Raw genomic sequence first — 138,423 nt, 5'->3', positions numbered from 1 at the left:
TCACGTGGATGTCTATCCAATGACCCAGTGCCATTGATTGGAAAGGCCCTTGAATTCCCCACACTTTCCAGTGCCCCCTCTGTCACAAATGAAATGCTGCGTGTTGGGGGGTGGGGTTGCAGCTCAGTTCTGCTTTCTCTCCCATTGGGCCCTGTGGTCCAGTCTGCACCAGTGTCACGCTCCCTTCGTTATTGACATTTCTGTATTGAAGTCTTCCTACCTGTTCTTAAAGAGTGCCATGCCTATTCTAGGCCAAGCTTAGAGTCAGTTGATCGCGTTCCAAGCATACATACACAAATATATTGAGGATTTGAGGAGGACTGCATCGTATCTAAAGACCAGTTTGTGAAGATTTGGCACCTATACAATGTTGAGGTTTTCAATTCATGAAGAGGAAATATCCTTCTATTTATATAGGTTTATATAAGTCTTATTTGATTTCTGTCTATAATTTGATTGATACATTTTAGGGAAGCCTTGGGTATCTCTTATTAATGTGTTCCCATGTATTTCTTATTTAGAGAGAGAGAGAGAGAGAGAGACAAGATCCCAAGCAGGCTCTGCACTGTCAGCATGGAACCTGATGTGGAGCTTGAATTCATGAACTGCGAGATCATGACCTGAGCCTAAATCGAGTCAGAGCTTAACTGACTGAGCCACCCAGGCGCCCCTAGCTTTTCTTTTTTAAAAATACTTACCTATTGGGGTGCCTGGGTGGCGCAGTCGGTTAAGCGTCCGACTTTAAGCAGGTCACGATCTCGCGGTCCGTGAGTTCGAGCCCCGCGTCAGGCTCTGGGCTGATGGCTCAGAGCCTGGAGCCTGTTTCCGATTCTGTGTCTCCCTCTCTCTCTGCCCCTCCCGCATTCATGCTCTGTCTCTCTCTGTCCCAAAAAAATAAATAAACGTTGAAAAAAAATTTAAAAATACTTACCTATTTATTTTGAGAGAGAGACAAAGAACAGGTGTGTGTGCACAAGCAGGGGAGGGGCAGAGAGAGAGAGAGAATCCCAAGCAGGCTCTGCACTGATGGGGCTCAATCTCTCAAACCATGAGATCATGACCTGAGCCGAGATCAAGAGTCAGACCCTTAACTGACTGAGCCCCCAGGCGCCCCTGTTATCTAGCTTTCCTAAACATGACCTGAGCTGAAGTCAGTCACTTAAGCAGCTGAGCCACCCCAGCGCCCCCATTTCATCTTTTTTTTTTTTAAGATTTTATTTTTAAGTAATCTGTACACCCAATGTGGGGCTCAAACTTATAACCCCGAGGTCAAGCGTCGCACGCTCTACCGACTGAGCCAGCCAGGTGCTCCTTCATTTCATCTTTCATAACACCTATCTTCCATTTACTTTTTCTTCTGTCGCTGCTTCGGCTAGGGAGTCCAAGACATTGTTGAATAGGAGGGGCGGTAACAGGGATCCTTGTCTTATTCCTGGTCTCAGATGGAATGTGTCCAGCGTTTCACATTTATAATGTGGCGTGCAGATTTCTGTAGATACCATTCATACCGTTCATTAGATTAAAGACATTCTCTGATAACCTTACTTTGCTAAGTTATTTTGTTATTTTTGTTATTTTTTATTATTTATTTTTAAAGTTTATTTACTTTGTGTGTGAGAAAGAACTGGGGAGGGGCAGAGAGAGAAGGAGAGAGAGAATCCCAAGCAGGCTGTGCTCTGTCAGCGCAGAGCCCGATGCAGGGCTTGAACCCAAGAACAATGAGACCATTACCTGAGCCTAAACCAAGAGTTGAATGCTTAACCGACTGAGCCACCCAGGCACCCCAAGTGTTATATTTTGTAAATCATAAATGGATATTGAATTTGTTGAAACATTTTATGATCATACGATTTTTCTCTTTTATTCTCTTAAGATGTGAGGAAGTTTATTGGTTTTTTTAAGTTTATTCATTTATTTTGAGAGAGCAAGAGTGTGGGAGAGGCAGAGAGAGAGGGAGAGAGAGAATCCCAAGCAGGCTCTGCACTGCCAGCACAGAGCCCAACACAGGGCTCAAAGTCAGAAACCATGAGATCATGTCCTGAGCCGAAATCAAGAGTTGGACACTTAACCAACTGAGCCCCCAGGTGCCCCTTATTGGTTGATTTTTGAATGCCATACCTACTTCGCATTCCTTTTTTTTAATTAAATTTTTTTTTACATTTATTTATTTTTGAGAGGCAGAGTGAGACAAAGTAAGAACGGGGAGGGGCAGAGAGAGGGAGACACAGAATCCGAAGCAGACTCCAGGCTCTGAGCTGTCAGCACAGAGCCCGATGCGGGGCTCGAACCCACAAACTGTGAGATCATGACCTGAGCTGAAGTCGGATGCTCAACTGACTGAGCCGCCCAGGGGCCCCCCACCTGCATTTCTGAAATAAACTCAACTTCATCATAAAGGGTGCCCTTTTAATAAATTACTAGATTTGTTTGCTCATATTTTGTTTTGAACATGTTTTTTTATCTGAGGGAGGTTGTCCTATAATTTTCTTTTTTTGTGATAAATGTGTCAGGTTTTGGTTTAAAAAAAAAGGCTATGCAGACTTCGTAGAACAAACTAAGAAGTTTTCCTCCTTTTTATTCTTTGGAAAAATTTGTGTATGGTTGGTATTCTACCTTAGTTGATTAGTAGAATTTACTAGAAAAACCATTGGGACATGGGGTTTGCTTTGTGGAAAGATGTTTAAATTAAAGATTCAATTTCCTTCTTTTGTCTTTAATAAACTATTTCAGATTTTATGTATTTTTCAAGCAGTCTATTTCTCCTGCCTTTTCAGATTTATTATCATAAAATTGATTATAATAGCCTCTTGCTATCTGTAGGATCTATTATAATAGCTTCTTTTCAATCCTGATATCGATAATGTGGGCCTTCATCTGTATTTCTTAATCAGTCTTACTGGCAGTTTATCACTGATACTAGTTATTCTTATTTTGTTTTGTTTTAAGTAGGCTCTACACCCAACACGGGGCTTGAACTCACAACCCCAAGATCAAGAGTTGCATGCTCCACTCACTGAGCCAGCCAGGTGCCTCTGTTTTGTTTTGGCTTTGTTTTCTTCCCGGAGTACAGAATTTGGCTTTGTTGATTTTTTTCCAGTTGTATATTTGTTTTCTGTTGCATTAATTTTTGCTCATATCTTCATTATTTCCTTCCTTCTTGGGCCACCAAACTGTGGCCTATGGGCCAAATCTGACCAACAGCCTGTTTTTTGTTATTGTTGTTGTTGTTGTTGTTTTGTTTTGTTTTGTTTCAGCCCACCAACTAAGAATTTTTTTTTTTTTTAACTCTTAAGGGGTTGTGGGAAAAAAATACTATTTGGCTCTTTCCAGAAAAAGTTTCCTGACCCTTGTGGTACTTCCTTGGAGGTAATTTGCATATTTTTCTAAGTTCCTTTCGTGGATGGGTGGCTCATTGAATTTCTTTCTTTCTTGTCAAATATACGTGTTTAAGGCTACAAAGTTTCTATAAACATTGTCTTAGCCACATCCCATAAGTTTTGAGGGTCATATTTTCATTTTAATTCAGTTCAAAATTTTTTCTGGTTTTCATTGTGGCTTCTTCTTTGCCCTATGCATTATGTACAACTGCATTTCTTAATTTCCAAACCTGAGGATTTTCTAGTTGTTTTTCTAGTTGATTACATTTAATTTTTTTTAACATTTATTCGTTTTTGAGAAAGAGAACATAGCATGAGCAGGGGAGGGGCAGAGAGAGGGAGACACAGAATCCAAAGCAGGCTCCGGGCTCTTAGCTGTCAGCACAGAGCCCCATGTGGGGCTTGAACTCACTGACCGAGAGATCATGACCTGAGCTGAAGTCAGAGCCTCAACCAACTGAGCCGCCCAGGCTCCCCTGTAGCTTATTACATTTTAATTAGAGAACATACTTTGCATGAGTTCAATCCTTAGGAATTTGAGATTTCTTCTGTGGCTCAATACATAGGTATTTCTGTGAATGTTCTGAATATACCTGACAAGGACACATGCTCAGGTCAAGTTCTTTAGTGGTCATGTCATCTATTCCTCCTCTGTTGGCACTGATTCTGTTCCCTTGTAGCAGGTACCGAGCGAGGTATGCTAAAATCTATCCCTATGACTGAAGAGTGTCTCTTTCTCCCTTATCATTCTGTCAGAGTTTTCTGTATATAATTTAAAGCTATGCTATTAGTTACATATCTCTTAGAATTTGTATATTTTTTCTAGTGAACTGAAACTTTTATCAATTTGTCATGACTCTGTAGTAATGTTTTTGTCTTAAAGTCTGCCTTATGTGATATTAATGTAGCTATGCCTATCTTAAGTACTAAATACTAAAATATTAATCGGCATTCTTTTGCTCAGTATTTGCATGGTACACATTTTCTCATTCTTTGGTTTTCATATTTTCCATGACCAAATTTTAGAGGTGTTTCTTTTGTTTTTAATTTATTTGAGAGAGAGAGAGAGAGCACACGCACAAGATGACCTGAGCCGAAATCAAGAGTCAGATGCTTAAGTGACTGAGCCACCCAGGCGTCCCTAGGTGTGTTTCTTATAAAAAGCATATAGCTTTTTTTGTATTGTTATTTTTTTTAGAGCACGAGCGAGGGAGTGGCAGAGAGAGAAGGAGGGAGAGAATCCCAAGCAGGCTCCACGCTCAGCATGGAGCCAATGCAGGGCTCAATCCTGTATCGTTCTTTTAAATTTTTCATCTGTTTCGATAGCCTTTCTCTTTTAATAGAAAGGTTAACCCATTTACACTAATTAGATTTGTTTTTACCGTTTTATTTTGTGGTTTCTGTTTTTTCCTGTTTGTACAAAATTTCTTATTTGTAATTTCATCCCCTGCTTTCTTCTGAGTTGGGTTTGCTACATCTCTTCAGGTCTAACCTCTACTCCTTTGGAAGTTGTGTGGCACATTCCTGTTCTTTTAGTGAGTCCTTTCTCCATGTCACCTCCTTAACCTCGTCAGTATCTGTGCGCTTCTCCCAAAGTAATGCAAAGACGTTAGAATGTTTTCGACCTAATTACCTCTCCCCACTTTAAATGCTAATACCATATGTATTTTACTTCCCTCTTGATTTTCTAAATCCCATCAGGTAAACATTATTGATAGTATTTTTATACCGTAATTTTCTTTTTTTTTTGTACCATAATTTTCTTAAAGCTTCACTTACATTAAATATTTTTCGAGTTTATTATTGCTTTTAGCATCTTATAAGTTCATTCTGGGATTATTTTCATTCTTTTTGTGGCTTATTGACTTACAGTTACTGTATCTTCAAGTATTGCCTCTCCGTTGTCCCTGTTTTTCTTCTGGGGCCCCAAGTGTATGTATTTTAGATTTCCCGTCTGTCTTGCGTGTTTCTTGAATTCTCTTGGATATTTTTCATCTCTTTGTACTGAATTCTAGTAATTTCTTTCAGAATTTCTTTTTGAAGTCTCTCTTCAATTGTGCCTAACCTGCTGTGTGAATCATATTTTGAGTTCAAATTTCATTTATTTAATTTCTAAAGGAATATTTGTATTTCACAGTCTTTATTATAAGAAGGTAGACAGTGCTTACCTCGGCAGCACATACCCTCAAATTGGAATGATGTAGAGAAGATCAGCCCGGCCCTGTGCAAGGGTGATATGCACATTCATGAAGTATTCCATATTTCGCTTTCCTTTTCTAATGTTTATGGGTGGAGAAATAGGGTCTGACAAGTGACTTAGCTAATTGAGGGTGTTTCTGGTTTCAAACCCTACCCCCAATTCTTCCTCCTCCTCCTCCAAAACAAACAAAAAAAGGTATGCAATGAAAAATCTCCTTTGTGCCGTTGTCTTGTTTACTATTTTCCTATCACCTGTATCCTTTCAGAGAATTTTCTGGATATTCAAGAAAACATGCATATATAATCTATTTTAAAAAATTTTTTTTTCAACGTTTATTTATTTTTTGGGGGACAGAGACAGAGCATGAACGGGGGAGGGGCAGAGAGAGAGGGAGACACAGAATCGGAAACAGGCTCCAGGCTCCGAGCCATCAGCCCAGAGCCTGACGCGGGGCTCGAACTCACGGACCGCGAGATCGTGACCTGGCTGAAGTCGGACGCCCAACCGACTGCGCCACCCAGGCGCCCCAATTTTTTGATGGACACAGTAGCATTCTTACACTCTATTCTATCCATTGATTTTCCTCTTACAAATGTATCTTGGATATCACTCAGCCATAAAAGTAATGAAGTCTTGCCATTTGCAATGACGTGCATACAGCCAGAGTATTATGCTAAGCAAAATAAGTCAGTCTGAGAAAGACAAATACCTGAGAAAGACAAATTTCATCTATGATCAAATCATATGTAGAATTTAAGAAAGAAAAAAAAAACGAGCAAAGGGGGAAAAAGGGAGAGAGGCATACCAAGAAACAGGCTGTTAACTCTAGAGAACACACTGATGGTGACAGAGGACAGGAAAGTGGGGATGGGGGAAATAAGTGATGGGGATTAAGGAGTGCACTTGTGATAAGCATCGGGTGATTAAAATAAAACCTTTAAAAATTTTTTTTAAATTAAAAAGTATAGCTTGGTGATTTTTTTTTTTTTTTACGTTAGTACAAACACTATAGCTTATGACCCAGCAATTCCACTTCTAGGAATTTAGCCAATAGCCAATAGTTGCTCTTTTTAAAAAAAATTTTTTAAATGTTTATTTATTTTTGAGAGACAGAGAGAGACAGTGTGAGCAGGGGAGGGGCAGAGAGAGAGGGGGACACAGAATCCAAAGCAGGCTCCAAGCTCTGAGTTGTCAGCACGGAGCCTGACACGGGGCTCGAACTCACAAACAATGAGATCGTGGCCTATGCTGAAGTCGAAAGCTTAACCTACTGAGCTACCCAGGCACCCTGCCAATAGTTGCTCTTAAGGACAGTATTGGGACAGCAGCAGTGTTTGAATAGGGACTATATAGTATCTGTTGTTTTGGTAGATGGTGCCCTCCTGTGAAGGGCAATTTTGGTTACAGAAATGCTTACACGTGTAAAAAGGACATATGTGCATGGTTGGTGAGTGAAAATTATTTGTGAAAGATTGGAATTAACCTTAATGTCCTTTAACAGAGACATGGTTAAATAAATTATTTTACATCCATTCAATGGAATGGTTCGTTTTTGTCAAAAAGAATCAGATAGTTCCCTGCTTTTATTACATAATAGTATTATATCAATACCAAATTTGCTGGAGCACTGTGGTTATACAAAAGATTAATGTTTATTTATTTTTGAGAGACAGAGAGAGAGCGAGCACGAGCAGGGAAGGGGCAGAGACAGATGGAGACACAGATTCCAAAGCAGGCTCCGGGCTCTGAGCTGTCAGCACAGAGCCCGACGCAGCTGGATCTCACAAACCATGAGATCATGACCTGAGCCAAAAACCGACTGAGCCACCCAGGCGGCCCAAGAATGTTATTTTTCTTAGGAGATACACACTGAAATATTTTGAAGTGAAGGTTCCTGATTACCGCAACTTCCCTTCAGATGGTTTGGGAAAATATATATATGCACGTACCCATACACACAGAAAAAGTTTATTTACAGAATCTCTTATATAAACTCATGTGTTTGTTGTTTCTCTTGCTCTTTATTTCTTCCCGTGGTTTTGAGTTCCAACCTGTTGTCATTACCTGACTCTAGTACAGTGCCATTCTCTACTCCTGGGCTATTATCATCAAGTATGTTAGATCTTTCTACTTTATAGGCCCCCAAATAAGTTTTATGATTATTGTTTCATGCCACTGTCTGTTAACTCCGTTAAAAGAAGAAAAGAGAAAATTCTGTACTTCTATCGTCTTTTATATTTACCTACATGATTCTCTTTACCCGCACCCCTTAGTTCTTTGTAGAGTTGGTGTTACTACGTGCTGTCCCGTCCTTTCGGCCTGCATAAGGCTGTTCCGTGAGTCTTTGTTTCTCCGGGAATGTTTCTATTTTGCCTCCGCTTTTGCAATACAGTTGTGCTGCATGTAGAATTCTCGTTGGACAGATTTGTTTCTTTCAGCATTTTGAATATGTAATTCTACTACCTTCTGGCCTTCCGTTTGCCATGAGTAGTAGTTGGCTGTTAATCTCATTGTGATTCTCTTGTACATAAAGAGCTGGTTTTCTCTCACTGTGTTCAAGGTGTCCCCCTTGCCTTTGATTTTCAGCAGTTTGGGACGTGTCTTGGTCTTGATGTGTTTGTATTTAGCATACTTGAATTTCGAGGCACTTTGGTGGACTCGTTCCTGAGATCAACGTGCAGTATTTCTGGCTGCTCTCCTTCTTTGTCCGCTGCTTACCGTTCCTGGCACTGCGATCCCTGTGCCCTAGAGGGACAGGCTTTTTATATGCTCGATCCAAATCAAGTTAGTCCCCTTTGGCAGCAAAGCCGGTGGTCTTCATGGCCCGCCCTGCCCTAGTAGAAGACCTGCTGATTGGGCCAGTGAGGGGCTTGGGAACACCTCAAGCTAAAATGCCACAGACTCACGCTGTTCTTATGTGATGTCCAGGAGTTTTTCTTGAATAAGTGCTTTCCAGTTGTTGTGTGGTTTTGATGACTTTGAAGAGTCTCAAAATAGTTGTTGTTGTGGGTTTTTTTTTTAAATAAGTTTGTACAGTTTTATCATTGCTTTTTGGGGAATGGCTTTGCTGAGCTCTTCCCTCAAACAATTTAACAGTCCTACCTTCCTCTGATTGTTAATACTTTAGGATTTTTGCATTGATAATCACAAGTGATATTGACCTGTAATTTTCTGATTTGCTTCATCTTTATCAGGTCGAGCTACCAAAGTTATACTTGCCCCCTAAAAAGAATTAGAAATATGTTTTTATTTTTGTATGCTTCAGAACAATTTGTGTAGCATTGGTCTTTGAAAGTTTGGTAAAATTCTCTGTGGAAATCATGGAGTCCTGGTCCTTTTGGGAGGTAGCTCCATGGTCATTTTCTCTTTTATTCTATGGTGATTTATACGTGTAATATTTCTATTCCTATTTGGGTCACTTATGGTATATTTTATTTTTCTAGGAAATTATCCAGTTCATTTAGATTTTAAAATGTGTAGAAATTGGTGCAGAATTGTCTCTTGTGTTTCTTTTAATTTCCTCTGCTTCAACGATAATTTCCTCCTTTTTAGTTCTTATTCTGTACACTTAGGCACTGCTCCTTTATTGATTACATTGGCTAGTCGGTTGCCTTTTGGTAACTTTTTTCCCCAGAAAACAAAGATTTTGAATTTTTAAAAAATATTTTAAGTACTCTCTGCACCCAGCATGGGGTCGAACTCACAACCCTGAGATCAAAATTCACCACTCCACCGACCAAGCTGGCCGGGCATCCCAAAGATTTTGATTCTTTAAAATTGTCTACTCTCTTTCTGCACTCTATTATTTTCTGCTTTTATTCCTATTTTGTAAATTCTTTTGGTTTTCTCTGTTGTACTTTTTCCAGGTTTGAACTGGTTATTTGATTTGTTTTCATTCTGTCATTTTATCAATATAGCTGTTGTAATAGAATTTACCATTTTGGGTAGAATTGACCAGGTACTTGGCGGGCCCTTTCAGCATGTAGCTTCAGGTGTTACTGTATTTGTGGACTTGTTCTTGGATTATAATTTTTAATTTTGGCACTATACCACTGTTTTGTTTTCCTTCTTCAAGGAATCTAATAATAAATGTGTACACTGCATCTTCTTGGCTTGTCTTCTAGTTCAGCCATTTTTTTCTGTGATTCTCTTTCTTTCCTTTTTAGTCTGTCAGTTGTTTTCTGGCATTTCTTTAATGGCACATAATAAATTTTCAGTTGAATCTCTTCTTCCCTGGGAATCTTGTAACTTAGACTTCATTTCTGAGGTTGGTTTTATCTTTTCCTTCACTTTCTTTCCCAAGTACAAGCATGCAATTTCTATTTCTATTTTTGTCATCCATTTCTGTCCTTTGTTTTAAAGCAAAGTGTTAGGGGGTGCCTGGGTGGTGTAGTCGGTTGAACATCAGACTCTTGATTTTTGCTCAGGTCATGATTCCAGGGTCGTGGGATCGGGCCCCATGTCAGGCTCCACGCTGCTCAGCATGTGGAGCCTGCTTAAGATTCTGTCTCTCTCTCCCCCTGCCCTTCTCCCTCACTAGCGCATGCACACACACTCTGTCTCTCTAAACAAATCAAAAAATTAAAAAAATAAAAATAAAGTGTTGGAAATAAAACTGATATCTAATATTAGAGGAATACTCAAATTATGGTCCATCTGTAGAATGAAACACAATGCCAGTGATGAAAAGAATGAAGAAACTCTTTATAGTGTTTCTCTGCCCTGATCTCCAAGGTATTAAGTGAAAAAAACAAGTTGCAGAACAGTGAGTATGATATGCTACCATTTGTGTTAAAAAGGAACATATAAAGAAGTGTGTGTGTCTGCGCGCGTATGTGTGTGTAGACATATATGTGTATACAGATGGTCCCTGACTTATGATGGTTCAATTCAGGATTTTTCAACTTTATGATGGTGCGAAAGCAATATGCATTCAGTAGAAACTGTACTTAGAATTTTGAGTCTGGATCTTTGTCAGGCTGCTGGTATGTGGTACGATCCTCTTGTGCAGCTGGGCAGCAGCAGTCAAGAGGCTAAACAACCAATACACTTACAGCTGTGGAGTTTTTCACTTTCGGTACAGTATTCAATAAATTACACGGGATAACCAACCCTTTATTAGCAAATAGGCTTCTGTGTTGGCCGACTTTGCCCAGCTGTAGGCGACTGTTCATGTTCTGAGCATGTCGAAGACAGGCTAGGCTAAGCTGTAATGTTCAGTAGGTTAGGTGTAGTAAACACTTTTTGATTTAGGATCTTTTCAATTTAGGGTGGCTTTATCAGGACATAAGCAATAAAGGAAGTCGAGAAAGATCTGCATAGGATGCATAACCTTAATTCCACTAATCTCCCTTCCACCTTCCTGAGCTGGGAATTATTTTTCACTTGAAGATGACGGGGACTCTTCAGTTTATTTTCCTGAGGCAACCGGACTTCATGCCTCCATGCTCTGGAACAGACAGCACTTCCCTGGCCCCCACTGGCTGAGAGCACTTATTGGACTTCTCCCATTACTCTGTGGTCACTCATCTTCCTGTTCTTTGCATACTGGGCATTGTTTATAGTTTTGTAATTAAGCTTCTCTCAACACTTACAACTCAGATAAACCCATGCAGTCTTCTGGATGTGACTGCCATCTCTGAGCCGCTAATTCCCCAAATCATATCTCATTTGAGTCGAGGCCCGTTTATCTTATTGCCCTGCATTCTGGACATGTCTTCTTTCCATCCGACAGTTCTTCTAAATTTTTATGTCACACTGTCACGTCCATCTGACAAGTTTCTAATCCTGGATTAATCCAAACTTTCCTCTTTCTCCAAGCCCGTACCCAGGTGGCTGACCACCACTACAGGAAATCCTGGTCACCAGTTCGGGATCACAGGTCTCCGGCGTGCCCTCGGTGCTGCTCCGCGGTGCCCTCGCTCGCCCGTTCCTCCCACCCACCCGCTCATCACAAGGGATCTTTTACACCTTCTCTCTTCAAACCCCTAGCTCTGTGTCTACCATCTGTCCTTGCCGAAGATTCATGTGGTCTATGAGGCAAGCGTTTGTTAACTCTCTGCTATATCTGTTCCCAATTCACAGACAGCACTCAAGCCATCATACAGAAACTTGGAAATCTGCTCTGATTTCCACCTGTTGGGGACTGTGTTCTGACGGCCCAACTACCCTGAATAGTGAGCCTTGCGCGTAGAAACCGTGTCACACGCCTCTTCCCTCTAGAGCGGAGCAAAGGGCCCCGAGGTGCACAGGGACTCGGACCCTAGTTTCAATTGATACTGCCTTGCATTTCTCACCACCCTGGCTTGTTTTTTACAGCTGATGTAGAAGGCCAATCCTTAAAACACCGAGACAAGCGGCTTAGTTTAAATTTGGTAAGTTTGGCACTAGAATTCCTTTAAGCCTCGATTTTACCACAAGTTGCTTGACCAATATATGCTCCCTTGAAGTCTTTTGAGACTCAGCACTGAATCTCTGAGGACCCTTTCAGTCTTCCCTAAGGCTTCAACTTGTCTGAGAACGATTGCACTTCGTGTCCTATAAGGACCCTTCTAGTTCTAATACTCAGACACTTGTCTGCCTCGGGGTGTGGGACTTAAGGCATCACACTACACTGAGAGTGTTTGCGGAAATTCATAACCCTCTATCTTCTAGCACCAAATCCAGGAGTGTCCTCACCTACCTCATACAATGGGAGCAGGGGCAGAGCCCAAGTTAGAGGCTTACCTGACTTTCTTAAGGAAGTTCAAATTTATTCTTGGATACTTGCAACCCCTGTGCACGGCCTTGGCCGTGCTTCCCGACCTGCACCTGTTCTCTTGCAGCCATGCGGGTTCTCCCCGGTGTACCCCACAGCTTCAGCCAGTGCCGAAGATGGCTACGTGCCCATGGGCCCACAGGTGGCCACCTCTGCTCTTAGAACCCACTGCAGCCATGATGACTACATCCCTATGAGCCCAGGGAGCATCTCAAGCCCGCTGCCTGAGCTACCTGCAGACGTGGAGCCTCCCCCAGTGAATAGAGATCTCAAGCCTCAGAGGAAACGTAAGCCACGTGAGCAGACCTGCTGTGCAGGGGAGGGGAGAAAGGTCCTAGAGGCCACGTGCAGAAGTTTCCTTCTTGACCGTCTCTGGGAAGAAGGCACTGGAGGAGCCGTCCCAGAGGCCTGGGAGGTGTAGGGGTGAGGAGCGATGACTGGGATTGAACAGGAAGGGCTGGCAGACCTTGCTGCCCCAGACTGAGGAAAGGAGTCACGGGACTTAGGGCACTGTGGCCCTGCAAATGCAGCCTACAATGCCAAGTTCATTCCAGAGGGTCCATCTTTGTCTGCTTCCCTAACAAAGGCCTTTGCCACCCCAGACCGAGGAAAGTAGTCAAGAATGACTTTTCATCCGAATTGGTGAATGTCAGACCTGGTCGTATGCAGCTGATCACCCACTACCCTGTGTGTGCCCATCCACAGAGGTGTCCGGGAGCAAGGAGTCTGGATCCTCTGGGCACAGAGCTCCTTGAAGCTTCTGTGTTACTCCCAGACAGCTCCCCTGGGCTGCAAACAGCACGGACAGAGAGGGAAAAAGAAGAAGAGGGAAGGAAAAGCAGGTCAAAGTAATGTGCTTACTTTATTCTCCCCCACTGCCACCAGCCTAGTAGGTCTGGTGACTCCCAGGAACTCCCAGAATCTGGTCTGTTCCCACCTCTGTTTGCTCTTTGGAAATACTACCACTTCAGGTAGCCACGCCCCAACCTGGTCATTAAGTCCCCCTCCCAGGCCTGGTCCTTCCAGCCTCACCCCTTCCCTGGGCGGTGGGGGGGGGGGGGGAGTGTGAAGATGAGGAAGCAGGTTCCTCAGTGGGTGGGAGGAGCACAGGTGAAAAGCAGCTGGAAGAAGGAGGATTACGAAGTCAGTACCACACAGGAGAGCAAATCCTGTCTTATGAGGTTCAGAGGAAATAATCCATTCTGCTCAGAAATGATTTCACAAGGACCTGTAACTCTGAGGTAGATGTTGTTTCGTTTAATTAATTTTCTATAGCAATGCTATCCAACAGAAATTTTATGATGACAGAAATGTAGCTATTGAACCCTTGAAAAGTGGCCAGCGCAAGTGAAGAACTGAATTTTTATTGACTATATTCCCCATGCTGAATTTTAAATTTTATTTAATATTAACAAATATAAATTTAAATAGCCACATGTGACTGGTGGCTACCATATTGGACAGCATGGCTCATAGGACCTGGCGATCAGGCATGAACATGTCGTCTGGACTTAGGGCTCGGGAGCCAGTGGGTGGGTGTCCAGGTGGACCCCTGGGCCAAGACTTCAGGCTCTGACAGGTGTGGCTGCAGGGATAGACCCTGGGGCCCAACAGGGAGAGGGCAGGTAGAGAAGCCAGGAGGTGGCTGGTCGGTGAGGCTGATGCCAGGGAGTTATGGCCATCAGGAGAGATCTTCACACCAGAGACTATGTGACTGTGACTCCTATGTCCTTTCCAGCTCAGCAGCTTGCCCAGGTCAGAGGCTCCTGGGAAAGTGAGGAGTAGGAGTCGCTGTCCTGGGTTCTGATGATACGGAGGGGGCTGAAACAGTTTCCACCCATGCAGTCTAGTGGAGGAAACAAAGCAACCTGGTCAAGGCCATGGTAGAGGGATACATGCATGCCCATGATGTCTGGAGGCCAAAGAAGGCCTTTTTAAGCAGGGGACATTGACCTGAGATCTGAAGGTGACTAACCAGGCAGAGAGATGGGGAGGAATGTTCTAGGTAGAAAGACTATCAGGTAGACAATGGATGGGAGGTGGGGATAGAACCTGGGTGATCATCTCTGCCTGTAATAAGAAAGGTAAAATTTCCATTTTGGACACACCAAGTGTAAGGTAGATGTTTGGATCCCATAAGGTCAGAGACTTTCATCTGCTTTGCTCACACTGTGCCTCCAACACCTAGAACTATGCCTGATGTGCAGTGAGGTCTCAAATGCACACTGACTAAATGTATTGCCCCATTGCTACCTCTAGCTGTAATGTGAGCAGTGAGGAAGGAGAAGGGTAGGTCCGCAAAATTCCCCCTCATTGTCAGTACTGCTCGTTAGTAAATCTGGATTTGATGTGCTAAGTGGAATGTCTTCATTTTAGTCTCTAGATTCCATCCTTTCACTCCTGAGCACTTACCATACTGGATATTGTGTCTTCTCTCACAGCACGGCCACCCCCGCTGGACCTGAGCCACCTGTCCACCATCCGGGAACACACGTCTCTAACCAGGACCCGCACTGTGCCTTGGTACATCTTTGATTGCTCAAATGGACCTCAGCCAGCACAGGCGCTCCCAATTTTTGTGATGCATCTTTGATGAAATGTAGTTGAGGCCCACCTGGTCTAGTTTAAGTCAAAGGGGGATGGGGTTTGTTGTTACCATGAGCCAGAAGTATTGTGTAGATCACAAAGGAAGGAATATAACTGAATGTCCCAGGATGCTGGAGTCAGGAACTAGCTGTTGGGAACCCAGGGAACTCTCCCCCTCACGCGTTTGCTTCTCTCTCCGCATTTGCTCTTCTGTCTCTCTCTGGAGAGCTCTTGTCAGCGTGGCACATGCCTTATGGCCAAGGAGAGCTGTACCAGGCCTTGTGAGCTTACTTACACGCTATGAGTCTAGTACCAACAGAGACCGGCTCTTTTCCGACCCCAACTCACATTTCCGGGGAGAGGGAATTATACTGCCCCAGCCTGAGTGGAATCACCTGTGGCCCAGGGGGAGGGGCCAGCAGAACCGATGTGGCTTCCAGAAGCCCGACTTTGTGAATAGGAGAAGGGAGTTCTCAGAGAGAGAGATGGTTCATGGACCTGGCAGACAAAGCCCAAAATGTATCTGCACTCTCTCATCTCACCTGTTAGAAGTTGTATTTTCAGAGTCTGGAGCCTGGCCCGAGAGGTTCCCGGTTCACTCTGAATGCCACAGGATACAATCACTTAGCAAGGCAGAACTCTGCAGTGAGCTCTCTTTCCAGTCATGATGCACAGAGACACAGCCTGTGTTTCTGACTCGGGAGGAGGGTGAAAATTAATTTGCAGTCTTGTTCTGATTCCATCAGAGGGATGCCCACAGGTCATTACTTTTGCTGGCTACTCTGAAGGGAAGCAAGAGAATCACAAAGGAGCATGTTATTTTTGTGGTTTTTTTCCCCTAAGTGATATGATGCCTTGGTCTGTTTCTAGAAAGCTCGTGACCTGTGCCCCTTGAGAGTTGGGAGCCATTTGCCCCAGCATGGGACAGAACCTGGGCAGTCTCTTCTGCTTCAGGGACTGCTGTGGCCAGAAGGAAATTGTATCTGGAAGGGGGGCGGGGCTGCAAACGCCGCGGGGACCTCGTCAGTTCCTGGCTGGCTTTCAGAGCAGCTGTAAGACATTGCTTTGACCTCGTCTATATTTTTGTTCTTAGCAATCGAACCAGATTTCTCTCTCCGGAAAGAAATGGTATTAATTCTGCAAGATTTTTTGCCAGTTCTGTTTCCAGAGAAGAGGAAGAAAGCTACATCCACATGGTAATCCTCTGTTTCACACTCTTCATATGTTTCACCCCAATCTGTATTCTTACGAGTTCATTATAAAGGAAACACGTACTTCAGAAAGCCCCATGCAATCTTAAACCAATCACTTGAATGTAATCCCAGGTTACTGGCAACAAATCAGTTGGGGCTGGTTTTCTTCCCTGCGATAGTCAGCTCCTCATACCATTTCGAGGCCACGGTACTTCAAGGGTATCCAGGGTTGGGGCATGTGTAATGGGAAGATGGAAATGTCAGCAAGACTATGATATCCAATTTGATATCAATGACTTTGTTAAAAAATGTTTTAATGTTTGTTTATTTTTGAGAGAGAGACAGAGCTCAAGCCAGGGAGGGGCAGAGAGAGAGGGAGACACAGAATCCGAAGCAGGCTCCAGGCTCTGAGCTGTCAGCACAGAGCCCGACACGGGGCTCGAATCCACAAACCGTGAGATCATGACATGAGCTGAAGTCGGACACTCAACTGACTGAGCCCCCCAGGCGCCCCTGATCTAATGACTTTGTACCTCTCTGGACATTCAGAGTCTAAGCTGTGGAAACTCACCTGTGTATTCCTTTCTAGCAGACCCCTCGTGGCCTGGCCCCGATTGCCTCTGAATATTTCTGAAAGATGAATCAGAGTCCCATTGGGAGGAAGTACAGTGTCCTGGACTGTGAATGTGTCTTAGTCTCTGGAGACTCAGATTATAGGGTCTTTGTGTAGACCTGAGTAGACAGAGACCTGCCATCTCTGTCCTTTCATTCATTCATTCATTCACTCATCTCTCCCTCTTGCCCTCTGTTGTTACTTCTATTAGGAGGCACGTGAGCCAGAGAGGGTCTCCGCGAGGCCTGTGAAATAGTGAAAAGAGATCTTAGAAAAACAATGTTCAGGGCACCGTGACTATATGTACTTTTGAGAAGACAGTTCCGGCCCTCCTATGCATGAGGTTAATAGGAAGTAAAAATCTAAGAACGATAATCTCCAGGGAAGAAGTAATTAAATGCTTCATTTTGCCTTTCTATTTGATAAAACTTGTGCTGTTAAGTTCACTTAACCATATGCAGATGGAAAGTGACTCATATACAAATCTGCTGTGGTCTTCCCAATGTTTTTCACACTTAGTAATGGCCCTTGGGAAACTTGTAGAAGAAAACACTCTTCCAAAGGATACTGACCAGCTGTGCTCTGTCTCCAGAGAACAGAAAAGGGAAGTGAATCTATAACCTCATGGAAGCAAGTGCAGAGCCATTCCAGACACCAGTTCATCCCTGATCTTTGAGGTTATGACAAAGAACAGTGTTTCATTTACGACCCTTGCTTGCCTAAGTTTATGATCGTTACTTAGTGACTGTCTGGGCATTACTAGGCAGTATGACACTGTAATGAAGAGCCCAGAACAGCTGCCGAGGGAGGTGGCTGTGGGGAGGCACCACATCGGTATGTTTAAGACCCTTCCCACTCCATTCCATCGTGCTTCTTCAACTGCGGTAAGACCATAATTTCAGAGGACTTTGATTTGCATTATTTCACTTCTTCCACATAACAGTTCTACAGGACTCCTAGGGTTTGATTTTGATTTTGCACATAATCGTATGTGTTAATTTTTTTCTCTTTGAGAACAAGTTCTGATCTGAATGTAAAAATTTACATCAGGGGCTGAAATACAAAGTTTGTTTTATTAACATTGTGCATCCTTTGTTGGTCTCTTTAAATGTTTGTGAAATTATAGAAAACTTAGAAGAATTAACCTAATGTCAACTTAGGTGATCTCTTTTTTACAGGTTTTTCAAATTCTTTAATTTCAATAGTTTTGTAAGGCTTTTTTTTTCTTTTTTTGAGAGAGAGAGCACAAGCAAGGGAGGGGCAGAGAGCAAGGGAGAGAGAGAATCCCAAGCAGGCTCTGCGCCATCAGCGCAGAGGCCAACGTGGGGCTTGAACCCATGAACCGTGAGATCAGGAGCTGAGCTGAGATCAAGAGTTGCATGCTTAACCAATTGAGCCACCCAGACCCCCCTGTAAGGCTTTTTATAGTAGAATTATAGACTCCTAAATCTCACATCAAATGTTTCATTATGGACTTATAAGACTTTTAGTTTTAGATTATCTTACAGTGGCATTGACTTTCTCTCAGTGTTCAGTTTTATGAATTTTAATATATGTTATATGTCATATAAATTAATAAAATATGAATAGATAACAAACATGTTATATATAAAGTCATAAAATATGAATTTTAACACAATTTCTATAATTTTTATATATATGGATATTAACATATATATTCAACATATATGTAACCACTGCCACAATCAGGACACAGGACAACCTCAAGATACTCTGTCATGCTCCCTCTGTATAGTCACACCCTCCCACAACCCTAATCTCTGGCAACGACTGATGTGTTCTTCATCGCTCTAGTTTTGTCGCTCGAAGGATGCCACAGAAGCTGAATCATATAGTACGCCATCTTTTGAGACTGGTTTCCTTCACTCAGCATAATGTCTTTGAGATTCACCCAAATCATAACGTGTGTCAGGAGTTCTTTCTGTTTTATTGCTCCGTAGTACTCAAGCATATGGATGTGCCCCACTTTATCTACTTACCCATTGAAGGACATTGGATACTTTCAAGGTTTTTGACATTTATGAATAGAACTGTTGTAAACATTCTTTTTTTTAAAGTAACCTCCATGCCCAACATGGGGCTTGAATTCACGACCCCGAGATCAAGCATTGCACGCTCTACCCACTGAGCCAGCCAGACGCTACACAAAAATTCTTTTACAAATTTTGTTTTTTGATTTTTTTTACTATGCTAAAATATACATTCACATAAAATTTACCATTTTAACCACTTTTAGATGTAGAATTCAGCAGCGTTAAGCTATGTTCACAATGTTGTGCAACCATCACCACTGTTTCCAGAACTTTTTCATCATCCCAAACAGAATCTCTGTACCCATTAAACAATGTTTCCAGAACTTCTGCATCATCCCACACAGAATCTCTGTACGCATTAAACATTAACTCCCTAATCCCTGTCTACAAAGCCCCTGGTAACCTCTGTTCTACTTTCTGTCTTTGTGGATTTGCCTCTTCTAGGTGCCTCATAGAAGTGCAATCATACGATGGTTGTTCTTTTGTGTCTGCCTTTCATTTATCTGTGTCTTCAGGTTTCATCCCTATTGTAGCATGTATCAGAATTTCATTCCTTTTTTAAAAATTGTTTTAAAAAATTTTTTTTCAATGTTTATTTTTGAGAGACACAGAGACCGAGCATGAGTAGGGAAGGGCAAAGGGAGAGGGAGACACAGACTTCAAAGCAGGATCCAGGCTCTGAGCTGTCAGCACAGAGCCTGACGTGGGGCTCGAACCCACGCACCGTGAGATCATGACCTGAGCCGAAGTCGGGCGCCTAACCAACTGAGCCACCCAGGCGCCCCTAAAAATTGTTTTAAGTTTGTTTATTTAGTTTGAGGGAGAACGAGCAAGCAGAGGAGGGGCAGAGAGAGAGATGGATAGAGAATCCCAAGCAGGCTCTGTGCTGTCAGCGCAGAGCCCAACATGGGGCTCGAACTCACAAACCATGAGATTGTGACTTCAGTTGAAATCAAGAAATCAAGAGTCGGACACTTAACCGACTGAACCACCCAGGTGCCCCTCATTCCTTTTTTAGGGCGAATACTCCATTGTATAGAGAGACCACAGTGTGTTTATCCATTCATCTGCTGATGGACATTTGGGTTGTTTCTACCTTTGGGCTATTACTGCTGCTGTGAACATTAGGGTACAAGTATCTGAGTCTTTGCTTTCAATTCTTTTGGATATATACCTAGAGGGGGAATTGTTGCATCCTATGGTAACTTACCTTTAACTCTTTGAGGAACCACCAAACTGTTTTCCACAGCAACCAAACCATTGGTTATTTCCACCAGCAATGCAAAAGGTTCTGATTTCTCTACGTCCTCACCAGTACTTGTTATTTTCCATGTTTGTTTGTTTCCAATTTTGGGCATCCTGCTGGGTATGAAGTGGTATTAACTCTTCCTTAAATGTTTGGTAGAATTCCCCTGGAAAGCCATCTGGCCCTGGACTCTTGGTTTTTGGCACATTGTTGATTACTCATTCGATTTCCTTACTGGTTATGGGTCTGTTCAAATTTTCTATTTCTTCCTGTTTCAGTTTTGGTAGTGTACATGTTTCTAGGAATTTGTCCATTTCTTCCAGATTGCCCATTTTATTGGCATATAATTGCACATAATATTCTCTTATTGTTTTTATTTCTGCTATGTTGGTTGTGATCTCTCTCATTCTTGATTTTATTTATTTTGGTCCTTTCCTTTTTCTTCTTGATCAAACTGGCCAGTGGTTTATCAATTTTGTTAATTCTTTCAAAGAACCAGCTTCTGGTTTCATTGATCTGTTCTACTGTTTTTTTGGTTTCGATAGCATTAATTTCTGCTCTAATCTTTATTATTTCCTGTCTTCTTCTGGTTTTGGGTTTTATTTGCTGTTCTTTTTCCAGCTCCTTAAGGCGTAAGGTTAGGTTGTGTATCTGAGACCTTGCTTCCTTCTTTAGGAAGGCCTGGATTGCTGTATACTTCCCTCTTATGACTGCTTTTGCTGCGTCCCAGAGGCTTTGGGTTGTGGTGTTATCATTTTCATTGACTTCCATATACTTTTTAATTACCTCTTTAACTTCTTGGTTAGCCCATTCATTCTTTAGTAGGATGTTCTTCAGTCTCCAAGTATTTGTTACCTTTCCAAATTTTTTCTTGTGGTTGGTTTTGAGTTTCATAGCGTTGTGGTCTGAAAATATGCATGGTATGATCTCAATCTTTTTGTACTTACTTAGGGCTGATTTGTGTCCCAGTATATGGTCTATTCTGGAGAGCATTCCATGTATATTCTGCTGCTTTAGGATGAAATATTCTGAATATATCTGTTAAGTCCATCTGGTCCAGTGTGTCATTCAAAGCCATTGTTTCCTTGTTGATTTTTTGATTAGATGATCTGTCCATTGCTGTGAGTGGATGTTGAAGTCTCCTACTATTACGGTATTACTATCAATGAGTTTCTTTATGTTTATGATTAATTGATTTATATTTTTGGGTGTTCCCACATTTGACACATAAATGTTTACAATTGTTAGGTCTTCTTGGTCTATAGGCCCCTTGATTAAGATATAATGCCCTTCTGCATCTCTTGATAATAGTCTTTATTTTAAAGTCTAGATTGTCTGATATAAGTATGGCTACTCTGGCTTTCTTTTGTCGACCATTAGCATGATAGATGGTTCTCTATCCCCTTACTTTCAATCTGAAAGTGTCTTTAGGTCTAAAATGGGTCTCTTGTAAACAGCATATAGATGGATCTTGTTTTCTTATCCATTCTGTTACCGTATGTCTTTTGATTGGAGAATTGAGTCCATTGACTCTTAGAGTGAGTACTGAAAGATATGAATTTATTGCCATTATGATGCTTGTAGTGTTGGAGTTTCTGGTGGTATTCTCTGGTCCTTTCTAATCATTGTTGCTTTTGGTTTTATATGTATATACATATATATGTATATGTATACATATGTATATATATATGTATATATATGTGTGTGTGTGTGTGTGTGTGTATATATATATATATATATATATATATATATATATTTATTTATTTATTATTTATTTAATCTTTTTTTCCCCTCAGAGAGTCCCCCTTAAAATTTCTTGCAGGGCTGGTTTAGTGGTCACAAACTCCTTTAATTTTTGTTTGGGAAACTTATTTATTCTGTCTCCTTCTATTTTGAATGACAGCCTTGCTGGATAAAGAATTCTTGGCCGCATATTTTTCTGATTCAGCACATTGGGTATATCCTACCACTCCTTTCTGGCCTGCCAAGTTTCTGTGGATAGGTCTGCTGCAAACCTGATCTGTCTTCCCTTGTAGGTTAGGGACTTTTTTTCCTTTGCTGCTTTCATGATTCTCTCCTTGCCTGAGAATTTGGTGAATTTGACTATGATATGCCTTGTTAATGGTCAGTTTTTGTTAAATCTAATGGGGGTCCTCTGTGCTTCCTGGATTTTGATGTCTGTGTCTTTCCCCAGGTTAGGAAAGTTTTCTGCTATGATTTTCTCACGTAACCCTTCTACCCCTATTTCGTTCTCTTCGTCTTCTGGGACCCCTATGATTCTGATGTTGTTCCTTTTTAATGAGTCACTGATTTCACTAATTCTTGTATCCTGCTCTTTGGATTTAATCTCCCTCTTCTTTTCTGCCTCCTTATTCTCTATAAGTTTGTCCTCTATATCGCTGATTCTCTGTTCTGCCTCATCCCTCCTTGCCGCCACTGCATCCATCCATGATTGCAGCTCAGTTATAGCATTTTTAATTTCATTCTATTTTTTACTTCTTTTATCTCTGCAGGAAGGGATTCTAATCTATTTTCGACTCCAGCTAGTATTCTTATCATCCTGATTCTAAATTCTGGTTCAGACATCTTGCTTGTATCTGTGTTGGTTAAATCCCTGGCTGTTGTTTCTTCATGCTCTTTCTTTTGGGGTGAATTCCTTCGTTTTGTCATTTTGAAGGGAGAAAAGGAATTAATGAGGTAGAAAAATTTAAAAAATATTAAAATTAAAAAATTAAACACACACAAAAAATCGAATAAATGATGCTAGATCCTAGGTGTGTTTTGGTCTGGAGGTTGAAAGTGGTTTGACAGATTAGAGAAAAAAATGGGTGGGGAAGGAAATCGTTTGAGAATTTGAAAAAATGAATACACTGAAGTAGACTAAAATGAGATGATGGGAGTAAAATAGAATTTGAAAAAATTTACACAAAAGTAAAGAATATACTAGAAAAAAAATATTTTTAATAAAAATCAAAAGTAAAAATGAATTTTTTCTCTTTCTGTATTCAAGAAAAAGAAAAGAAACGAAAAAGAAAAAAAAGGAAATCGTTTGAAAATTTGAAAAACTGAATACACTGTAGTAGACTAAAATAAATGATAGAAGTAAAATAGAATTTGAAAAAGTTTACAGAAAAGCAAAAAATATAGTAAAAAAATAAAGAAAAATATTTTTAATGTAAATTGAAAGTAAAAATGAAGTTTTTCTCTTTCTGCATTCAAGAAAAGAAACGAAAAAAAAAGAAAAAAGAAAATTGAAAATTTGAAAAAATGAATACAATGAGATAGACTAAAATAAAATGATGGAAGTAAAATAGAATTTGAAAAAAATTAAATATAAGTAAAAAATATAGTAAAAAATGAAGAAAAATATTTTTAATAAAAATTGTAAATAAAAATGAATTTTTTTCTTTCTGTATTCAAAAAAAAAAGAAAAGTGAAGAAAAAGGAAGAAAGAAAACTGAATAGATCGACCTGCTAACAGATTGAAATAGGACTGAAATTACTTTGTTTTGCCCTAGAAGTCAGACTGTGTAGCACTTTATAGTCCATAAACTAAGTAGGCGGTGAGACTTGTGTTCTTGAAGAGCCAGGTTGGCCCCGTTGGGTGGGGCTCAGTGTAATGGCTCCCCTATCCGCTAGATGGTGCTGCTAGCCTACTGGCGTGGAGTGTTGCGGTGCTGGTAGGTGCTTAAGCGCATGCGTGGGAGCAGTGAAAATGGCTTCACCCAGCTACCCGGTCTCTAGTGTCGGAGCTCTGTTCTCCCGGATCAGCAATCGTGCACCGGTCCTGTCTTCAGCTTTCGTCCACTCCCTGCTTTTTCACTCTCCGTGACCAAGCCCCAGGCAGTACCTCTCTCCCGAGTTTTGTCTCAGATGCGGCTGTTTTCCCCGGCCCCTTACTTCCAAAGGACTGCGGCTTTGACCCGTTCGGCCCCTCTGCTGGAGGGTCCCACCGAGCAATGGCCGAATGAGCAGTGGCCGAATGTCGTCTGCACCCTGGAACGCCCGCTGGACCCTGCTGCTGCCAGTGCCCTGAGACTGGGGCCAGGTGTCAGCCCGCCCCAGAGAAAGTTCGCGAGATAGTGTAGCAGCAGCGTTTCAGGGATTATGGACAATCACAACACATCTGGCACCAGGCTTCACCCTTAACGACCTTGCCCCAGCACCAGCGAATGTGGCCGTTTTCTGGGGTCTGCTGGGACCAGGTGGCTAAAACAGTCTCCACCAAATGTCCTTCCAACAGCGGAACTGCTCTTCCCCGTGTGGCCCGAGAACCTCCCGGACCCCACTCTGTTCCTGGGGATGCGCCCTTCCCACCAGAGCACCGCCAGGTATTGAGCTGCGGAGTTGCAGCCTTTGTGCTCCCCTTGTTTGCAGTCTTAATGGAAATTAAACCCTCTCCTTTCTCCCTTTTTAGTTTAGTCCCTGCAGTTATTTCCAAGTTTCCGCTTTCTCTCCAGCTGCTTTTGAGGAGGGGTGCTTTTCCCGTATTCTCCCCCCCCCCCCCGTCTCCATCCTCTCTCCGCCCACAAAAGCACCTCCTTGCCCACCACCACTTCTCCCCAAGTTCACCTCTCTGTGCCATATACCTGCTGAATTCTGTGGTTCAGGTTGTGCAGATTGTTGTGTTAATAATCAGATCAGTTTTCTAGGTGTGCAGGATGGTTTAGTGTTGGTCTGGCTGTATTTCATGGACGCGAGACACACAAAAAACTTCCATGCTGTTCCACCATCTTGGCTCCTCCTCCCATCAGATTCTTCTCTATAGTTAGGAGTTTGTTTCTTGGTTTGCCTCTTTCTTTTTTTCCTTTGTTCATTTGTTATGTTTCTTAAATTCCACATATGAGGGAAATAATATGCTATTTGTCTTGTGACTGACTGACTTCGCTTAGCATAATACTCTCTAGCTCCATCCAAGTTATTACAAATGGCAAGATTTCATTCATTTTGATGGTTGAGTAATATTCCACTGTATGTGTATACCACATTTTCTTTATCCGTTCACCTATCAATGGACACTTGGGTTGCGTCCATATCTTTGCTATTGTAAATAATGTTGCAATAAAGATAGGAGTGCATATATCTTTTTGAACTAGTGTTTCTGTATTCTTTGGGTAAATGCCCAGTAGTGGAATTACAGGATCATATGGTAGTTCTATTTTTCACTTTTTCGGGAACCTCCATACTGTTTTCCAGAGTGGTTGCACCAGTTTTCATTCCCACCAACAGTGCACGAGGGTTCCTTTTTCTCCACATCCTCGCCAACACTTGTTGTTTCTTGTGTTGTTGATTTTAGCCATTCTAACAGGTGTGAGGTGATATCTCATTGCAGCTTTGATTTGCATTTCCCTGATGATGAGTGATGTTGAGCATCTTTTCGTGTGTCAGCCATCTGGATGTCTTCTTTAGAGAAATGTCTGTTATGTCTTCTGCCCATTTTTAAATTGGGTTATTTGTTTTTTGGGTGTTGAGTTGTATATGTTCTTTATATATTTTGGATACTAACCCTTTATTGGATATTCCATTTGCAAATACCTTCTCCTATTCCATAGGTTGCCTTTTAGTTTTGTTTCCTTTGCTGTGCAGAAGCTTTTTATTTGGATGTAGTCCCAATAGTTTATTTTTTCTTTTATTTACCTTGCCTCAGGAGACATGTCTAGAAAAATGTTGCTATGGTCAGTGTGAGAGGCATTACTGGCTGTTGATTAAGCCTAATTTATTGACTTTTTTCATTCAAGGATTGTTATCATGTCTAAGAACAATATAATTGCCTAACCTACCAGGTAATTAGGATTTTCATGTTTTCTTCTAAAAGTATTATGTTTTTAGGTTTTATATTATGGTCTATGATCCATGTTGAGGTATGAGGTATGAGATGGTGTTGACGATGATTTTTTACATACAGATATCCAAATGTTCCACTACCATTTGTTGACAGGATGATCTTTTCTTCATTGAATTGCCTTTGCACTTTTTTAAAACTTCGGTCAGGCATATTTTTGTAGTCTTTATATTCTATTCCATTGATTTACGTGCCTATCATTTTGTCTATACCACAGACTTGATTACAGAAGACTTACAGTAACTCTTAAAATGGGAAGCATATTTTCTCCAATCTCATTCTTGCTTAAAAATCTTTTTTGTGGGGCGCCTGGGTGACTCAGTCAGTTGAGCGTGAGACTGTTGATTTCAGCTCAGGTCTTGATCCCAGGATTGTGGGATTGAGCCCCGAGGTGGGCTCTGCACTGAGCATGGAGCCTACTTAATATTCTCTCTCTCTCCCTCTGCCCCTCTCCCCTGCTTGCACTCGTGCACACACACACTCTCTCTCTCTCAAAATAAGAAAAAAATAATAAAAAGCCTTAAAATGTTTTGTGTTATTCTGCTCCCTTTGCCTTTCCATATAAATATTAGAATAAGCTTTTCTTTACCTAACAAAATATCCTTATGTGATTTTGATTAGAATTGTGTTAAATCTATGAATAAATTTGAGCAGAATTGACACCTATATTATACTCAGTCTTCTAATTCATGAATATGGCATATCTGCCCATTTATTCAGATTTTTAAATTTTCTTTCCTCAAAACTTTATAATTTTCACATGTAGATCTTACCATGTTTTATCAGATTTCTACCTAAGTATCTCACTTCTTGGAGCTATTGCAAATGGCATTTTTGTAATTTCAGCTTCCAATTGTTCACTGGTGGTATACACAAATGTTGTTTTTGATGTGTTGGCCTGTGTCCTGTGACCTTGTTAAATTCACTTATCAAAAATAGGAGGTTTTAACTTTCTTTAGATTCCCTGGGGTTTTCTGTTTACATGATCATCTCATCTGTAAATACAGTGCTTTATTCCTTCCTTTCCAATCTGTAGGCTCTTTCATTGTTTTACTTGCTTTATCACTAGCCTACGATGTCAAGTACAATGTGGAATACGAGTGGTGAGATGAATCTCCTTGTCTCCATTTCAGGAGGAAATCATTCAGTCTCTCACTATTGAGTTTGATTTTAGCTGCGGGTATTTTATCGATGGTCTTTATTAGGTTAAGGAAGCTACTTTCTAAGTTTTCTAAGAGTTGTTTTTTTTTTATCATGAATGGATGCTGATATTCTCAAATGCTTTTCTACATTCATTGATGTGATCATTTAGTTTTCTTCTTTAGATTGTAAATATTGTGGACTACACTGATCTATTTTCGAATATTGAATCAGTCTGTATTCACAGAATAAATCCTATTTGCTCATGGTGTATTATTATTTTTATGTGTTGCTGGATTTGATTTGCTAACGTTTTGTTGAGGATTTTGTATCTATGTTTATGATAGATATTGATTCGCAGGTTTTTCATAGTGTCTTTGTCTTGTTTTGTTATCAAGGTAATGCTGTTTTCTGGAACAGATTGTGTAGAATTAGTGCTATTGATTCTTTGAGTTTTTTGATAAATTCATTAGTGAAACCATCTGGGTGGCTTCAATTTCTTTAATAGTTGTAGGACCATTAATATGATCTACATAATCTTGGATGAATTTTAGTTATTTGCCAGATGGTTTATATGTTTTACCTTTCGCAGTTCGGTCTGCAATGAACTTGGAATTAACTTTCGTATATGATTTGAGGTAGGAGTCAAGTTTCATTTTCCCCTGGTATGTTTCTCTAATTGATCTGGCACCATTATATTTAAAATTACTATAATTTACCACTATTCTGCAGCGCTGTCTTTGCCATAGATCAAGTATCCATATGTGTGTGGGTCTTTTCATGGACTCTCACTTCTGTTCCGTTGGTCTACATGTCTATCTTTGGAAATTACCACACTATGCTAGTTACTATAGCTTCATAAGTCTCCATATCTAGGAAAATAAGTCCTCCTGCTTTGTTTACCTTCCTTAAGTTTTCTTTGGCTATTTTTGGCCCTTTCTATTCCCATGAAAATTTTAGAAACAACTCCTCAAATTCTACGAAAAATGAAATACCCTTCTTTGCAGGATGCGTGGTCAAAATGATTGAATCCATTTGAAATGGAACTACATTTCTTCCTTTCTTTTTTTAATTTGGGAGAAGGAAGGCACAGAATACCAAAGGGTTCAGGAGTTGCCCGTGGCACCTACTTCAGGAAGTCAGGCTGAAGGGAAAGGAAAAGAAGGGGTAGTGGTCCAAAGTCCACCTAAGCAGCAGGTAAATCTCAAGATGCCCCTCCCTCACTGCATGGAGGTGGACCACTGGGACTTCCCATCTCTATAGGAAGGGTGACGTGTAGTCTCTAGACAGAGTAAAACAAGGTTTCTCTGCACTGCGGGGACATTAGACGCATTTGACCAAGACCACTGTACTAAAAACAAGGTGATTAGCTAAATATGCATAGTGGATATGACCATCATTCCTAAACCTGTTCCCCAGCCCCTCTGTTCCACAGTATTGACAACCAGACCCTCATAGTTAAGTCCTAGAAATTGGGAGACAGTTCTCTGGGCTGTTTGAGGCAAAACCTAGGTCCTGACATAAGGGGTTCGCCAAGAAAACCATCCAATAGGATCCCACTGCAGTGAAACCCAGTTGACAAGCACCACCCATGTACTTAAAGCTTCCAGTCAACTTCTGGGTCTTTCGCTCCTAAATATGAGCAGACCGTTAGTGATTCCATCAGACATTTCAGGAAGGCTCTAGCATGAAGGCCAGAGACTAAAATGGATTGGAGGAAGCAAACTATGCCAGAAGGGGAAATGTTTTTTAAAAATCTATTATTGCCTTCTTTTTTAAAGTTTTAAATTTTAATTCCACTCAGTTAACATAGAGTGTTCTATTAGTATTGGGTGTGCAATATAGGGATTCGACACTTCCATACACCACCCAGTGTTCATCACAAGTGCCCTCCTTAATATTTTCTGAGAGATGAGCTATTACAACTGTAAATCAAAAGAATCTATTAGGTCAATCAGGAACATTAACATATGAAAGGAGAAACTGCTGTGATTAACTCATTAGATGCAGAACAGGTGTTTGGTAGAACCCAACCTCAATTCACATGCAGGAACTTGATCTGTGAACAGAAGTTGTGGTGGGAGAAAGGACAGCTCTCCAACTGGGTAAAAGCTACAGAAAAGGAGTGGGTTGTACCCCTGTTTCACCACCACATGTTAGAATCACCTCGAGCTGGATTCTTAAGTGTGAAGGGCAAAACTTTATAGTTCTAGGAGAAAATATGGGGAAACACATTGTGACCTCAGCACAGGAAGGGTTCCTTAAAATACAAAAGAAGCCACTTGGGAAAAGAGTGATGTGTTACATTAAAAGTGGAAACTACTCGGGGCACCTGGGTGGCTCAGTCGGTTAAGTGTCCGACTTCCGCTCAGGTCATGATCTCGCAGTCTGAGGGTTTGAGCTCCTCGTTGGGCTCTGTGCTGACAGCTCGGAGCCTGGGGCCTGCTTTGGATTCTGTGTCTCCCTCTCTCTCTGCCCCTCCCCAACTCGCGCTCTGTCTCTGTCTCTCAAAAATAAATTAAAAAATGTTAAAAAAAAAAGTAGGAACTACCCGTCCTTAAAAAAATTCCATAAGAAGAAAGAAAGAACAACTATAGACTGATAGGCTATTTGTAATGCACATGACCTACAAATGATTACTCTCCAGGATCTAGGAGGAAGCATTGAGAAAAATTAGAAAAATGCAGGCACATCAATGAAAACATTAGCAAAACCAAAACAAACCTGAACAGACAATTCATGGAAGAGAAGAAAATAGATGACACTTAAACACATGAAAAAGTGTCCAGGGCACCTGGAGGGCTCAGTCGGTTTAGCATCTGACTCTTGATTTCAGCTCAGGTCATGATCTCACGGTTAATGGGTTGGAGCCCCATGTTGGACCCTATGCTGACAGCTTGGATGGAGCCTGCTTGAGATCCTCTCTCTCCCTCTCTCTTTCTGCCTCTCCCTTAATCTCTCTCTCTCTATCTCTCAAAATAATCTTACAAAGTCTTAAGAAAAGAAAAGGTGGCCAATTCATTAATTATCAAGGGCATTGGAAATCAAACCATGGTAAGATACCATTTTCCCCAGATCAGGTCAGGTCAGGAATACAAAATGTCTGATATTGGGGCACCCGGCTGACTCGGTAAGGGGCATGCAACTCATGATCTCAGGGATGTGAATTCAGGCCCCACATTGGGTGTAAAGGTTACTTGGAAATCAAATCTTTTTTTTAAAGGACTCTGATATTACCAAGTATTGGCCAGGATGGAGTAGTAGTAGGTATGTGAGTTGGTATAACAAAATAGCCTGTTTGGAAAATAGTTTGGCAATAGTGAAGTTGAAGATGCCCACATCCTACAAGCCAGCAATTCTATTCCCAGGGACACATTCTAGAAACTCTTCCACAGTTACACAAGTGCTCGTGGCAGCATTGCTTGTAAGAGCCCCCAAACTGGAAGCAACTCCAATGTATGTTGGAGGCGGGGTGGTTAAATGAGTCATGCAATGATGGAATGATCTATCCAATGAGAAGGAAGGAAGGAAAGCTGGCGGGTGAGCATGCCTGGATGTGAAGTATGTAGTCTGGAGCAGACCCTGAAGTCACCAAACATACCTGCGATATGTTTCTACTGACAAAGGTTCAAAACAGGCAAAAGTACAGTGTGAGATTGAAGGATACTGACACACTCATGAAACCATATTTAAAGAGGAAGAGATGGTAAAAATTCAGTCTCGTGCCTGATAGCTCGTGGGGAGCGAAGTTGGTTCGAGAAGGGGAGCGGGTGCTTCTGATGCCCGGGAGTCCATGGGTGTGTGTCGCACACGTCACACCGTTTGCATCTGTATAAAGTGTCTTCAGATGCATCTGAGATGCCTTGACTAGACTTGAATAAGTGTGCTTGATCTTTTCTGGATTTAGTCTCTAAGGTATTGTAGGCTTGTCAGATCCTTAAGACAGACTCTTCTTGGGGGAGATTTTGGGCAACCCCTCCATGGTGAGCAAAGGTGTAGCTTCATGTGAAGGCTGAATTGGCCGTGTTGTATTTCAAATGGTAGCTCTCACTCAGACAGGCAGGCGGCTCCATGCAGGTGTCCTTAGACCACCTTGTGGTCTGATGGCAAGTGCTCAAGTGGGGACAGGACTCGCCCCGCTTTCCTTGGGCAGCCCGGCTGGATACCCTTAACCTGAGTCCCATGATGTTGCTTTCCAGAATCGCAGGACGGCCAAGTCCCTAAGCAGTGGTGCTCTGACCTGGACAAAGAAATTCAGCCTGGACTATTTAGCGCTGGACTTCAATTCTGCGTCACCAGCCCCTATACAGCAGGTAGGAAGGACTTGGTGTCTGAGGATTCCCAGGGGATTCCTTTTCTGTTTAGATTTTTCTGATGATTCAGCCATGCATGTGCTCTTTGGAAAGTCTTAAATGTACAGATGTGTGTGGGCATAGGAGGGGTCTGCTTAGGGTGGGAGTTAATAGCACGGTTTGGTTAGACTCTGGGGAGGGGTGACAAGAGCTGACAGTTGGAATCAGAGCCCCTCAGCATAGGCAGTTTGCACTCCTCTGGATAGTATTCTCGTCTGTAAAATGGGGATCGGAAATACTAAACAGCTAAATATTTTTGAGCAAAGGACGGTCGTGATCTAAACCGTGCCTAACAACGTATGTTGTTTGAGGAGACAAGCAACTTGCCGAACCACGTAGCCAGTGTGATTCCACTTTGTGTGTGTGTGCAGGGAAAAAAAGTTTGGAAGACTTCCTTTCCCTTTTGCCGAATGAACTCCCGCTTCTCCTTTACCTTGAATTTCATTCCCCAAACCTGAACTCCTATTCCAGAAAAACTGGTCAGAAGGGGGTGCCTCGGTCGGTTTTGGTAGGCCGTGCGATCAAGACAGTCAAGCCCCAGGTCTTAGTGGCCTTTCCTGCTGGTGCTCGTGGGACATCCTCCATCCGGGGCCCCGCTGGGAGAAAGAGCCTCTGACTGACGCTCACTGGCCTCCTGGCAGAATCACAGGCTGCCTCTTGTCCCTTCGGGATTGGCACGCGTCACTTCCACTCGTAGGACGCTGGTCAAAGCGAGTCTGATAGCTGGGGTGAAGTAGGAGGGAGTGCAGGAAGAGCGATATTCGAGCATGTACCCAAAGTGTAAAGATTCTGCAGGGAATGACTTGGGAGGAAGGAGCAGCTGATATTTAACCGCAATCTACCACCAAAGGGCTGGCATTGTCCTGAATTTTTTGAATTTGATGTAATAAAAATCTGTTTGGTTCTTCCCCTTCAGAAACTCTTCCTTTCAGAAGAGCAAAGAGTGGACTATGTCCAAGTGGATGAACAGAAGACACAAGCCCTCCAGAGCACGAAGCAGGAGTGGACGGATGAGAGGCAATCGAAAGCGTGAGATACGTGCTTGGGCCATGTGTGGGGCAAGGAAGCCCGCGGCTTGCTCTGGGTGTCTTTTGCCAGGGTTGCAGTGATGGTCCATGCAGGCCAGGAATCAGAGAGAGTATGTCACTTCCGCGGACTCGGCCAGAACCTTTGGGAGAGAGGATCTATTCATCTACACCGAATGGGGAGAAGGAAGAAGTGGTCTCCTGGCCCCACCCCCACCCCACCCGTCTTGGCCGTGTCCCTCTCCTACCACATGAGCCCAGAGCCTCCCAGATGCTTAGAGTCGGCTCCATACCCATAAGAGGCAGCCATGGACTGTCATGTAGAAAACTCCATTCAGGCATGGTAGGAACAAGAAAAGCAAGACTTGGGACAATATTTTTCCCAGAGCTTTTAAGAATCTCTCCAATGGAGCATTTGGAGTACAGATTCGAGCCAGTATTGCTACCAAACAGAATCATTTGACTCTAATGCTTGCAAATTCCGACCTTTCTTCTGTGTTTCCATTGGATCATAAATCATCCTGGCGGAGAGGCTCCTGGAGACCATCTTGTCCCAGGCCTTGCACACATGGTTGAGGAGATCAAACCCAGAGGTGGTGGCAGAGTTTGCATTCCTTACTGCAAAGGCCCCAACAGACGAATCATTTCTGTCCCTAGCGAAAGACAGGTCAAGTGAGAGGGGCAGTGAGTCCTGGGCTCTGTGGTGAGCGTGTCAGAGGACACTAGTGGCGCTAAGGGTGTCATGGCCGAACAGCTGCCTGCGGCTGGGTGTTCCATTGCTGCCAGCCTCTCAGCACGTTTTCACATGCGTTGTCTCATGCCTTCTCAAAAACCTCCGAAGCGAGGCTTGGCAGGGAACGTTGCTCCCACCTGGAAGCAAATGACAGCCAGAGGAGGGAGCAGTGTGCCTGAGATCACTTGCAGAGCCAAGGCCCAGGGTGAGGTCTCCCACAGGCCCATTCCACCATCTTCCACTGCCTCTGAGGATTTTGATGAGATCTAGGAGTTTGGCCAACCTTGGGGACGTGAAAAACACGTGCAGACACGAGATGAGTCATCATCCCCCCTCCCTTTCATAGGATTTTGAACAGGTGCCGTTCCTACTTGACAAGTATGCATGCCAAGCTGGCTTTTCTTTGTGTGGTGTTCCAATGGGAGGCCCTAACATAATCAGTGGTTACCCTGAGCAATACCTCCTGACCGTCACTGTGAAAGCCATTCTTGGATCATGTGGTCCCTTGCACGGTGTTTCCCGCAAACCGCCTGGGGGCGGCAGAAGAATTGTTTGCCACCTCAGGGAAGGCACAAATTGTCTTTGGCTGTCCTATGCTAGCCCTCAGCTTTTGAGTGATAGTTGTGACCAGAAAACAAACAAACGCAACAGAAAAAACTTTAAACAATGAATTCCATTCTCAAATTTCCTGGCGAATTTCTCCCTTCTTCTTTAGTGATGGCTAAGTCCTGAGAGCAAAGGGCACCACTGTGTAGTGAGGACATCGTGTCACTCCCTCCTTTATGGGGCACTGGGGTTCAGGGGGGACAGGTGAAGGTCTCAGTCGGGCATGGGGTTGTGTTTAATGGCCCTTCCCGATTCTTCCGAGAGCCTGTAGCCAGAAGACAGATGGGAACAAGCGGGAATGAAGCAGATACGGGTCCGCCATTCTGACTGGCATTGCGTCTCACGGAAGGAAGGCTTCAGGGGCAGGCCGGTCTATGGCAGTCAGGCTCCGTCAGGGAAGTTGTAGGCTCTGCTGTGGGGTTTTAGGGCTCAAAATGCCCCAAAGGTAAGTAATGCCAGTCTGGGCTTTTCAGACCGTAGAAGTAATTCTGATGTTCAAAGCAACAGGATCTGGTGACCTCATTTTCTTCCTGGAGTAAGGTGGGGGGAAATGGTGGAATGCTTTCAATGACATAAGAATCCTCAGTGAGCCCAGATGGAGAAATGCGAGCCCACCCCCCCCCCCCGGCCCCCTGCGGCCAGCTCCGTGTCACAACACACAGGCCAGAGCCTGTAAGGAGCCATCTTCTTCCCTCTGTGACTTGCAAAGAGTCACAGAGCCTCAGGCAAGAATCCAGGGTGCTGGACTGCCAGTTCTCACAGATGGTAACTTCCTTGTGTGTGGGGCACCTGTCTTTACATCCCGACAAAGGAGGCTGGTGCAGCAAAATTGTATGCGCAAGTGTTGAGAACCACACCAGACTAGGAATAGATCACAGATACAGTGGAAATTATGTCCGTAGTGAAATGTCATCCGATTGGCCACACACACAAAACCTCTTTCTACAAAGTATTTCCAGGGAAGTGTTGACTGCACGAAGCAACACACATGACTGGTGTGACTTGTTTGGAAGCCATTAGTGAGGCATTAACAAAAAAGACAACCTCACCCTCCTTTCCAGGATGTGTGTGATTATGTCCGGCTTCAGTAAGACTGCTAATGGATGCTTGCCCCAAAGCGCATGACCCGGGGACACAAAGTACAGGTAATTTTGAGCTGATAGCAGCACGTGCTCCTGAGAAAGCACCACGAATGAAAATGCTACTGGCCAAACCCTGTTCTCCTGCTGGGATAAACCGTGTGTAATGGGGCTGTGATTCTGACCAGGGTCTGAGGTTTCAGCGTTGTTTTGTTTTGTTTTGTTTTGTTTTGTTTTTAGTAGAAATGATTGCAGGTACCATTCCGAGTCAAGCACACATGGCATGTGCGTCCACTGTGCGGGGCACACCTTCCCAGGAGATAGCAGGACATTTGAGCCCACGTTGTTTTCTGCAGTTCCTTTTTGCCTGGTTTTTCTTCCATCTCATTTCTTTAGGAAATTCCTCCAGATCAGGGGTTGTGCAGTGCAGAAGTGGGGGAGGAGCCCCAAGGCCCAGGACACAGCTTGGCCTCAGAGGCACAGAGTCATCCTGTGCAGGCCGATGTCCTAGAGCAAGGACAGGCTGAACTGTGGCCTTTAGATCTGAGTCAAGACAGAAGGCTCCCCTCAGGCCTGGCTTTCTCCTCCCAAGGCCGTCTCCATCCCTGTCAATACCTTCCTTGTACCCATAGTCGTGTTGATCTTAAAACATTCATTATGTTTTTTTACTGTTTCATTTCTGGCATTAATAAAAGTCTTATAAGGAAGAACCACACTCAAGTTCTCTCTTACTTATTGAAAATGATGACATCCTATATAAATGCAGAACACATTTCGAAAGCTGCGAAGTATGTGAAGTATGTGAAGATAGCCTCCATTGCCATTTTCAACTACAACACACTTGACCTAGCTCACAGGGAATCGCCTACATCTGGGTTATTTTGTGACAAACACTTGAGCACAGGTGGTTGTAATGAGAACTCCTGCTCAGCCAAAGCACATCTTGACGTCTCTTTTCATCAGAAACCAGCTTCCAACATTAGCGGCAAAATCTGTGACCATCCTTGATAACACGCATAACATGATCTCCATCATCATTGACTTTATAAAGCAACAGCCCCTAGCACGCTGCTCCCCAGCAGAGGTCTCTCGCACCCCCACGCTCTCTTTCCCCGGGGCTGAGGCTCCCCGCCAGCCTGGGCACTGGCTCTGAGGCATCTTTAAGCCACGAAGTAAGGTGGGGACCACCAGAGCAGTGGGGGCTCAGCTGCAGGGAAGCAGGCCAAGGGGAGAGAGGGGAGAAGAAGCCACATGAAATTCCTTGCCCCTGAGAAGTGTGAGGCCGACGTCATGAATGCTTCTTCCCAACACCCTCTCCAGCCTGAGCCCCTGACCCAGAGAACGGGTGGCCCACAGGGCTGACCTGGGAGGCAAGGGCCGAGAAACCGAAGGGGTGCTTTAACTCTAGGCTCCTTATGCTCTGGCCCCTGTACCAGACCCCTCCCCAAGTTTCCAGCTTTCGAATCCTCCTTTATCTTTCTTGATCTTCAGTTGCATTTGTTGTTATCATTTTCCTACTTTGATTATACCATTTGTTTTGTAAAATAATCTTTTCTTTTTTGCCACTGAGGGAGTGTGGCTTGGGTGCAGGCTGGGCCAGGGGGCCCAATGGGAGAGAGCAGAGCTGAGATGCGGGGCTCCCCCACCACATACATGGCACTTTGCTTATGACCGAGGGATGCTACGGAGTCTCAGGATCATGAGGGCCTTTCCGATCAAGGGTTCCAGGTCATTGGATGGAGACCCACGTGGGCAATAATCAACCCTGACCCCACTTCGCCATCATATACAAACCAATTCTAGGCAGACCTCAATGGGAAAGGCAGAACAGTGGATTTGAGGTGTTCCCTCTGCTGTGTCAGATCCATTATACATCTATCCATCACTGTTGCTTTGGTCTTTGTTTCATGGTCAAAACCTCTATTTTAAAGTGTTTTATTTTTTTTAATGTTTTATTTCTTTTTGAGAGGTAGAGAGAGAGGGAGACAAAGGATCACAAGCAGGCTCTGCACTGGCAGCGCAGAGCCTGACACGGGGCTTGAACTCACAAACTGTGAGATCATGACCTGAGCTGATACCAAGAGTCGAATGCTCAACCGACTGAGCCACCCAGGTGATCCCCCAAGAGTTTCATTTCAATGAGAGTTTGTTTGCCTTCATGTAAAAGAACAACCTAATTCTTTTACGTCTATCTTGAAATCTTAAATTATTTCAATTTTTTGTTCTTCAGTCTGAGACTTAATTCATTTTCCTGTTCTATGGTGATAGAAGTCGGAATAGTGGCTACCTCTATTAGGGAGGTTATTATTGATTGAAAAGGGGCAGAAGAGAACTTTCTGGAATGATGGAAATGTTCTGTATCTTAATTCAGGTGGTGGTTCTATGGATGTATACATAATGTAAAAACTTACCGCTCTGTGAATGTAATATCTGTACCTTTTACGGCACGTAAATTATACCTCAACAAGCCAGTTAGCATGAAGGAAAATACAGAAACTCCAAGAGAATTAAAAAGTTAATGTAAGAAACACAACCGTAAAACATACTGGAAGCAACTACAGGAAAACCATTTATTATCTTGGGTGTGGAAGACCTTCAGAAGCAAGGCAAGACACAAGCGAAGGAAATACTTCTTTCTGTTGAAAATTCCATTTAATTCAGAACACATGTGGTGGCCACGGGCTACGGGTGCTCTTAGATTTAATTTTTTTTAATGTTTTTATTTAGTTTTGAAGGAAGGAGAGAGAGCATGAGTGGGGGAGGAGCAGAGAGAGAGGGAGACACAGAATCTGAAGCAGGCTCCAGGCTCTGAGCCGTCAGCACAGAGCCCAACGCAGGGCTGGAACACACACACTGTGAGATCATGACCTGAGCTGAAGCCGGATGCTCAATCGACAGAGCCACCCAGGCGCCCCGGAACAGGTGCTCTTGTAGGCGCTTCTGATACGTGGCAGCAAAACGGAGGTCCCTCTCCCTCAGGGGCTCACGTTCTGGCAGGATGTGGTGGGCTCTGTGGGTGCCCTGCCTCAATCCTCCAGGACCCCTTCCCTTTCTGGGGTGCCCCTCTCTGGCCACGATGCACTTCTGCTGCCAACAGCTGCCACCCGGGCCCCCGTCTCAGAGGAAACCCTGCAGGCAGTTACTGGGGCCAGTTCACGTGCAAGAGCAGAGAGCTGGCCACACCTCAGAATGGACTCTCCCCGCTCACCCCCGTGCAAAGGACAGCATTCCAAGTTGCCAGCTCCTTACCTCATGTGGGGACAAAGTCTAAGTCGAAATTACACTCCAGAGTTCCCCAGAGGGATCTGGCAGAACTTTCCCCCTCTGTGATCACCCCCTCTCTGGATTCTTCTCCTTCCCATGCCACTTTCCCAGCTACCCTGGTCTCAGGCTTTGGCGAACCCAGTTGGAGTACAATGAATTCTGAAACGTGGTCACACACTTGCAGAGACACCTCCCACCCCACTTGCTCCTCCAGAACCTAGGCATTCCACATTAAGAGATGGAGTCGACGCTCCCCACCCCTAGAAGCTGGGGAGGAGTGGGCAATGGCTAACCACCTTGGCAAATAGAGCACAGCAGAGGAGGCGCCATGATGTCTGAGGCTGGGCCATACGACATGATCGAGCTTCTGCTTGGTGCCCTCTGGGGACGTGCACCCTTGGAACCCAGCCATTGTGCTGTGAGGAGACACACCACATGGAAAAGAACCAAGGCCTTTGGCCCTCAGAATGTGTGTGACTGAGGCCTCCTGGAAGCACATTGCTGTAGCCCTAAATTTAGGAACCACTGCCGCTGTCCCACAGGGTACACATGAGCCTGACCCCCAGTGACTGCCCAGATAGGAGATGTGTGTGCAAAGTAAATTGTTGTTGGTTTGTCACTAAGTTTGCATGTGGTTGTTACGTAACAGTAGTTGCTAGACCACTAACCCAAGAGAGGTGAGACAGGAAATGATAACAATAAACTTGTATATTATAGTCTATCTTAGAAGGTAGTGAATGGTATGGAAAAGAAAAAGTGCAGTGTGAAAGCAGCTACTTGTGTGTGGGTTGGTGGGGGCCAGCTGCATGAGTAAGTAGGGTGAGAATGTGAGATTTGACAAGAGTTGGAGATGAGGGACTAAGCCGTGAGCTGCGTGTGGGAGAGTATTCAGGCAGGGAGAGCAGAGCCCTAATTCAGGAAACCTGGGATGTTGAAGACACAGCCAAGAAGCTTTTTGGCTAATGGTAAGACTTTTGGTTTATGTTCCTGGGGAGAATGGAGCCAGTGAAGGGAATTGAGCAGGTCAGGCATGCAATCGGACTTAAACTTTGAAAGCAAGGATCACTGTAGATTAACTCAGAGATGTTGATAATAGAGTATATAAGAGGGATAAGACGATAATCAGGGGGAGCAGGGGGCAGGTCATTACACTCAGAGACACAAAAAGCTAATCGCTTGGAGCAGGGTGGCATCAGTAGAAGGGGTGACATGTGATCATATTCTAAACAATTTGGATAGAAACAATCTGCTGAGGGACTCGATGGGAGCCAGGAGAGGAAGAGGAGTCAAGAAGGATTCCTGGGTTTTTCACCTAAGCAACTTGAACAATGAGGTCAAGAAACAAACGAGGTTAGACTGGGTGGAAAAGTGTTATGAGGATCAGGAGACAGAGACACAGACTTTCTCAGAAACACCCAGACCTCCCTTAGAAAATGAGAAACACTTTGGAGAAGCTCACGGACCTTTTTGGAGGGGGAGGCTTGGAGCTGAGGTACAATGGAATGCACGTGGGGAGATCCATGTGTGTAGATTTGTGTGTCCACTTGGCAGCTGGATACAGGAGACTGCAGTGTGGGCAATGTCTGCGATGAAGATACAAATCTGGGACCCAGGACACGGCCCAGAGAGCCCCGAGCCTGCACGAGCTCGCCACGGGCAGCCGAGAGCCGGTATAGGGGGACAAGTGGCCCACGCACCGAGCCCTGGGGTCCTGGGACACTGCGAGGTGGCAGAGCAGAGAGGGAGCCGGCAGCAGAGACTGAGGAGGGGAGGGAGGGACCCTAAGACTGCAGGGTGGCCTCCTGGAACAGGAGTCAGACGTGCGCGCCCGCACACACACCTACCCACCCACCCCCACACACACCCACACACACACACACACACACACACACACACACTGGGGGCAGGAAGGAGGTGGTCAGGAGGGAAGAGAGAGTGATCCTCTCCCCGGGGTGCTGCTGATGGTCAAGGGCGATGAGGCCCTAGAATGCTCACTGTGTTTGACAGCCAGATCCTGGAGACCTGCAAAGACAGGGTCGGGTGTGGGGTGAGGGTCAGGAGGGGTCGAGGAAGTCAGGTGCAGGGTGGGAGTTGGGAGGGGACAGGGAGATGGGATGTGAGGTGTGGTTCCGGAGGGGACGGGGAGACCAGGTGCGAGGTGGAGTCAGGAGGCGATGAGGAGATGGGGTACGGGGTGCAGGGTGGGGGTCAGGAGGAGATGGGAAGATTTGGCAAGGGGTGTGGGCTGGAGGTCTGGAGGGAATAAGGAACTCGGGTGCGGGGTGGGGGTGTGTGTCAGGAGGACACAGGAATGTCAGCTGCGGGGTGGGAGTCGGGAGGGGACCAGGAAGTTGGGTGGGGGGTGGGGGTCAGGAGGAGTCAGGGAGATCGGGTGCTCGGTAGGGTTGGGGGTCAGGAGTGGATGAGGAGGTCAGGGGAGGAGTAGGGGTCAGGACAGGACAGGGAGGTCGGGGATGGGAGGTTGGGTGCAGAGTGGGGGTCAGGTGGGAACTGGAGGTTGGGTGCAGATTCCGGTGCCTTTCTTTGGGCCCTGCGTGGGGGCGGTGGTGACAGGACCAAGGGTCCTGACCCTGGCAGCAGCAATATCCCCGCCCTCCTACCCTCGTGCCCCCGGGTCGTGCCAGCCCCTGCCCCCTCTTCCTGTTTATACCCCCAACCACCTATTTATTTAATTTATCTGCACCTCACCGTGTCCGTCTGTCACCACGTGCCCCTTCTCTGGGATGTGGACAACCTCACGCCCCTTCTGTCCTTGGGTCGTCCTGGCTCCCTGGTGGCACGGTCAGCCTCGGCCTCGCCTCTGGCACCTGCCCCTGGCCGTGGCGGGCCCCGCCGGGTCCGAGCAGGGGCCCCCGACACCAGCAGCACTTGATGGCGAGGAGGGGGGCGCCCAGGGTGATGCGGCGAAGCCATCCCCAGACTGTGGCTGCGCCCAGGGGTCTCCCCGCGGCTGGGTCCCGGCATCCCCTCCGGACTTCTCGGGGGTCGGACCGTACCTTTCTCGGGCGCCCTGTCCCCAGCACCTGGGGAGCTATGAGCGGGTTCGTGCCAGGGCCCCACGTGGGCCTGGGGGCTCTGGAAGTCTCCTTCTCCAGGCCCGAGCGCCCAGCTTCCTCGGCGTGGTGCCCGCTGAGCCCGGACCCCTCACCCCCGCTGCCCTGTCCTGCGCCCGCCCCGAGTGGCCGAGGCGGCAGTGCCTTACCCCTCTGTTCCCTCTTCCCCCTCCGAGGAATCTGGCCCCGGCGCGTGGTCCCGGAAACCCAGCTGTCCCCTCTGTTTTGGCATGAGCTTCTTTGTCGTTGTTCCTGGAACCTTGTTTCTGAATTAAACGTCGGGAAAACGGTGGCAGTGTGTGGCAGGTGGGTGGTCGGCGAGCAGGGAAGCAGGTGGGGAGGCTGTTGGACTCTGGAGGAGCTGGGCTCCCTTTATGGGAGGAAGGGTGACCCGTTGCAGGGGTCCCGCGCATCTGACGAGGTCCAGGGCCACGTCCGATCCGTGCCAGCAAACCCCGGTGGCTCTCCCGTCAAGATCCAGTCGGAACCCGTTCCCTTCTCCCCACCTCCACTGGCCGCAGCCTGGGGGTCTCTCGCCTGCGTGCCAGTCTCCCCACTTCTGTCCTGCCTGCCCTCGTCCCCTTCCCAGCGCAGCAGGCACTGGGAACCTGATAAGACGTAAGCTGCATCCCGTCCCGCTCCGTTCAAGACTCCCTAGGGTCATCGACAGCACCCAAGCTCCTTCGTGTCCCACGACGCTTTACTGCCGCAGGTGCACCTCCATGCTGACGGGCGCACCTGCTTCTTACCCCCCGCCCCGACACCTGTGAAAGTAATGCAGGTGGGGAGAGCGTGGGACGCAACCTTAAGGAGAGCGGCCAGGAATGCTATTTGAGTGGGCCAGATGGAACCCCGGGGGACGAGAGGTCCAGGCAGGGAAGAGGCAGTGCAAGGGTCCTGAGGCAGGCGTGGGCCTGGTGTGTTTCAGAGAAGGGAGGAGGCCAGTGTGGCTGGATCCGAGTGAGCAAGGTGGAGAGGGGAGGGAAGGAGGCCGTGGAAGATGCGGGCCGGATCACATCTGATGCGGCGGGCCGCGGGGCAGGGCTCTGGCTCGTCTCTGGGAGGGGAGCCCGGGGACGCGTTGGAATCGATTTGTTTTGTGACCTGGCTGACGTGTTAAGGCCGCCCGGCACCTTCAGCAGTCCGTCTGTGGGGCCAGGGCGGTGGCCTAACTCTGGGCTTTGCTGGGAGAGGGAGGGAGGCTCACACTAAGTTCCGGTCTCTTGACGATCTGGCCCCACAATTCCGGGCCAGTCTTGGGAGCCCTATCCGGAAAGGGTGGGTCCCAGTGCCCCTTCTCTTTGTCCCTTTCCTCCAGCTGCCCCTTGCAGTCCCTCCCCTCCCTCTCTGGACTCTTACCCACAGAAGACTCTACCACCATACGGCTTGAAGGCCTACCAGCTAGGAGCCAATGCCTTTGTAAACTTAAAGAGCCCAGTTTCTCTGTTAAAAGAAGGGAGAGCCACGTTCTCAGGTGAAGTGACAAGAAAACCTACGGTTCCGCAAGTCAATAAAGGACAAGACTTTTCTATTGCAAGTGAAGAAAGACAAAAAGAAAAGCACTAAAAAGGATTCACGACGGGGGTGCCTGGGTGGCTCAGTCGGTTGAGGGTCTGACTTCGGCTCAGGTCACGATCTCACAGTTCGTGGGTTTGAGCCCTGCGTCGAGCTCTGTGCCGACAGCTCAGAGCCTGCGGTCTGCCTCAGATTCTGTGTCTCCCTCTCTGTCTCTCTGCCGCTTCCCCGCTCACGCTGTCTCTGTCTTGCTCTCAAACACTAAATAAAACCATTCGAACAAAAGAGAAAGAGAAGGAAAGAAAGAAAGAAAGAAAGAAAGAAAGAAAAGAAAAAAAAGGATTCATGTTGGCTTAACCAAAGGGAGAGTTTCTGGGTGTGTGTAACTGAACGATCGTGGCGGGGGCAAGGGGCGGGTAGTTCTGTCTTCAGGCATGGCTGGATCCAGGATTTGGTTCTCTGCCATGTGCCTTCCTGCTCTTGCTTCCCATCTGTCCAGTGTCGGCCTGTTCCCTCCCCCCGCCCCCGTAGCCCCGGCAAGGCCGGAAAGGAAGGAACCAAAACCGTGTTTGCTTACAGAGATCATGACCATGCATGTAGAAACTCCGAGGGAACCCTCGTGAGGCTAGCACTCCTGTTTAGCGAGGTTCCAAGACACAAGCTACCCAGAGGGAGCTAACCACCCCCCACCTCGCCCCCAAACCCGTAGCCACTTGTGGCACCACTCCCTTGCTCACCGGAAACAAGGCCAGTAAGCCCCAAAATTCCTATTCTAGTGTTTCCGTGCTTATTTCCCTGGTACAAAAGGAGTCTTCTACTTCGGTAGGAAGCCACCCTACTGGTTGGTGATGCGGGGAGACCAGACTTCTGGCGGCGGGGCGCCTTTTCTGGAGAGCACTTGTGTGCCGAGAAGCTATAGAACGCGGGAATTCTACCTCTTGGAAACGATCTGAAGGAAGTAACTGTTCGCGCAAAGACTTCTGTTCAAGAATCCCATTGACTCACACGACCCATAATAGGGGCAAAGCTGAGAACGACCCGACTGCTCACCATTATGTAATAATACATTTGTGTGTCTCCTGGATAACAGTTTTTGAAGAGTTTTTAGGGAGTGGGAAAGCTAGTACGTTCAACGGGGAAAAACAAAAACAAAACAAAACAAAACAAAAAGGATCCGGAGAAAAGTTAACGCTAAACTGGAAAATGCATACGTTATACGTTGTTATCCATTTAACGGGTAAATACAACTAGGAACGTATTCCAAAACGTCAGCGGTATTTAGCGCTGAATATAGGACCTGATTTTCCTCTCCCTGAGTCGTCTTCGATAAGCTTGGACTGCTGGACTACGATTCCCAGAACCTCCCTTCCAACACCAGAACAAAGGTAAGAAAATGTGGAGGCGCAGGAACTGAGAAGAAACTCGGACACAAAAGAGTAGCTCAGTTTCATGTTGTGCAGTAACAAACACGTAAGCGCCCGTCCCTCCGGGCGCAGGGAAGGAACTGAAGTGGGCCAAGAGCCACCGAGGCCCGGACCTGCAGAACGTTAGACCCCCGATAATAAAGTGGCGAGGACGCCAAGTGTCAACGCCCCGTGCCTTGCCCAGTGAGGGCTACCAGGTTAGGCCTCGGCCCCCTTTCCCGGGCCTAGGCGTGGCGGAGGCCGGGACCCCAAGGCGCGAATGTTTCGTATCACCAGGGGAAGCCGGTCCAGGAAGGAGTTGACGGACACTCGGAAGCAGATGGGGTCTTCAGTAGTCCATCTCCTAGAAGTGAGGGAAGAGGGAAATCCGGTTAAAGGGGAGACCTGCTGTGGAGGTGCAGGGCACCAGCCCCTTCCCCCACACAAACCCCCCCCCCCCCCCCCCCCCGCCTTCCACCTAACGCGTGCGTCGGGGCCTCCACGACGGCACTGGAAGGCAGAGATGCGACCACGGCACCCGCCGCCACCGCCCACCCGTCCCGCGCCTACTCTTGTTGGAGGACTCACACGGCCAGGGCGCTGCCCCTCACGCAAAGCTCCTTCTGAGCCAACCCTCGGTGGCGTTGGACGTGTGTCGTCAGGGCCCTGCGGGCCATCTCTGCCTCCAGGGGCGACCGGAAAGACACAGTGAGCCTGCTGGGAGGCACCCGGTTAAGGCACAACGGGCTCCTGGAGTTCCCATGGCCTGAAGCCTCCTGACCACTCAGAGGCCCGCTTCTACCCCCGGGACACTCGCGCTCCCTCCCGCCACCTCTGCCCACCCTGAGCCGCTTCCCCCACCCTGGGGGCCCGCGGGCACCGGCCGTCCCTGTCCCGCCAGGCTGCCCACCCCCGCCCCCGTCCGTCCCGTCCCCGGGCTGCCGCCCTGCTCCCCAGCCACCCCGCCACGGCCCCTGCCCAGACAGGCTCCACGGAAAGGATACAACTCCAGCAGTCCTGAGGAGGTCCCCGCCGCCACCGGCGCTGCGTCTCCACCGGGGGCCAGGGCCCTCGGGGCCCGTTCGGCCAGGGGAGGGGCGCAGGCCCCCTCGACCACTGCTCCCTTGCTGCCAGGGCCACCCTCGCCATCGTGGCGGCTGCAGTTGCCCTGGCAACCGGGACCTCGGGGGCTAAGCTGGGGGTCGTGGCCGTCCGTGCCTCCGTCGGAGGCCTGTGGGCCTGCCCCCGCGTCCTCCGCGCCACCCTCGGGAGCCCTCGTGACCGCCGCGCCGTCCGCGCCGTCATCGTCAGGGGCCTGCGTGACCGCCACTTCCTCCGCGCCGTCGTCCGGGGCCGGAGAGGCCGCTTCGTCGTCCGGGGCCCTCATGGCCGCCGCACCGGCCTCCTCAGAGCCCACCGCTACGCTGCGCCCACTGTCGGCGGACCGCTGAGGCCCCTGGCAGGCCTCGCGAAGCCCGGCCCCTCGGCGCGCAAGGCTGTCGGGGATGGCCAGGGCGCCTGCGCAGACAGACGCCGCGGAGCTGGTTCCCACCGAGCCGGCCTCGCTGTGTTGGCCCAGAGCCTGGATCCGGTCGACGCTGACCCCGAGGAGATGGAGGCTGGTTCCGGAAGCTGCGCCCCTCGACGCGTGACGTCACTGTCGGGCTCCTTCGTCCCCGAGAGCATTCTGGTGAGGCCACTGGCACGTGACTGTTTCCGGCCTGGCCCGCCCCTCCCCCCAAGCGTGTGTCTGCGCAGGCGCCAGCCGGGCGCACTTGTGAGCAGCCCCCTGACCGCCGCCCGCCCGGGTCCCGGGCATCGAGGCGTGGGCCGCGCTCAGGCGCTTCTGGGCAGCACCGTGCCTGTCCCTGTCTGTGGGCTCCCCGTACGACTCGGGTCTGCGTGTGCCGGGACCCGTCCCCGGGGGCCGGGGGGGCCGACGCGGGATGCCGAGCAGGGGCCACTCCCAGGCCCTGCCTGTCCTCAGGGAGCACGCCCCGCGCGGCCCCTAGGGGAGCTGGAAGGGACGGGCCTGGCTCCCTCACCATTTCTCGGTCCCGGGCGCCGTCAGTCCCCTAGTGCCTGCCAGCCTGGGGGAGGGTACACCGCCGAGGGCGCGACCGGCCTCTGGCCGGGGGCTCCCGGGCTCCCGCCTCCCACACCGCAATGGCTGTGGGCTTGGGCCGGGGGCCTGGGGGCCCAGGGGGGCCCAGCTGGACCCGAGGGCAGCGGCATGGGGGAGCACCGCCCCGGCGACAGCTCCCCGGTCGCTTTGCCCTCAGCTGCGGCAGCCCTGACGGGCTGACCCCCCCCAGGAACAAAGTCTTGCGGCTCTCGGGGGGGGGGGGAGTGCTGGACGTGCCAGGGGCCCTCAACTGGGAGGTGACCCTGTGTCTGCCGGCCTGCTGGGTGCTGGCCTACTTCTGTGTCTGCAAGGGGGTCAAGTCAACAGGAAAGGTACAGCTGGAGGCGGGCGGGTCGGGGTGGGTGATGATGGCAGGGGTGGGGGCAGCATGGCCGGTGGGGGGCAGGGGCACCCCGCCATGCGAGGTGACCTGGCCAGGGCCTGAGGCGGGGGCAGGTCCTTGAACCCAGCCCGGTGGATTTCCCACGCGTGCCTGGGTAGTCCTCCGCAACCTCCAAACTCCAGCCCAGCCGCCTTCCGTCCTGAGGGGACAGGCCCAGGCGACCGCCAGCTGAACTTGCCCGTGTCGGGCATCCCCGCCCCAGTTTCCCTCTCTTCCTCACTCACTACTTCCTCAGTCTCTGCTTTGCGGCCAGCCTGGGGGGACCCGGCCCGTGGCCCTCCCTTGCCTACCTGTCCTGCTCTGCTGAGGGTGGGACGGAGGCAGAGGTCTTCGCAGTCACCTTGCTGTCGCCTCTGTCTCTGGCCGGCCCAGTCCACTCCGTCCTGCCCAGGACCCTGCCTCTGTGCAGAGAACCACAGGAGGCATGGGACCTGCCTCCAGGCCATGTCCTGCTCCCCACCCGGGGAAGGTCCTGCCTCCGCCCTCCCTCTCTACAGCTGACCTGTCCTTGCGGGGGCGGCCGATGGCCAGCTGAGCACCCCGCTTCCTTCGGGAGGAGCCCAGGCTCTGAGGAGTAGAAGGGGGGGCTGCAGGCTGGCCTCCCGCTTGACCTCGGAGCGGACCGTACCACAGTGGGGGGAGTGTGGCCCGCCTGTCCCCCTGCTGAGGCTGGGGGCCCCTAAGTGGGGAGGCGGGGCCGCAGGGCCCCTTCTGAGCAGGTCCCCCCCTCCGTCCCGCCCCAGATCGTGTACTTCACAGCTACCTTCCCCTGCGTGGTCCTCGTCGTGCTGTTGGTGCGGGGAGTGCTGCTGCCCGGCGCCCTGCATGGCATCATCTGCTCTCTCAAGCCTGACTTGTGGAAGCACTCACTGGGTCGTGAGTGCCGGCACCACGTGGGGCGTAGAGATCACGCACGCAAGGATGTCAAAGAATTGAAAACACTAAAGGTCAGGTAAAGTCATTGTGAACCTTTTGGGGGAGAAATACACAAAAAAGAAGTGGGGACCACCCTCAATCCCACCACACAGAGATACGAGGTGTTTACACTTCAGGCTACCGTGGCAGGATTTCCGTGCACATATACAGTAGCTGCCTAGGTTGGGATTTTAGTGATTTCCCTTTTGCACTGTGGTTTTTTCCTATGCGACCGCATCCCTGTTCTCCGTGGCCACTAACTACTTTAGCTCCAGTCGCCATCCCTTCCCTCCTTGCCTCCTACTGGCAGGCTTGCCCCCCGACGGGAGCCCCTTCGTGACCTTCCCAGACCGCCGATCTGATCCGCACCTGTGCTCAGTCGCCCCCTCCAAAGGCCGCTTTGGTGTGTCCACCTGTGCCGGGGAAGGGGACGGGGTGCGGGGCCGTGTCCGTCTGGGCTGTGGCCCATCTCCCTCCACGAACCGCTGCGAGGTCGTGGAGCCCCACGTGCTGGGGACACTGAGCCCAAGGAAGAGGCAGGGCCCTCTGGACAACAGGCCGTGGAGTCTGGCGGCCTCCCACGAGGTCTGGGGAGGGGCTAGGGGTGTGGGGAGGGGGTGGAGCTGAGGTAGGACTGGTTTGCGTGGGTGCAGTGGGGTCACACGTCACAGCGCGTGGCGACGATTGGTGAGGGAGCAGCCGCTGGAGAGGCAGCAGCTGCTGGAGAGGCGGCCGAGGGCGGGGTTTATAGTCGTGCACGTGTTGAGAGATCCTTGTTTCCCGGCTGCAGGTTCCTCCTGCCCGTGCCCGGAGATGAGAGCTGCCTGCCCCGTAGACAGTGACAAAGAACAGGGCAGACAGAGACAGTCCGAGGCTCAGGCTGAGGCGCTCTTTGGTGACACTGCTCATTGAAATGCTTCCACCAGCCACAGGCCGCTCTAGACACTGGCCACCTTCTTGCTGTGACACCTGCCTCCAGGACAAGGCAGCTGTGCCTTTACTTTCCTCACTTGTCCTGAGGACCTATTTGGAGACGCTCAGGTACAGATTCGTAACTATAGAGTCACGGCGTTCTCCACAGCTCAGTCTCTCTCTGCTGACAGTGCTAATTCTCCCTCAGGCAAGGCTCTGTTCCTCCTCTCTCCGTTTTAGAGACTCACCTCCTGCGCCGGGGCGTCGCCCATTCCCCTCCTCAGCCACTCGGGTGCCTTGTCCGTGGCCCCACTGTTGTGCTAAATAAGAGAGTCTTGGAGGGGAAGGCAAAGGGTAATGTACCTCACGTCCCCTCCCCACCTCAGGGAGACCTCTTCCCCTTTTTGTTTTCCTCAAGGACCCTTGTCAGGACTTCAGGGAAGCAAGCAGCAGCGTAATAAACTGGAAAAACACTTTGGGGAAGGATGATACAAGTGAGAGCCAACCACAAGGAGCTCTGAGAATTGTGGGTTCGGAACCTCAGGGAATGAGGCCTCTGATGACACGGGAGTATAGAATGGGCAGTGGGGCCGACCTAGCCAGCTGTGCCAGCGCTCTTCTGCACAGATCTGAATCAAGGCCGATAAGCCACAAAGTCCTACTCTGCAGGTATTATACATGACTACGTACATGCTAGTATAAAACTAAAAGTTCTAACATGTTGACAGTAGTTAATGTCCTGAATAACAGGACATCATTTTTGTCTCCCATCGCCTAACTTGTCTTCTTCAATTGCCTTCTAGTACTTGAGTATCTGAATGTCAGAATCTCTCCCCCTACCTGAGAACAAAGGCGAGAATAGGAGAAGGCGTAGATGCTAAAAAGAAACCCAGACATAGAATAGTAGCAGTTACCATTTGATCACCAAAAAAAAAAAAAAAAAAAAAAATGTGGATCTGAAGCACCCAAGGGCCAGTATAGGCAAAAGATGCGGCCTCAGTAAGAAAACGGCAGCTGCTGCAGGAATCACTGTCATGTGGGGGGGACACAGAGTTGGGTCCAGCCACCTTTTCACTGCTGCGGCTTTGTGAAAAAGGGGGGCATGATGATCTGCATGGTCCGTATCACTAGGGAAAGCTGGCCAAGACAGGAGGTGATGGACATTTGGAGCTGGCCAGGGTCATCGGCAGTCAAGCGGCTACAAGGTAGGAAAAAATAAGTCAAGTTAGAGGGCCGGTGGGGCACCTTCCCCGCTCCGCCCCTTCACACAGCAACGATCCTAGAGCACCACACTCCTTCCTTCGACTCACTCCTTTCCTGTTTCCCTTGTCTGCGTTACAGCTCCTCCGGAATTGACCTTGTCCCTGGTCACCTGCCACCACCCTCTCCCTGGACCGTTCTAGAACTAACACAGTCAGGATGCTGCCGTTCACATGGAGCTCCTCCCGAACCGGCTCCTGGAGCTCCTCGTTTGGAGTCAGGAACCTGTGGGCAATCTCCGCATCCATGGCCGAGGGGAAAGGTATAGTGAGGGTGCTGGTGGAGACTGGGTTAAGGCACCATCCACAGTACTAATTTTGCCTGTGCCTCAGGCCTCCTCTTCAGTGAGGCCTGCCTTCCCCACCCCAGGCTGACCCTCAGGCTGTCCACAACCTCCCACCCTATACAGCCAGGCCACCCCGGATAGCATTGTCCCTACCGCTTCAGTCCCATCAGGCGGTCCACCCCACTCCCCATCCTCTGTCAGCACGGGCCAAACCCTAGCTGATACCCTCCAGGTGCCCGGAGCTCCCTCCTGCTCCCCTTTCAACCCCACTTCCCCAAGTCTCCCCCCACACCCCACCCCGCCGCGCGCCAAACCACCTCCAGCCCATCCCCCTGCCGTCCAGCCCGCTGGGACTCCTTGAATAGGATACAACTGAAGCAGTCGGTTACCAGGACCTCTGGCGCCAGGCGCGGCATCTCCACCAGGACCTGGTGTGTAGGGTGCCCGCTCCATTTGGAGAGCGCCACCAGAGGCGGCACCTACCTCTCCCACAATGCTGGTTCTTTCCGGATCGCTCAGGCCTCCGGGGTTGCTGGGATGGCCAGGGTCACAGGCACCACCCGAACCACCAGGGACTCTGGGGCCACTGACACCACGAGGTCCACCTGGCACACACTGGCCACCACCTGCTGCGCCCACCACCACGCCCACGGCACCCGTGCCTTCGTCTGCTGCCCTCACGGGGCCTCCACCAGCCACCTGAGACCCAACTTTGAATCCGCCCACCCTCTCAAGGCATCACTGAAGGACAAAGCGCTCTCTCACAATGCTTCACCCCTTTACTCCACAATGCAATTCCGGATGCCCAGAGCAACTGTCCACACGGACCACTGGTAATGCCTCCTGACCTGTGATTGGTTCCCACCAAGCAGTCCCTTCTGTAGCCAATCAGTTCTCACCTATGAAGCTCCACCCCTTAGAGTGCCACGACACCCTCGGGCGTCTGCCCAAACGGGCACCCGCGTGGATGCGTCTGCCTGAACCAGCCGTGCCACGAGCCTTCGACGGCCCGCCAGCTGCGATATCCAGGAAGCCTCTGCCTGACGCTACTCCCCACACGGTGGTGCGGCTCATGGTCCCCACTGTCCATGCCCAAACAGACTGCCATGGCCCAACTCCTAAAGCCTCTGAGCACGTGACTGAGCTGTGTAGAACTCCGTGACTCTATAGTTACGAATCTGTACCTGAGCGTCTCCAAATAGGTCCTCAGGACAAGTGAGGAAAGTAAAGGCACAGCTGCCTTGTCCTGGAGGCAGGTGTCACAGCAAGAAGGTGGCCAGTGTCTAGAGCGGCCTGTGGCTGGTGGAAGCATTTCAATGAGCAGTGTCACCAAAGAGCGCCTCAGCCTGAGCCTCGGACTGTCTCTGTCTGCCCTGTTCTTTGTCACTGTCTACGGGGCAGGCAGCTCTCATCTCCGGGCACGGGCAGGAGGAACCTGCAGCCGGAAAACCAGGATCTTTCAACACATGCGTGTCTATAAACGAAGCACCGCATCGTTAGAATGAAAGATAAAAACCATATGATCATCTCCCTAGGTGCAGAAAACGCGTTTGACAAAATAGAACATATTTCCATGATAAAAACCCTCCACGAATGGGGGCAGAGAAGTTGTATAGCTCAATACCACAAAGCCCACATACGACAAAACCCACAGCTGACATCATACGCAACAGTGAGAGGTTGAAAGCTTTCCCTCTAGAATCAAGAACAAGGCAAGGCTGGTCAGAGACGTACCGGGTTAAATTTCAATCCTTGACGTTGAAACGTGTTGAGAATTGGTCCGTGGCTCAGAAAATGCTTTATCTTGGCGAACACATACTTGTACTTGAAAAGAATGTGTAGTGGACACACATGTGAAATTCAGATCTCCTGTTTAGTGTTCTAAAGACATCGGTCAAGGTAGGTGATACCACTGATCGTATGTTCTATGTCGGGGGACAACAGACTTTTCACATAAAAGAGGCCCCGGGCTGGATTTGGCCAGGAGGCGGTAGTTTGCCAATCCCTGCTCTATTTCTTTTAACAGAGTGTGTTGTCTCTCTCTCTCGCTTGCTGAGAGAGGATGTTAAAATCTCCAACCGTGATTTTGGACTTGTCCCTTTCACCTGTTAATCTCAAAAATTCTTGCATCGTGCGCACGCCTGTGTGTGTGCGTGCGTGCGTGTGTGTGTGTGTGTGAGTGTGCGTGTGTGTTAAGTTTGTTTATTTTGAGAGAGGGGGAGAGAGAGAGAGCCAGTGGGGGAGGGGCAGAGACAGAGGGGGACAGAGGATCCAAAGCAGGCTCGGTGCCGACGGGCAGAGAGCCCGACGCTGGGCTGGAACTCACCAACGGTGACATCATGACCTGAGCCGAAGTCAGACGCTTACCGACTGAGTCACCCAGGCGCCCCGTGTATTTTGAAGGTGTGTCATTAGGCACAGACATATTTATGATCATTTTCTCTTCCAGATGGATTCATTGCTGCTGTTACTAGTATGAAACGCATCCCCTCATCTTTGGTAACACAGTTTTCCTCGAAGTCTGATTTCTCTAATATCGATATAACCACATCAGGCTTCTTTGCTCACTATTTATTCGTAAGTCCTTTTCCATCCTCTTACTTCTAACCTATTGGTGTCTTTGCGTCTTGAATGTGGCTCACGTAGACAGCGTGTAGTTTGGTCACTTAAAGAAAGCACCCTTCTAACGATGTCTGCTTTTAAATTGGACTGTTTGGCAAATTCACATTTAATACGATTACCGATATGGTCGGATTTAAGTCTGCCACTTTGCTATTCAGTTTTTGTTTGTCCCTTCTCTTTTTTTGTTTTTGCTCAGCTCATTTGAGGCAAAATGCACGTATGGGAAGTTGCACACATTTAAGCGTACGGTTTCATGAGTTACGACAAAGGTGTCCACAGCCAAAGCTGAGATCCAGAACATTCCCATCGCTCTCACAGTCGCCCTTGTGCCTCCGTGCAGACAATGTCCTCCTCTACAGTCTGCCCCCACACAGCAAATTCAGCTTAGATTTTGCCTTTTCTGGAATTTCCAGGAATCACACAGTATGTCCATCCTTCTTTGTTGCTGACCGGTATTCCATTGCGTGGATGTACCGTAACTTAGGCTTAACCACTCACCTGCTATTGGACGTTTGGCTTGTTTCCAAACTGCGGTTATTGTTAATCAAGTCGATACGAAGATTCACGTACAAGTCTTTGCACACACATATATTTTTAATTCCCTCGTGTAAATAGCAGAAGTGGGATTTCTGGGTCACATGGTAAGCGTAAGTGTGACTGTATAAGAAACGGAAGCACTGTTTTCCGATGTGATCATACCAATTTACAGTCCCACCAGTGACATGTGAACTTTCCATTCTGTCTGTATCCTCTTTTAGTCATCCTATGTCTTCCGACTTTATTCCTCTTTTGCAAGTTCGAGCTGCCTATTCCAGGTTCTTTGCGTTTGGATATACACTTTGGAATCAGCTTGTCCATTTCTGCGTTATCACGATTTTTACTGGGTTTGCAATGAATTTCTGGAATGCTGTGGTGGGAGTGTACATCTTAAGAATACAGGGCCTTGGGGCACCTGGGTGGCTCAGTCGATTAAGCGTCTGACTCTTGATTTCGGCTCAGGTCATGATCTCACGGTTTGTGAGACCGGGCCCAGAGTCGGGGTGTGCACTGACAGCTCTGAGCCTGCTTGGGATATTTTCTCTCTCTCTCTCTCTCTCTCTCTCTCTCTCTCTCCCTCCCTCTCTCGCTCCCTCTCTGTCTCTCTGCCCCTCCCCTGCTCATGCTCTCTCTGTCTCTTCCAAAATAAATAAATAAACGCTAAAAGAAAAAAGAATACAGGATCTTCCGCTCCACGCATAGGATGCGTTTCTCCATTTTTGTAAGCTTTCTTTCACTTATCAATAGTTTTTAGTGTTCACCGTAAAGGTTTTGCACATATGTTATTACATGTGTCCCCAAATACTTCATGTTTGGGGATGCTATTATAAATGGTAGTGATTTTTTAAAAATGTCACTCTTCTTTTTTTTGTACATCACTTAGGGGTTTCTACGTAAACAAGCATGTCATCTCTGAATAAAGATAATCCCGTTTCTTTTTTTGCAATCTGTGTCACTACTTTTATTCCTCTTTCTTGCCTAGTGCACTGCCTAGGATTTCCAGGACAGTGTTGAATGGAAGTGGTGAACATCCATACCTTGTTTCTCAAACTTTGCGGGCGAGGGAGCGGGGGCGGTGATTCTGTCTTTCACCATTAAGTATCATGTTAGCTGTAGGATTTTTGTAGGTTCCCTTTATCAGATTAAGAACGTTTCCCTCTAGTCCTAGTTCTCCGAGAGTTTTTGTCATGAGTGGTTGTTGGATATTGTCTGATGCTTTTTTTCTGTGTCTGTTGAAATGATCACATGTTTTTTCTCCTTTATTTTCTTAATATGACAGATGACACTGATTGACTTTTTTGTTTTTAATGAAAACCAATTCTTGGCATGAACCCCACTTGGCCATGATGGTATCATCCTCTTTGTATGTTGCTGGGTTGAATTTGCTAATATCGAATCAAGTTCTTTTGTGTGTGTGACTTCCTGAAGGATATTGCCCTGTGGTTTTCTTTTCTTGCAATGTCTTCATCTGGTTTTGGGGTTGTGTAATGCTGGCCTCATAAGATGATTTGGGAAATGTTTCTCCTCCTTTGCTTCCTGAAAGCATTTGTGTAGGATTGGTGAAAGTTCTCCTTTAAGAATTTGGTGGTAGCCACTAGTAAAGCCACGGGGGCCTGGAGTTTTCGGCTCCATTGCTTTCATAGATGTAGGGATATTCGGGTCTTCTATTTCTTCTTGAGTCAGTTTTGGTAATTTGTGTCATTCAAGGAATTTGTCCATTTCATCTAAATTGGGAAACTTACCCACAAATATTGTTCCTAATATTCCCTGGTTACACTTTATTTTTCAAAATCAGCTTTATTGGTATTTTTAGAAAAACATTTTTTTAACGTGTATTTATTTTGGAGACAGAGAGAGACAGAGCATGAATGAACGGGGAAGGGTCAGAGAGAGGGAGACACAGAATCTGAAACAGGCTCCAGGCTCTGAGCTGTCAGCACAGAGCCCGACGCGGGGCTCGAACTCACGGACCGCGAGATCATGACCTGAGGCGAAGTCGGCCGCTCAACCGACTGAGCCACCCAGGTGCCCCTGGTATGCTTTTTTTTTTTTTTTTTTTTTTTTTTTAAAGAAGCTTTCAGGGGCACCTGGGTGGCTCAGTCGGTTGAGCGTCCGACTTTGGCTCAGGTCACGATCTGGCAGTTGGTGAGTTCAGGCCCCGCATGGGGCTCACTGCTGTCAGCGCAGTTCACTTCAGATCCTCTGTCCCCCTCTCCCTGCCCCTCCCCCACATGCACTCTCTCAAAAATGAATAAAACCTTTAAAAAGTGGGGGAGAGGGCGCCTGAGTGGCTCAGTCGGTTAAGGGTCTGACTTCGGCTCAGGTCATGATCTCACGGTCCGTCCGTCGGTTCGAGCCCCGCATCGGACTCTGTGCTGCCGGCTCAGAGCCTGGAGCCTGGAGCCTGGAGCCTGTTGCGGATTCTGTGTCCCCCCTCTCTCTTTGCTCCTCCCCCACTCGCGCCCTGTCTCTCTCTGTGTCAAAAATAAACATTAAAACAGAAAAGAAAGAAAGGAAAAAAAGGCTTTCCGCTTCATGGATTTTCCTCTATTGTTTGTCCATTTAACGTTTTATTCATACCTCCTCTTAGCTTCATTATTTCTTTCCTACTATGTATTTAGGTTTTGATTTTATGTCTTCTTCACAAAGTGACCCCTCTATCGTTAGCAAATGTCCTCCACCCCATCGTATTCCTTGTCCTGAAGTCTGTCCTGCCTGCTCTTAATATAGCTGCTCAAACTTTCTTATTAGAAGACTTGCGTGGTGTATCTTTGCCCATCTTTTTACTTTTACCGTATCTGTGTCTTCATAGAGCGCATTTCTTAGGCGTAGCATATAGTTTTGCTTTGCCTTTTTATCCAGTCTGGCAATCTCCGTGTTTTAGTTGCCACGTTTAGACCATTTAGAATAAATGTAACGAGGGGTATCGTTGAGTTTCAATCTACCATCCTGCTATTTATTTTCTGTTTGCCCCATGTGTTCTGCGTTCCCCTCTCTGTCTTTTCGCGACTCCTTTCAGATTGAGTAATTTCTAGAAATTCACTTTATCTCCGCCAGAGAAGTGTACATATTAAACCTAGGGTTCTAGGGATCCTGATATGTGTTTTACCTCATTATAGACCACCTTCAAGTCATTTCAAATCACTTCGCCCGTAACGTAAGAACATTACAGCAGTACCCTTCCAACCACCCACTGGTGTCCTTTGTGCTATTGTTGTCATACCTTTTATTTCTATAGCAGTTACACACCCCACGCCGTGTTGTCAATATTTTTGCTTTAGATGGTTTGCGACGATTGAGAGACATTTTGAAGGGAGAAAAAATGTTTACATTTACCCACATACTTTCCAATTCTGGAACCCTCTTCATTACTTCATGTAGGTCCAAGTTCCCACGTGCTATCATCCTTGCTTGTGGAGAACAGCCTTTAACATTTGTTGTAGTGCAGGTTTTCCGCTGACAACGAGTTAATCTCAGCTTTTACATGTCTGAAAAAGTCTTTAGTTTGCTTCCTTTTTTCATGGAGGTAAAATCGAGATAACATAAAATAAACCATCTGAGAGTGAACAGTCGAGTGGCATTTAGCACATTCCCATGTAAAAGGGTTGCCGAGCAGGGCTGGCACAATGAAGAGAGCAGCTGGGGAAATCGGACAAGCTAGCCTTGGATAGGAGGGCAGGGCTCTCTTCCACCGAGGCAGGGAATAGGCAAGGGTGTTTGCTGCTGTGGGCCAGTCCGAAGATGTGATATGGGGCACGGAGCTGACAGACTTCTTGCCCGATGGTCAGAGAGGAGAGGAGAGGAGAGGAGAGGAGAGGAGAGGAGAGGAGAGGAGGGAGAGCGTATCACAGAGGGCCTGGTAGGTCGCCGGGGGGACTTTGGCTTTGACGCTGAGTGAGACGGGAGGCACTGAAAGGTTCAGAGCGGGAGGAGGAGGGACCTGACTAGTGTCCTATCACTGCTCCTGAGTTGGGGCTCTGCTGGGTTGGTGAGGGTGAAATAAGGGGACCACTGCAGGTAATTACGAGGTCTAGGGTCCTTATTCAGGTAGAAGCTTCTGAGGGACTGACTTTGATATCCTTACAGGAGGTGCATGCACCGTGGCTTCAAGGTCTGTGCACCTTGTCTTGGTGTGGGGTTACCGATTCCATTCTACTGGCCTCTACCTTACCGCTGGCCTCCTGAACCTAGCCTCACTCCCCCAATTCTGAGTCTTATTTTCTTAAGCTTGAAACCTGTCTCTTTTTCTTGTTGTTGTTGTTGTCTCTGCACCTTCCCTCACCCTGCTGCCTTGTGCAAATTGGAACTCCACACTTGGATCCTCATCTGACTCTGAGTTGGACTCTACAGGTGCAGGTTTCTGCGCATGGTTCCGGGCAGCTGGGGAATGAGACCCGAGTGTCGCTGTTCCTTCTGGAAGGGCTGGCCGACGCAGAGGAGTTGAGGCCCTTGCTCTTTGTGATCTTTCTGCTGGTCCACAGCGTGGCTGGGCATTGCCAGCCTTACTGTGATGGACTCCCGACTCCACACTCCCATGGACGACTTCTTAGTCAACCTCTCACTGCTGGACACTGCCTATATCTCCAGCACGGGGCCTCAGGTGCTGGAACACCTGCTGGCAGCAGTGCGGACCGTGCCCTATCGTGCTTGTCTTCCCCAGATCTTCTTTCTCCGCTTCCTGGCTCCCTGGGAGTGCTTCCTGCTCACAGCCATGGCCTGTGACCGCTATGCGGCCATCGGCCGGCCACCGCACCACCTAGTCCTCTTGGGCCGTCGGACGGACCCGGGCAGGAATGGCTTCCACCTCCCGCCTGCTTGCCTTGGCCGATGCGTTCGCCCACACCGTCCTTGCAGCTCCACTGAGGTTCTGCGGGCCTCGCCTCATCACCCACTTCTCCTGTGGCCTCCCTCCACTGACCAGACTCTCTTGCTCAAGCACGTGGGCCAGCGAACTTGCCCTGTTTGTCCTCAGTTTCGTGGTGGCTCTTGCACCCCGTGCCCCGGTTGCGATCTCCTGTGTACGTGTTGTGGCTGCGATTCTCAGGATCCACTCCGCTGAGGGCCGAAGGAAAGCCTTTTCCACCTGTGGTGCTCACACCACCGTGGTCTGCATTTTCTACATCGCTCCAGTCCTCTGCTACATCCTCCCCAGCTCTGCGTGCTCTGGCTTGCGGGACCGGGTGCTCCCTGTGCTGTACGTGGTCCTCACCCCCATGCTCAACCCCGTCGTCTACAGCATGGGAAACAAGGAGGTGAAGAGGGCTTTGTTCAAGGCCCTCGGGAAAGAAAGTGCCTCCTAGGCACTGGTCACATCAAATCAACGAGGAGTGTCCCCGGCTCAGGAGTTTCTCACATCCGAATGTGCTCCCAGTGCTAGGTGCCTGTCAGTCTCCACCTGCTCCACACCCCACCCTCGTCGCACACTGGATGCCATATGGATCCCTCCCTGTACAATGTATTACACGAAGGCACCAATTTTGCTGTGGACCAGAGCCAGGCTGTGACGTTTGCATTGGACATGGCAAGGGGCATGGCCCTCGTACACACTCTAGAGCCCCTCATCCCACGACACGCGCTCAGCAGCCGTAGTGTAATGATTGATGAGGACATGACTCCCCGAACCAGCACGGCCGACGTCAGGTTCTCCTTCCAATGCCCTGGGCGCAGGTATGCACCTGCCTGGGTGGCCCCTGAAGCTCTGCAGAAGAAGCCTGAAGATACAAACAGACGCTGAGCAGACACGGGGAGTTTTGCAGTGCTTCTGTGGGAACTGGTGACAACGGGAGGTACCCTTTGCTGACCTCTCCAACACGGAGATTGGAATGAAGGTGGCACTGGAAGGCCTTCGGCCTACCATTTCCCCCCATGTGTGTAAGCTCATTTCCCCCCACCGGGCATTTCCCCCCCACCATTCCCCCCCACCAGGCACTTCCCCCCATGTGTGTAAGCCCATGAAGATCTTCTCCAGGGTGGGGCTGGCACATGCCAGTGCTTTGGGGGTGAATCCAATCACACAGGAGTTTGAAATGTCATGCACGTGATCCATTTGGTGAATCCTATTTTGGGTGCCAGGTTTCCCCCCATTTTCAGCAACGATCAAATATTTCTGTTGCTCTTTTTTTCCCCCCCTTATTCTAAAACACTGCTTTCTATTTATGGAAGTAAAACATGGTCATTGCATAGGTTGTGCAGTTACAGAAACTTACAAAGTGACCAAAAAAGAAAAAAATGCCCTCTATAACCTCACCACCGCGAGAGAACCTCACTGTAAACATTTTGATGGTTTATTTCAGGTTTCTTCTTGCACTACAAATGTATGTGCACGGGCGCCTGGGTGGCTCAGCCGGTTGAGCGTCCGACTTCGGCTCAGGTCCTGATCTTGCGGTTCGTGAGTTCGGGTCCCTCGTCGGGCTCTGGTGCTGACAGCTCAGAGCCTGGAGCCTTGCTTTGGATTCTGTGTCCCCGTCTCTCTCCGCCCCACCCCTGCTGTGCTCTGTCTCTCTGTCTCTCTGTCTCTCTCTGTCTTTCAAAGAAAATGAATATACTTAAAAAAATTTTTAAAAGACCAAATGTACGTGCATACACATTTAAAGTAGGAAAGCAAAACTGGAATCATAGTGCACTTACAGCTCCGAACGCTGAGATATTTAAATTTTTTTTCCACTATAATGTATGCGTATTATAAAATCATTCATGCCTTACACAAAGGTGTGTTGTTAGAAAGTAAACATTTCCCATAAACTCAGTGTCTGCAGTAACCATTATGACCAGTTTTACGTGTGTCCTCCCAGACTTTTTCCTAGGATATATTCATCTGCGTTTATAACGGTTTTTCTTTTGCTTGTTTGCATACATAGGATCATACCGATCAAGTAGGCAGTTGGTTAGACATGAGCCAGAGGCAAAGGCGGTGTTAAATAGGTGACACGTTAGAAGCCTGAGGGCACAATGTCCTGACTTTGTGGCTGTTAACATCCTGGTCCTATGGCTTCCAACACCCCCAGGTTGACAGACCAAGGGCCACAGGTGCAGAACAGGGGCTCTCCTCTTCAACCTTGGCCTCAGGGTAACCTACAGCTTCATTATAATAGATTTACATCGTTTTGTTTTCAACTCTCCCCGCCCAAGGGAAGATGGCCATGGACTCTTCTGGCCAGAACCTTGTGGGCGGGGCCAGAAAAACTCCCCCTCCCAACCGGTAGGAGGAGTTGCTCACATGATGGGAAGCACCCTCAGTGGGAGACCCCGCCAGCTGTGACCCATCCGGAACCTATGCAAACATACAGAGAAAGGACACCCCAAACCCCAGACACCTCTGGGCCTGTCCGCTCTGCCACCTGGAGAGTGCACTGTCCTTAATAAACTGCTTTGTGCTTGCTACTTTCCTTCTGGCTGTCCTTATTTGAGCGCAGATCCTCATGGAAACGTTCCGTGGGGGATCCAAGAGTGGAGGCTTCCATTCACGCTATGTAGACGCTCCCACTGGTAAACAATACCCTGTACCAAATTGGCTGTTTATAATCCTTATTCCAGGAATCCCATGGTCCTGTCATTTGTACAATCTTCTACTGGGCTGTTTGTGTCTTTTATGGATTTATTTGCTAAGGGTCACTTGTGTTTTGAAGATACTCACTTTAGTTTGCCCTTTGGGTTACTAATGTCTTCCTAACTTGTCTTTCCATTTTATTTATGATGTTTTCTTCCCTAACAGAGCTTAACACCTTTGTGTAATTAGACACTGGTGTTGGTTTATTTGTGGTTGTGGCTGTTTGCTTCTGGATTTTGCATCCTGCTTTGTTTACTGTTTGACTTAAGAATAAGGTCAAGACCGGCTTTCTTTTTCTTCTGACTCGAGTAACCCAAATAATTTCACCATTGCTCTTTACGTACTCTTTCAAGTTGGGTTTGACTCTGGCTTCTGGCTCTTCATTTTACATCTCTTTCTCCAGGCACAGCTCTGGCTTGGTCCCTTAGAACACTGCTTGTGTCCTGGCTGAGAAACCTTACCCTCCCCTGAGGACATGGGACTTGTGCTCGACTTTGGACATCAACTTTGCAGCCACCCATCTGGGCCTTTCTCCCCATATCCTTCACTCTCCTACATAGTAGAATAATGCTCCCTCAGCCGCTAACCAGGTAATATGCCGTAATTACAGAAACCTGGATCAGTAGGTCATGGGGGAATGTACAGTTCCTACAAGATCGTGAACTCAATAACCTGAAAACTCCATCACCACTGAAACTAGGGTTGTGTGTATTTAAACATATATAGAAATATATTTCAATTTCTTTTATTTCTTTTGAGAGAGCGCGCACACATGCACGTGAGCGGGGGTTGGGGAAGCAGAAAGAGAGAGAGAGAGAGAGAGAGAGAGAGACTCTCAAGATGGCTCCATGCTCAGCACAGGGCCCTATGCAGGGCTCGATGCCAAGAACTGTGAGATCATGACCTGAGCCAAAATCAAGAGTCAGACGCTTCACCAACTGAGCCACCCAGGTGCCCCTGTACAATCTTTTTAAACAAAATATTCATAGTAGTATTATGTATAATAGGTTTTTCTTAACGAAAGAAGAAAACCCCAAATGCTCCAGTATCCCCAGTGCAACAGTCCTCTAATGCACTGATGCCCTAACCTCTCTCTCTCTCATCTCGTTCTTGTCCTCATGTTTCTCCCTGCGCCCTTCGAAGGGCAATCCAAGCTGAGCCAATCAAATCTCTCTGTCGGCCGGTCTGTCTGTCCTCCTCTGTCTCTGTCTGTCCCTTCTCCCACACCAATCCCAACTTTCTCTACTGTATCCTTCAGGCCGTTTCCTCAGAGAGGCCATCCGAGATCACCTAGCCCAAATTTGCTGGAGAAACAAATGTGCAAGAAGAAATGAAGATGCAGGTTTAGACCCTGGTGAAGGCGACATTTCAGTTCAGCGGAGACATATGGATTAGTCAATAAATGACATTGAGACACCTGAGGAACCTTGGGGGGAAGGGGACAAAATTAGACCAATGTCATCTTTCACACCACAATAAATTCCTTGTGTGTTAACATTTCAAAGTACTAGAAGATGGCATGAGGGACAAATTTTATAATTTTACAGTGGGGATGGCTTTCCCTTGGACATCAACTGCAAAAATCATAATGACAAAAATGTACCACTTGCATACATTAAAAAAAAAAAAGAGGTTAGAGAGGGAGGGAGCCAAAACATAAGAGATTCTTAAAAACTGAGAACAAACTGAGGGTTGATGGGGGGGAGGGTGGGTGATGGGTATTGAGGAGGGCCCCTGTCGGGATGAGCACTGGGTGTTGTATGGAAACCAATTTGACAATAAACTTCATATTTAAATACAAGAAAAAGTTAAAAACCCTCCAGTACAGAATAGAACTATAAACAAGAATTCAGTGAAGCAATGAGGAAGGAAAGTATTTTCAATTACTTTGGCCAAGATTTGGTATCTCTTGTATATAAAGAGCATTCACCAATCAATAAGTAAAATATGACTATTCCAATTGAAAAATTAATCAACGAGGGCCGCCTGGGTGGCTCAGTCAGGTAAGCACCTGAGTCGGTTTCGGCTCAGGTCATCATCTCAGGTTGGTGGGTTCAAGCACTGCGTCGGGCTCTGCACTCACAGCGCAGGAACTGCTTGGGTTCTCTCTCTCTCTCTCTCTCTGCCCTCTCCCCTTGCTCTGACACAGTAGCTGAAAATACACTCAGATGCGGAAAAATAGTTTTATTTTCTGCTGTAAGAACGCCCCTCCTCCAGCAATAGGGAAAAACAAGGCCCAAAGTCCAATACAGACAATTAGACCCCCGTAATAAAGCGGCAACCAGCATCGGAATGGACGCCCTAGGGAAGGAAGGGACGCTAGGTTACAATTAGCCCCTTTTGCCTGGCTCCGGCACTCTGAAAAACGGGGGCACGAAGCGCTGCATGGTCCAAACCAACAGGGAAAGCTGGTCAAGACAGGAGGCGATGGAAACCTGGAGTTGGCCAGGGTCTTCGGCAGTCAGTCGGCTAAAAGTGAGGGAAAAAGAAAATCCAAATGAAATGTCATCACTCTTGCCCCTATCTCTCTGCCCCCCCTCAGGTGGCCGCAGGCTCAGGGTGCCACACCTACCTCTTTGGACCTAACCTTTGGTGTCTCCAATTCACTATTAGAACGGCCCTCAGGAGATAGGCCCTAGCGACCTGACACCACCCCCCACGAGGGACCCGTTTGGAACTAACATAATTAGGACGTTGCCGAATACCGTGAACTCCTTCCGAACTGCCCCGACCTGGGGCTGGCCCTGTGTCGCCAGACACTGGTGGGCCACCTGTGCCTCCGTGGATGACGGGAAAGGCATGGTGACGTAGCTGGTAGCCATTCGGTTAAGGCATCATCGAAAACCGATCGCGTCGGTGCCTCAGGCGTCCTGACCACTCCGAGGCCTGCTTTCCCCCACGGCCACTCTCCCCCCTCTCCATCCTCTCAGGTCCGCTCCCCTCCTTCCTGGTCCATCAGGCCGCCTCTCCCCGCCACCCCTCCCGGCCACCCCTGGCCCATCCGCCCCCCGGGCCGGTCCCTCCGGTGCCCCGGTCCCCCCCTCCCCTCCTTGCCCCGGACCCCCAGGCTGAACCCCCTCCCCTCCGCCCCCTGCCCCGTCGCCTCCTCTAGGCCCATCGCCCCGGCCACCCGCCACTCGGCCAAGAGGATACAACTGCAGCGGCTGGCTCCCCGGCCCTCCGGCTGTGGGACCGCCGTGCCCACCGGGTCCCGGCAAAGGGTGTCCGCCAAGCCCTGGCACGGCAGCTGCGCCCGGGACGGGAGCACATGGCGCCTGCGCGACCCGCGGGGCCGCACCGGCCGCGGCACACTCCTCTCCCTCACCACCTCTGCCGCCGCCGGGGCCCTCGTGGCCTCCGGGGCCATCTGGGACACCGGGGTCTCCCGGGCCACGCTGACCCTCGGGACCGCCGGCCCCACCGCCTGCGCCTCGATCTGTGGCCTCCATGGTTCCCCGGCCTGGACTTCGGCTGAACCGCCGAGGGAACGAACGAATGAACGAACGAACGAACGAACGAACGAGGCTCCCTCGGGAAGCGGGTGACGTCACCTGCGCTCCCCGCGCACCTGCGCAAACCGGCCCGAGGCTAATGCCCAGAATCCCCTCCTGTAGGCCACTGGCACGTGACTGCTTCCGGCGCGGCCCGCCCCTCCCCTCAAGCGTGTTCAGGCTGGTTCCCACCGAGCCGGCCTCGCTGTGTTGGCCCAGAGCCTGGATCCGGTCGACGCTGACCCCGAGGAGATGGAGGCTGGTTCCGGAAGCTGCGCCCCTCGACGCGTGACGTCACTGTCGGGCTCCTTCGTCCCCGAGAGCATTCTGGTGAGGCCACTGGCACGTGACTGTTTCCGGCCTGGCCCGCCCCTCCCCCCAAGCGTGTGTCTGCGCAGGCGCCAGCCGGGCGCACTTGTGAGCAGCCCCCTGACCGCCGCCCGCCCGGGTCCCGGGCATCGAGGCGTGGGCCGCGCTCAGGCGCTTCTGGGCAGCACCGTGCCTGTCCCTGTCTGTGGGCTCCCCGTACGACTCGGGTCTGCGTGTGCCGGGACCCGTCCCCGGGGGCCGGGGGGGCCGACGCGGGATGCCGAGCAGGGGCCACTCCCAGGCCCTGCCTGTCCTCAGGGAGCACGCCCCGCGCGGCCCCTAGGGGAGCTGGAAGGGACGGGCCTGGCTCCCTCACCATTTCTCGGTCCCGGGCGCCGTCAGTCCCCTAGTGCCTGCCAGCCTGGGGGAGGGTACACCGCCGAGGGCGCGACCGGCCTCTGGCCGGGGGCTCCCGGGCTCCCGCCTCCCACACCGCAATGGCTGTGGGCTTGGGCCGGGGGCCTGGGGGCCCAGGGGGGCCCAGCTGGACCCGAGGGCAGCGGCATGGGGGAGCACCGCCCCGGCGACAGCTCCCCGGTCGCTTTGCCCTCAGCTGCGGCAGCCCTGACGGGCTGACCCCCCCCAGGAACAAAGTCTTGCGGCTCTCGGGGGGGGGGGGGGGGAGTGCTGGACGTGCCAGGGGCCCTCAACTGGGAGGTGACCCTGTGTCTGCCGGCCTGCTGGGTGCTGGCCTACTTCTGTGTCTGCAAGGGGGTCAAGTCAACAGGAAAGGTACAGCTGGAGGCGGGCGGGTCGGGGTGGGTGATGATGGCAGGGGTGGGGGCAGCATGGCCGGTGGGGGGCAGGGGCACCCCGCCATGCGAGGTGACCTGGCCAGGGCCTGAGGCGGGGGCAGGTCCTTGAACCCAGCCCGGTGGATTTCCCACGCGTGCCTGGGTAGTCCTCCGCAACCTCCAAACTCCAGCCCAGCCGCCTTCCGTCCTGAGGGGACAGGCCCAGGCGACCGCCAGCTGAACTTGCCCGTGTCGGGCATCCCCACCCCAGTTTCCCTCTCTTCCTCACTCACTACTTCCTCACTCTCTGCTTTGCGGCCAGCCTGGGGGGACCCGGCCCGTGGCCCTCCCTTGCCTACCTGTCCTGCTCTGCTGAGGGTGGGACGGAGGCAGAGGTCTTCGCAGTCACCTTGCTGTCGCCTCTGTCTCTGGCCGGCCCAGTCCACTCCGTCCTGCCCAGGACCCTGCCTCTGTGCAGAGAACCACAGGAGGCATGGGACCTGCCTCCAGGCCATGTCCTGCTCCCCACCCGGGGAAGGTCCTGCCTCCGCCCTCCCTCTCTACAGCTGACCTGTCCTTGCGGGGGCGGCCGATGGCCAGCTGAGCACCCCGCTTCCTTCGGGAGGAGCCCAGGCTCTGAGGAGTAGAAGGGGGGGCTGCAGGCTGGCCTCCCGCTTGACCTCGGAGCGGACCGTACCACAGTGGGGGGAGTGTGGCCCGCCTGTCCCCCTGCTGAGGCTGGGGGCCCCTAAGTGGGGAGGCGGGGCCGCAGGGCCCCTTCTGAGCAGGTCCCCCCCTCCGTCCCGCCCCAGATCGTGTACTTCACAGCTACCTTCCCCTGCGTGGTCCTCGTCGTGCTGTTGGTGCGGGGAGTGCTGCTGCCCGGCGCCCTGCATGGCATCATCTGCTCTCTCAAGCCTGACTTGTGGAAGCACTCACTGGGTCGTGAGTGCCGGCACCACGTGGGGCGTAGAGATCACGCACGCAAGGATGTCAAAGAATTGAAAACACTAAAGGTCAGGTAAAGTCATTGTGAACCTTTTGGGGGAGAAATACACAAAAAAGAAGTGGGGACCACCCTCAATCCCACCACACAGAGATACGAGGTGTTTACACTTCAGGCTACCGTGGCAGGATTTCCGTGCACATATACAGTAGCTGCCTAGGTTGGGATTTTAGTGATTTCCCTTTTGCACTGTGGTTTTTTTCCTATGCGACCGCATCCCTGTTCTCCGTGGCCACTACTTTAGCTCCAGTCGCCATCCCTTCCCTCCTTGCCTCCTACTGGCAGGCTTGCCCCCCGACGGGAGCCCCTTCGTGACCTTCCCAGACCGCCGATCTGATCCGCACCTGTGCTCAGTCGCCCCCTCCAAAGGCCGCTTTGGTGTGTCCACCTGTACCGGGGAAGGGGACGGGGTGCGGGGCCGTGTCCGTCTGGGCTGTGGCCCATCTCCCTCCACGAACCGCTGCGAGGTCGTGGAGCCCCACGTGCTGGGGACACTGAGCCCAAGGAAGAGGCAGGGCCCTCTGGACAACAGGCCGTGGAGTCTGGCGGCCTCCCACGAGGTCTGGGGAGGGGCTAGGGGTGTGGGGAGGGGGTGGAGCTGAGGTAGGACTGGTTTGCGCGGGTGCAGTGGGGTCACACGTCACAGCCCGTGGGGACGATTGGTGAGGGAGCAGCTGCTGGAGAGGCGGCCGAGGGCGGGGTCTCTGGGAGCCCAGGGCAGAGCTGGCTTCGGGGCAGGCGCGCGGGAAGCAGGTCCAGGCCCGGGAGGAACACAGAGGGGTCTGTTTGCTCAGGCGCTCCTGGGAGCCCCCTTGCTTTGGATGCTTGGGGGCGGAGCCTTAGGAGGGAACCCTCGTTGGCTAGGAGGACAAGGGTGGGGGGGGGTAGTCTCTAGGGGCTCCTGGCAGAGCTGGCTGGGCGGGAACCAGTCAGGCGCCCAAGGGAACGGCCGGGAGGTGGGGGTGGGGAAATGTTGGCCTCGGCGCTCCCGGGAGGCCGGGGTGACTTGCGTGGGCTTTATGAGGAAGCGCTCATAGTCTAGCTAAGCCAGGGGGTCTCCCAGGGCCCAAGGGCGGAAAGGCCGGCTGGGCGGGCACCGGCCGCAGGCCTGGCGGCCTCACTAGGAACCCTAGGAGCCCGTTGGCGCAGGCGCCTGGGGGTGGCGTCGAGCTGTGATAGGCGGGGCTTCCGCAGCCAGGGTCCGAGAGAGCCTGGGACAGCGTCGCTTTGGCGGGAACCGGCCACGCGCCCGGCAGCCTCCCGACGGCCCGTTTGCGCGTGCGCGGGGAGGGCGGGGTCGGCGCGCGGGGCGGAGCTTCGGGAAGGAGCCGCAGCGCCTCAGCCGCCAGCCGACTGGGCGAGCGGCCGGGCCTGTGTTCAGGGGACTGGACCTGAGGCGGAGCCTGACGACCATGGAGGCGGCAGACGCAGCCGCAGGCGGCGAGGCGGGCGGTGCCGACAACGCCCGGGACGGCCAGGGGGGCCAGGAGGGCCAGGAGGGCCAGGGAGGCGGCCTCGGCCGCCGCGGGCACGGTCACGGCCTCGGAGGCGCGGACGCGGAGGCCGCGGTCGCCGGCGAGGCTCCGCGTGTCCCGCGACCACCTCACGCCCCCGGGCCAGGCGGAGATGCCCTCTCCACGGCCGGAAGGCCGGAAACCCGAGTACACATATTGTATCCTAGCCGAGGGGACAGCGGGCATGGGCAGGGGGCGGAAAGGGAGAGGAGCCGCGGTGACCTGCGGGGCGCGGGGCAAAGATCTGAAAGCAGGGTGGTCCCGGGGTGGCTGGAGAGAGGTGGGGGAGGAGGAAGGAAGGAGATCAGGGGGGAAACGGGTTCCCGGGGGCGGTGGGCGGACATGGGCCTGGTAACGGGGTGGCCGCGAGCCATTAGGGTCGGGAGTGGGTGGCCTCGTCAGGGTGGCCTGAGAAGGGGGCTCAGGCCCTGAGTGAGTAGTGGTGGTACCTTAACCGAATCTGCACCCAGCGCCCTCGGCGTGCCTTTCCCGTCCCAGTTGGAGGCGGAGATCGCCTGTGCGTCTTTCGCCCCATATCGGGAACCGTATGGATGCCTTGTGGAGCAGCGGCTCACTGTGTTCGGCAGCGTCCTGGCCATGTTAGTTCTGGAAGGGCCGGGGTCGGGGTGGCTGCAGGTGGCGGGTCCAGTCTCCATGGGGGGTGGGGGGGGGCGCTCTCTGCTGGATCGTCGAGGGCTAGGTGCGGGCCAGGGCCCGCAGGCTCTAACACCTGCACCTGCGGGTAGGGGGGTCGCTCCTGGGGGCGGGGAAGGGTGCAAGGGATGGGTACCTGGGCGGGGAGGGGAGCTGAGCGAGGAAGGGGAGGAGCCACCACCTCCAACTTGATTGCCTTTTCTCCTCTCTCAGCCGCTGGAGAGCTGAAAACCCTTTCCTCCTCCGAATTTCCATCATCAACTTTCTTGACCAGCTTTGCGTGGTGATTCGGACCATGCAGCGCTTCCGGTTCCCGGTTCCCGCTAAGCCCGCGCTGGCGAAAGGGGGCTAAGGTCTAGCCTCGTGTCCCCCGTCTGGGCGGTCCGTCCTTCCTAGGGCAGTGATTCCTGCGCTAGCTGCCACCTGAGGTTGGGCGCCTGCCTGGTCTTCTGAGGGCAATGAGGGCCCGAGCCCTTGGGCACTCATGGTCCCCTTGTTTTGTTTGCCATTTAAATGTTTGCTACTGCAGAAAATAAAACTGAGCTTTGCTATTCCCGGTTCCTTCTCAGTTGTGGCACCCCCGGATAGTCTTCCCTTTGTCCTCAGGCGGGGGGGCGGGGCGGCTCCTGGGATGTCGACGTGCAAGTCGCGGAAGGTGGTAGAAGGCAGTTTGGGAACTGGCAGAACCCACGTGCGTCCTGTCCTTCGGTATCAAGGACTCTCAACATGTGGGAATATGCCCATCGTTTGCACGTTTCGCATTACTCCTGATGGCTTTCATCTAATGTGAACTTTTTATCCAAACTCCTCAAGTATCACAGAAACCTCTTGAAACTCTTGTTGACACCCAAGGAACACCATTTTTCTTTATTTTTAATTTATTTGAAGATTTTAGTTTTAAGTAATCTTTACATCCATTGTGGGGCTCGAACTCACACCCTCAAGATCGAGAGTCGCTTACTCAGCTGACTGTCTGCCGGGCACCCCCAAGGAACACAGTTTAGAAGACTGATATGATTTTTGTTTAAAAGCATTAGAGTTAAAAATCTCACATCCTCCAATGACCACAGTTGGTCAATTAGCATCTTGGCGAATATTATTCTAGGCATCTTTCTATGAATACATGCATATGAGTATATATGTCTAAGTTTATGCAAACACACACACACACACACACGCAGGTACCCAATTTTACTTTAATGGTCATCACCCTGAACCCTTCCTAGATGAAGCAAAAGCAACTGGGATCTAATGAGTGTCAACTCCCCTGCTCCCGCTGTCTTCCCCCGACCCCTGCCCGTACTTTGAGTTCTGTCTTCTCTGTATGGTTCTTCTTTGCTTCTGGGGAAGCAAGAAGTAAGTTACACAGAGAGCTTCACCAGCCCCAGCAACCCTTGGTGACTGTACATCCCACGATCTCTTGCCCTCACTACCCCACGTTGGAAATCCCTCGAAAAGCACCATACACTTTTATTTCTGCCAATGACGAAGGTTGCATGCATTCCCAGATTGCCTCTGCTCTAATACTGACAGACGTGTTTCCAACGCATGCTCACAGAAACCAGGAGCCATGGCCAGAAGCAGCCTAAGTGTTGTCTCAGGATTCCTCCTCCTGGGGCTGTCACAGGTGCCTGGGCACCAGCCCCTCCTCCTCAGTCTGTTCCTATCCGTGTACCTGGGCGGGGAACCTGCCCGTCAGTGTGGCCACCAGTGATGCCACACCCAGCCACCACACCCACCTCACATTCTTCATAGCCAAGCAGCTCCGAATCAACGTCTGCTTCGCCTCTACTGCTGTATCCAGAATGCTGGTCCAAGCGCTGGTCAAAGTCTGTGCATTGGACACACAGCCACCTTAAATTATTTCATGCATAGAAAACATTACAAATAGGGGCGCCCGGGTGGTTCAGTCGGTTAAGAATCCGATTCTTGATTTCGGCTCAGTCACGACCTCACGGGGTTGGTGAGTTTGAGCCCCGCTTCGGGCTCTGCACTGACAGTACAGGGCCTGCTTGGGATTCTCTCTTTCCTTCTCTCCCTGCCCCTCCTGCACTCTCGACCTCTCAGAATAAAGAAATAAACTTCAAAGAAGAAAATATTGCAAATCGATGAACCAAGTATTTAACTCAAGAAAGTAGGGAAACCACAGCAGCAACACAGAAACAAAACAAAGAAAGGGGAGAAAACGAATAACAAGAAAGCACTAAGCATTCCAACCCCATTTAGAATAGGTCAATGGAACCAAGATCTGAGTCTTTAAACAGACCAACAGTACAGGTACAGAAAAAAGGAAAAGGAAAACCAAATAGACGACATAACAAATGATAAGAATATGTAACAACAGGTTTAAATATATGGAGGAGAATGTTAAAATTCACAAAGATACTCTATGGTTTTATGACAGTTACACAATTTAGAGATGATGGGCAATTTTGTAAAGAAAGAATGAAAAATAATCATGTTAACTCAAGAGATAGAAAACCACACCGATCACTCAGTAAACAAAGAAATCAAATCAAAGATCTGCTTCGCCAGAAGGCAGTCCCGACACAGTCTATCAGGTTAGCATTACCACTGACGTACCGACGCCTTGAGCGCAAGTTGGTACACAAGGAGAAAAGTTTTTTCAATTGATAAGGACACCCATTTTAAAGCAGTCTGGGCAATCTTGTACGTACTGCCGAGCACTAGGGGCATTCTGCTAACATCAGGAGTAAGAAAGGGATCCCCGCTACCACAAGTGTCATTTAACAGTTTGTCAAAATCCTAGCCAATACCAAAGCAGCAGATAGATGTAGCAAGTATCAGTATCAGAAAGGAAAGGACAGGACAAGGAGCACCTGGGTGGCTCAGTCAATAAAGCAACCAAGTCTTTATTTCAGCTCAGGTCATGATCTCACGGTTCATGAGAGCAAGCCCTGCATCCGTCTCTTTGCTGACAGCGCAGAGCCTGCTTGAGATTCTCTCTGTCTCTCTGTCCGTCTGTCTCTCTGCCCCAACCCTGTTCACACTCTCTGTCTCTCTCAAAATGAATAAATACAACTTTAAAAAAACTTTTTTAAGCAACAACCAACTGAGCCAACCAGGCGCCCCGAAATTATTTTTGATACAAAAAGAAAATACCTTAGTTTGAGGTAGCAGCATCTAAGGGTTTTTGTTGTTGTTGTTCTCCCTGAGAATGAGGAGCCAGTGGCTCAGTCGGTAAGAGTTCGATTTCGCCTTGGGTCATGATCTCATGGCTTGTGGGTGCGAACCCCATGTCGGGCTCTGTGCTGACAGCTCAGAACCTGGAGCCTGCTTCGGATTCTGTGTCTCCCTCTCTCTCTGCCTCTCTCTTCTCTGCTCACACTCTGCCTCTCTCTCTTTCTCTCAAAAATAAATAAACATGAATAAAAGATTTAAAAATGATTAAAAAAATGTTTACTTTAAGGAAGGGTCAAAAAGTATATTATTTGTAACTATGATTGTTTTTTCTAGAAAATTCATAAGAATCAACTGAATATGAAAGCTAAAAGGAATATTCAATAAATTAATCAAAATCAGAAATGGAAAAATCACTAATATACTTCCATTCCAGGAAGAAAAGGTCCAACTGGAAGTGTCAATAGAAAACTATCCCACACTCAACGAGCACAAGAACGTAAAATTGCCTGAGGAAGAAAGGAGAGGAGCCTGTGGAGAAACAAACTGCAGAGCTCTGCTGAGGGACACAAATGAAAACATGGACAAAGGAAGAGATGTAACTTTTTTGGAGGACAAGATTCAGCATTACGAAGAAGTCAGTTCTTTTCAAATTAACCTATATATTCAAGGCAATTAGAGACCTAATAAAACATTAAACTTTTTTTAACGCTTCTTTATCTTTGAGAGAAAGAGAGAGGCAGAGCGTGAGTGTGGCAGGAGCAGAGAGAGAGGGAGACACAGAATCCGAAGCAGGCTCCAGGCTCTGAGCTGTCAGCACAGAGCCTGTCGCGAGGCTTGAACCCATGAACGGTGACATCATGACCTGAGCCGAAACCGGACCCTTGACCGACTGAGCCACCCAGGCGCCCCTAACACATGTTTTAATTGAGGAAAAAAGCTTCTACTGCTCATCTGGAAGAAGACTAAAGTGAGAAGAGCCACGAAATCTGTGAAAATGAACTGTGATCAGTGAGGATTACCCTACCAATCATTAAAAGTAACATAAGTTAAACAGAGGGGTATTGACAGATGAATCCACATCCAGCTTATAACTCATGAAACACAATAACAAGTTCACAAACATACCTCATTGTAGGTAAGAACACATCAGCAGACAAGTATTATCTAATAAATGGTACTGAGAAAACTACAGAATTGTTCCAAGAAAAGAGGCAAAAATAATGTCAGCTCTTCACAGCAAAATAATTCTTAGGTGGATAAAAGAGTTAGGTATAAAACATGAAACTATTTTTACTTTTAATGTATTACCTTTTTTGGAGAGAGAGAGAGAGTGTGTGTGTGTGTGTGTGTGTGGGAGAGAGAGAGAGAGCGAGCAAGCGAGAGAGAGAGAGAGTATGGGTGAGGGGCAGAGGTACAGAGAGAGAGAATCCCAAGCAAGCTCCATGCGCACTGCAGAGCCCACCCAACACGGGGCTCGATCCCATAAGGCGGGGATCGTGACCTGAGCCGAAAGCGAGAGTCAGACGCCCAAGTGACTGAGCCGCCCAGGTGCGCCGAAACTATTTTACAAATATTACACTGATAATATACTCTCAAGATGAAGTGAAACTTCTTAATCAAAAGGCATTGGAAGAGATCCCAAATGAAAAAGGATAGATGTATCGACATTAGAAAACCAGGACAACCTTTTGGGATGAGCACTGGGAGTTGTATGGGAACCAATTTGACAATAAATTTCATATATTGAAAAAAAAATAAATGGTTAAGTGGTTAAAAAAAAAGAAAGAAACCCAGGACAGTTGAAGAAAACATCTGCCATCTGTATAACAAAATATCAATATCCCCTTAATGTTTGTAAATGTTTATTTATTTTGAGAGAGACAGAGACAGAGACAGAGACAGAGAGAGCGGGGGAAGGGCAGGGACAGAGGGAGAGAGAGAATCCCAAGCAGGCTCCATGCTGTGAGTGTGGAGCCCCAAGCAGGGCTCCATCTCTCGAACTGTGACATCATGACCTGAGCCGACATCAAGAGTCGGACGTTTGACTGACTGAACCGCTCAGGTGCCCCAATATCCCCTTAATTTTTAAAAGCTTCTTGTATAAGTTTTAAACATCCAACCTATGGAAATAGAAAACCATAATGAACCAAGACATGAGAAGACAAGTCACAGAGGGAGAAACACAATGACTAATAAAAATATGAAATAAATCAGTCTCGTTAATCAACACACATGAACTGAGACAAACGACCACTTTCATTGATCAAAACAGCAATGTGATACAGTGAGTCTTCCTATACTGTGGGATGAAATGCAACCGATAAACCTTTCTGCCTGCAACTGCCAAAAACATGGAGGCTTAACAATCCTGGGTGCCCTGCAATAAACTCTCTGGGAGAAATTCCTACGAGTGTACTTTGGGCTCTAATAATATGAGCATTTACATTTTGATAGAGGATGTCGACATCATATAGGTATACAAATCTGCTTGCCCAGCAGCATTGTACGAGCGCTCGCCCTGCCCCACATCTGCACTGTGCGACGTGGTGGTCATGAACCACCCGTGCTGCTAAGCACACGAACTCTGCTGAGATGTTAAGTGTAAAACGCACACGGAATTCTGAAAACAGTATGATTAGAACACACAATAGCTCAATGCTTTGTTACTGACTACATGTTAAAATGATAGTATTTTGGATATGCTTGGGTTAAATAAAACATTTTGAAATTATTTTGTGTCAGCCTTCTTTTCGTCTCCCTTAATAGGTTTCCAAAGTTTTCCTCCGCCACGTTTTAAGTTTATGCCTGAGTATGTCATAGCATTTACTCTTATTGTGAATGATGTTTCGCTGACCCTTACTAGTTATTGCCTTACTTATGAAGGCTCTTGTTTTTGCATATCCATTATATAGGGGGCCACTTTACTGAATTCTCTTATTTCTAATAGTTTCTCAGGTGGATCACCTCGTGTTTTTCAGGTAAGCAGTTACAGCATCTTCAGATGATGAGAAATTTACCTCCGTCTTTTAGGCCTTTATCCTTACATCTTTTTTTACCTGTCTGACGTCACTGTCTACTCACACAATAGTGTAAAATGGTAGTGGTGAGAAAGGGTATCTTTGCTTAGAGCCAGACTGGAGTGGGGATGCTTCTAGTGTTCTTTTGGATTTTGAGTTGTTGCTAGAGATACGTCATGTAAGGGAACAATTCCCTTCATCTGACTAGACCAAGGTGTTTAATAAAGCAAAAAGAACATTGATTTTGTTAGACACGTCTATACCTGTGGAAAACCGGTGATATGATTTTTCACTTTGGAGTGATTAATATGGTGTACTATTTGCACTGATTTTCTAATAGGGAACCGTCCTTACATTCCTCCAAGAAATCCCCCTTAGTCAAATTTTACTTTCTTTTTATTGAAGCGTAGTTGACATATAACCTCATACTAGTTTCAGACGTACAAATACTAATTCAACGTTTATATACGTTAGGAAGTGATAGCGACGGTAAGTCTAGCTACCACCTGTCACCATACAAAGTTGTTACAATACTATTAACTATATTCCTTAGGCTGCACATTGTGTCCCTGTGTCTTATTTATTTTATAACTGGAAGTTTTGTACCCCTTAATCCCCCTCCCCTACTTTGCCCATGCCCCCCACACCCTCCCTTCTGTCAACCACCAGATTACTCTCTGTATCTAAGAGTCCATTCCTGTTTTGTTTGGTTTGGTTTTTTAGATTCCACATAAAAGTGAAATCATATGGTATTCGTCTTTGTGCGACTTATTTCACTTAGCAGAGTATCCTCTAGATCCATCCATGTTGCCACAAATGCAAACAGAGCTCTTTTTTATCGCTGAGTAATATTTGTGTGTGTGTGTGTGTGTGTGCGTGCATGCGAGTGTGTGTGCATGTGACAGTATGTGTGTGTGTGCGTGTGTGGCATCTGCTCTGTCACTTCATCTACTGGCGGACACTTAGCTCGTTTCCCTGCCTTGGCTATTATCGTAGATAATGCTGCGGTGAACACAGGGGTACATACAACTTTTTGAATTACTGTTTTCATTTTCTTCAGGCAAATACCCAGAAGTGGAATTGCCTGATTGTAAGCTAGTTCTATTTTTTGTTATTTGAGAGAGAGTGAGAGAGAGACAGAGAGAGCAAGGGGCAGAGGGAGAGAAAGAATCTTCAGCAGGCTCTCCGCACAGTGCAGAGCCCGACCTGGGGCTCCCTCCCACGACCCGTGAGGTCACGACCAGAGCCAAAATCAAGAGTCAGAGGCTTAACTGACTGAGTCACCCAGGAGCCCCAAGGCAGTTCTGTTTTTAATTTCTGGAGGAACCTCCACACCATTTCCCATCGAAGCTGCACCATTTTGCATTTCCACCTCATATTTTAATTTTAAAATGAGCCACTGCATTCTGTTTGGCATTATTTCATTTACCAGGTGGTTTTTTTCTTTGTTAATTTAACTAATGTGTTCTTAGAGAGGGAGAAAGTGGGAGCAGGGGAAGGGCAGAGAGAGGGAGACAGAGGAATCCCAAACAGGCTCCACACTACCAGCACAGAGCCCGACGTGGGGCTTGAACTCACAAACAATGAGATCAGGACCTGAGCCAAAGTCGAACGCTTAACCGACTGAGCCGCCCTGGTGCCCCTAGCAGATTTGTATTCATGTTCCCCGGTAAGAATCATCCATAGTTTCCTATTTGGTACTATCTCTATTGGTATCAATCCTCTATAACCAAAATGTCGAAGTTTTACTTTTTTATGCCTTCGAATACTAGAAATAGCACTGGCATCGTCTGCACCTTAAAGGTCTGCTTGCTTTCCCCTCTAATGTCAGTTGACCTAGTGTGTGTGTGTGTGTTTTTAAGTTTATTTATTTTCATAGAGAGAGCGCAAGCGTGAGGGGTGGAGCGGCAGAGAGAGGGAGAGACAGAATCCCAAGCAGTCTCCGCCTTGTCAGCAGGGAACCTGCCATGGGGCTTGAACCCACGAACCATAAGATCATGATCTGAGCCGAAATCAAGAATTGGACACCTAACTGACTGAGTCACCCAGTTGCCCCGGAATAAGATTTTTATATAGCTGATTTGGTACATGGTATAATCCTGTTTATGCAAATAAAATATGTAAAAGCAACTTAACATATCCTAAGGAAAAATCTGGAAGAATACACTCACACTGTTCATGGTGGCTAGTGCAGGAACTGAGACCAATAGAAATCCTTGCCTCCTAACTTAGGCGTTTGTGTAAGGGCTGTATGTCTTTTAGAGTAAGCATACGCTATCCTTGTGAGAAAGATGAAAAGTTTAGACAAATCCAAAATTGTAAATACATTATGATTCCAGTACTGTTTCCCTGCTTTAAATATGCATCTACATACAATTGTCATTTAAGAAGAAACCTGAGGGAAACCACTGAAATGTTCACAGTGGTTCTCTCCAGTGGTGACATTAGGGAGGGTATTTTTTCGTCATTTTCTAACTTTCTGTAATTCTTCGACTTGTCCACTGACCACGTTTTGCTTCCATAGACTCTAAACAAAATCCAAAAAAACCCACAACATTTTATAACCAAAAATGCAACAAAAATATTCCATCTTTGATGTAATGGGGGAAGAATCTGGCACACAAAACAGGATTCACAAAATGGACCATCTACACTAAGTTTCTCAAAGTAAGCGCTATACTCAACATGGGGCTTCAATGCTTGAGATCGCGAATCACATGCTGTACTGACTAAGCTAGCCAGGTGCTCTCCCTCACCCTGGTCTACACTAAATTCCAAACTCCTCAGTAAGTGGATTCACTACAAAGCATCAGGCATGTGTCGGCTTCACTGTGAAGGAGTGCAGCTTGCATTTAATTTGACATATCCCAAATCCTCCGCTGTCTGCACCCTGAGCCACGCAGAGACCCACTGCAAGAGGCAGGCTTCTCGGGGTGCCCGGGGGGTTCAGTCAGTTGAGCATCCGACTTCAGCTCAGGTCATGATCACGTAGTTCATGCATTCGAGCCCCGCGCACGGCTCTGTGCTGACACCTCCGAACCTAGAGCCTGCTTCGGATTCTGCGTCTCCCTCTCTCTGCCCTTCCTCTGCTCACACTCTGTCTCTGTGTCTGTCTCTGTCTCTCTCTCAAAACTAAAGAAACATTAAAAAGTTTATAATTGTTTTTAGCTTATACATAGAAAAGGACCATAAGCCAAGTTAAAAAGAAGCCATGGGGAGGAAAAGTATTTCCAATCATGATAAAGATTTGATACCCTGAACATTAAAGGACACTTACCAGTCAGCGTGAAAAGTGTGACTGTTCTGAATAGAAAACGGGCAAGGATACACACGGACAGTTCTCAGAAGAGATGTCACTGGCCAAATGTCTAATTGCATCACATTCAAAAGGAAACTGGAAGACACCAATATGGTTTTGGTCGCTATGCATTTGGTTTTACGAAGGTGTAAAAGACTGAACATATCCTGTCTGGGGTGGGATGCAGGGAAATGGACACTTTTATCTACCACCGGTGCGAGCTTCTGGGGGTGCACTTTGGCAACATGCACCAAACACTTTATTTTTTAAAAAATTTTTTTAACTTTTTTAACGTTTATTTATTTTTGAGACAGAGAGAGACAGAGCATGAACGGGGGAGGGTCAGAGAGAGAGAGGGAGACACAGAATCTGAAACAGACTCCGGGCTCTCAGCTGTCAGCACAGAGCCCAACACGGGGCTTGAACTCACAGACCGCAAGATCATGACCTGAGCCGAAGTCGGCCGCCTAACCGACTGAGCCACCCAGGTGCCCCACACCAAACACTTTATTTTTTTTTTAATGTTTATTTATTTTTGAGACAGAGAGAGACAGAGCATGAACAGGGGAGGGGCAGAGAGAGAGGGAGGCACAGAATGCGAAGCAGGCTCCAGGCTCTGAGCGGTCAGCACAGAGCCCGATGCGGGGCTCGAACCCACGGACCATGAGATCATGACCTGAGCCGAAGTCGGACGCTCAACCGACTGAGCCACCCAGGCGCCCCAGCACCAAACACTTTAAAGAGGGCTTACCCTCTGACCTGACAAGTCCCCTTCTCAAAATCTATGGAACAGAAGCAAATGTACCGGGATATTCGTTTCAGCACCGCTTACAGGACTGAAAGAGGAGAAACAGCGACAAGGTCTACCCGCATGGATGGGTTGGAGTAGCTGAAGAATACACGTTTGTGGATCGTGGTGCAGCTCCCACTGCCCACACCCTGCCCCCGCGTGTTCTCGTAGAGAAGCTTTACAAGCCCAAACAGGTGTGTGTGTGTGGGGGGGGCGCTACGAGAATAAAGCCCCTCTGAAGAAGGAGAAGAGGCAGCGGGGGCAACAGTGGAGGCAGAAGCGGCAGCCAGCGGGCCTGTTCCCTCTGTGGAGGGAGAGGAGGGGGAGATCCCTGGGGGATGAATGTCAGCTGAACCGATGGGACCCTTGAAGCCCGGGGTCTGGCGTGCACTGTACATCCCCTGTACGACAGACTCAAACAGATACAAGAGCTCTAAACTAAGATGACAGGTTTGCCAGGACCAGCCCTACCCCCACCAAATAAAGCTCGTAAGGTAAATCAATTCAAAAACCTGTGGAAAACATGGATTCTAAACCCCAAAACAACAGATTATAAGTTACTGCTACACATTTAATATAATTTTTTTCACATTTATTTATTACTGAGAGACAGAGACAGAGCATGAGAATGGGAGGAGCGTAGAGAGGGGGAGACACAGAGCCCGAAGCAGGCTCCGGGCTCCCAGTTGTCAGCACAGAGCCAGACGGGGGCTTAAACTCACAAACCCTTGAGACCATGACCTGAGCCTGTCAGACGCTCAACCGACTGAGCCTGCCAGGCGGCCTTAATGCATCTTTCCTGCACTCGTTCAATGTTTCTGAAGAGCTTGGATAAAAAGTTCACATTAGATGAAAGCCATCAGGAGTAATGCGAAACGTGCAAACGATGGGCATATTCCCACATGTTGAGAGTCCTTGATACCGAAGGACAGGACGCACGTGGGTTCTGCCAGTTCCCAAACTGCCTTCTACCACCTTCCGCGACTTGCACGTCGACATCCCAGGAGCCGCCCCGCCCCCCCGCCTGAGGACAAAGGGAAGACTATCCGGGGGTGCCACAACTGAGAAGGAACCGGGAATAGCAAAGCTCAGTTTTATTTTCTGCAGTAGCAAACATTTAAATGGCAAACAAAACAAGGGGACCATGAGTGCCCAAGGGCTCGGGCCCTCATTGCCCTCAGAAGACCAGGCAGGCGCCCAACCTCAGGTGGCAGCTAGCGCAGGAATCACTGCCCTAGGAAGGACGGACCGCCCAGACGGGGGACACGAGGCTAGACCTTAGCCCCCTTTCGCCAGCGCGGGCTTAGCGGGAACCGGGAACCGGAAGCGCTGCATGGTCCGAATCACCACGCAAAGCTGGTCAAGAAAGTTGATGATGGAAATTCGGAGGAGGAAAGGGTTTTCAGCTCTCCAGCGGCTGAGAGAGGAGAAAAGGCAATCAAGTTGGAGGTGGTGGCTCCTCCCCTTCCTCGCTCAGCTCCCCTCCCCGCCCAGGTACCCATCCCTTGCACCCTTCCCCGCCCCCAGGAGCGACCCCCCTACCCGCAGGTGCAGGTGTTAGAGCCTGCGGGCCCTGGCCCGCACCTAGCCCTCGACGATCCAGCAGAGAGCGCCCCCCCCCACCCCCCATGGAGACTGGACCCGCCACCTGCAGCCACCCCGACCCCGGCCCTTCCAGAACTAACATGGCCAGGACGCTGCCGAACACAGTGAGCCGCTGCTCCACAAGGCATCCATACGGTTCCCGATATGGGGCGAAAGACGCACAGGCGATCTCCGCCTCCAACTGGGACGGGAAAGGCACGCCGAGGGCGCTGGGTGCAGATTCGGTTAAGGTACCACCACTACTCACTCAGGGCCTGAGCCCCCTTCTCAGGCCACCCTGACGAGGCCACCCACTCCCGACCCTAATGGCTCGCGGCCACCCCGTTACCAGGCCCATGTCCGCCCACCGCCCCCGGGAACCCGTTTCCCCCCTGATCTCCTTCCTTCCTCCTCCCCCACCTCTCTCCAGCCACCCCGGGACCACCCTGCTTTCAGATCTTTGCCCCGCGCCCCGCAGGTCACCGCGGCTCCTCTCCCTTTCCGCCCCCTGCCCATGCCCGCTGTCCCCTCGGCTAGGATACAATATGTGTACTCGGGTTTCCGGCCTTCCGGCCGTGGAGAGGGCATCTCCGCCTGGCCCGGGGGCGTGAGGTGGTCGCGGGACACGCGGAGCCTCGCCGGCGACCGCGGCCTCCGCGTCCGCGCCTCCGAGGCCGTGACCGTGCCCGCGGCGGCCGAGGCCGCCTCCCTGGCCCTCCTGGCCCTCCTGGCCCCCCTGGCCGTCCCGGGCGTTGTCGGCACCGCCCGCCTCGCCGCCTGCGGCTGCGTCTGCCGCCTCCATGGTCGTCAGGCTCCGCCTCAGGTCCAGTCCCCTGAACACAGGCCCGGCCGCTCGCCCAGTCGGCTGGCGGCTGAGGCGCTGCGGCTCCTTCCCGAAGCTCCGCCCCGCGCGCCGACCCCGCCCTCCCCGCGCACGCGCAAACGGGCCGTCGGGAGGCTGCCGGGCGCGTGGCCGGTTCCCGCCAAAGCGACGCTGTCCCAGGCTCTCTCGGACCCTGGCTGCGGAAGCCCCGCCTATCACAGCTCGACGCCACCCCCAGGCGCCTGCGCCAACGGGCTCCTAGGGTTCCTAGTGAGGCCGCCAGGCCTGCGGCCGGTGCCCGCCCAGCCGGCCTTTCCGCCCTTGGGCCCTGGGAGACCCCCTGGCTTAGCTAGACTATGAGCGCTTCCTCATAAAGCCCACGCAAGTCACCCCGGCCTCCCGGGAGCGCCGAGGCCAACATTTCCCCACCCCCACCTCCCGGCCGTTCCCTTGGGCGCCTGACTGGTTCCCGCCCAGCCAGCTCTGCCAGGAGCCCCTAGAGACTACCCCCCCCCACCCTTGTCCTCCTAGCCAACGAGGGTTCCCTCCTAAGGCTCCGCCCCCAAGCATCCAAAGCAAGGGGGCTCCCAGGAGCGCCTGAGCAAACAGACCCCTCTGTGTTCCTCCCGGGCCTGGACCTGCTTCCCGCGCGCCTGCCCCGAAGCCAGCTCTGCCCTGGGCTCCCAGAGACCCCGCCCTCGGCCGCCTCTCCAGCAGCTGCTCCCTCACCAATCGTCCCCACGGGCTGTGACGTGTGACCCCACTGCACCCGCGCAAACCAGTCCTACCTCAGCTCCACCCCCTCCCCACACCCCTAGCCCCTCCCCAGACCTCGTGGGAGGCCGCCAGACTCCACGGCCTGTTGTCCAGAGGGCCCTGCCTCTTCCTTGGGCTCAGTGTCCCCAGCACGTGGGGCTCCACGACCTCGCAGCGGTTCGTGGAGGGAGATGGGCCACAGCCCAGACGGACACGGCCCCGCACCCCGTCCCCTTCCCCGGTACAGGTGGACACACCAAAGCGGCCTTTGGAGGGGGCGACTGAGCACAGGTGCGGATCAGATCGGCGGTCTGGGAAGGTCACGAAGGGGCTCCCGTCGGGGGGCAAGCCTGCCAGTAGGAGGCAAGGAGGGAAGGGATGGCGACTGGAGCTAAAGTAGTGGCCACGGAGAACAGGGATGCGGTCGCATAGGAAAAAACCACAGTGCAAAAGGGAAATCACTAAAATCCCAACCTAGGCAGCTACTGTATATGTGCACGGAAATCCTGCCACGGTAGCCTGAAGTGTAAACACCTCGTATCTCTGTGTGGTGGGATTGAGGGTGGTCCCCACTTCTTTTTTGTGTATTTCTCCCCCAAAAGGTTCACAATGACTTTACCTGACCTTTAGTGTTTTCAATTCTTTGACATCCTTGCGTGCGTGATCTCTACGCCCCACGTGGTGCCGGCACTCACGACCCAGTGAGTGCTTCCACAAGTCAGGCTTGAGAGAGCAGATGATGCCATGCAGGGCGCCGGGCAGCAGCACTCCCCGCACCAACAGCACGACGAGGACCACGCAGGGGAAGGTAGCTGTGAAGTACACGATCTGGGGCGGGACGGAGGGGGGGACCTGCTCAGAAGGGGCCCTGCGGCCCCGCCTCCCCACTTAGGGGCCCCCAGCCTCAGCAGGGGGACAGGCGGGCCACACTCCCCCCACTGTGGTACGGTCCGCTCCGAGGTCAAGCGGGAGGCCAGCCTGCAGCCCCCCCTTCTACTCCTCAGAGCCTGGGCTCCTCCCGAAGGAAGCGGGGTGCTCAGCTGGCCATCGGCCGCCCCCGCAAGGACAGGTCAGCTGTAGAGAGGGAGGGCGGAGGCAGGACCTTCCCCGGGTGGGGAGCAGGACATGGCCTGGAGGCAGGTCCCATGCCTCCTGTGGTTCTCTGCACAGAGGCAGGGTCCTGGGCAGGACGGAGTGGACTGGGCCGGCCAGAGACAGAGGCGACAGCAAGGTGACTGCGAAGACCTCTGCCTCCGTCCCACCCTCAGCAGAGCAGGACAGGTAGGCAAGGGAGGGCCACGGGCCGGGTCCCCCCAGGCTGGCCGCAAAGCAGAGAGTGAGGAAGTAGTGAGTGAGGAAGAGAGGGAAACTGGGGTGGGGATGCCCGACACGGGCAAGTTCAGCTGGCGGTCGCCTGGGCCTGTCCCCTCAGGACGGAAGGCGGCTGGGCTGGAGTTTGGAGGTTGCGGAGGACTACCCAGGCACGCGTGGGAAATCCACCGGGCTGGGTTCAAGGACCTGCCCCCGCCTCAGGCCCTGGCCAGGTCACCTCGCATGGCGGGGTGCCCCTGCCCCCCACCGGCCATGCTGCCCCCACCCCTGCCATCATCACCCACCCCGACCCGCCCGCCTCCAGCTGTACCTTTCCTGTTGACTTGACCCCCTTGCAGACACAGAAGTAGGCCAGCACCCAGCAGGCCGGCAGACACAGGGTCACCTCCCAGTTGAGGGCCCCTGGCACGTCCAGCACTCCCCCCCCCCCCGAGAGCCGCAAGACTTTGTTCCTGGGGGGGGTCAGCCCGTCAGGGCTGCCGCAGCTGAGGGCAAAGCGACCGGGGAGCTGTCGCCGGGGCGGTGCTCCCCCATGCCGCTGCCCTCGGGTCCAGCTGGGCCCCCCTGGGCCCCCAGGCCCCCGGCCCAAGCCCACAGCCATTGCGGTGTGGGAGGCGGGAGCCCGGGAGCCCCCGGCCAGAGGCCGGTCGCGCCCTCGGCGGTGTACCCTCCCCCAGGCTGGCAGGCACTAGGGGACTGACGGCGCCCGGGACCGAGAAATGGTGAGGGAGCCAGGCCCGTCCCTTCCAGCTCCCCTAGGGGCCGCGCGGGGCGTGCTCCCTGAGGACAGGCAGGGCCTGGGAGTGGCCCCTGCTCGGCATCCCGCGTCGGCCCCCCCGGCCCCCGGGGACGGGTCCCGGCACACGCAGACCCGAGTCGTACGGGGAGCCCACAGACAGGGACAGGCACGGTGCTGCCCAGAAGCGCCTGAGCGCGGCCCACGCCTCGATGCCCGGGACCCGGGCGGGCGGCGGTCAGGGGGCTGCTCACAAGTGCGCCCGGCTGGCGCCTGCGCAGACACACGCTTGGGGGGAGGGGCGGGCCAGGCCGGAAACAGTCACGTGCCAGTGGCCTCACCAGAATGCTCTCGGGGACGAAGGAGCCCGACAGTGACGTCACGCGTCGAGGGGCGCAGCTTCCGGAACCAGCCTCCATCTCCTCGGGGTCAGCGTCGACCGGATCCAGGCTCTGGGCCAACACAGCGAGGCCGGCTCGGTGGGAACCAGCCTGAACACGCTTGAGGGGAGGGGCGGGCCGCGCCGGAAGCAGTCACGTGCCAGTGGCCTACAGGAGGGGATTCTGGGCATTAGCCTCGGGCCGGTTTGCGCAGGTGCGCGGGGAGCGCAGGTGACGTCACCCGCTTCCCGAGGGAGCCTCGTTCGTTCGTTCGTTCGTTCGTTCATTCGTTCGTTCCCTCGGCGGTTCAGCCGAAGTCCAGGCCGGGGAACCATGGAGGCCACAGATCGAGGCGCAGGCGGTGGGGCCGGCGGTCCCGAGGGTCAGCGTGGCCCGGGAGACCCCGGTGTCCCAGATGGCCCCGGAGGCCACGAGGGCCCCGGCGGCGGCAGAGGTGGTGAGGGAGAGGAGTGTGCCGCGGCCGGTGCGGCCCCGCGGGTCGCGCAGGCGCCATGTGCTCCCGTCCCGGGCGCAGCTGCCGTGCCAGGGCTTGGCGGACACCCTTTGCCGGGACCCGGTGGGCACGGCGGTCCCACAGCCGGAGGGCCGGGGAGCCAGCCGCTGCAGTTGTATCCTCTTGGCCGAGTGGCGGGTGGCCGGGGCGATGGGCCTAGAGGAGGCGACGGGGCGGGGGGCGGAGGGGAGGGGGTTCAGCCTGGGGGTCCGGGGCAAGGAGGGGAGGGGGGGACCGGGGCACCGGAGGGACCGGCCCGGGGGGCGGATGGGCCAGGGGTGGCCGGGAGGGGTGGCGGGGAGAGGCGGCCTGATGGACCAGGAAGGAGGGGAGCGGACCTGAGAGGATGGAGAGGGGGGAGAGTGGCCGTGGGGGAAAGCAGGCCTCGGAGTGGTCAGGACGCCTGAGGCACCGACGCGATCGGTTTTCGATGATGCCTTAACCGAATGGCTACCAGCTACGTCACCATGCCTTTCCCGTCATCCACGGAGGCACAGGTGGCCCACCAGTGTCTGGCGACACAGGGCCAGCCCCAGGTCGGGGCAGTTCGGAAGGAGTTCACGGTATTCGGCAACGTCCTAATTATGTTAGTTCCAAACGGGTCCCTCGTGGGGGGTGGTGTCAGGTCGCTAGGGCCTATCTCCTGAGGGCCGTTCTAATAGTGAATTGGAGACACCAAAGGTTAGGTCCAAAGAGGTAGGTGTGGCACCCTGAGCCTGCGGCCACCTGAGGGGGGGCAGAGAGATAGGGGCAAGAGTGATGACATTTCATTTGGATTTTCTTTTTCCCTCACTTTTAGCCGACTGACTGCCGAAGACCCTGGCCAACTCCAGGTTTCCATCGCCTCCTGTCTTGACCAGCTTTCCCTGTTGGTTTGGACCATGCAGCGCTTCGTGCCCCCGTTTTTCAGAGTGCCGGAGCCAGGCAAAAGGGGCTAATTGTAACCTAGCGTCCCTTCCTTCCCTAGGGCGTCCATTCCGATGCTGGTTGCCGCTTTATTACGGGGGTCTAATTGTCTGTATTGGACTTTGGGCCTTGTTTTTCCCTATTGCTGGAGGAGGGGCGTTCTTACAGCAGAAAATAAAACTATTTTTCCGCATCTGAGTGTATTTTCAGCTACTGTGTCAGAGCAAGGGGAGAGGGCAGAGAGAGAGAGAGAGAGAGAGAACCCAAGCAGTTCCTGCGCTGTGAGTGCAGAGCCCGACGCAGTGCTTGAACCCACCAACCTGAGATGATGACCTGAGCCGAAACCGACTCAGGTGCTTACCTGACTGAGCCACCCAGGCGGCCCTCGTTGATTAATTTTTCAATTGGAATAGTCATATTTTACTTATTGATTGGTGAATGCTCTTTATATACAAGAGATACCAAATCTTGGCCAAAGTAATTGAAAATACTTTCCTTCCTCATTGCTTCACTGAATTCTTGTTTATAGTTCTATTCTGTACTGGAGGGTTTTTAACTTTTTCTTGTATTTAAATATGAAGTTTATTGTCAAATTGGTTTCCATACAACACCCAGTGCTCATCCCGACAGGGGCCCTCCTCAATACCCATCACCCACCCTCCCCCCCATCAACCCTCAGTTTGTTCTCAGTTTTTAAGAATCTCTTATGTTTTGGCTCCCTCCCTCTCTAACCTCTTTTTTTTTTTTAATGTATGCAAGTGGTACATTTTTGTCATTATGATTTTTGCAGTTGATGTCCAAGGGAAAGCCATCCCCACTGTAAAATTATAAAATTTGTCCCTCATGCCATCTTCTAGTACTTTGAAATGTTAACACACAAGGAATTTATTGTGGTGTGAAAGATGACATTGGTCTAATTTTGTCCCCTTCCCCCCAAGGTTCCTCAGGTGTCTCAATGTCATTTATTGACTAATCCATATGTCTCCGCTGAACTGAAATGTCGCCTTCACCAGGGTCTAAACCTGCATCTTCATTTCTTCTTGCACATTTGTTTCTCCAGCAAATTTGGGCTAGGTGATCTCGGATGGCCTCTCTGAGGAAACGGCCTGAAGGATACAGTAGAGAAAGTTGGGATTGGTGTGGGAGAAGGGACAGACAGAGACAGAGGAGGACAGACAGACCGGCCGACAGAGAGATTTGATTGGCTCAGCTTGGATTGCCCTTCGAAGGGCGCAGGGAGAAACATGAGGACAAGAACGAGATGAGAGAGAGAGAGGTTAGGGCATCAGTGCATTAGAGGACTGTTGCACTGGGGATACTGGAGCATTTGGGGTTTTCTTCTTTCGTTAAGAAAAACCTATTATACATAATACTACTATGAATATTTTGTTTAAAAAGATTGTACAGGGGCACCTGGGTGGCTCAGTTGGTGAAGCGTCTGACTCTTGATTTTGGCTCAGGTCATGATCTCACAGTTCTTGGCATCGAGCCCTGCATAGGGCCCTGTGCTGAGCATGGAGCCATCTTGAGAGTCTCTCTCTCTCTCTCTCTCTCTCTCTCTTTCTGCTTCCCCAACCCCCGCTCACGTGCATGTGTGCGCGCTCTCTCAAAAGAAATAAAAGAAATTGAAATATATTTCTATATATGTTTAAATACACACAACCCTAGTTTCAGTGGTGATGGAGTTTTCAGGTTATTGAGTTCACGATCTTGTAGGAACTGTACATTCCCCCATGACCTACTGATCCAGGTTTCTGTAATTACGGCATATTACCTGGTTAGCGGCTGAGGGAGCATTATTCTACTATGTAGGAGAGTGAAGGATATGGGGAGAAAGGCCCAGATGGGTGGCTGCAAAGTTGATGTCCAAAGTCGAGCACAAGTCCCATGTCCTCAGGGGAGGGTAAGGTTTCTCAGCCAGGACACAAGCAGTGTTCTAAGGGACCAAGCCAGAGCTGTGCCTGGAGAAAGAGATGTAAAATGAAGAGCCAGAAGCCAGAGTCAAACCCAACTTGAAAGAGTACGTAAAGAGCAATGGTGAAATTATTTGGGTTACTCGAGTCAGAAGAAAAAGAAAGCCGGTCTTGACCTTATTCTTAAGTCAAACAGTAAACAAAGCAGGATGCAAAATCCAGAAGCAAACAGCCACAACCACAAATAAACCAACACCAGTGTCTAATTACACAAAGGTGTTAAGCTCTGTTAGGGAAGAAAACATCATAAATAAAATGGAAAGACAAGTTAGGAAGACATTAGTAACCCAAAGGGCAAACTAAAGTGAGTATCTTCAAAACACAAGTGACCCTTAGCAAATAAATCCATAAAAGACACAAACAGCCCAGTAGAAGATTGTACAAATGACAGGACCATGGGATTCCTGGAATAAGGATTATAAACAGCCAATTTGGTACAGGGTATTGTTTACCAGTGGGAGCGTCTACATAGCGTGAATGGAAGCCTCCACTCTTGGATCCCCCACGGAACGTTTCCATGAGGATCTGCGCTCAAATAAGGACAGCCAGAAGGAAAGTAGCAAGCACAAAGCAGTTTATTAAGGACAGTGCACTCTCCAGGTGGCAGAGCGGACAGGCCCAGAGGTGTCTGGGGTTTGGGGTGTCCTTTCTCTGTATGTTTGCATAGGTTCCGGATGGGTCACAGCTGGCGGGGTCTCCCACTGAGGGTGCTTCCCATCATGTGAGCAACTCCTCCTACCGGTTGGGAGGGGGAGTTTTTCTGGCCCCGCCCACAAGGTTCTGGCCAGAAGAGTCCATGGCCATCTTCCCTTGGGCGGGGAGAGTTGAAAACAAAACGATGTAAATCTATTATAATGAAGCTGTAGGTTACCCTGAGGCCAAGGTTGAAGAGGAGAGCCCCTGTTCTGCACCTGTGGCCCTTGGTCTGTCAACCTGGGGGTGTTGGAAGCCATAGGACCAGGATGTTAACAGCCACAAAGTCAGGACATTGTGCCCTCAGGCTTCTAACGTGTCACCTATTTAACACCGCCTTTGCCTCTGGCTCATGTCTAACCAACTGCCTACTTGATCGGTATGATCCTATGTATGCAAACAAGCAAAAGAAAAACCGTTATAAACGCAGATGAATATATCCTAGGAAAAAGTCTGGGAGGACACACGTAAAACTGGTCATAATGGTTACTGCAGACACTGAGTTTATGGGAAATGTTTACTTTCTAACAACACACCTTTGTGTAAGGCATGAATGATTTTATAATACGCATACATTATAGTGGAAAAAAAATTTAAATATCTCAGCGTTCGGAGCTGTAAGTGCACTATGATTCCAGTTTTGCTTTCCTACTTTAAATGTGTATGCACGTACATTTGGTCTTTTAAAAATTTTTTTAAGTATATTCATTTTCTTTGAAAGACAGAGAGAGACAGAGAGACAGAGAGACAGAGCACAGCAGGGGTGGGGCGGAGAGAGAGGGGGACACAGAATCCAAAGCAAGGCTCCAGGCTCTGAGCTGTCAGCACCAGAGCCCGACGAGGGACCCGAACTCACGAACCGCAAGATCAGGACCTGAGCCGAAGTCGGACGCTCAACCGGCTGAGCCACCCAGGCGCCCGTGCACATACATTTGTAGTGCAAGAAGAAACCTGAAATAAACCATCAAAATGTTTACAGTGAGGTTCTCTCGCGGTGGTGAGGTTATAGAGGGCATTTTTTTCTTTTTTGGTCACTTTGTAAGTTTCTGTAACTGCACAACCTATGCAATGACCATGTTTTACTTCCATAAATAGAAAGCAGTGTTTTAGAATAAGGGGGGGAAAAAAAGAGCAACAGAAATATTTGATCGTTGCTGAAAATGGGGGGAAACCTGGCACCCAAAATAGGATTCACCAAATGGATCACGTGCATGACATTTCAAACTCCTGTGTGATTGGATTCACCCCCAAAGCACTGGCATGTGCCAGCCCCACCCTGGAGAAGATCTTCATGGGCTTACACACATGGGGGGAAGTGCCTGGTGGGGGGGAATGGTGGGGGGGAAATGCCCGGTGGGGGGAAATGAGCTTACACACATGGGGGGAAATGGTAGGCCGAAGGCCTTCCAGTGCCACCTTCATTCCAATCTCCGTGTTGGAGAGGTCAGCAAAGGGTACCTCCCGTTGTCACCAGTTCCCACAGAAGCACTGCAAAACTCCCCGTGTCTGCTCAGCGTCTGTTTGTATCTTCAGGCTTCTTCTGCAGAGCTTCAGGGGCCACCCAGGCAGGTGCATACCTGCGCCCAGGGCATTGGAAGGAGAACCTGACGTCGGCCGTGCTGGTTCGGGGAGTCATGTCCTCATCAATCATTACACTACGGCTGCTGAGCGCGTGTCGTGGGATGAGGGGCTCTAGAGTGTGTACGAGGGCCATGCCCCTTGCCATGTCCAATGCAAACGTCACAGCCTGGCTCTGGTCCACAGCAAAATTGGTGCCTTCGTGTAATACATTGTACAGGGAGGGATCCATATGGCATCCAGTGTGCGACGAGGGTGGGGTGTGGAGCAGGTGGAGACTGACAGGCACCTAGCACTGGGAGCACATTCGGATGTGAGAAACTCCTGAGCCGGGGACACTCCTCGTTGATTTGATGTGACCAGTGCCTAGGAGGCACTTTCTTTCCCGAGGGCCTTGAACAAAGCCCTCTTCACCTCCTTGTTTCCCATGCTGTAGACGACGGGGTTGAGCATGGGGGTGAGGACCACGTACAGCACAGGGAGCACCCGGTCCCGCAAGCCAGAGCACGCAGAGCTGGGGAGGATGTAGCAGAGGACTGGAGCGATGTAGAAAATGCAGACCACGGTGGTGTGAGCACCACAGGTGGAAAAGGCTTTCCTTCGGCCCTCAGCGGAGTGGATCCTGAGAATCGCAGCCACAACACGTACACAGGAGATCGCAACCGGGGCACGGGGTGCAAGAGCCACCACGAAACTGAGGACAAACAGGGCAAGTTCGCTGGCCCACGTGCTTGAGCAAGAGAGTCTGGTCAGTGGAGGGAGGCCACAGGAGAAGTGGGTGATGAGGCGAGGCCCGCAGAACCTCAGTGGAGCTGCAAGGACGGTGTGGGCGAACGCATCGGCCAAGGCAAGCAGGCGGGAGGTGGAAGCCATTCCTGCCCGGGTCCGTCCGACGGCCCAAGAGGACTAGGTGGTGCGGTGGCCGGCCGATGGCCGCATAGCGGTCACAGGCCATGGCTGTGAGCAGGAAGCACTCCCAGGGAGCCAGGAAGCGGAGAAAGAAGATCTGGGGAAGACAAGCACGATAGGGCACGGTCCGCACTGCTGCCAGCAGGTGTTCCAGCACCTGAGGCCCCATGCTGGAGATATAGGCAGTGTCCAGCAGTGAGAGGTTGACTAAGAAGTCGTCCATGGGAGTGTGGAGTCGGGAGTCCATCACAGTAAGGCTGGCAATGCCCAGCCACGCTGTGGACCAGCAGAAAGATCACAAAGAGCAAGGGCCTCAACTCCTCTGCGTCGGCCAGCCCTTCCAGAAGGAACAGCGACACTCGGGTCTCATTCCCCAGCTGCCCGGAACCATGCGCAGAAACCTGCACCTGTAGAGTCCAACTCAGAGTCAGATGAGGATCCAAGTGTGGAGTTCCAATTTGCACAAGGCAGCAGGGTGAGGGAAGGTGCAGAGACAACAACAACAACAAGAAAAAGAGACAGGTTTCAAGCTTAAGAAAATAAGACTCAGAATTGGGGGAGTGAGGCTAGGTTCAGGAGGCCAGCGGTAAGGTAGAGGCCAGTAGAATGGAATCGGTAACCCCACACCAAGACAAGGTGCACAGACCTTGAAGCCACGGTGCATGCACCTCCTGTAAGGATATCAAAGTCAGTCCCTCAGAAGCTTCTACCTGAATAAGGACCCTAGACCTCGTAATTACCTGCAGTGGTCCCCTTATTTCACCCTCACCAACCCAGCAGAGCCCCAACTCAGGAGCAGTGATAGGACACTAGTCAGGTCCCTCCTCCTCCCGCTCTGAACCTTTCAGTGCCTCCCGTCTCACTCAGCGTCAAAGCCAAAGTCCCCCCGGCGACCTACCAGGCCCTCTGTGATACGCTCTCTCTCCTCTCCTCTCCTCTCCTCTCCTCTCCTCTCCTCTCCTCTCTGACCATCGGGCAAGAAGTCTGTCAGCTCCGTGCCCCATATCACATCTTCGGACTGGCCCACAGCAGCAAACGCCCTTGCCTATTCCCTGCCTCGGTGGAAGAGAGCCCTGCCCTCCTATCCAAGGCTAGCTTGTCCGATTTCCCCAGCTGCTCTCTTCATTGTGCCAGCCCTGCTCGGCAACCCTTTTACATGGGAATGTGCTAAATGCCACTCGACTGTTCACTCTCAGATGGTTTATTTTATGTTATCTCGATTTTACCTCCATGAAAAAAGGAAGCAAACTAAAGACTTTTTCAGACATGTAAAAGCTGAGATTAACTCGTTGTCAGCGGAAAACCTGCACTACAACAAATGTTAAAGGCTGTTCTCCACAAGCAAGGATGATAGCACGTGGGAACTTGGACCTACATGAAGTAATGAAGAGGGTTCCAGAATTGGAAAGTATGTGGGTAAATGTAAACATTTTTTCTCCCTTCAAAATGTCTCTCAATCGTCGCAAACCATCTAAAGCAAAAATATTGACAACACGGCGTGGGGTGTGTAACTGCTATAGAAATAAAAGGTATGACAACAATAGCACAAAGGACACCAGTGGGTGGTTGGAAGGGTACTGCTGTAATGTTCTTACGTTACGGGCGAAGTGATTTGAAATGACTTGAAGGTGGTCTATAATGAGGTAAAACACATATCAGGATCCCTAGAACCCTAGGTTTAATATGTACACTTCTCTGGCGGAGATAAAGTGAATTTCTAGAAATTACTCAATCTGAAAGGAGTCGCGAAAAGACAGAGAGGGGAACGCAGAACACATGGGGCAAACAGAAAATAAATAGCAGGATGGTAGATTGAAACTCAACGATACCCCTCGTTACATTTATTCTAAATGGTCTAAACGTGGCAACTAAAACACGGAGATTGCCAGACTGGATAAAAAGGCAAAGCAAAACTATATGCTACGCCTAAGAAATGCGCTCTATGAAGACACAGATACGGTAAAAGTAAAAAGATGGGCAAAGATACACCACGCAAGTCTTCTAATAAGAAAGTTTGAGCAGCTATATTAAGAGCAGGCAGGACAGACTTCAGGACAAGGAATACGATGGGGTGGAGGACATTTGCTAACGATAGAGGGGTCACTTTGTGAAGAAGACATAAAATCAAAACCTAAATACATAGTAGGAAAGAAATAATGAAGCTAAGAGGAGGTATGAATAAAACGTTAAATGGACAAACAATAGAGGAAAATCCATGAAGCGGAAAGCCTTTTTTTCCTTTCTTTCTTTTCTGTTTTAATGTTTATTTTTGACACAGAGAGAGACAGGGCGCGAGTGGGGGAGGAGCAAAGAGAGAGGGGGGACACAGAATCCGCAACAGGCTCCAGGCTCCAGGCTCCAGGCTCTGAGCCGGCAGCACAGAGTCCGATGCGGGGCTCGAACCGACGGACGGACCGTGAGATCATGACCTGAGCCGAAGTCAGACCCTTAACCGACTGAGCCACTCAGGCGCCCTCTCCCCCACTTTTTAAAGGTTTTATTCATTTTTGAGAGAGTGCATGTGGGGGAGGGGCAGGGAGAGGGGGACAGAGGATCTGAAGTGAACTGCGCTGACAGCAGTGAGCCCCATGCGGGGCCTGAACTCACCAACTGCCAGATCGTGACCTGAGCCAAAGTCGGACGCTCAACCGACTGAGCCACCCAGGTGCCCCTGAAAGCTTCTTTAAAAAAAAAAAAAAAAAAAAAAAAAAGCATACCAGGGGCACCTGGGTGGCTCAGTCGGTTGAGCGGCCGACTTCGCCTCAGGTCATGATCTCGCGGTCCGTGAGTTCGAGCCCCGCGTCGGGCTCTGTGCTGACAGCTCAGAGCCTGGAGCCTGTTTCAGATTCTGTGTCTCCCTCTCTCTGACCCTTCCCCGTTCATTCATGCTCTGTCTCTCTCTGTCTCCAAAATAAATACACGTTAAAAAAATGTTTTTCTAAAAATACCAATAAAGCTGATTTTGAAAAATAAAGTGTAACCAGGGAATATTAGGAACAATATTTGTGGGTAAGTTTCCCAATTTAGATGAAATGGACAAATTCCTTGAATGACACAAATTACCAAAACTGACTCAAGAAGAAATAGAAGACCCGAATATCCCTACATCTATGAAAGCAATGGAGCCGAAAACTCCAGGCCCCCGTGGCTTTACTAGTGGCTACCACCAAATTCTTAAAGGAGAACTTTCACCAATCCTACACAAATGCTTTCAGGAAGCAAAGGAGGAGAAACATTTCCCAAATCATCTTATGAGGCCAGCATTACACAACCCCAAAACCAGATGAAGACATTGCAAGAAAAGAAAACCACAGGGCAATATCCTTCAGGAAGTCACACACACAAAAGAACTTGATTCGATATTAGCAAATTCAACCCAGCAACATACAAAGAGGATGATACCATCATGGCCAAGTGGGGTTCATGCCAAGAATTGGTTTTCATTAAAAACAAAAAAGTCAATCAGTGTCATCTGTCATATTAAGAAAATAAAGGAGAAAAAACATGTGATCATTTCAACAGACACAGAAAAAAAGCATCAGACAATATCCAACAACCACTCATGACAAAAACTCTCGGAGAACTAGGACTAGAGGGAAACGTTCTTAATCTGATAAAGGGAACCTACAAAAATCCTACAGCTAACATGATACTTAATGGTGAAAGACAGAATCACCGCCCCCGCTCCCTCGCCCGCAAAGTTTGAGAAACAAGGTATGGATGTTCACCACTTCCATTCAACACTGTCCTGGAAATCCTAGGCAGTGCACTAGGCAAGAAAGAGGAATAAAAGTAGTGACACAGATTGCAAAAAAAGAAACGGGATTATCTTTATTCAGAGATGACATGCTTGTTTACGTAGAAACCCCTAAGTGATGTACAAAAAAAAGAAGAGTGACATTTTTAAAAAATCACTACCATTTATAATAGCATCCCCAAACATGAAGTATTTGGGGACACATGTAATAACATATGTGCAAAACCTTTACGGTGAACACTAAAAACTATTGATAAGTGAAAGAAAGCTTACAAAAATGGAGAAACGCATCCTATGCGTGGAGCGGAAGATCCTGTATTCTTTTTTCTTTTAGCGTTTATTTATTTATTTTGGAAGAGACAGAGAGAGCATGAGCAGGGGAGGGGCAGAGAGACAGAGAGGGAGCGAGAGAGGGAGGGAGAGAGAGAGAGAGAGAGAGAGAGAGAGAGAGAGAGAAAATATCCCAAGCAGGCTCAGAGCTGTCAGTGCACACCCCGACTCTGGGCCCGGTCTCACAAACCGTGAGATCATGACCTGAGCCGAAATCAAGAGTCAGACGCTTAATCGACTGAGCCACCCAGGTGCCCCAAGGCCCTGTATTCTTAAGATGTACACTCCCACCACAGCATTCCAGAAATTCATTGCAAACCCAGTAAAAATCGTGATAACGCAGAAATGGACAAGCTGATTCCAAAGTGTATATCCAAACGCAAAGAACCTGGAATAGGCAGCTCGAACTTGCAAAAGAGGAATAAAGTCGGAAGACATAGGATGACTAAAAGAGGATACAGACAGAATGGAAAGTTCACATGTCACTGGTGGGACTGTAAATTGGTATGATCACATCGGAAAACAGTGCTTCCGTTTCTTATACAGTCACACTTACGCTTACCATGTGACCCAGAAATCCCACTTCTGCTATTTACACGAGGGAATTAAAAATATATGTGTGTGCAAAGACTTGTACGTGAATCTTCGTATCGACTTGATTAACAATAACCGCAGTTTGGAAACAAGCCAAACGTCCAATAGCAGGTGAGTGGTTAAGCCTAAGTTACGGTACATCCACGCAATGGAATACCGGTCAGCAACAAAGAAGGATGGACATACTGTGTGATTCCTGGAAATTCCAGAAAAGGCAAAATCTAAGCTGAATTTGCTGTGTGGGGGCAGACTGTAGAGGAGGACATTGTCTGCACGGAGGCACAAGGGCGACTGTGAGAGCGATGGGAATGTTCTGGATCTCGGCTTTGGCTGTGGACACCTTTGTCGTAACTCATGAAACCGTACGCTTAAATGTGTGCAACTTCCCATACGTGCATTTTGCCTCAAATGAGCTGAGCAAAAACAAAAAAAGAGAAGGGACAAACAAAAACTGAATAGCAAAGTGGCAGACTTAAATCCGACCATATCGGTAATCGTATTAAATGTGAATTTGCCAAACAGTCCAATTTAAAAGCAGACATCGTTAGAAGGGTGCTTTCTTTAAGTGACCAAACTACACGCTGTCTACGTGAGCCACATTCAAGACGCAAAGACACCAATAGGTTAGAAGTAAGAGGATGGAAAAGGACTTACGAATAAATAGTGAGCAAAGAAGCCTGATGTGGTTATATCGATATTAGAGAAATCAGACTTCGAGGAAAACTGTGTTACCAAAGATGAGGGGATGCGTTTCATACTAGTAACAGCAGCAATGAATCCATCTGGAAGAGAAAATGATCATAAATATGTCTGTGCCTAATGACACACCTTCAAAATACACGGGGCGCCTGGGTGACTCAGTCGGTAAGCGTCTGACTTCGGCTCAGGTCATGATGTCACCGTTGGTGAGTTCCAGCCCAGCGTCGGGCTCTCTGCCCGTCGGCACCGAGCCTGCTTTGGATCCTCTGTCCCCCTCTGTCTCTGCCCCTCCCCCACTGGCTCTCTCTCTCTCCCCCTCTCTCAAAATAAACAAACTTAACACACACGCACACTCACACACACACACACACGCACGCACGCACACACACAGGCGTGCGCACGATGCAAGAATTTTTGAGATTAACAGGTGAAAGGGACAAGTCCAAAATCACGGTTGGAGATTTTAACATCCTCTCTCAGCAAGCGAGAGAGAGAGACAACACACTCTGTTAAAAGAAATAGAGCAGGGATTGGCAAACTACCGCCTCCTGGCCAAATCCAGCCCGGGGCCTCTTTTATGTGAAAAGTCTGTTGTCCCCCGACATAGAACATACGATCAGTGGTATCACCTACCTTGACCGATGTCTTTAGAACACTAAACAGGAGATCTGAATTTCACATGTGTGTCCACTACACATTCTTTTCAAGTACAAGTATGTGTTCGCCAAGATAAAGCATTTTCTGAGCCACGGACCAATTCTCAACACGTTTCAACGTCAAGGATTGAAATTTAACCCGGTACGTCTCTGACCAGCCTTGCCTTGTTCTTGATTCTAGAGGGAAAGCTTTCAACCTCTCACTGTTGCGTATGATGTCAGCTGTGGGTTTTGTCGTATGTGGGCTTTGTGGTATTGAGCTATACAACTTCTCTGCCCCCATTCGTGGAGGGTTTTTATCATGGAAATATGTTCTATTTTGTCAAACGCGTTTTCTGCACCTAGGGAGATGATCATATGGTTTTTATCTTTCATTCTAACGATGCGGTGCTTCGTTTATAGACACGCATGTGTTGAAAGATCCTGGTTTTCCGGCTGCAGGTTCCTCCTGCCCGTGCCCGGAGATGAGAGCTGCCTGCCCCGTAGACAGTGACAAAGAACAGGGCAGACAGAGACAGTCCGAGGCTCAGGCTGAGGCGCTCTTTGGTGACACTGCTCATTGAAATGCTTCCACCAGCCACAGGCCGCTCTAGACACTGGCCACCTTCTTGCTGTGACACCTGCCTCCAGGACAAGGCAGCTGTGCCTTTACTTTCCTCACTTGTCCTGAGGACCTATTTGGAGACGCTCAGGTACAGATTCGTAACTATAGAGTCACGGAGTTCTACACAGCTCAGTCACGTGCTCAGAGGCTTTAGGAGTTGGGCCATGGCAGTCTGTTTGGGCATGGACAGTGGGGACCATGAGCCGCACCACCGTGTGGGGAGTAGCGTCAGGCAGAGGCTTCCTGGATATCGCAGCTGGCGGGCCGTCGAAGGCTCGTGGCACGGCTGGTTCAGGCAGACGCATCCACGCGGGTGCCCGTTTGGGCAGACGCCCGAGGGTGTCGTGGCACTCTAAGGGGTGGAGCTTCATAGGTGAGAACTGATTGGCTACAGAAGGGACTGCTTGGTGGGAACCAATCACAGGTCAGGAGGCATTACCAGTGGTCCGTGTGGACAGTTGCTCTGGGCATCCGGAATTGCATTGTGGAGTAAAGGGGTGAAGCATTGTGAGAGAGCGCTTTGTCCTTCAGTGATGCCTTGAGAGGGTGGGCGGATTCAAAGTTGGGTCTCAGGTGGCTGGTGGAGGCCCCGTGAGGGCAGCAGACGAAGGCACGGGTGCCGTGGGCGTGGTGGTGGGCGCAGCAGGTGGTGGCCAGTGTGTGCCAGGTGGACCTCGTGGTGTCAGTGGCCCCAGAGTCCCTGGTGGTTCGGGTGGTGCCTGTGACCCTGGCCATCCCAGCAACCCCGGAGGCCTGAGCGATCCGGAAAGAACCAGCATTGTGGGAGAGGTAGGTGCCGCCTCTGGTGGCGCTCTCCAAATGGAGCGGGCACCCTACACACCAGGTCCTGGTGGAGATGCCGCGCCTGGCGCCAGAGGTCCTGGTAACCGACTGCTTCAGTTGTATCCTATTCAAGGAGTCCCAGCGGGCTGGACGGCAGGGGGATGGGCTGGAGGTGGTTTGGCGCGCGGCGGGGTGGGGTGTGGGGGGAGACTTGGGGAAGTGGGGTTGAAAGGGGAGCAGGAGGGAGCTCCGGGCACCTGGAGGGTATCAGCTAGGGTTTGGCCCGTGCTGACAGAGGATGGGGAGTGGGGTGGACCGCCTGATGGGACTGAAGCGGTAGGGACAATGCTATCCGGGGTGGCCTGGCTGTATAGGGTGGGAGGTTGTGGACAGCCTGAGGGTCAGCCTGGGGTGGGGAAGGCAGGCCTCACTGAAGAGGAGGCCTGAGGCACAGGCAAAATTAGTACTGTGGATGGTGCCTTAACCCAGTCTCCACCAGCACCCTCACTATACCTTTCCCCTCGGCCATGGATGCGGAGATTGCCCACAGGTTCCTGACTCCAAACGAGGAGCTCCAGGAGCCGGTTCGGGAGGAGCTCCATGTGAACGGCAGCATCCTGACTGTGTTAGTTCTAGAACGGTCCAGGGAGAGGGTGGTGGCAGGTGACCAGGGACAAGGTCAATTCCGGAGGAGCTGTAACGCAGACAAGGGAAACAGGAAAGGAGTGAGTCGAAGGAAGGAGTGTGGTGCTCTAGGATCGTTGCTGTGTGAAGGGGCGGAGCGGGGAAGGTGCCCCACCGGCCCTCTAACTTGACTTATTTTTTCCTACCTTGTAGCCGCTTGACTGCCGATGACCCTGGCCAGCTCCAAATGTCCATCACCTCCTGTCTTGGCCAGCTTTCCCTAGTGATACGGACCATGCAGATCATCATGCCCCCCTTTTTCACAAAGCCGCAGCAGTGAAAAGGTGGCTGGACCCAACTCTGTGTCCCCCCCACATGACAGTGATTCCTGCAGCAGCTGCCGTTTTCTTACTGAGGCCGCATCTTTTGCCTATACTGGCCCTTGGGTGCTTCAGATCCACATTTTTTTTTTTTTTTTTTTTTTTTGGTGATCAAATGGTAACTGCTACTATTCTATGTCTGGGTTTCTTTTTAGCATCTACGCCTTCTCCTATTCTCGCCTTTGTTCTCAGGTAGGGGGAGAGATTCTGACATTCAGATACTCAAGTACTAGAAGGCAATTGAAGAAGACAAGTTAGGCGATGGGAGACAAAAATGATGTCCTGTTATTCAGGACATTAACTACTGTCAACATGTTAGAACTTTTAGTTTTATACTAGCATGTACGTAGTCATGTATAATACCTGCAGAGTAGGACTTTGTGGCTTATCGGCCTTGATTCAGATCTGTGCAGAAGAGCGCTGGCACAGCTGGCTAGGTCGGCCCCACTGCCCATTCTATACTCCCGTGTCATCAGAGGCCTCATTCCCTGAGGTTCCGAACCCACAATTCTCAGAGCTCCTTGTGGTTGGCTCTCACTTGTATCATCCTTCCCCAAAGTGTTTTTCCAGTTTATTACGCTGCTGCTTGCTTCCCTGAAGTCCTGACAAGGGTCCTTGAGGAAAACAAAAAGGGGAAGAGGTCTCCCTGAGGTGGGGAGGGGACGTGAGGTACATTACCCTTTGCCTTCCCCTCCAAGACTCTCTTATTTAGCACAACAGTGGGGCCACGGACAAGGCACCCGAGTGGCTGAGGAGGGGAATGGGCGACGCCCCGGCGCAGGAGGTGAGTCTCTAAAACGGAGAGAGGAGGAACAGAGCCTTGCCTGAGGGAGAATTAGCACTGTCAGCAGAGAGAGACTGAGCTGTGGAGAACGCCGTGACTCTATAGTTACGAATCTGTACCTGAGCGTCTCCAAATAGGTCCTCAGGACAAGTGAGGAAAGTAAAGGCACAGCTGCCTTGTCCTGGAGGCAGGTGTCACAGCAAGAAGGTGGCCAGTGTCTAGAGCGGCCTGTGGCTGGTGGAAGCATTTCAATGAGCAGTGTCACCAAAGAGCGCCTCAGCCTGAGCCTCGGACTGTCTCTGTCTGCCCTGTTCTTTGTCACTGTCTACGGGGCAGGCAGCTCTCATCTCCGGGCACGGGCAGGAGGAACCTGCAGCCGGGAAACAAGGATCTCTCAACACGTGCACGACTATAAACCCCGCCCTCGGCCGCCTCTCCAGCAGCTGCTGCCTCTCCAGCGGCTGCTCCCTCACCAATCGTCGCCACGCGCTGTGACGTGTGACCCCACTGCACCCACGCAAACCAGTCCTACCTCAGCTCCACCCCCTCCCCACACCCCTAGCCCCTCCCCAGACCTCGTGGGAGGCCGCCAGACTCCACGGCCTGTTGTCCAGAGGGCCCTGCCTCTTCCTTGGGCTCAGTGTCCCCAGCACGTGGGGCTCCACGACCTCGCAGCGGTTCGTGGAGGGAGATGGGCCACAGCCCAGACGGACACGGCCCCGCACCCCGTCCCCTTCCCCGGCACAGGTGGACACACCAAAGCGGCCTTTGGAGGGGGCGACTGAGCACAGGTGCGGATCAGATCGGCGGTCTGGGAAGGTCACGAAGGGGCTCCCGTCGGGGGGCAAGCCTGCCAGTAGGAGGCAAGGAGGGAAGGGATGGCGACTGGAGCTAAAGTAGTTAGTGGCCACGGAGAACAGGGATGCGGTCGCATAGGAAAAAACCACAGTGCAAAAGGGAAATCACTAAAATCCCAACCTAGGCAGCTACTGTATATGTGCACGGAAATCCTGCCACGGTAGCCTGAAGTGTAAACACCTCGTATCTCTGTGTGGTGGGATTGAGGGTGGTCCCCACTTCTTTTTTGTGTATTTCTCCCCCAAAAGGTTCACAATGACTTTACCTGACCTTTAGTGTTTTCAATTCTTTGACATCCTTGCGTGCGTGATCTCTACGCCCCACGTGGTGCCGGCACTCACGACCCAGTGAGTGCTTCCACAAGTCAGGCTTGAGAGAGCAGATGATGCCATGCAGGGCGCCGGGCAGCAGCACTCCCCGCACCAACAGCACGACGAGGACCACGCAGGGGAAGGTAGCTGTGAAGTACACGATCTGGGGCGGGACGGAGGGGGGGACCTGCTCAGAAGGGGCCCTGCGGCCCCGCCTCCCCACTTAGGGGCCCCCAGCCTCAGCAGGGGGACAGGCGGGCCACACTCCCCCCACTGTGGTACGGTCCGCTCCGAGGTCAAGCGGGAGGCCAGCCTGCAGCCCCCCCTTCTACTCCTCAGAGCCTGGGCTCCTCCCGAAGGAAGCGGGGTGCTCAGCTGGCCATCGGCCGCCCCCGCAAGGACAGGTCAGCTGTAGAGAGGGAGGGCGGAGGCAGGACCTTCCCCGGGTGGGGAGCAGGACATGGCCTGGAGGCAGGTCCCATGCCTCCTGTGGTTCTCTGCACAGAGGCAGGGTCCTGGGCAGGACGGAGTGGACTGGGCCGGCCAGAGACAGAGGCGACAGCAAGGTGACTGCGAAGACCTCTGCCTCCGTCCCACCCTCAGCAGAGCAGGACAGGTAGGCAAGGGAGGGCCACGGGCCGGGTCCCCCCAGGCTGGCCGCAAAGCAGAGACTGAGGAAGTAGTGAGTGAGGAAGAGAGGGAAACTGGGGCGGGGATGCCCGACACGGGCAAGTTCAGCTGGCGGTCGCCTGGGCCTGTCCCCTCAGGACGGAAGGCGGCTGGGCTGGAGTTTGGAGGTTGCGGAGGACTACCCAGGCACGCGTGGGAAATCCACCGGGCTGGGTTCAAGGACCTGCCCCCGCCTCAGGCCCTGGCCAGGTCACCTCGCATGGCGGGGTGCCCCTGCCCCCCACCGGCCATGCTGCCCCCACCCCTGCCATCATCACCCACCCCGACCCGCCCGCCTCCAGCTGTACCTTTCCTGTTGACTTGACCCCCTTGCAGACACAGAAGTAGGCCAGCACCCAGCAGGCCGGCAGACACAGGGTCACCTCCCAGTTGAGGGCCCCTGGCACGTCCAGCACTCCCCCCCCCCCCGAGAGCCGCAAGACTTTGTTCCTGGGGGGGGTCAGCCCGTCAGGGCTGCCGCAGCTGAGGGCAAAGCGACCGGGGAGCTGTCGCCGGGGCGGTGCTCCCCCATGCCGCTGCCCTCGGGTCCAGCTGGGCCCCCCTGGGCCCCCAGGCCCCCGGCCCAAGCCCACAGCCATTGCGGTGTGGGAGGCGGGAGCCCGGGAGCCCCCGGCCAGAGGCCGGTCGCGCCCTCGGCGGTGTACCCTCCCCCAGGCTGGCAGGCACTAGGGGACTGACGGCGCCCGGGACCGAGAAATGGTGAGGGAGCCAGGCCCGTCCCTTCCAGCTCCCCTAGGGGCCGCGCGGGGCGTGCTCCCTGAGGACAGGCAGGGCCTGGGAGTGGCCCCTGCTCGGCATCCCGCGTCGGCCCCCCCGGCCCCCGGGGACGGGTCCCGGCACACGCAGACCCGAGTCGTACGGGGAGCCCACAGACAGGGACAGGCACGGTGCTGCCCAGAAGCGCCTGAGCGCGGCCCACGCCTCGATGCCCGGGACCCGGGCGGGCGGCGGTCAGGGGGCTGCTCACAAGTGCGCCCGGCTGGCGCCTGCGCAGACACACGCTTGGGGGGAGGGGCGGGCCAGGCCGGAAACAGTCACGTGCCAGTGGCCTCACCAGAATGCTCTCGGGGACGAAGGAGCCCGACAGTGACGTCACGCGTCGAGGGGCGCAGCTTCCGGAACCAGCCTCCATCTCCTCGGGGTCAGCGTCGACCGGATCCAGGCTCTGGGCCAACACAGCGAGGCCGGCTCGGTGGGAACCAGCTCCGCGGCGTCTGTCTGCGCAGGCGCCCTGGCCATCCCCGACAGCCTTGCGCGCCGAGGGGCCGGGCTTCGCGAGGCCTGCCAGGGGCCTCAGCGGTCCGCCGACAGTGGGCGCAGCGTAGCGGTGGGCTCTGAGGAGGCCGGTGCGGCGGCCATGAGGGCCCCGGACGACGAAGCGGCCTCTCCGGCCCCGGACGACGGCGCGGAGGAAGTGGCGGTCACGCAGGCCCCTGACGATGACGGCGCGGACGGCGCGGCGGTCACGAGGGCTCCCGAGGGTGGCGCGGAGGACGCGGGGGCAGGCCCACAGGCCTCCGACGGAGGCACGGACGGCCACGACCCCCAGCTTAGCCCCCGAGGTCCCGGTTGCCAGGGCAACTGCAGCCGCCACGATGGCGAGGGTGGCCCTGGCAGCAAGGGAGCAGTGGTCGAGGGGGCCTGCGCCCCTCCCCTGGCCGAACGGGCCCCGAGGGCCCTGGCCCCCGGTGGAGACGCAGCGCCGGTGGCGGCGGGGACCTCCTCAGGACTGCTGGAGTTGTATCCTTTCCGTGGAGCCTGTCTGGGCAGGGGCCGTGGCGGGGTGGCTGGGGAGCAGGGCGGCAGCCCGGGGACGGGACGGACGGGGGCGGGGGTGGGCAGCCTGGCGGGACAGGGACGGCCGGTGCCCGCGGGCCCCCAGGGTGGGGGAAGCGGCTCAGGGTGGGCAGAGGTGGCGGGAGGGAGCGCGAGTGTCCCGGGGGTAGAAGCGGGCCTCTGAGTGGTCAGGAGGCTTCAGGCCATGGGAACTCCAGGAGCCCGTTGTGCCTTAACCGGGTGCCTCCCAGCAGGCTCACTGTGTCTTTCCGGTCGCCCCTGGAGGCAGAGATGGCCCGCAGGGCCCTGACGACACACGTCCAACGCCACCGAGGGTTGGCTCAGAAGGAGCTTTGCGTGAGGGGCAGCGCCCTGGCCGTGTGAGTCCTCCAACAAGAGTAGGCGCGGGACGGGTGGGCGGTGGCGGCGGGTGCCGTGGTCGCATCTCTGCCTTCCAGTGCCGTCGTGGAGGCCCCGACGCACGCGTTAGGTGGAAGGCGGGGGGGGGGGGGGGGGGGGGGGGGGGGGGGGGGGGGGGGTTTGTGTGGGGGAAGGGGCTGGTGCCCTGCACCTCCACAGCAGGTCTCCCCTTTAACCGGATTTCCCTCTTCCCTCACTTCTAGGAGATGGACTACTGAAGACCCCATCTGCTTCCGAGTGTCCGTCAACTCCTTCCTGGACCGGCTTCCCCTGGTGATACGAAACATTCGCGCCTTGGGGTCCCGGCCTCCGCCACGCCTAGGCCCGGGAAAGGGGGCCGAGGCCTAACCTGGTAGCCCTCACTGGGCAAGGCACGGGGCGTTGACACTTGGCGTCCTCGCCACTTTATTATCGGGGGTCTAACGTTCTGCAGGTCCGGGCCTCGGTGGCTCTTGGCCCACTTCAGTTCCTTCCCTGCGCCCGGAGGGACGGGCGCTTACGTGTTTGTTACTGCACAACATGAAACTGAGCTACTCTTTTGTGTCCGAGTTTCTTCTCAGTTCCTGCGCCTCCACATTTTCTTACCTTTGTTCTGGTGTTGGAAGGGAGGTTCTGGGAATCGTAGTCCAGCAGTCCAAGCTTATCGAAGACGACTCAGGGAGAGGAAAATCAGGTCCTATATTCAGCGCTAAATACCGCTGACGTTTTGGAATACGTTCCTAGTTGTATTTACCCGTTAAATGGATAACAACGTATAACGTATGCATTTTCCAGTTTAGCGTTAACTTTTCTCCGGATCCTTTTTGTTTTGTTTTGTTTTGTTTTTGTTTTTCCCCGTTGAACGTACTAGCTTTCCCACTCCCTAAAAACTCTTCAAAAACTGTTATCCAGGAGACACACAAATGTATTATTACATAATGGTGAGCAGTCGGGTCGTTCTCAGCTTTGCCCCTATTATGGGTCGTGTGAGTCAATGGGATTCTTGAACAGAAGTCTTTGCGCGAACAGTTACTTCCTTCAGATCGTTTCCAAGAGGTAGAATTCCCGCGTTCTATAGCTTCTCGGCACACAAGTGCTCTCCAGAAAAGGCGCCCCGCCGCCAGAAGTCTGGTCTCCCCGCATCACCAACCAGTAGGGTGGCTTCCTACCGAAGTAGAAGACTCCTTTTGTACCAGGGAAATAAGCACGGAAACACTAGAATAGGAATTTTGGGGCTTACTGGCCTTGTTTCCGGTGAGCAAGGGAGTGGTGCCACAAGTGGCTACGGGTTTGGGGGCGAGGTGGGGGGTGGTTAGCTCCCTCTGGGTAGCTTGTGTCTTGGAACCTCGCTAAACAGGAGTGCTAGCCTCACGAGGGTTCCCTCGGAGTTTCTACATGCATGGTCATGATCTCTGTAAGCAAACACGGTTTTGGTTCCTTCCTTTCCGGCCTTGCCGGGGCTACGGGGGCGGGGGGAGGGAACAGGCCGACACTGGACAGATGGGAAGCAAGAGCAGGAAGGCACATGGCAGAGAACCAAATCCTGGATCCAGCCATGCCTGAAGACAGAACTACCCGCCCCCTGCCCCCGCCACGATCGTTCAGTTACACACACCCAGAAACTCTCCCTTTGGTTAAGCCAACATGAATCCTTTTTTTTCTTTTCTTTCTTTCTTTCTTTCTTTCTTTCTTTCTTTCTTTCCTTCTCTTTCTCTTTTGTTCGAATGGTTTTATTTAGTGTTTGAGAGCAAGACAGAGACAGCGTGAGCGGGGAAGCGGCAGAGAGACAGAGAGGGAGACACAGAATCTGAGGCAGACCGCAGGCTCTGAGCTGTCGGCACAGAGCTCGACGCAGGGCTCAAACCCACGAACTGTGAGATCGTGACCTGAGCCGAAGTCAGACCCTCAACCGACTGAGCCACCCAGGCACCCCCGTCGTGAATCCTTTTTAGTGCTTTTCTTTTTGTCTTTCTTCACTTGCAATAGAAAAGTCTTGTCCTTTATTGACTTGCGGAACCGTAGGTTTTCTTGTCACTTCACCTGAGAACGTGGCTCTCCCTTCTTTTAACAGAGAAACTGGGCTCTTTAAGTTTACAAAGGCATTGGCTCCTAGCTGGTAGGCCTTCAAGCCGTATGGTGGTAGAGTCTTCTGTGGGTAAGAGTCCAGAGAGGGAGGGGAGGGACTGCAAGGGGCAGCTGGAGGAAAGGGACAAAGAGAAGGGGCACTGGGACCCACCCTTTCCGGATAGGGCTCCCAAGACTGGCCCGGAATTGTGGGGCCAGATCGTCAAGAGACCGGAACTTAGTGTGAGCCTCCCTCCCTCTCCCAGCAAAGCCCAGAGTTAGGCCACCGCCCTGGCCCCACAGACGGACTGCTGAAGGTGCCGGGCGGCCTTAACACGTCAGCCAGGTCACAAAACAAATCGATTCCAACGCGTCCCCGGGCTCCCCTCCCAGAGACGAGCCAGAGCCCTGCCCCGCGGCCCGCCGCATCAGATGTGATCCGGCCCGCATCTTCCACGGCCTCCTTCCCTCCCCTCTCCACCTTGCTCACTCGGATCCAGCCACACTGGCCTCCTCCCTTCTCTGAAACACACCAGGCCCACGCCTGCCTCAGGACCCTTGCACTGCCTCTTCCCTGCCTGGACCTCTCGTCCCCCGGGGTTCCATCTGGCCCACTCAAATAGCATTCCTGGCCGCTCTCCTTAAGGTTGCGTCCCACGCTCTCCCCACCTGCATTACTTTCACAGGTGTCGGGGCGGGGGGTAAGAAGCAGGTGCGCCCGTCAGCATGGAGGTGCACCTGCGGCAGTAAAGCGTCGTGGGACACGAAGGAGCTTGGGTGCTGTCGATGACCCTAGGGAGTCTTGAACGGAGCGGGACGGGATGCAGCTTACGTCTTATCAGGTTCCCAGTGCCTGCTGCGCTGGGAAGGGGACGAGGGCAGGCAGGACAGAAGTGGGGAGACTGGCACGCAGGCGAGAGACCCCCAGGCTGCGGCCAGTGGAGGTGGGGAGAAGGGAACGGGTTCCGACTGGATCTTGACGGGAGAGCCACCGGGGTTTGCTGGCACGGATCGGACGTGGCCCTGGACCTCGTCAGATGCGCGGGACCCCTGCAACGGGTCACCCTTCCTCCCATAAAGGGAGCCCAGCTCCTCCAGAGTCCAACAGCCTCCCCACCTGCTTCCCTGCTCGCCGACCACCCACCTGCCACACACTGCCACCGTTTTCCCGACGTTTAATTCAGAAACAAGGTTCCAGGAACAACGACAAAGAAGCTCATGCCAAAACAGAGGGGACAGCTGGGTTTCCGGGACCACGCGCCGGGGCCAGATTCCTCGGAGGGGGAAGAGGGAACAGAGGGGTAAGGCACTGCCGCCTCGGCCACTCGGGGCGGGCGCAGGACAGGGCAGCGGGGGTGAGGGGTCCGGGCTCAGCGGGCACCACGCCGAGGAAGCTGGGCGCTCGGGCCTGGAGAAGGAGACTTCCAGAGCCCCCAGGCCCACGTGGGGCCCTGGCACGAACCCGCTCATAGCTCCCCAGGTGCTGGGGACAGGGCGCCCGAGAAAGGTACGGTCCGACCCCCGAGAAGTCCGGAGGGGATGCCGGGACCCAGCCGCGGGGAGACCCCTGGGCGCAGCCACAGTCTGGGGATGGCTTCGCCGCATCACCCTGGGCGCCCCCCTCCTCGCCATCAAGTGCTGCTGGTGTCGGGGGCCCCTGCTCGGACCCGGCGGGGCCCGCCACGGCCAGGGGCAGGTGCCAGAGGCGAGGCCGAGGCTGACCGTGCCACCAGGGAGCCAGGACGACCCAAGGACAGAAGGGGCGTGAGGTTGTCCACATCCCAGAGAAGGGGCACGTGGTGACAGACGGACACGGTGAGGTGCAGATAAATTAAATAAATAGGTGGTTGGGGGTATAAACAGGAAGAGGGGGCAGGGGCTGGCACGACCCGGGGGCACGAGGGTAGGAGGGCGGGGATATTGCTGCTGCCAGGGTCAGGACCCTTGGTCCTGTCACCACCGCCCCCACGCAGGGCCCAAAGAAAGGCACCGGAATCTGCACCCAACCTCCAGTTCCCACCTGACCCCCACTCTGCACCCAACCTCCCATCCCCGACCTCCCTGTCCTGTCCTGACCCCTACTCCTCCCCTGACCTCCTCATCCACTCCTGACCCCCAACCCTACCGAGCACCCGATCTCCCTGACTCCTCCTGACCCCCACCCCCCACCCAACTTCCTGGTCCCCTCCCGACTCCCACCCCGCAGCTGACATTCCTGTGTCCTCCTGACACACACCCCCACCCCGCACCCGAGTTCCTTATTCCCTCCAGACCTCCAGCCCACACCCCTTGCCAAATCTTCCCATCTCCTCCTGACCCCCACCCTGCACCCCGTACCCCATCTCCTCATCGCCTCCTGACTCCACCTCGCACCTGGTCTCCCCGTCCCCTCCGGAACCACACCTCACATCCCATCTCCCTGTCCCCTCCCAACTCCCACCCTGCACTTGACTTCCTCGACCCCTCCTGACCCTCACCCCACACCCGACCCTGTCTTTGCAGGTCTCCAGGATCTGGCTGTCAAACACAGTGAGCATTCTAGGGCCTCATCGCCCTTGACCATCAGCAGCACCCCAGGGAGAGGATCACTCTCTCTTCCCTCCTGACCACCTCCTTCCTGCCCCCAGTGTGTGTGTGTGTGTGTGTGTGTGTGTGTGTGGGTGTGTGTGGGGGTGGGTGGGTAGGTGTGTGTGCGGGCGCGCACGTCTGACTCCTGTTCCAGGAGGCCACCCTGCAGTCTTAGGGTCCCTCCCTCCCCTCCTCAGTCTCTGCTGCCGGCTCCCTCTCTGCTCTGCCACCTCGCAGTGTCCCAGGACCCCAGGGCTCGGTGCGTGGGCCACTTGTCCCCCTATACCGGCTCTCGGCTGCCCGTGGCGAGCTCGTGCAGGCTCGGGGCTCTCTGGGCCGTGTCCTGGGTCCCAGATTTGTATCTTCATCGCAGACATTGCCCACACTGCAGACTCCTGTATCCAGCTGCCAAGTAGACATCTCTATTCACATTTGAGTAAGATAACTCAAATTTAACACGCAAAAAATGATGTCCACTCTTGCACTCTTGTTATGTTTAACCATAGCAATAATAGTACTGAGTGAAATAGCCTAAGAGAAGCTACAGAAACCTGTAAAGAAGACTTAAGTACGCATTGGTCCACTGTTGTTAATAAATACTTGTTTTTTTTTAAACTTGTTTAGAATATCAAAGTTTTGTTATAATTGGAAAATACCTTTCCTTGCCATTTCTTCATTTTATCTTTGCTCCTGGTCTTTTGGTATAGAGTGGCTTAAAATTTTTTTGTTTATGTGATCCATTGTTTCAGTATAATTTGCGGTTTGCATTTCCTATGAAAGGCCCTCCTCAGTATAAAATTACAAAAATATTCACTGAGAACATCTAGTACTTTAAAACTTTAACATCCTGGGAGGTAATTTTCGTGAGAAAGAACATTGGTATGTAAGTTTGTTTTCTTTCCAAAAAGTTTTAGTCAAGGTGTCCCAAACCACTTAGCGAATAATCTGTATTTCTCCCTTGAGGTGAAATGTCATCTTCAGCAAATTCTAAACCCCCCTTCAGTTTAATCTTGCACTTTTGTTGTTCCAGCTAATTTAGGTTGGGTGGTACAGGATGGCCTGTTTAGGGCAATGATCTGAAGGACATGGTCTGGAACATTGGGAGTGAAGGGAGGAAAGAGAGAGGAGGGGAGAGGAAAAGGAGGAGGAGGAGGAGGGGGAGAGTGAGTAGAAGAGAAGGGAGGGAGGAAGAGAGGAAAAAGGACAGAGGAGACATAGAGAAACTCTCCCAAGCAGAGGAAATTGGTTTCTTCTGGAATGCCAGGAGGCAAGCTCACAGAAGTGTCAGTCAGCCGGGTGACATTTCAGAGGTGACATTTCAGACTAGGGTTCTCCAAGTCTTCCCAACAATGTCAGATATCCTCGCGACAACTGCGAGGAAGCCACTCTTTGGTGCTCTTGCATTAAGGACAGAGACGCGGGGAGGTTGGAGACCCAGCTACCATTGCAATGGCAATGTAACAACAACTCTCAGGACCTTTTCTGAGGTGGGTTTTCTTGACGTCTCCACGCTTTGGCTGCCTGCGCTAAGGGACCCCACCAGCAAGGTCAGAGAGAGGCCGGAAGGTTCCTTCTGGGTCTGGACGCAATCATGTCAAGATTGGAGTAGTGGTTCCCAGGCTCTGGGTTACCCGAGACCATCAGACGTGACCGTGTACCACGTGGTCACCTTTAAAAATGGTTTCCGGGGCGCCTGGGTGGCGCAGTCGGTTGAGCCAGGTCACGATCTCGCGACTTCAGCCAGGTCACGATCTCGCGGTCCGTGAGTTCGAGCCCCGCGTCGGGCTCTGGGCTGATGGCCCAGAGCCTGGAGCCTGTTTCCGATTCTGTGTCTCCCTCTCTCTCTGCCCCTCCCCCGTTCATGCTCTGTGTCTCTCTGTCCCAAAAATAAATAAACGTTGGAAAAAAAAAATTAAAAATGGTTTCCCGGCAGCGTGTACCCAAACTCTACCTAGAGTTTGCCTTCGGAGAACACATGGTCCAGCTTGCGCACTGGTGACAGTTGGGTTCTCTGTTTCCCTGTCCTGCGATGTGAATGGGAGTCTGTTGGCCTCCCCCAGCTTCACCCAGTAAGTCATTGCGGATCACCCAAATCACCCGGCATTTCCTGAGTCTGTTGCTTGAAACCCACTGACCGTTCTCATCTGTATGAGTTGGAGTACTTTGGTTCTAAGAGACAAAACGCAGCTCTAAGTGGGAAGGGAAGTGCTCATTGGTGAGATGCCCACGTATACACAGAGGGTCCTGCTGGAGTGTGCAGCACACCACTGATCAGCGCAAGTGTGTGAGCAAACCATGTGAAGCCAGAGAAAGAACCATCTTAAAGGAGGAAAGGTAATTGTGCCGACCCCTCAAGCAGGACAGAGACTGGTGGCTATCCCCACCGGCAGGGAGGACAGACCTCGTAATTCTGGAGGCCTTGGGCAGGGCACTCAGAAGGGTCTTGCCTCAGTAGTGTAGCGGGAAAAACGAATCCTCCACTGAGCTGTTCTGGTCCCACACAGCAAATCTTCAAAGCCAAGACTCAAAAGGATCAATCTTTTCCCACTCACTTAACAGCATCCCTGAGCAAAGCTCATGACTATGTTTAGGAATACAAAGACATCCAAGGACACCTGGGTGGCTCAGTTGGTTGAGCGTCTGACTCTCGATTTTGGCTCAGGTCATGGCTCCAGGGTCGTGGGTTCGAGCCCGGGGTCGGGTTCTGTGCTGAGCGTGGAGCCTGCTCAAGATTCTCTCTCTCACCCTCTGCCCCTCTCCCCCGCTCTCTCTGTCTCCAAAATAAAAAGAGAAAATTCTAACCTTTAAAACAGGAATACAAAGACATCCAGAACCCAAGGAAAAATCACACTGTCTGGCATCCAGCCCAACATTACCAGGCATGCAGAGAAGCAGGAGGATCCAACCCGTGATGAGAAGACAAATCAAGCAATAACAGGCATCCAGATTGGCAAGAAAGAAGAAAAACCGCCCTCATTCTCAGACGTGATTACGTATATAGAAAATCTAGTGGCGTCTACAAAAGAGCTGTCAGACTAATCAGGGACCTTAGCAAGTTTTCAGGATTCAGCATATTTTAGAGAGAGCTGCTTTAAGAACATGTACACATTAAAAATAAGAGGCTTAGGGGCACCTGGCTGGCTCAGTCCATAGAACATGTGACTTTTGATCTCGGGGTCATGAGTTAGAGCCCCACATTGGCCATAGAGCTTATTAAAAAAGAATAAAGTAAAAGGCTTCATTCTCCCTGTTGAAAATATGGGAAGAGATGGTCCCCTCCCCTTCCTTAAAGCATTTACTTTACACGACTTGTAAGTTCTTTCTTTGTTTCTTTGAAAATAGGTAGTATTTTTAAAGGGTAGAGGCGCCTGGGTGGCTCAGTGCTTGAGTATCCGACTTGAGCTCAGGTCATGATCTCATGGCTCATGACTTTGAGCCCTGCATCGGGCTCTGTGCTGTCAGCACAAAGCACGCTTCAGATCCTCTGTCTCCCTTTCTCTCTGCCCCTCCCCCACTCCTTCTCTGAATGAATGAATAAATAAATAAATAAATAAATAAATAAATAAATAAATAAATTTAAGGAAAAAAAGGCTAAAAGAGCCCCTTGCCATCTTTATAACCCAGGAATGTGTTCTTCAAGGACCTGGGAAACATCTCTTTGGAATGTAAACATCAAGCAAGATTGTGTCCCGATCTTCAGTTTCTGTGGGAGGGTAGAAGCCTAACTTCAGTAGGCACCTTGCTCCAAGTTGCAAAACTAGCTCCTGTCATAAAGATATGAAAAAGCTTATTTTTTCCTTGGATAAAGCCGATTAATTGTATTAGTCTGCTCAAGCTGCTATAGCAAAGTACCTCACACTGGGTGGCTTACACAGCAGAAATTTATTTTCTCACAGTTCTGGATGCTAGAAGTCCATGATCAAGGTGCCAGCAAATTCAGCTTCTGGTGAGAATTTGCTTCCTTGCTTGTAGAGGTCCACCTTCTCCTCTGTCCTCACATGGCCTCTCCTCAGTGCAGGTGAGGAGAGAGCGGGGGAGTAGGGGCGGGGAGGGAGGGAGAGGAAGAGGGGGGTGCTCTCTGGTGTCTCTCTTATAAGGACACCACTCTTATTGGACCAGAGCCCCATTCTTATGACCTCATTTAAACTTACTTCCTCAAAGGTCCCATCTCCAAATACAGCCACACTGGGGTTTAGGGCTTCAGCATATTAATGTGGGGGAGGGAACACAAACGCACCGTCTGAAACAGCCACGACCTAATACACACGGCCACCCCAGTTCCCAGGGAAATTCAGGATGGACTATGTGGGGGGCCTGGTGGCGTCACGTCCTCTTACTTGAGGTCTACTTATGGTGGATGTTGAGAACACGTGATGAGCTCTACCCGCTTACCTATACAAAAGGGTGAAAGCTCCCTGTCTTTGGAATCTCTTAGCAGATTGCCTGTGATGCGCATCACATTCTGGTGCAATGCCTACTCAATGAGAAAACTGTTTTGCTTCCACAATTGTGGAGACTTTTTCTGGGTTGGCAGATGATTTGGCTCTATTTTTTTTCTCAGCTAGGAAAAATGCCTGAGAAGAGCCCTCTTCATAGTCGAGGGAAGAGGGCAGGGGGAAGAGGGAAACAGGTACCCCCATTGTGCCCTCCATTTCAAAGAGGGCCAAATGAAGATTTCAAGGTACAAAAGGACCTGGGAGTATAGAGAAGCCACTGCAAAGCCAGGATTGGGATTCTTATCAACCTTATGTTCTCCTCAATTCTTTCTAATTTTTTTTTAAATGTTTATTTATTTTTGAGAGAGAGAGACAGAGAGACAGAGAGACAGAGCGTGAGCAGGGGAGGGGCAGAGAGGCAGAGGGAGACATAGAATCTGAAGCAGGCTCCAGCCTCTGAGCTGTCAGCACAGAGCCCGACAAGGCGCTGGAACTCACTAACTGTGAGATCGTGACCTGAGCCAAAGTCGGCCGCTGAACAGACTGAGTCACCCAGGCGCCCCATGTTCTCCTCAATTCTTACCTACTTTGCCTGCATTTGCCCATTTCTGCATTTTTCATTAGTCACATGGATGTTCCCTGGAGCCGTAAGAAGGAAAAACACTCTCCCAGTCTCCTGGTGGCTCCACTCAACCGTGCTGAGGTTGGAGGGATAGTGTGGCTCAGACAGTAGGTGCTTGAATCAAACAGACCCGGCCTCTGTCAGCCTCCATTCTTCACCTAGAACCGGTGTAGAGACGACAGTACCCAGCTCACCAGGCTGTCCTGAGAATTACACATGACGATGTGGGTCGGGAGCATAGCATAGCGCCTGCACACAGAAGATTTTGATTTCATTCTATTTTCCCAGGGTGGTCACCACAATCACAGCAGGCACTAGTGGCAGAATTCTGGCTACCAGAGTGGCTCGCCTAATTGGCAAGTGAGGAATTTCCACCTCAGTGTTGGAGCACGTGGAAGCGTCATGAAGAGTGAAAACTACGCTCTCTCGAGTTATGTCGAATGGCGTGACTATCCCCTGCCTGCTGTGGCCCACATCGACAACGTCCGCCAGCCAGAAGGCCTTGAAAGAGAAGAGGCCTTCCTGCAGCATCCTCTCCACTGATGAAAAAGCTGAATCGTGCCACATTCAGTTCAACGAGAGCTTGGCTGAAACGAACAGGAGCACAAACAAGCAGAAGATGGTTGTAGGCACCACCATGTTCTCCATCAGCCACTGCTCTCGTTCTGATCTGGGAGAAGCACTGCGTGTACGGCCCCATCCCGCAACCTCTGAAGAGGAGTGGGTGGCCAAGCAGACTGAGAGGAGGCTCAACTTGGAAGGCCAGCCCAATCCAGGGCTTCTCAGTCAAGCGGGACTACGACAAAAACGAGTGGAAGAAACAGTAGCCCGCCACCCGGCCATCTGAGCCTCGCCTTGTCCTGCAACCTCCACGCAGCTCAGTGTACTTGCTGGGAACTGTTGTGTCGCAGCACCGATGCTAACAGGTGAGCAGCTTACGTGACAAAAAATATTTCCCCCAAACTATGCTACACTGCCTCTCTCTCTGCCTCACTCACCCCGACCGACCAATTGTCCCAGCACTTGTCTTCTCTGATTTGAAACAAGGCCAGGAAAGCACAACGTTCTTATTCTAGTGTTTCTAAGTTCTTTGCTCATGCAAATTGAGGTTTTTTTTTTAATATATGAAATTTATTGTCAAATTGGTTTCCATGCAACACCCAGTGCTCATCCCAAAAGATGCCCTCTTCAATACCCATCACCTACCTTTCTCTCCCTCCCACCCCCATCAACCCTCAGTTTGTTCTCAGTTTTGAAGAGTCTCTTATGCTTTGGCTCTCTCCCACCCTAACCTCTTTTTTTTTTCCTTCCCCTCCCCCATGGGTTTCTGTTAAGTTTCTCAGGATCCACCTAAGAGTGAAAACATACGGTATCTGTCTTCCTCTGCATGGCTTATTTCACTTAGCATCACACTCTCCAGTTCCATCCACGTTGCTACAAAGGGCCATATTTCGTTCTTTCTCATTGCCACGTAGTACTCCATTGTGTATACAAACCACAATTTCTTTATCCATTCATCAGTTGATGGGACATCTAGGCTCTTTCCATAATTTGGCTATCGTTGAGAGTGCTGCCATAAACATTGGGGTACAAGGGCCCCTATGCATCAGTACTCCCCTATCCCTTGGGTAAATTCTTAGCAGTGCTACTGCTGGGTCATAGGGTAGGTCTATTTTTAATTTTCTGAGGAACCTCCACACTGTTTTCCAGAGTGGCTGCACCCAAACTGAGTTTCTTCTTGTGGCAGAAAACAGATCCAGCCACGACAGGGATGCGGGGAAACCACCATTCTGCTGGTGCCAGAATTCTGGCACATTTTCTCGAGAGCCACTCTGTATGCTAGATCTGCCTCTTGGAATCCATCTTAAGAAAACAGCCATTCACGCAGAGACTTATACACAAGAATCCCACCGAAACATTATGTGTAATAGGAAAAAAGTTGCGAAGAACTGAAGTGCTGAACAAATGCATCATAATACATCTTGTACGTATCCATGCAATAAGATATTTTTGAAGAAGTTTTAGACAGAGGGAAAGCCCAAAAATGTTTCAGGAATTAAAAACTGATGCTAAACTTGAAAAAGCTTACTCCTTGCTATGATTGTTATACATTTAACGTATTCCTACAACCCTAAAGCTACGAGAGTATTCTGAAATCCTGACAGTAGTCAATGTTGAATGACAGGACCCAAGCAATCTTAATTTCCTTTCATTTCGTCAATTGTATTCGATCGCCTTGTACTAGAGTACTAGAACCAGAACCTCCCCTCCAACCTGAGGACACACGGAAGAAAATCTGGGTGCTGAAAAGAAACTCAGATACGGAACATTAACTCAGTTTTATTATCTGTATTCTTTAAGCAGCAACCAAAACAAGTGGGCACAGAGCACCCAAGGGCCAGTACAGGCAAATAACCAAGCCCCAGAAATAAAGTGGCAACTACTGCAAAGGTCATGCCCCTGGGGAAGGGCACATGGCCTTCCACTGGATACTGTCATGGACTCAGCCCCCTTTTCCAGGCCGAGGCCTAGAAAAAATCGCGGGCACCAAGTGCTGCATGGTCTGCACCACCATGGAAAGCTGGTTGAGCAAGGAGGCGGTGGAAATCTGCAGGAGGACAGGGTCTTCAGCAGTTAGTCGGCTAAAAGTAAGGGGAAAAGGAAATCACTTTAGATTTGAGAACTCCTGGCCCTCCTCACTCCAATCTCCCCCCTCAAGGTTACTCCTCCGTGTCTCCCTTAGAGCAACCCCTGAGGCTGCCACAGACCCGGGGCCCCATGTGCCTCCTTAGACCAAGCCCTTGGTGTCTGCACATCTCCAACCGAAGTGTCCGTCGGGCAGAGGTTACCTCAGCTCCCCACGGCCTCCCGCCAGCCCCTTCTAGAACTTACATAAACAAGTCACTGCCAATCACTGTGAGCTCCGTGTGAACCGCTTCGTGGTAGCATTCGGCACTCGAGGTCAGGTACTGGTAGGTCAGCTCCGCATCCACGTAACACAGGAAAGGCACCGTGAGGGCACTGGTGGACATTCGGTTAAGGCATATCTGGGTGGACCTCATGGAGGAGGCTTCCTTGCCCATCGGAGGCCCGCCTTCCCCCAGACCGCCCTTAGGGCCACCCAAGACCACCTCGGCCGCCCCTTCAGGAAACGTGCATCACGGCACCCCCAGCTGCTTCCTCCAGCCTCCCTCGGCCCCACCCCCCCCCCACTTCCCTTCTGTGCCCCCGCAAGTCCCCGAAACCTCTCCCGCCCATCCACCGGGGCCCCCACCTGCCTCCCCTCCCGGCCATTCCCCACTGCCCCCCCCCCCCGACCTCGGGAGCTCCTTGGAAAGGATACAATTCCAAAACTTGCTTTTCTGAGGCTTCCCCGGAGGCCGAGGCCGAGGCCGAAGCCTCTCCCCCCTGCCTTGGGGCGGGCGATGCCCCCTCGACCTGGGGAGCTTCCCCAGCCACGGTGCCCGACGTCGCGGTGCCGTCCCGGCCTCCGGGATTTCCGGGGCCACTGGACGAGCCAGCACTACCCGTCGCACCACCGGTGCCGTCGTCCAGGATCTGCGCGCCGTCCGCGCCGTCCGCGCCGTCCGCACCGTCGCCCGGGGCCTGCATGGCCCCCACACCCGCCCGCTCAGAGGCCGCAGCCAAACCGCACGCCCCGCCGACCGCTGAGGCGCTGGGACTGCTTCACGAAGCTCCGCCCCTCCATGCGCAAGGCTGCTGGGGATGCCCAGGGCGCCTGCGCAGACAGACCTCTGGTGAGGTTTCTGGCATGTGATTGGTTCCCGCCAAGCTGGCCCGGCTGCCCACGGGCCGCCAGGGAGACCCCATCGGCAGCGCTGGAGAGACAGGGCTCCCTGACGAAGCCCCGCCCCCAGTACGCGACGCAACTCAGTCTCCCTCGCGCGCCTGTGCAAACAGGCCCCTCCTATTCTGGACGGAGGGTTAGAGTAGGAGCGTGGGGGTGGCGGAAGGTGGAGGGGGACAGACAAAGGGGGACAGAAAAAGGGGCAAATGTGGCGCGGGTAATGCGGTCAAGACGTGGCTGCCTTAGCTTTGTGGGGACGCTGGCCACCATGGTTAGGACTTGGAGAAGTGTGCACTGAGGGAAAGAATCTGCCGGTATCCCTGTGGTCCCTCGGTGCGTCTCAATTGCCCCATCGACACATGGCGGGTGGAGGGTGGCAAGCTGAGGGAAGTTGGATCGTTTCACAAAGTGTCTGCCACTCTCAAACTTTCCCGTTTCTGAGAATAACGGCATTCCTCGCTTGCAAGAGCTATTGATATGTTCTGGATAGAAGTCCCTTATCAAACACATGATTTTTTTTTTCAATTTGTTTTTTCAACGTTTATTTATTTTTGGGACAGAGAGAGACAGAGCATGAACGGGGGAGGGGCAGAGAGAGAGGGAGACACAGAATCGGAAACAGGCTCCAGGCTCCGAGCCGTCAGCCCAGAGCCCGACGCGGGGCTCGAACTCATGGACCGCGAGATCGTGACCTGGCCGAAGTCGGACGCTTAACCGACTGCGCCACCCAGGCGCCCCTCAAACACATGATTTTAAATTAAAATACATTCGCCCATTTTATGGGTTGTCTTCTCACTTTCTTGATTGGTACTGTTTGCAGAACAAAACTTTTAAATTTTGACATAGTCGGTTATCGATGGTTTCTTTGTCACTAACGTTTTTGGCCCCCATTCTATAGAGAGAAAGGCAGATACTCTGTGCAATACACAGTCCCACTGGGCAGTCACCTGTGTCAAAGAGTGGTGACTATGTGCATGCTGAGGTCACGCTCCTAAAAGCGGCTCATTCACTGGGTTCGATGGCTAATTCTATGTATCAGCTTGCCTGGGCATAGGGTACCCTGACAGAACGTTATTTCTGGGTGTGTCTGCAAGGATACTTCCGGATGGGATGAGCGTTTGAATCTGTGGACTCAGTAAAGTAGACCCCCAATGTTGAGCAGGCATCGTCCAATCCATTGAGAGCCTGAATGAAACAAAAAGTGGAGGAATGAAGGAGGAATTTGGTCTCTCCCCCAGGCCTTTCCTCTGCCTCACTGTTGAGCTGTGACATCCATCACATCTCACCTTGTCCTGCCCCCTGGGACTGGCATTTACACTGCTACCAGCTCCCTTGGTTCTCAGACCTTCAGACTCAGGCTGAATTACACCATCAGCTTTGCCGGGTCTCCCGCTCAGCTTGCAGGCAGCAGGTCATGGGACCACTCAGCTTCCATTCTCATCTATCCTATCTATCTATCTATCTATCTATCATCTATCTATCATCTATCTATCATCTAATCTGAATGAATGAATTATCTGTTGGTTTGGCTTCTCTGGAATACCCTGACTAATACAGATTTGGTACCAGGAGTGGTTCTAGAGGAACAGAATTTTAAGGATGGGTTCTCGGAATTGGTTCTGAGGTTTCTGGAATTGGCTCCAATCTGATTAGATTTAAAGATGCTCGTGACTGTTTCTGGTAGCAAAGAGAACACTGGTAGCCTGTGACGTAAGCTGATAGAGATATGCAAAATATATGCACTGGCTACTCCTAATCAACTACTTATAAGAAACAAGGAGCTGGGTGACTCTTCTATGATACTTTTGAACCTCTTTGGAAAACTAACAAATATAATGACATTGGTTGGTAGCTCCTAATGTGGTTTGGGAACGTGGTTAAATGGAAGGATGAGCTCAGAGATTTGAATTCCCAGCTCAAACACCACATCACCGGCCTAGGGGCTTCTATGTGTGCCCTTTAAGAAATCCTACCGTTCTTTAGCCACAGAGCCAAAACTGCTGAAAATTCAAATGCAGAACCTAAGTGCAACTAACTGAACTATAATGCAAGTTGAACTCCCAGACTTGAAGTGTGCCCGCTGTGAAACTGAGGCCATTGATTGGGAAACAATGGGATCCTCTAAGTTGAGACGGAGACTACATGTGGGAAGACACTGCTGAGGCTGGGGGCATTGAGCCCCTAAATTCTTTTTTTAAAAAGTTTATTTCGGGGCGCCTGGGTGGCACAGTCGGTTAAGAGTCCGACTTCAGCCAGGTCACGATCTTGCGGTCCGTGAGTTCGAGCCCCGCGTCAGGCTCTGGGTTGATGGCTCAGAGCCTGGAGCCTGTTTCCGATTCTGTGTCTCCCTCTCTCTCTGCCCCTCCCCCGTTCATGCTCTGTCTCTCTCTGTCCCAAAAATAAAATAAACGTTGAATAAAAAAAATAAAATAAAATGTTTATTTATTTATTTATTTATTTATTTAATTTTGGGAGAGAATGACAGAGTGTGAGCGGGGGAGGGGCAGAGAGAGAGGGAGACAGAATCCGAAGCAGGCTCCAGGCCCTGAGCTGTCAGCACGGAGCCTGATGAGGGGCTCAAACCCACGGACTGCGAGATCATGACCTGAGCCGAAGTCGGACGCTTAACCAACTGAGCCACCCAGGTGCCCCATTGGGCCCCTAAATTCTGATGAGTCTTCTTTACCAGTGGAAATGGCCTCCCCACCCCCAGTAGAAGTGGCCTATTTACCCCCAGTGGCAGCAGCCTCCTAGCTCACAGTGGTATGGGCCTCTCCACCCGCCTCTGAGGGGATTAGCCACACATTGCTCAAGGAAACCATAACGGCCTCCCCGAGGCAGTTGCCGTGCAAGATAATGCTGATTCTCTTCAGGACCTACCCCCACCACCCCTTTTTGCTTCTAGACCTATAAGTAGACTCAAGTCCCAGCAGGCCCCTACAGGCAAGTTACAAAGCGTGACACATGAGGAGGTATGTTCCACTCCAAAAGAATGACTTGACTTTTCTAATTTATACAGACAGAAATCTGGGGAGCATGTGTGGGAATAGATACTGAGGGTGTGGGACAACGGTGGAAGGGACATAAAGTTGGATCGGGCCAAATTTATTGACCTGGGCTCGCTAAGCAGGCATCCTTCATTTAATATTGCATCTCCAGGAATTAGAAAGGTCTCTAAAGGTTTGTTTGTTTGGCTGCAACATGGACCTAAAGGCGGCTCACCATGAACAGATTAGAAATGCTGGACCTACCTCGTTTTAGTATAGAGGAAGGGATCAAAAGGCTCAGGTGGGTTGAAATGTTAGAGTGGATTTGCTCATTCCCCCTGGTAGGTCTTTCCCCAATACTGTGAGGAGGACTACGGGGCACCTGGGTGGCTCAATTGGTGAAGTGCCCGACTTCACTCAGGTCAAGATCTCACAGTCTGTGAGTTTGAGTCCTGGGTCGGGCTCTGTGCTGACAGCTCGGAGCCTGGAGCCTGCTTCGGATTCTGTGTCTCACTCTCTCTCTCTGCCTCTCACCCACTCACACTCTGTTTCTCTCTCTCAAAAATAAATAAACATTAAAAAAAGTTTAAAAAATACTGTGAAGACTGCATTTGTGAAGGGTGCATTAGCATCCTTGCAGAGCTCCTTGATTGCTCTCCTCTGTTGGTCAGACCTCATAGAGGGAGCTGCAGTCACTGAATTGGGAAACCCAAATGCAGTGGGAGTAATCAGGCCCCTCTGTGGCAGGGATCAATGGGTGGCACTTAATCACCAAAGGCAGGGGGTGACTACATTTTCTCTAATGGATGGCAGATGCAAACCAGCAATCAGAATAGCCCGACTCCTGCAGACCCTAGCATAAGGGCTAATTGAGCATGATGTGACTAGAAGTGGAATAGGAAGCCTACTAAATTAATCTGTATAAGGAAAAACATCTAGGTCAAGTGAACACCAGTCTAGCCTGAATCATTAAAAGCAGAAAGTCATGGCCTCTCACTTAATTTCTATACTTGAACCAGTTTACAGACCTGGAACTGCTTGAAAGAAGGGGAGGCCAGTTTCCCTTGAGGAGGGTCCCTGGCACCCTGCTGAAAATTTATAACTCCTAGTCTTTTTTTCTCCCAGCCTTCCCCAAAGGACCTATGGCCTTTTACTAAGGTAAGAGTACATTGAGAAGTAGTTAATCTTTTCAGGGACTACTGGACCCTGGCTCTGAACTGATGCTAATTCCAGGAGACCCAAAACATCACTCTGGCCAACCGGTCAGAGTAGGAGGTGATGGAGGTCAGGTGATCCACGGAGTTTTAACTTAGGTATGATTCACAGTGGGCCCAGTGGGCTCTCAAGCCCATCCTGCGGTTATGTCCCCAGTTCAAGAATGCATAATTGAAATCGACATTCTTTGCCACTACACATGGCTCCTGTGACCTTGGGATGAGGGTCAAGTCGAAGCCACTAAAACTGCTTCTACCTAGGAGAATAGTAAACTGAAAGCAATACCACATTCATGGAGGGATTGCAGAATTATTGCTACCATCAAGGACTTGAAAGATGCGGGGGTGTTGATTCCCACCACATCCCCATTCAACTTTCCTACCTGGCCTGTGCAGAAGACAGGTGAATCTTAGAGAATGACACTACATTATCGTAAACTCAACCAGGTGGTGACTTCAACTCCAGCTGCTGTACCAGATGTGGTTTCATTGCTTGAGCAAATAAGTTATTGCATCTGGCCCCTCTTTAAAAAATTTTTTTTTATGTTAATTTATTTTTGAGAGACAGAGAGAGAGAGAGAGAGAGAGAGCACCAGCAGGGGAGGGGCAGAGAGAGAGGGAGACACATAATCCGAAGCAGTCATCTGGCCCCTCTCATACCAGAAAAAGAGCCACAACACCTGCTGGGCCTCTTTGGATTTTGGAGGCAATGTAGTCACCATTGGGTATATTACTCCGACGACTCATTTACTGAGTGACCTGAAAAGCTGCTAGTTTTGAGGGCGGCCCAGAACAAAAGAAGGCTCTGCAACCAGCCCAGGTGGCTGTGCAATCTACTCTGCCACGTGATCCAGCTGATCTGATGGTGCTTGAGGTATCGGTGGCAGCTGAGGATGCCGTTTGGAGCCCTTGGCAGGTACCTCTAGGTGAATCACAGCACAGACCTTTAGGATTTTGGAGCAAGGCTGTGCACCATCTGTTTTCCTTTGGAGAAACAGCTCTTGGCCTGCTACTGGGCCTTACTAGAGACTGAACACCTGACAACAGGCCACCAAGTTACCATGCAATTAGAGCTGCCCATCATAAGTTGGCTGTTATCTGGTCCGCCAAGCCATAAAATTGGGCATGGACACCATCAAATGGAAATGGTGTACATGTAACCAGGCTTGAGCAGGTCCTGAAGGCATGAGGAAGTAAAAACATGGCCCAGGGGCACCTGGCTGGCTGAGTCAGAAGAGCATGTGCCTCTTGATCTCAGGGTCGTGAGATTGAGCCTTACACTGGGTGTAGAGATTACTTAAATAAAATAAATAAATAAACTGAAATTTTTTTTAAAGTGAAAACGTGGCCCAAATGCCCACAGTCTCCACACCTGCTACATGATTTTCTCCCTCCCAGCCTGCACCTATGACCTCATGAGGAGCTCCCTATGATCAGTGGACAGAGGAAGAGAAGACTTGTGCCTGGTTTACAGGTGGTTCTGCATGACCCACAGGTGGACAGGTGTGGCACAACAGCTCCAGTCTAGGACACCCTCTGGGACAGTGGTGAAGGGGAACCCTCCCAATAGGCAGAGATCCCGGCAGTATACCTGGTTGTTCACTGTTCTTCGAAGGAGAAACAGCCAGACATTCAATTATATACCAGCCAGTGGGCCCTGGCCAATGGTTTGGCTGAATGGTGAGGGATTTGGAAGGAGCATCATTGAAGAGCTGGTGACAAAGAAGCTTGGGGAAAAGACATTTCTGAATGGGCAAAAAGCACGAAGGCATCTTTGTCCCATGTGAATGCTCACAAAAGAGCGACTTTAGCAGGGAATTTTTATAATCAAACGGATAGGGTGACCCATCCTATGGATTCCAGTCAGCCTCTTTCCCGAGCCAGTCTTGTGTTTGCACAATGGCCTCATGAACAAAGTGGCCATGGTAGCAGGGATGGAGGTGATGCGTGGACTCAGCGACAGGGACTTCAACTCACCGGGCTGCCCTGGCTGTAGCCACTGAGTGTCCAATCTGCCAGCAACAGAGACCGACACTGAATCCTTGAAATGGCACCGATATTCAGAGTAATCAACCAGCTCCTGGTGGCATGTTGATGACATTGGACCCCTTCCATTGTGGAGAGGGCTGTATTTTGTCCTTATTGGAATACAATTTACTCAGGATATGGGTTTGCCTTCCCTGCACACAATGTTTCTGTCAAAACCACCATCTGTGGACTTGCAGAGTGACTTATCCACCCTCATGGCATTCCACACAACGTTGCTTCTGATAAAGGAACTCACTTCACAGCAAAAGAAGTGAGTCAAAGAAGAAGAAGAAGGAGGAGGAGGACAAGGAGGACGAGGAGGAGGAGGAGAAGAAGAAGAAGAAGAAGAAGAAGGAGAAGGAGGAGGAGGAGGAGAAGAAGAAGGAGGAGGAGAAGAAGAAGGAGGAGGAGGAGGAGGAGGTGGAGGAGGAGGAGGAGGTGGAGGAGGAGGAGGAGGTGGAGGAGGAGGAGGAGGAGGAGGAGTGTGTCGATGGGCCCATGCCCATAGAATTCACTGGTCTTACCATGTTCCCTACCCTCCTGAAGCAACTGGCTTGATAGAAGAGTGGAATGGCCTTTGGAAGACTCAGTTACAGTGCTAGCTAGGTGGCAATACCTTGCAGGGCTAGAGCAGAGTTTTCCAGAAAGCTGTATATACTCTGAATCAACATCTAGTAAATGGTGCTCTTTCTCCCATAGCCAGGATTCATGGGTCCAGGAATCAAGGGGTGGAAATGGAAGTGGCACCACTCCTTATTACCCCTAGTGATCCACTAGCAACTTTTTTTGGCTTCCTCTTCCCACAACTTTATGCTCTGCTGGCCTAGCAGTCTTAGTTTCAGAGGGAAGGATGCTTCTACCAGGAGACACAATAATGATTCCACTGAACTGAAAGTTAAGACTGTCACTCAGCCACTTTGGGCTCCTCGTGCCTGTGAATCAACAGGCAAAGAAGAGGGTTCCTGTCTTTGCTGGGGTGATTGATTCTGACTGCAAAGGGAAATTGGACTGCTACTCCACAAGGAGTGGAGGCAAGGAAGACTGAAGTGCAAGAGATATAAGGGTGTCTCTTGTTATTAAGTCTCTTAGTATTATGTTCTGTGGTTAAGGTCAATGGAAAACTACAACAACCCAATCCAGACAGGACTACTAATGGCCCAGAGGATTAAATGAAGGTTGGAATTACCCCACCAGGTAAAAAACAACTGAGATGGTTGCTAAAGGCAAAGAGAATACAAACTGGGCAGTGAAAGAAGGTAGCAACTATAACCATGCTACCAGTTACAGAAACAAGGACTGTAATCGTCATGAGTATTTCCTCCTTATGAATACCTGTGTGTGTGTTTGTGTGTGTGTGTGTGTGTTTCCTTTCCTCTCTTACTCTCTTATCATGTGACATGATATGTATTGATTTTATACCATAGTATTTAAGTTTTGTTACTTTTAAGTTATAGTACTTAAGTTATGAGGTATCAAGGGGATGAGCAAATATCACTCAAAGACTTTAACGCTGCTTCTGGGGAAGGGGTAAGCACATTTTGGCTCTATCCAGGATAGTTGTATCATGTTAGTGGGAATTATGACCTTGTTATTGTCTTATTTGAGATTAGGTATGGTTTAAGGATATGTGTATGGGTGTCAAGTTGACACCAACTTGTGATGACCCTTGTGATGTATGATGTGTGACCCACCTTATGATGGTTAATTTTGTATCACCTTGACTGGAAATGGGGTGTCCAGATTAAATGTTATTTCTGGGCAAATGTTATTTCTGCGGGGGTATTTTCAGATGAGATTAGCATTTGTTTCTCTCTTTTTTTAGTATGTAATTTAATGTCAAGTTAGCTGACATATAGAGGATACAGTGTGCTCTTGGCTTCGGGAGTAGATCCCCATGATTGATCCCTTACATACAACACACCCAGTGCCTCATCCCAACAAGTGCCCTTCTCAATGCCCATCACCCATTTCCACTCCCCCCATCAGCCCTCAGTTTGTTCTCTGTCAGATTAGCATTTGAATCGCTGGACTCCATAAAGTAGATTGTCCTCCCCAGTGTGGGTGGGTCTTATCCAATCTGTTGAGAGTCTGAATAGAACAAAAGGCAGAAGGAAGAATAACTTACCTCTTTTTTTCTGTCTCACTAGAGCTGAGACCTCTCATCACATATTCTCCTGCCCTTAGACCCGGATTTATATCATCAGCTCCCTTGGTTCTCAGGCCTTCAGACTTGAACTGAATCACCCCACTGGCTTTCCTGGGCCTCCAGGATGCAAACAGCAGGTCATAGGACTTCCTCGGCCTCCACAATCATGTGAGACAATTCCTCATACATTGTTTCTATTTCTCTGGAGAACTCTGATTAATACACTAGGACATTTATAAAATGCTGCTGCTGCTGCTGCTGCTGCTGTCTCTGTGACCAAAAAAGATCCTAATCCTCATTTTTAGGGCACCCCTGTGGCACAGCCAAAGGCTTAATTCAACCATGGCCATGGGAGAGGCCTCTGATGATACTAATCTGAGGCTTCTTGGAAACAGAAACATAAATGTGTGCAGGGTGTAAAGGCCTCCACAAAGTATATTCAGTAACCACATGCACACACACACACACACACACACACACACACGGAAAGTTGCCTGATGGCTGCCACATAGTGAATGGTCTTAAGGCCATTGTTGGCGGAAAGTGGGATGATAATAGGACCTCATTCACTTGGAAGGATTTTAGTTAAAACATACAAAAACCAGGTAGTGATGGACAGTTGGAGAGAACAGAAGAAACCACCGAATATGGTGGGCATGGGGAGGGGCTTGGAAGAAACACCTTCTCTCTGCCATGTGATCCACCACAAATGAACAAGGAAGATGAGGAAGGATGCAAGTTCACTTTGGGAAGGCTCTCTAAGGGGAGTTTAAGTAACTCCTCCTTATTCTAACAAGATAATTTGGACCTCCCTCACATTTTACTCCTCTCTCCCTGTCCCCGGATGTGGTGGGGTCATGCATTGAGATGTCTGAGTCACCCCAGGACTACCGTTGGGTGGGAGGAGTTTCTTGCTGACTAAACAACGCTGAAGAGTATGACTCTTCATTGTGCTGGGGAGAGTATGGAGCCCTGTTGGTCAAGCCACTATTGACTTACACATGGCAGAGGTGAATGGGAAACCACAAGAACGCAGCACAGATTCAGAACCACCAATTATAAGCATTAACCAGTCAACCAGAAGCAAGAGAGAGAGGATGAATCAGAAGAAACCCTGTCAACCCAACACCAAAGACATTGAAGAGGTCAGATCACACAACCCATGATCCTCCTCTGCTTCCTCATCTACCATGCCCCAAGACTCCTACCTGTCCTTGACTGGTAGCAACCCCTCTTAAGCCAATATGCCTTTTATAAATCTACCCTTCCCATGCACACCCATCCCACCCACTGCCGTCAAACTAATGTCCTCTCTCGTCCTACCAGTTGAACCAAATCATCAAGAGGGTAAAATTAACCCTTCAACAGAGTTCAAGAAACACAAAGAAAACAAAAAGGGTGAAAATATTAGTCTGTTGCCACAGGGCACATAACAGGAAGAATGCAAATAAGGTAGCCCAAGAACAAGAGAAGCTGGACAACTCTGCCTCTGCAAGTAATGTCCCATGCATAGTAGAGCCCAGAAAGCCACAATTGTTCTCTGCATCCACAGGGGAAGCTCTGCAAAAACAGCCAACCCATAAAGACTAAACATTACACCAAAAGGTACACTGATGGTGACAATTAATAAAAGCAACAAATTTTGAAAATGATGTGTGTATATGTCTTTATGAGTTCTCTGATGGCAGGGAGTTTGGAAGAAAGGGAAAAGGCAGGTTGTAAGGGGATAGGAATGTAAATTCCAGCGGGACTAGGGGTCAGACTGGGAGGTTGACAGTTACATAGTCACTAGGTACAAAGATTGGGTCATGACTGAGCACTGAAGACAGAGTTCCCCCCTTGCTACTTTAACCCACAGGCAAGGATGAAAAAACCTTGGTGTTCCTGGGGGGGGGGGAAGGGGTAAGGAGTGGGGCAGGATGGGAAGGAGGGGGGGGGTGACATCAGGGTTTAGATTGCCAGAACCCAGATGGGGAAACTCTGTGTTGTTGTTTGTTTGTTGTTTGTTTGTTTGTTTGTTTTTTTGATGTTGGACTACTGACAGTTTTCAAGTCCCACTCCTCCCCCTTCTTCTGCCCCACACCTGGGCAAGCTGATAAGGAATTATGAAACTTGAGCCACACAAGCCCTAGCCCATGTACAGGAACCATCACCCCAACCCCAGCCCCTAACCACCATAAAATCTCAAGCCAGTCTCCTTTCCTGGCTCTCTCAAGCCAGCCTTGGTCCTGCTGGGGAACCAGCCCATCTCTCCCCAGAAAGCCTCATTATGTGAATAATAAACCATTCCTTCCCTATTGGTGCTCATACAGCAGCATCAGATGCAATGTCCAAACCAAATCTGGGATGTGTGGGGGAATCCATATTACTTCTGTGGGGCAACTACAACAAACTCACATACTTCACAGAAGCTTAATTAATGGAATAGATATGGCACTTTACCAAAGATACCATTATTTCAGGAAATAAATATGTCTTCAGTACCTAGTGTGGGTCACATATAGTTGTAGGCCCTGAGCTTATAGGCCCTGAGCTTATAGTGAAGAATAAGAAGTGAAAAGTTCCTGCCATAGGGAGTTTACATTGTCATGGGTCAGCAGGTGGTTGAAACTGGGGAGAAGGGGGAGTTTCAGGGGGGACAGCTGCTATAGCTGTGGGCTGTGGAGAAATCTCTGAGGAGTTGACATTTGAGTTGAAACCTGAATAGTGAGATGAAGTGGGTAGTGTGGAGATTTCGAGGAAGAGTATTTTAGGAAGAAGGAACAGTAAGTGGCAATATCATGAGGTAAGAACAGGGCAGTGTGTCGAACAACAAAACGGCCACTGTGACTAGAGCACAGTGAGAGGGGCAGAATGGAGACAAATGACTGAAACTTGAGTGGTCATCAAAGATGAGGTTGCATAGGGTTTTGCTAATAAACGTACACTTTATTATGAAGGAGAAAGTTTAAAATAGAGTTACAAAACAAAAAGGAACATTGGTCTGGATTCCAACCCAGCTCTGAAACTTCCAACCTACCTATTGCCTAAAGAAAGTCACTCAATTTATGTGAGCCTGTGTTTCCACATTTGCGAAAAGCAGATAATTTCACCACAGAAATTTTAGGAGAATTAATTTCATTTCTTTTCTTCTTGTTTTTAATGTCTATTTAGTTTTGAGAGGGAGACAGAGACAGAGAGAGACAGAATGCGAGCGGGGAAGGGGCAGAGAGAGAGGGAGACACAGAATCTGAAGCAGGCTCCAGGCTCTGAGCTGTCAGCACAGAGCCCAATGCGGGGCTCGAACTCATGAGTGGTGAGATCATGACCTGAGCCGAAGTCGGACGCTTAACTGACTGAGCCACCCAGGTGGTGCCCCTAGGAGAATTAATTTAGATACAGTGACCGGCATATAGTCAGAAGTCAACAAACGATAGCTATGATGGTTATTAATTACCGAGCTCTGAAAAGCTTTTGCCCTGAACACACTTGGGAATGCCCATAGCCAAATCCCATAGCAAATGCCCATAGCACCCCAAATCCCCATCCACTCCCGATCCGGAATCTGCACCCAACCTCCAGGTCCCACCTGACCCCCACCCTTCACCCAATCTCGCCATCCCCTCCTGACTCCCACTGACACCCCACACCCGATCACCTGGTCCCCTCCTGACCCCCACCCGACACCCGAATTTCCCGGCCAGTCCTGATCCCACCCCGTACCCAAGCCCCATCCCCTCCTGAACCCCAACCCTACACCAGATCTCCCCATCCCCTACTGACCTGGAATCTGCACCCAACCTCTGCGTCCCCTCCTGACCCCCACTCCTGCCAAGCACCCGATCACTTCGTTCCCTCTTGTCCCCCACCACCACCCTGCACCTGACTTCCCCGTCCCTTCCTGACTACTACCCTGACCCCGATCTCCCTCTCACCTCCTCACCTCCCCATCAAATACTGACCCCCACCCTTACCTGGCACCTGATCTCCACCTGACTCCTCCTCACACCCACCCCTCCACCCACCTTGCTGGACCCTTGTGATTTCACCCCATACCTGATATTCCTGTGTCTTCCTGACCCCCCACCCCCACCCCCCCAGCCAACCTCCCCAATTCTTCTGACCCCCCCTGCCCACTCAAACTCCCTGCCCCACCTGGCCCCCACCCCACACCCAATCTCACCATCCCCGCCTGACCCCCACCACCACCCCGCACCTGATCACCTCATCCCCTCCTGACCCCCAACCCCATACTGCACCCGATTTCCCTGTCCCCTCCTGACACCCACCCCGCACCAGATCCTTGTCCTCTCTGACCCCCACCTGACAACTGAATTTCCTGGCGCCTCCTGATCCCACCCTGCACCCAGCCTCCCATGCCCTCCTGACCCTCACCTCGTACCCAACCTCCCTGTGCCTTCCTGACCCCCACTCCTCACCTGACCTCCCTGTCCACTCCTGACCCCCATCCCTATGGAGCACCCGACCTCCCTGACTCCTCCTGACCCCCACCCTCAACCCAATTTAAAGAGAGAGATTAAATAATCCAGGATTATGAGGGAAAATTAGAGAACTAAGTGATGCAATCAAATGGAACAATATCTGTATCATGGGAATTCCAGAAGAAGAAGAGAGAGAGAAAGGGGTTGAAGGTGTACTTGAACAAATCATAGCTGAGAACGTCCCTGATCTGGGGACAGAAACAGGCATTGAATTCCAAGAGGCACAGAGAACTCCCTTCAGACATTACTTGAATCAATCTTCTGCATGACATATCACAGTGAAACTGGTAAAATACAAGGATAAAGAGAGAATTATGAAAGCAGCTAGGGGTAAACGGACCCTAACATACAAAGGTAGACACGTAAGGGTAGTAGAAGACCTAGCTACTGAAACTTGGCAGGCCAGAAAGGAATGGCAAGAAATCTTCAATGTGATGAACAGGAAAATATGCATCCAAGAATCCTTTATTCAGCAAGCCCGTCATTCAGAATAGAAGGAGAGATAAAGGTTTTTCCAAACAAACAAAAACTGAAGGAATTCATCACTAGTAAACCAGCCCTACAAGAGATCCTAAGGGGGATTCTGTGAGTAAAATGTTACAAGGACCACAAAGTACCAGAGACATCAATACAAGCATGAAACCTACAGATATCACAATGACTCTAAACCCATATCTTTCAATAATAACACTGAATGTAATGTAATGTAATTGGACTAAATCTTCCAATCAAAAGACATAGGGTATCAGAATGAATAAAAAACCAAGACCCATCTATTTTTTGTCTACAAGAGACTCATTTTAGACCTGAGGACACCTTCAGATTGAAAGTGAGGGAATGGAGAACTATTTATCATGCCACTGGAAGTCAAAAGAGAGCTGGAGTATCCATACTTATATCAGACAAACTAGACTTTAAATTAAAGGCTGTAACAAGAGATAAAGAAGGGCATTATATAATAATTACAGGGTCTATCCATCAGGAAGAGCTAACAATTACAATGTCTATGCACCAAATTCTGTAGCACACAAATATATAAAACAATTAATCACAAACATAAGCAACCTTATTGATAAGAATGTGGTAATTGCAGAGGACTTTAATACTCCACTTACAACAAAGGATAGATCATCTAGACAGAGAATCAGTAAAGAAACAATGGCCCTGAGTGATACATTGGACCAGATGGACTTGACAGTTATATTTAGAACCCTACATCCCAAAGAAGCAGATTATACTTTCTTCTAGAGTGCATATGGAACATTCTCCAAGATAGATCACATACTGGGTCATAAAACAGCCTTCAATAAATACAAAAGAATTGAGATCATACCATGCACACTTTCAGACCACAATGCTATGAAACTTGAAATCAACCACAGGAAAAAGTCTGGAAAACCTCCAAAAGCATGGAGGTTAAAGAACATCCTGCTAAAGAATGAATGGTACAACCAAGCAATTAGAGAATAAATTAAAAAATATAAGGAAACAAATGAAAATGAAAATACAGCAATCAAAATGCTTTGGGATGCAGCAAAGTCGGTCATGAGAGTAAAATACATTGCAATCCAAGCCTATCTTAAGAAACAAGAAAAATCCCAAATACAAAATCTAACAGCACACCTAACGGAACTAGAGGCAGAACAGCAAAGTCACCCAAAACCCAGCAGAAGAAGTGAAATAGTAAAGATGAGAGCAGAAATAAACAATATAGAATAAAATAAAAAAAAAACCAGTAGAGCAGATCAATGAAACCAAGAATTGGTTTTTTGAAAAAATAAACAAAATCGATAAACCTCTAGCCAGGCTTCTCAAAAAGAAAAGAGAGAGAGGACCCAAATAGATAAAATCATGAATGAAAATGGAATTATTACAACCAATCCCTCAGAAATACAAGCAATTATCAGGGAATACTATGAAAAATTATATGCCAACAAACTGGACAACCTGGAAGAAATGGACAAATTCCTAAACTCCCACACACTTCCAAAACTCAAACAGGAAGAAATAGAAAATTTTAACAGACCCATAACCAGGGAAGAAATTGAATCAGTTATCAAAAATCTCCCAACAAATAAGAGTCCAGGACCAGATGGCTTCCCTGGGGAATTCTACCAGACATTTAAAGCAGAGACAATACCTATCCTTCTCAAGTTGTTCCAAAAAATAGAAAGGGAAGGAAAACCTCCAGGCTCGTTCTATGAAGCCAAAATTACTTTGATTCCCAAATCAGACAGAGACCCAGCAAAAAAAGGGAACTAGAGGTCAATATGTCTGATGAATATGGATGCAAAAATTCTCAACAAGATACTAGCAAATTGAATTCAACAGCATATAAAAAGAATTATTCACCATGATCAAGTGGGATTCATTCCGGGGCTGCAGGGCTGGTTCAATATTCACAAATCAATCAATGTGATACATCACATTAATAAAAGAAAAGATAAGAACCATATGATTCTGTCAATCGATGCAGAAAAAGCATTTGAGAAAATACAGCATCCTTTCTTAAGAAAAACCCTCGAGAAAGTTGGTATAGAAGCAACATACTTAAACATCATAAAAGCCATTTATGAAAAGCCCACAGCTAATATCATCCTCAATGGGGAAAACCTGAGAGCTTTCCCCCTGATATCAGGAACACAACAGGGATGTCCACTCTCACCGCTGTTGTTTAACATAGTGTTGGAAGTCCTAGCATCAGCAATCAGACAACAAAATGAAATCAAAGGCATCAAAATTGGCAAAGATGAAGTCAAACTTTCACTTTTTGCAGATGACATGATACTCTACATAGAAAACCTGACAGACTCCAGCAACAGTCTGCTAGAACTGATACATGAATTCAGCAAAGTTGCAGGGTACAAAATGAATGTACAGAAATCGGTTGCATTTTTATACACCAATAATGAAGCAACAGAAAGAGAAATAAAGAAACTGATCCCATTCACAATTGCACCAAGAATCATAAAATACCTAGGAATAAACCTAACCAAAGATGTAAAATACTGTATGCTGAAAACTATAGAAAGCTTATGAAGGAAATGGAAAAAGAAACAAAGAAATGGAAAAACATTCAATGCTCATGATTGAAAGAATAAATATTGTTAAAATGTCAACACTACTCAAAGAAATCTACATATTCAATGCAATCCCAATCAAAATTGTACCAGAATTCTTCTCGAAGCTAGAACAAGCAATCCTAAAATTTGTATGGAACCACAAAAGACCCCGAACAGCCAAAGTAATCTTGAAGGAGAAGACCAAAGTGGGAGGCATCACAATCCCAGACTTTAGTCTCTACTACAAAGCTGTAATCATCAAGACAGTATGGTATTGGCACGAAAACAGACACATAGACCAATGGAATGGAATAGAGACCCCAGAATTGGACCCACAAATGTATGGCCAACTAACCTTTGACAAAGCAGGAAAGAGTATCCAATGGAAAAAAGACAGTCTCTTGAACAAATGGTGCTGGGAGAACTGGACAGCAACATGCAGAATAAAACTAGACCACCCCAGCAACATGCAGGGGTGGGGGGTGGTTAGCTCCCTCTGAATAGCTTGTGTCTTGGAACCTCGCTAAACAGGAGCGCTAGCCTCACGAGGGTTCCCTCGGAGTTTCTACATGCATGGTCATGATCTCTGTAAGCAAACACGGTTTTGGTTCCTTCCTTTCCAGCCTTTCCGGGGACTACGGGGGCGGGGGGAGGGAACAGGCTGACACTGGACAGATGGGAAGCAAGAGCAGGAAGGCACATGGCAGAGAACTAAATCCTGGATCCAGCCATGCCTGAAGACAGAACTACCCGCCCCCCACCCCTGCCACGATCGTTCAATTACACACATCCAGAAACTCTCCCTTTGGTTAAGCCAACATGAATCCTTTTTTTCTTCCATCTTTCTTTCTTTCTTTCTTTCTTTCTTTCTTTCTTTCTTTCTTTCTTTCTTTTGAATGCTTTTATTTATTTTTGAGAGTAAGACAGAGACAGAGTGAGCGGGGAAGGGGCAGAGAGACAGAGAGGGAGACACAGAATCTGAGGCAGACTGCAGGCTCTGAGCTGTCAGCACAGAACTCGACGCAGGGCTCAAACCCACGAACTGTGAGATCGTGACCTGAGCCGAAGTCAGACCCTCAACCGACTGAGCCACCCAGGTGCCCCCGACGTGAATACTTTTTATTGCTGGAAGCTGAGGTCAAAGAGATTTTTTTTCCTGCTTTATCCTCTACAGTTTTAATGGTTTCCTGTCTCACATTCAGGTCCTTTATCCATTTTGAGTTCATTTTTGTGTATGGTGTAAGAAAGGGGTCTAGTTTTATTCTTTTTTCCAAGTAGCCCATGAAACACAGTTCCAGCTGGGGCATAAAACCTCAGGTGTATAGGCACATAAACCATTTTCATCACATATGTATTTGTCATTGAGTTGGTATTCCCATTCCTAATCTAAGCTTCCTCATGGTATCTCAAGAGTCCTTTAGCCCTGTATGACAAGTGCCTCCTTTTTCATATGACAGATGCCTCTGGGCCAATACCTATAACCACACATATGTCAAACAGCATTGACATTGGTTGTTTTGGGTTAGTAATTTGTGTCCAGCTGACCAAGGCTCCCCACTCTTGGTAGGATTGGACTTCTAACCAATCTTCACTGGGGGAGTATTGTGGGTCAAAGCAAGTGTATTGACTCTCCCTTTGGCAGATAGAATAGGTAGTCTTGTTGTATCTGCAGGGCCTGAGGATCTTTCCCTGGCATGAGAAGTGGGTATGGTATAGTAAGGTCCACGTGACTCCCTGGCCTGACTTGGTTATGTGAATATATGGGTCACATGATGAGGATCTAGGTCTACAGAACGGGTCCAGATTAGAAGCAACCAATACCAACAAAGCATCCTATCCGCAAAGGGAAGGTGAGTGCTAAAAGAGACCTCTCACTACACTCTCAGCTGGCCAGGGCAGCCTCAGTCAATCCTATGGTGAAGAGTAGAGCAAGAATCACAATGACAATGAGACACAAGGGGTGACAGTGCATCACAGTAAGGAAACAGATATAGAAAATAAGAACAGTCTATTTGTTTTACTGGATCCTGATTCTTCAAGTTTCTGCCATGCATGGAATACTCAGCTTCCGGAGTGACTCAAGCAGGGCTGCAGTCTCCCAGAGCCTCTGGAGTTGTAGACTGCTTCTTACACATGGTCAGCTTGCATGGAGTTGATGGATCAGGAACGCACTCCCATTTTTGAGATGCCAGCTTCACTCTGCTGTGGTGAATCCAGGGACCCACCTTGGCTACCTTTACTGCAGTAGGGGTGGACAAAATGACGGTGAATGGGCCCCTCCAGAGGGGTTTAGGGGTTGGACATTTCATCCCTTCACCCATACAGAATCTCCTGGTTTAAAGAGGTGAGCGTCTATGCTCAGACTCAAGGCAATGGCTCCCTAATCCAGTGGTGTAAAGTGGTTAGGGTAGACCCTAGGGCCTGCATCTGTTGCCCTAGGGTTAGATTGCCTTGATAATGGTGGGGAGGGCACCCATAAAGGATTTCATAAGGGGAGAATCCCGTGTGCTGAGTGGGGCTACACCTGATTCTTAACAAGGCAATCGGCAACACCTGGTCCCAGTGTAGGTGGGTTTCCTGACATAGTTTACTTAATTGCAGCTTCAGAGTTCAGTTCATTCTGTTCCACCTTCTTGGAGCTCTGGGGTCGGTATGCTGTCTGTAACTTCCAGATGATCTTTAACCTATTTGCCACCAGCCGCACCACCTCAGACATGAATGCCGGCCCATTATCTGATCCCATAGTGATAGGGATCCCAAATCGAGCAATGATTTTTTTTAGAAGAAGTTGGGCCCCTTCATTTGCCTTTTCTGTGCACGTAGGGAAGGCTTCCACCCAGCCTGAGAAAGTGCGCACAAAGACCAACAGATATTTACAGCCTCAGACCCGGGGAAGCTCAGTGAAGTCCACCATATTTTCAAATGGGGCTCCACCGACACTCTGCACCCCTGGGGTGGCATTGGGTCCCTAATGTGGGTTATTCCAGGCACAAATTGCACATTGCTCGCATACTGCTTGGGCTATCCTGGAGAGCCGAGGGATGTAGAAATGTCAGCTTAATGTAGTCTCGAGAGCTGCCCAGCCAATACAAGTTTCCTGATGGAACTGCTTGACAAAAGCTGGAGCCAGAGCCTCAGGAATTGTTACTCGGCCATCTTCAAATTTGCACCATCTCCCTGGGAGGTAGCTTCCATTTTCAGTCTTAAACCAGCTACACTCATGTTATGAGTAATTAGGGTCTCATTGTGCCAGTGGGTTAGGGAACAGTGTGGCAGCGAAAGCCACTGATTCCACTGTTCCTTTGGAGGCTGCAAGCTTTGCCTCTTGATCTGCCTTATGGTTTCCCTGTGCAGCCGTGGTGTTTCCCCTTTGATGTCCCCAACAATGCATGACTGCCACTCATTTAGGGGCCCACACAGCGTGTAAGAGTTCAAGGATTTCCTTACCATATTTTATGTCCTTCCCTCCTGAGTTTATTAGACCCTTCTCTTTGTATAAAGCCCCATGTACATGGAGGGTGGTGACGGCATATTTAGAGTCTGTGTATATATTAACACGTATCCTTGTCGCCAGTGGGAGGGCTCAGGTTAGCGTGATGAGCTCTGCCTTCTGTGCTGAAGTCCCCTTTGGCAGGTGTTTGGGCTCAATGACAGAATTCAGGGTCACCATGAAGTAACCTGCAAGACACTCTCCCTCTTTCACAAAACTGCTACCGTCAGTGAAATACTCAGAGTTGGAGTCCTTGAGTGGCTGGTCCCTTAAGTCTGGTTGGCTAGAGAACACCTCATCCATGACTTCAATGCAGTCATGGTCTGGCTGGCCTGGCCTGACAGGCAGTAAGGTTACAGGATTTAGGGTCCACACTACTTCTATGTGAATGCACGGGTTCTCACATGGCATTCCCTGATATCTGACCATATGGGCATTGGTTAGCCAGTATTGTCCCTTGTGCTCCATTAATGTCAATACTTAATGTGGCACTCAGACTGTCAATACTTGTCCCACAGTTAACTCGTCAGCCTCTGACACTAAGAGGACTGTGGCTGCAAGTGCCTGTAGGCAGGGCGGCCAGCCTTGGGCAACAGAGTCAAGCTGCTTGGAGAGATATGTCACTGGGTAATGCCATGAACCCAACATCTGGGTTAGGACTCCCACTGTGATTCCAGTATGTTCATGAATGTACAAGAAGAAGGACCTGGACATGTCTGGGAGCCCCAGACCAGGTGCATTGGCGAGGGCCCATTTGATCTCTTCAAAGGGCCTTGGCTGTACTTGCTCCCATAACAGATGCTCCCACTCTCCCCATTTGTGGCCTCATAAAGGGGTTTTGCCAAGACGGAGAAGTTAGGTATCCAGATTCTACAGAAACTTGAGGCCCTGAGAAAGTCCCAAACCTGACGTCAAGTCAATGGGACCCAGGTAGAACAAACGGCCTGTTTTCTCTCCAGGCCAAGTTGGCACTGTCCCTGGAAGAGGTGAAAGCCAAGGTACTTGACTTTCTTTTGACAGATTTGGGCCTTTTTCCTTGAGACCTTATAGCCAGTTTCCCATAGGAGGGTAAGGAGCTGCCGGGTTCCTTCCATGCAGTCCTCCCAAGACCTTCCAGCTGCAGTAAGCCATCTATGTGCTGAAGCAAGACACAGCCATGTTGATCCGCTGGGAAGGCTCTTAGTTCTGAGGCTGATGCAGTGCCAAAAATGTTGGGGAGTTTTTGAAACCCTGAGGCAATCTGGTCCAAGTCAACTGGCCTTCATCACCATTTTCAGGATTCTCCCACTGGAAGGCAAAGATTCATTGACTCTGGGGGCCAGGTGGATGCAGAAGAAAGCATCCTTGAGGTCCGGACATGGGAAGAAGGTAGCTTCTATGGGGATAAGACCCAAGAGAGAGGGTAT

General features: G+C 50.2%; 10 protein-coding genes, 1 non-coding gene and 5 pseudogenes across 13 annotated transcripts in view; 9 read left to right on the top strand and 7 right to left on the bottom strand.

The window, feature by feature from the left end:
* Positions 1-35,518, top strand: part of GAB3 (GRB2 associated binding protein 3) — a 41,539-nt gene extending 6,021 nt beyond the window's left edge. The window contains exons 4-9 of the mRNA XM_043570047.1: positions 11,896-11,951; positions 12,402-12,621; positions 14,776-14,857; positions 16,014-16,116; positions 31,208-31,321; positions 32,277-35,518. Coding sequence (XP_043425982.1) covers positions 11,896-11,951; positions 12,402-12,621; positions 14,776-14,857; positions 16,014-16,116; positions 31,208-31,321; positions 32,277-32,393 — 692 coding nt within the window. The 3' untranslated portion in view covers positions 32,394-35,518. The remainder of the gene's footprint in view (positions 1-11,895; positions 11,952-12,401; positions 12,622-14,775; positions 14,858-16,013; positions 16,117-31,207; positions 31,322-32,276) is intronic.
* Positions 5,538-5,643, top strand: LOC122478098. Its single transcript, XR_006295858.1, has one exon. It is a non-coding gene; the product is annotated as a U6 spliceosomal RNA (small nuclear RNA).
* Positions 35,519-44,090: 8,572 nt separating the features above from the next.
* On the bottom strand, positions 44,091-45,751 carry LOC122477355 (EKC/KEOPS complex subunit LAGE3-like). Its single transcript, XM_043570286.1, has 3 exons — positions 45,064-45,751; positions 44,648-44,776; positions 44,091-44,423 (listed from the first exon to the last, which is right to left on the bottom strand). The coding sequence occupies exons 1-3, from the start codon at positions 45,444-45,446 to the stop codon at positions 44,279-44,281; spliced, it is 657 nt and encodes a 218-aa protein (XP_043426221.1). The 5' UTR covers positions 45,447-45,751; the 3' UTR covers positions 44,091-44,278.
* A 3,354-nt stretch (positions 45,752-49,105) lies between these two features.
* Positions 49,106-51,080, bottom strand: LOC122476984 (EKC/KEOPS complex subunit LAGE3-like). Its single transcript, XM_043569916.1, has 3 exons — positions 50,331-51,080; positions 49,825-49,950; positions 49,106-49,612 (listed from the first exon to the last, which is right to left on the bottom strand). Exons 1-3 carry the CDS (start codon positions 50,411-50,413, stop codon positions 49,486-49,488), a joined length of 336 nt encoding a protein of 111 aa, XP_043425851.1. The 5' UTR covers positions 50,414-51,080; the 3' UTR covers positions 49,106-49,485.
* A 5,940-nt stretch (positions 51,081-57,020) lies between these two features.
* LOC122478044 (olfactory receptor 3A3-like) lies at positions 57,021-59,299 on the top strand. Its single transcript, XM_043571698.1, is given in 2 exon segments — positions 57,021-57,896; positions 57,898-59,299. Coding segments are annotated over 2 exon segments (789 nt in total). The 5' UTR covers positions 57,021-57,629; the 3' UTR covers positions 58,420-59,299.
* Positions 58,421-59,299, top strand: LOC122477189 (annotated as a pseudogene).
* Positions 59,300-62,834: 3,535 nt separating this feature from the next.
* LOC122477413 (cancer/testis antigen 1-like) lies at positions 62,835-64,236 on the bottom strand. 2 transcript variants are annotated; one of them, XM_043570380.1, is made up of 3 exons: positions 63,819-64,236; positions 63,371-63,476; positions 62,835-63,134 (listed from the first exon to the last, which is right to left on the bottom strand). In XM_043570380.1, exons 1-3 carry the CDS (start codon positions 64,112-64,114, stop codon positions 63,078-63,080), a joined length of 459 nt encoding a protein of 152 aa, XP_043426315.1. In that variant the 5' UTR covers positions 64,115-64,236; the 3' UTR covers positions 62,835-63,077. The 2 variants fall into 2 exon arrangements, with proteins under 2 accessions (XP_043426315.1, XP_043426313.1); XM_043570378.1 differs by having other exon boundaries at positions 63,348-63,476; positions 63,819-64,227.
* A 2,893-nt stretch (positions 64,237-67,129) lies between these two features.
* LOC122477940 lies at positions 67,130-68,984 on the top strand (annotated as a pseudogene).
* A 10,777-nt stretch (positions 68,985-79,761) lies between these two features.
* Positions 79,762-81,616, bottom strand: LOC122477944 (annotated as a pseudogene).
* A 2,890-nt stretch (positions 81,617-84,506) lies between these two features.
* On the top strand, positions 84,507-85,906 carry LOC122477404 (cancer/testis antigen 1-like). 2 transcript variants are annotated; one of them, XM_043570370.1, is made up of 3 exons: positions 84,507-84,922; positions 85,265-85,370; positions 85,607-85,906. In XM_043570370.1, exons 1-3 carry the CDS (start codon positions 84,627-84,629, stop codon positions 85,661-85,663), a joined length of 459 nt encoding a protein of 152 aa, XP_043426305.1. In that variant the 5' UTR covers positions 84,507-84,626; the 3' UTR covers positions 85,664-85,906. The 2 variants fall into 2 exon arrangements, with proteins under 2 accessions (XP_043426305.1, XP_043426304.1); XM_043570369.1 differs by having other exon boundaries at positions 84,515-84,922; positions 85,265-85,393.
* Positions 85,907-89,443: 3,537 nt separating this feature from the next.
* LOC122477188 lies at positions 89,444-90,322 on the bottom strand (annotated as a pseudogene).
* LOC122476756 (olfactory receptor 3A3-like) lies at positions 89,444-91,722 on the bottom strand. The gene is given in 2 exon segments (XM_043569573.1): positions 89,444-90,848; positions 90,850-91,722. Coding segments are annotated over 2 exon segments (789 nt in total). The 5' UTR covers positions 91,114-91,722; the 3' UTR covers positions 89,444-90,323.
* A 5,936-nt stretch (positions 91,723-97,658) lies between these two features.
* Positions 97,659-99,390, top strand: LOC122476989 (EKC/KEOPS complex subunit LAGE3-like). Its single transcript, XM_043569919.1, has 3 exons — positions 97,659-98,408; positions 98,789-98,914; positions 99,127-99,390. Exons 1-3 carry the CDS (start codon positions 98,326-98,328, stop codon positions 99,251-99,253), a joined length of 336 nt encoding a protein of 111 aa, XP_043425854.1. The 5' UTR covers positions 97,659-98,325; the 3' UTR covers positions 99,254-99,390.
* Positions 99,391-102,988: 3,598 nt separating this feature from the next.
* LOC122477360 (EKC/KEOPS complex subunit LAGE3-like) lies at positions 102,989-104,668 on the top strand. The gene is made up of 3 exons (XM_043570290.1): positions 102,989-103,676; positions 103,964-104,092; positions 104,336-104,668. Exons 1-3 carry the CDS (start codon positions 103,294-103,296, stop codon positions 104,478-104,480), a joined length of 657 nt encoding a protein of 218 aa, XP_043426225.1. The 5' UTR covers positions 102,989-103,293; the 3' UTR covers positions 104,481-104,668.
* A 9,428-nt stretch (positions 104,669-114,096) lies between these two features.
* On the top strand, positions 114,097-114,721 carry LOC122477550 (annotated as a pseudogene).
* Positions 114,722-116,304: 1,583 nt separating this feature from the next.
* LOC122477187 (cancer/testis antigen 1-like) lies at positions 116,305-117,567 on the bottom strand. Its single transcript, XM_043570045.1, has 3 exons — positions 117,145-117,567; positions 116,694-116,822; positions 116,305-116,443 (listed from the first exon to the last, which is right to left on the bottom strand). Exons 1-3 carry the CDS (start codon positions 117,411-117,413, stop codon positions 116,305-116,307), a joined length of 537 nt encoding a protein of 178 aa, XP_043425980.1. The 5' UTR covers positions 117,414-117,567.
* Positions 117,568-138,423: the final 20,856 nt, after the last annotated feature.

Source organism: Prionailurus bengalensis, chromosome X, assembly GCF_016509475.1.
Source record: "Prionailurus bengalensis isolate Pbe53 chromosome X, Fcat_Pben_1.1_paternal_pri, whole genome shotgun sequence".
Lineage (NCBI taxonomy): Eukaryota > Metazoa > Chordata > Mammalia > Carnivora > Felidae > Prionailurus > Prionailurus bengalensis.
This window is presented reverse-complemented; position numbering and strand designations above follow the sequence as displayed.

Excerpts from the sequence above, each read along its gene's own strand:
- LOC122477413 (XM_043570378.1), bottom strand. The coding sequence starts at position 64,114 with ATGGAGGCCACAGATCGAGGCGCAGGCGGTGGGGCCGGCGGTCCCGAG. Across the intron at positions 63,477-63,818 it reads GGGAGCCAGCCGCTGCAGTT|CTACGTCACCATGCCTTTCC; the intron begins GTATCCTCTTGG and ends AATGGCTACCAG. Across the intron at positions 63,135-63,347 it reads TTCGGCAACGTCCTAATTAT|CCGACTGACTGCCGAAGACC; the intron begins GTTAGTTCCAAA and ends CCTCACTTTTAG.
- LOC122477355 (XM_043570286.1), bottom strand. The coding sequence starts at position 45,446 with ATGAGGGCCCCGGACGACGAAGCGGCCTCTCCGGCCCCGGACGACGGC. Across the intron at positions 44,777-45,063 it reads TCCTCAGGACTGCTGGAGTT|CAGGCTCACTGTGTCTTTCC; the intron begins GTATCCTTTCCG and ends GGTGCCTCCCAG. Across the intron at positions 44,424-44,647 it reads AGGGGCAGCGCCCTGGCCGT|GAGATGGACTACTGAAGACC; the intron begins GTGAGTCCTCCA and ends CCTCACTTCTAG.
- LOC122476984 (XM_043569916.1), bottom strand. The coding sequence starts at position 50,413 with ATGGAGCGGGCACCCTACACACCAGGTCCTGGTGGAGATGCCGCGCCT. Across the intron at positions 49,951-50,330 it reads GGTAACCGACTGCTTCAGTT|CACCCTCACTATACCTTTCC; the intron begins GTATCCTATTCA and ends AGTCTCCACCAG. Across the intron at positions 49,613-49,824 it reads AACGGCAGCATCCTGACTGT|CCGCTTGACTGCCGATGACC; the intron begins GTTAGTTCTAGA and ends CCTACCTTGTAG.
- LOC122476989 (XM_043569919.1), top strand. The coding sequence starts at position 98,326 with ATGGAGCGGGCACCCTACACACCAGGTCCTGGTGGAGATGCCGCGCCT. Across the intron at positions 98,409-98,788 it reads GGTAACCGACTGCTTCAGTT|CACCCTCACTATACCTTTCC; the intron begins GTATCCTATTCA and ends AGTCTCCACCAG. Across the intron at positions 98,915-99,126 it reads AACGGCAGCATCCTGACTGT|CCGCTTGACTGCCGATGACC; the intron begins GTTAGTTCTAGA and ends CCTACCTTGTAG.
- LOC122477187 (XM_043570045.1), bottom strand. The coding sequence starts at position 117,413 with ATGCAGGCCCCGGGCGACGGTGCGGACGGCGCGGACGGCGCGGACGGC. Across the intron at positions 116,823-117,144 it reads GAAAAGCAAGTTTTGGAATT|TGCCCTCACGGTGCCTTTCC; the intron begins GTATCCTTTCCA and ends AATGTCCACCAG. Across the intron at positions 116,444-116,693 it reads ATTGGCAGTGACTTGTTTAT|CCGACTAACTGCTGAAGACC; the intron begins GTAAGTTCTAGA and ends CCTTACTTTTAG.
- LOC122477360 (XM_043570290.1), top strand. The coding sequence starts at position 103,294 with ATGAGGGCCCCGGACGACGAAGCGGCCTCTCCGGCCCCGGACGACGGC. Across the intron at positions 103,677-103,963 it reads TCCTCAGGACTGCTGGAGTT|CAGGCTCACTGTGTCTTTCC; the intron begins GTATCCTTTCCG and ends GGTGCCTCCCAG. Across the intron at positions 104,093-104,335 it reads AGGGGCAGCGCCCTGGCCGT|GAGATGGACTACTGAAGACC; the intron begins GTGAGTCCTCCA and ends CCTCACTTCTAG.
- LOC122477404 (XM_043570369.1), top strand. The coding sequence starts at position 84,627 with ATGGAGGCCACAGATCGAGGCGCAGGCGGTGGGGCCGGCGGTCCCGAG. Across the intron at positions 84,923-85,264 it reads GGGAGCCAGCCGCTGCAGTT|CTACGTCACCATGCCTTTCC; the intron begins GTATCCTCTTGG and ends AATGGCTACCAG. Across the intron at positions 85,394-85,606 it reads TTCGGCAACGTCCTAATTAT|CCGACTGACTGCCGAAGACC; the intron begins GTTAGTTCCAAA and ends CCTCACTTTTAG.